This window comes from Podarcis pityusensis (genome assembly GCF_964106645.2).
Source record: "Podarcis pityusensis genome assembly, chromosome: 8".
Classification (NCBI taxonomy): Eukaryota; Metazoa; Chordata; class Lepidosauria; order Squamata; family Lacertidae; genus Podarcis; species Podarcis pityusensis.
In genome coordinates this window covers 25,857,444-25,979,339 of record NC_138033.1, presented here as the reverse complement: position 1 = coordinate 25,979,339, position 121,896 = coordinate 25,857,444, and the positions used below count along the sequence as shown (strand labels likewise).

At 44.8% G+C, this 121,896-nt stretch overlaps 2 protein-coding genes across 2 annotated transcripts; both read right to left on the bottom strand.

Annotated features, from left to right (window-relative positions):
• Window positions 1–245: 245 nt before the first annotated feature.
• Window positions 246–63,501, bottom strand: CRYBG2 (crystallin beta-gamma domain containing 2). The gene is made up of 22 exons (XM_081015894.1): window positions 62,524–63,501; window positions 60,323–60,410; window positions 49,416–50,548; window positions 20,454–24,765; window positions 18,353–18,400; window positions 18,100–18,218; window positions 16,993–17,149; window positions 15,884–16,023; window positions 12,741–12,867; window positions 11,981–12,016; window positions 10,910–11,046; window positions 9,940–10,066; window positions 8,193–8,335; window positions 7,115–7,241; window positions 6,244–6,276; window positions 5,736–5,848; window positions 5,059–5,188; window positions 4,091–4,230; window positions 3,299–3,422; window positions 2,165–2,323; window positions 1,523–1,682; window positions 246–933 (listed from the first exon to the last, which is right to left on the bottom strand). Exons 1-22 carry the CDS (start codon window positions 62,706–62,708, stop codon window positions 845–847), a joined length of 7,827 nt encoding a protein of 2,608 aa, XP_080872020.1. The 5' UTR covers window positions 62,709–63,501; the 3' UTR covers window positions 246–844.
• Window positions 63,502–68,440: 4,939 nt separating this feature from the next.
• LIN28A (lin-28 homolog A) lies at window positions 68,441–117,311 on the bottom strand. Its single transcript, XM_081015918.1, has 4 exons — window positions 117,026–117,311; window positions 115,604–115,794; window positions 73,872–74,056; window positions 68,441–70,098 (listed from the first exon to the last, which is right to left on the bottom strand). The coding sequence occupies exons 1-4, from the start codon at window positions 117,054–117,056 to the stop codon at window positions 69,882–69,884; spliced, it is 624 nt and encodes a 207-aa protein (XP_080872044.1). The 5' UTR covers window positions 117,057–117,311; the 3' UTR covers window positions 68,441–69,881.
• Window positions 117,312–121,896: the final 4,585 nt, after the last annotated feature.

Sequence of the window (121,896 nt, the reverse complement as noted above, 5' to 3'; positions counted from 1 at the left end):
ACTTGCAAGAACCTAATGTTCACCAGTTCCTTATAATACGGGCTTTGCAGCCACATTTGTGTGATACTATTCCTGCTTTTCTATTGTTTATGATCCCAGCTGGCGAATTGTTGTTGTTGTTACAGGCATTTCTCTCCACCACCCAAAACACTTGTGGGCAAGATCCCTACATGTTATGCCTGTGGTTGTAGCCAGTGTCCCCATGAACATGTCCTAGTGGCAAATAACGGAGTCAGCACACCAGCCAGAGAGATGGATTTATAAAAGGCATTGTATCATACACAGGTACATAAATAGAGTTTACAAGGTAGCCCATCCCCTTAAGAAGAAGAGCACAGGGGAAAGGGAATGGGCTGCATGCAAGGACAAAAGGCTCATTCATGCTGTATGTGTGTATTTGTTTTAGATATTCATATATAAGCCTAAACCAGTGGGGCTGGGGACACCTGTGAGACTTTGGCAGCTTGCTTTCCTGTGCTCATACAGGTGAGCTGCTTGACCTTGTCCATTCATGAATGATCCGTGTATCAGAACTCGCCAATAATCTCCATCTTGCTGGGCTCAACTCCAAGGTGTTGGAAAAGAACCAGCTTTTGCCTCCTTCCCTCTACAGAGTTCCTTGAGGAGACCAATCTCTGTGCTTCACAGAAACATTTTCCTCTTTCTGGGCTGCAATCTGTGGGGAAAGGATTGCATCTACTAACCAAATGCAGCACCCAGTCACTTATCCGTTTCAGCAGCTAATCCCCAAAGATGCAGCTTGGTCACAAAAGGACAAACGTCTGTGACTTGCAGGCTGAATTCTAGTTCTGCACATGGCATGGCTCTCCAATTCCCGCTTTCTTCAAAGCACCCGGACATCCCAAATCTGTGTAGGCCTTTCCTCCGAACAATCCCAGAGGATGGCATGGTCCCGGTCATAGGTTCGGCCTCCTACATGGAGAAAAGGAAGAAGAAAATAAGCACAACTCCTCAGAAAGGCATTTCACCCAATCAATGTTGTTTGTGCACTGCCCTAAGAAGGATTTGTATCCTGAAAAGAAGGATATGAATAATTGTGATAGATGATAGATAGATGGATAGATAGATAGGCGATGTATAGATGTCCCCTTCACTGTTGCTGGGCTAGGCCAGAGTATGCTGTGCATAAACATTCCAAGTGACTTTTATCACCAGATCTTCACCTTGATATAAGCTCAGAGAACAGAAAGCGAGTTCCATTAGGTTAGGCTGAAGGAACTGGATTGTAAGCATTACATCTAGAAAAGATAATGCATGAGAAGTGCTTTTGATGTTTGAGGGTGCTATACACATGTTAAGATTAAATAGTGGTGCGGAAAGATTGAACAGGAATTTCCAGGAATGGTGGGTGACGTGGGAAAAAGGTGAAAGGAAAATGAAACTGAAGCATTTCTAGCTATATTTCATCCCTTCTACAGCCAAATTACTTGCTTCCTGGCCTCAAGAACTCCCTCATGAGCCTAAATCTGAATCTTAACAACAACAACAGCCAATGCCTTACCTTTCACATCCAGGACCTTGTTTTCAAACATCTGGCTGCAGATTCTCCCAAAAGAATCGATTTGCCAGGTCTGCCGGGGCAGTCGGCTTTCAGACCACAACACCACCTTGGATCCCTTTGCAGCTGGACCAATCACCTGCAGGCTCATGTTGGGTGCAACCTGAAAGTCAAGAGAGGCCAATTCAGTGTTGTATGAAAGCGCGTTGCATACAGACAGTGAATATCTAAAGCTGAAGTTGACTTTTACTGAGTCAAGCCATTGGTCTATCCTGCCCAGTACTGCCTACTCTGACCGGCAGTGGCCTTTTGAGATCTTTCTCATTACCTGATACCCAATATCCTGTTATCTGGAGATACTTGGGATTGAACCTGGGACTTTCTGTATACAAGACATGAGCGCTATCACTGAGCCATGGCACCTAAATACAGACTTTTCTTATATACCAGCCCAGCATATACCCTTTTAGGTGACATTAGTTTTGCCTGGCTTACCCAAATGCTATGTGGACAATAGAAGGAGCGGAACTATTTAAACTTGAGGGTATTGTATGGGGTCTTCTTGAAGCAGGCCTGGATTATCCATGCACCCCAGCTGCTTCTGTCCCTGTAAACCACACAAGAGGAAGAGAAAGAAGCCCTCACCTGGTTCTTCATAAGTCCCTCTTCATAGTACCAGATGCAGCTGCTCTTGCCATTGAGCTCTGAGACCAGAACTCGCCCAGCTTTCATGTCTTCAACGTCATCTGGGACAGACAGGAAGGACTTCAACTCTTCATTTTTTATTTGGAAGTAGATGCGTCTCTGGGGAGAGGGAGGGGAGAGGCAGACAGAAAAAACAATCACTGTGCATTCATCTAAGCTGCTCAGCAAGTTCCATGCTATGGAGCAATCTGACCACTGTGTCCATTCTCAGAGTCATGCATGTATGCAGGGTGGATAAAAATCATTTTTTAAAAAAATAATAATTAAAAAATCTGATTTTTTAATTTAAATAAGATTTTTTAAAATTTAAATCGTATTTTTAAAATAAAATGCTTTTGGAGGAAAAAATCTTTCTAAAGGTAGTTTTCTATTTAAGTTAAATTATAGTCCAAAGGCTATTCATCAGAAAATAAGGATTTGTTTAAAGTTTTTCATGTCTAAGGTTTTTTTTTATTCATTTAACCACATTGGTTAACAAACATGGATGCATATGCTATAAAGTTATTGTTTTAGTTAAATAAATTGTTTAAATTGTTATTAAGGAAATTATTATTTTTCTCCTTCCAATAAAGTACAGCAGAAAAGTTGTCCAAATATAAATAATAATTTCATTATCATCTGTCTAAGTATTTCTGATAGTATAACCAAACCAGTAATTTTTGATATAACTGTAAAAACTATGAAAATTTATTATTCCAAAAATAAAACCTTCATTAGGTTGTAAATATTAAGAGGATGCCATCAAGGTTGAACATTTCTGTAAAAAAATGATTTAAATCAAGTCTTACTGACTAGTGATTTAAATCATGATTTAAATCAATTTGATTTAAATCACATCCACCCTGCATGTATGCCTCAGTGGGCAGCAGGCATGGTGGAATTGCCAGCATTCTGACATCACCTGCTCCCTAGATTTATAATGGCCCACTCGAACATTTAAGCAGCTTGGGAAGGGACAGAGAGATAGGGTAAATGTGCCACATACATCTGGTTAAACTGCTTTTAAACTGCTCCTTAACCAGTAATCCTTTGCCTATAACCTCTCCCCAGTAGACCAGAGCACTGGGCACTCACCTGCCGGATGGGGTAAAGGGAGCCGATGTGCTGAAGTCCACTGTATGTCAGCCAGTTGGTGATCTCCATACAGTCCAGGAGCCACTGGCGGCCTCGGAAGTCACTGTGTTCACACAGCACCCAACTGTATGAGGGAATTGGCAGAGCAACAAACAATGGGAGAAAAAGCATTAGCAGCACAGATCACTTTGGCCCTTCATCAATTGGGAAATGTTAATCAAAAACAGGAGCATGGGACCTGCTTGCTGCTGACACTACAGACCTGGCTAGTGTTCATGATGGCCACATACTGTCTCCTAGACACCTCCAGTTGTTGCTAGACATTTGAAAGACTTTGGGACACAAACCCATAGATGCAAAATTTGCACAAGCAATAGGTGTAAATGTAGAATTAAAATGTGTCAGAAGGCAAGCCATCTACTTTCTCATCCAAATCAACGCAGATAAAATTCTTCATTTAATTTGCACCCCACCACAAATCATTTAATTCCCCAGCGACAGCGATGCTTTTGCTATACAACTCCCTCTGAGAGTGATGGAACATCAAGTCCCGTAACTCCCAGGGGAAATGGTTCCTCTACTCTATTCCTAGTGTGTGATGGCAAGAAGTCTCCAGTCCTCCAGGCTGTGGCTGGCTGGAGGACTTTGGGGTAATGCAGCTTTAAAATCAGCAGAGAAACAGGAAGGTGCACACTCAGTTCTGCCCCATGTGGAATGGGTTTGTCCATCCCTACCTAGCTCTAACAATGGCCCAGCTCCTTATGTGTGATAGCAGGGTCATCCTTTACTTACATTCCACCCTTTACCCGCACAGAGAGGACATGGTTGTTGAAACCCTCAGCCTGAAGGCTGCGCACTTCACTGTTCAGCTCGATCTCTTTCCCTTCGAAACACTCCAGTCCATGTAGGAAGATGGAGGGCTCTGAGAAGAACTAAGAAAAAGAAGGAAAACAGAGTTGAAGGGAAGGGATGAAACTGGGCTTGAGGAACAAGAAGAAGGCAAAACACATGGAAACCTTAAGGTTGGGGTGGCAGGTCTCTGAGCATTCAGGCCTTGTGAAACTCTCAAGTTTTGACGAGGAACTCACTTTGGTTGGTCAAATGAAAGATGCCTCAAATAATGACTAATCATCAGCATATTGCTGATAATGTAAACTCTAGATGACCCCCCACAGTGGTTTCATGTAGATATTAAACAACATATAAGGGATAAAATTGAAGCCTGAGGAACTCCACATTGAAGGCTCCATGGTGCCAAGGAGCACTCCCCAAGTATCACCTTCTGGAAACGACCATCCAAGAAGGAGTAGTGCCATACACTCCTAACTTGGACAGCCACTCCAGAAGGATACCATATCTAGCAGTACTGTATATACTAAATTTGTGAAACCTAACTTTTTCTTCAGATTTTGCATCAGTGTTTCAAATGAGGTCAGGTTTCTTGTTGCCTGTTCTAATATCTTTTTGTTTGATTGCTAAATTGATACCATAACAACCCAGAGATGTCGGAATCTTGCAGCTGCTGCATCCAAACTTCTTTAGCAATGCATTGGGCCCTAGTGTGGAAATGCACTGTCCTATCTAAATTCTTGTATATCTAATCCTTTCTAACCACCATTTAATTTAGGGTACAATTTCCATATCTTGAGGCAGAGAGTTCCATAAGTTAACTATGCATTGTGCGAAAGGAGCACTTTCTTTTGCCTGTCATTTACCTACTGCCAACCAGTATTAGAGCCAAGAAGATGTTTCCAACTTACAATGGGGACTTTCTTCAACGAGCGGATGGACGTGGTGAAGAGGCAGCCCATGGAGGTCAGTGTTGGATACTCGCCTTCAGAGAGAATGTGTTGCTCTCCATCAAACTGGGGGCAGTCATAGAGAATCCAGCTGAAACAAGACAGAGACGTGATTGACTCCATCGCTCAAATGGCAGCAATTTCATGCTCAGGGCTGTAGATCTGGTTCGAAATCTTTCTCCACTCAGGTGTTTCAAAATCCAAAAGTAAGACAGTTGCTCCAGCATAACCTTTCACGCCTAGCATTATTTGTTCAGGTGAACAAAGAATCAAGGATAGCCTCAGTAGCCAACATGAAACCTTCCAGACTTCAACTCCCAATAGCTCCAGCCAGCATGGCCAATAGTCAAGGAAGAAGGGAGCTGTAGACCAGGTATGGGGGAAGTCTGGCCCTCCAGATGTTGCTGAACATACATTCCCATCATCCCCAGCTATTGGCTAGGCGTGCTGGGGCTGATGGGAGCTGTAGTTCAGCAACATCTGGAGGGCCAAAGGCTCCCCACTCCTACTGGTCCAGCAACATCTGGAGAGGGCATCATGCTGGCAGTCCCTGCCCTAAATCTTTAGAGCCAACATGATGAGTTCTTCACATCATACCATTTACATTCAGCTGCTGTACTGAGGAAGTATCACTTTACCTGCCTCCATTGACCCTGCAGGAGCGTGGGATGAAATTCTCTGGAAGTGAGGCTTGGTCTTCCTTGAAAGAGACGTAATTCCCCAAGAAGTCTGGATCTGAGAAGAGTTGAATCTGGGGAGTCAAGAAAATGTCAGATATGAACAAACTGAGGAAATAATGAACATGGAGGTATCAGACCTGGGGCAGAAGGAAATATCTATATCCTGCCAATGTAATTGTGTTTCCTGACAGTCATTTCTTCTCCCCAAAGAAACACTGGGAGCTGTAGTTCTGGAAGGGGGGGGGGATAGAAAAATATTTTAACTGAAAATTATTTGCACCCTCACTGAACTACGGTTCCCAGGATTCTTTGGTGGAAGTCACAACAGACTGGTAAATTTTTTAGGAAGTATGGGATAACCAAATTTTGTGTGAATCAACAGCCCGTCTGGTAGTACCCATGTAACAGCAGTGTGATGGGCATAAGAACCACCCTCATGCTTTGCTTCTGAAGTCTACCTGCTCACCTGAGAAATGAAGTGTAGACTGTGTTCCCCAACCTAGAACAGAGAGAGAAGAAAAAGATGTGGTACACAATATAATCTTTAGGCAAGCCTAGAAAGATAAGAATTCTGTGCTTGACTAGATGGTCCTTCAGATCATTTATTCAATCCAAGAGGGGAGGATCCAGAAAAATGCATCCCTCTGGTTAAACAAATCAAATTTTCATGTCTATGATCTGAGAATAAAAAATTGTAGAGTTGGAAGGTACACCAAGGGTCATCTAGTCCAACTCCCTACAACAAAGGAACCACAGTTTAAGAATCCCTGGCAGATGGCCATCTAACCTCTGTTTAAAAACCTCCAATGAAGTCCATCATCTTCTGATATAAGCACTAAGTTCCCATTTGCAGCCATCCTAACTTCCTTCTATATCTTCACAACAGCCATGTTGAGGTGGGTGAGGCTGGGAGCTGGTGACTGGCCCAAGGTAGGTAGCGAGCAAAACCAATAATGGGTTTCAAGAGCCCATATTCTGAATATTTTCTTTTTGTTTAACAGGGTTGGCAAAATGTTTGTATTTTGCTGAGAGTTGTGAAACTCCCAAGGCTTAGAGGATTATTATTTTCTGCAATCAACAAAAGCTTATGCTATAATAAAGTTGTTAGTTGTTAAGACAAGACCTATTTTGTGGTGGTAAATTTCATGTGTTGCTTTTGAGGGGAGGCAGGCCCTGTTCTGTGAATTGCCCCCAAACATCTTAATCTGGCCTTGCACAAAAACCTATTTGGAAACACAAAACGGAAGGATACGCAAAGTTCTTTCTTGGAGACAGGTGGGATTGGGAACATGGTTTCTGAACTGGGGACACATGAATGCAGAGTTCTTTATTCTCACCTGTAGGATAGGTTGCACCGAGGAGATCTGGCAGCTGCTTGCACCCCAGTCTTCACAGTTGCGGTACACTCCTTTCTCCAGGATATACTGCTCCCCTGAGAAATTCTTATCTTCATAGGCCACCCACCTGGCCGTAAAAATGGAAATGGATTATCCAAACCTCCATATTCACGATCTGTCATCCAGAGCACTCGCAGCTCAATGTGTATGTTTTGCTGACACATCTATTATGTGACATTTCGACCTACAGTTCTTAATGAGCATAAACACTGCTCTGCTTCTTTCTCCCTCTAGCCTTTGGTGCAACCGTGTTGTAATAATCACCACTCTTCCTCGTAAAGTCTGGATACTACCTCCTCCATTCCCTATCAAACTGTTTCAAACAGCAGATTTTGGATATGTATGTACTCTGCCTGCATTTGAAACATATTCTACCACTCAAAGAATTCTGGGCTCTGTAGTTTACCCCTCACAGAGTTACAATTCCCTACAACACTTAGCAAACTACAGTGCCCAGAATTCTCTGCGGGAAAGAATGTGCTTTGAAGGTAGAGCATGTACACAGATTTGGGCTTTCCCTAACACCTATCCTTTCGCTTGCTTTTTAGTATCCAGACTGAGGAATAGTTTTGATCATCTCAAAAAGCTCATGTACTTCTCAGAGACCTCTTATATGGCTCAAACAAAGGAGGTCTTATGTTACTGTTCCTTTCTCCCCCTCCTTTGTAATTTTTATTATTTTCATTAAACAGTGCAAACAACAAATGTAACCACACAAAGTTATTTCATTTACAAGCTTGTAAAACAACAACAACAATTTCATTATTTGTACCCCGCCCATCTGACTGGGTCACCCCAGCCACTCTGGGCAGCTTCCAACATATATAAAAACATAATAAAACATGAAACGATTAAAAAAAACTTCCCTATACAGAATCAAACCACAGTGCAGAAGCTTGTGAAGGTTTATGTTGTCGCAGGGATCATGTGCCTCATGCTTCACCCCACTTTCAGTGAAGCCCTGATGTGGCCTCTCCACATATGGGGTTGAGAAACCAGAGAACACAATGATACTCACACTCCACTGAGGACATGGATGGATTGTGTCGTGGTCCCGTAGCTGGCCAGCTCAACATCTGGCAGTGCTTCACTGAGTTCAACACTGGGCCCGTCTTCAAAGTCCATGGCCTCAAACAGCACAAGGGCTGGGTCCAAGAAGTCCTACCGAGTGAAGAAAAATAAAATGTATCAGCGCAGCCAGCAGCAACAACCCATCTCCTTGCTGATGGATTTTCAAGAAAAACGAGCCTCGTTTCATATCCTACAGACCTGAGTTATAAAAAAGGAGGAAAGGCAGTGGGGATGGATTGAGGGGAGGAGCAAGACTGTCTTTGCATTCTTGTTTACTACGTTTCTAGTACTGAGTTTTTAATCCATATTCACATGATATCCAAAATGTATATGCAGTAAATACTACTGTTTGATGCATTGTTTCTCGAATCAGCTTCACACCAAATGGCGTATTTAAGCCATTCCCAATTTGTTTCTAGCCAGGTTGTGAGCATCTTTATGTATGGTGCAAACATCCCCACCCCCCCGTCAATGACCCTTGGTGTGTACACAAACAGAAATGAATCTGACACTAATGAAACTATGCTGATGTGAAAGGCTACAGTGTGGGGGAGGGGAAGAGCTGTGAAATACACCAGGGAGGAAACAGCTTTACAGCACTCTAAGTCAGTAATGTGAACACACTGTAAGTGATAGCAGAAGGTTTAGGGATTGTTGTGGATGTTGTGTAGGTATTATTTTGTTTTTTGTTAATTGTTTAATAACAACAATGACAACAACCAGAAAAGCAATTGCTCAGGCTGTGAAAAGGGAATGAGTTAGTAAACAGCCTGTTGACAGGAAATTGCTAATTAAAGCTGCATTCGGAAACACTGTGGCATGGAGAAAAAATAACTAATTTAAAAACATGTAACACGCTTACAGCTACTGTTTTAATTGCTTTTAATTCTGAATTCTAAATTGTTGTAACATGCCCTGGGAACCGCTGGAGAAGGGGGGCAAAAGCATCATCAACAACAAATTTGTTCTGTCTTTCTACAGAAACCATACTCAAGTGGTTGACAATTCAAAAAATAGCAGCAATGAAACTACAAATGAACAGTAAGGAAAATTACTATAATAGCAGCAGTTAATAATAATAAAATATAATAATACATGGGATACCCCCAGTGCTCCTTTCCTCAGTGAGGACACACGTGAAATAATCATGTGCAATGTACACTAGGATGATTTCTTTAGATTTCAAGGGGGCGTTGTCCTCACTTTCGTAATAAATAATTGGGAAACTACAGCCTGCATCCTGCTTTCACACTGGACAAACAAGACCTATAATTGCATTTTCAGTAGTTTCCATTGCCTGTCCCCGATACAGTCACTATTCCATGGCCACAAAGCGCACTCAGTTCTTAGCCAGCAGTTTTGGAGGCTGTACCTCCCTCAAGCTCTTTTCCTAAATATTTTTTTGTCCTTCTGCAAACTTTGAAGGTGCCCCCAAGTCTGCTAATACCTGCCTTGTATGTGGGTAGTGCTGGTTTGGTTACATAAGCATTAGCCGGAACACTGAAGTCAAGGGAAAGTTAAAAGAAATAAAACAAATAATACTTCTGAACTAGTTCTGTTTCTCCCTGATACAGCTGAACTTAGTCACTTCTTATTTTAGGAACTTGGCATAGGTTTTAAGCCAGGAAATTTTTCTTCCCTCGTGGCAATAAATCTCCCATCCATCGCCCTGTTAAGCAGACAGATTTTCTCACCGTCCGAATTAGGCGAAGTGACACCAGTTCTTCATTGTAGCCTCCCCACTGTGTCCAGTCATTGTACTCTCCTTCTTCCAGCAGGTACTGGTGCCCACGGAAACCTTCCTTCTCATAACCAATCCAGCTAGCAAGGTGAAACAATCCGACAATGAGAGAGCGTGCATGTAGCACAAAAGACAAATTACTCTCCCTTTCCTTCCAGGTGTACAACCATCTCTCTTCTCCCCCATCCCCATAATTCATGGGCTCTTTTAGTTGTCCCACTGCCCTCAGAGGCTTGGGGGCAATGGTGGCCCAGGAGAGGGCATTCTCTGTGGCAGCCCCTACATTGTGGAGCTTCCTTTCCATCTCAGATGTCAAAAGCCAGTGTAATGAGTCTTCAACATCCGCAGAAAGGTGTGTAGTGAAGGTGCCAGGTGCAAATGTTAAAGACATACATTGTATTTTAATTGTCATAACCCACACTAGGACCTTAGGGTGAAGGGCAGGGAAATGACAGCCACAAGCAGTACTGTTTATATTGGGGTGGGCAGAAGGTGTGGGATCAGCTGTTAGAGCCATGGTTGTGAACACACTCTGCCTTTAAAGCACGTTTGAAACACATTCTTTCCCTCAAAGAATCCTGGGCACTGTAGTGTACCCCTCAGAGAGTTACAATTCACAGCAACGCTTAGCAAACTACAGTGCCCAGAATGCTCTTGGATGCCAGGAGTTGAGGAAAGCAGGTGGGCTAAACAAGGCAAGGTTGAGGATGGAGCAAGCTCCAAGGGAGAAGTGGCTGGGTTGAGGTCAATTTCCAGAACAGACAGTGAATGTTGCTCATGCTCAGACTAATTGGCCAGTTCTGTGTCAAGGGCTTCCTAGACCTGGGTGATCAGGAATTGGCATGTAAGAGTCAGCTGACAATTATTGCTGCCTAGATGGCTCCTTTGCCCTACAACACTTATTCATTCTTCCATATGCTCACCAGCCTCCCAGGATTTTCAGAGAGCCTGCAGTAGACATCTTGGAGTCCTGGTTGTTTTCTGGCTTCTTCAGGTTGTAAATGTCTCTGCTTACTTCCCAGCTATGACCCAGAAAATGTGGCCTCTCATAGATTAGAGCCTGCAGAGGAAGAGGGAGAAAGAGAGAATGAAACATGGAGAACAATAAGAGTAAAATGGTGGACACCTCCTCCTTCTGGTGTTTTTCACAAACTTTTGAACCTTTCTTGCTTTTAAAGAAAAGAGCAACCAAAATAATGAGGGCCTGGAGCAACTCACTTTTGAGGAAAGCTTACAATCTGGACTCCTTGAATGTCTAGGATTTCTTTTTTAAAAAGAGCAAATTCCTAGTTTTTGTGGCTGCTGTGGTATGTTCAACAACATTCAGCTCAAGTCTGAAAAAGCCCCAGTATGGAAGAGTTCCCAAGTCCATAAGCACTGCTTTCTCTCCCCCCTTCCTTTTGCATGCCACTCTATTCATCTACATTTCACTGTAGGCTGTAGCCACTTGCTAGTTATTCCTTTAAAATCTATAAGCTCCACCCCCAACAGCCCAAAGTAAAGGATGCCTGTTGGACATGTTTCTGCAAAAGCTATGCATTGGTATATTTTCTGCATTTTATTCTATGTGTAACATTTCAGTTTTCTGAGCTCCAAAATGTGAAATGCCTATTGTAGAATGTGTTTTTGTCAAGGACGACAGACACGTCTGCAAACTTTAAACGGCATATTTTACTCAGTTTCATCAGGCATTACAAGTAATGGCAGAAGGAAGGAGGAAAGGTGAAACAAGAAAAGAGAAACTGAACTCACAACTCAGGAAGACCACTTAAGCTTTCTTTCCCTAGGTAGATTAACTGTCTAATGACTTTTTCCACTCAGTACAGTGGATATAAATTAATAAAGACTTTAGCTTATTCCAAACAAAGATTTGCTGATGCCTCTTGCTGAAATGTGCAATGCTAGAGCTAGCTTAAGTCCTCTAGCCCCCTTTTCTGCTGGGAAGTATTTTTGCCCTAGGATCAAATTCAGCAGCAATTATTTCCCCCTCTTACCTTGGGCTCGCCAGGCTTTTCCACGACAGGACAGCCCTAAAACAAGAAAAAGCCAGAGTGAGAATTCTGTGAGTGGATCTGTCCACTCCGTCTTCCTTTTCATGGACAACTCTGCCATCGCGAGAACAGGATGGTGGACTAGATGTGTGTTAGATCTGACATAGCGGGGCTTTTCAAATATAAAATGTCATTCTTTCAAAAAAATATTTGCTGTCTCCATGCAGCTGAAGCCTGCCTTCTAAAGTCTAAACAGGAAACCACAAGCAAATGGAGAGCTTGGACACTCATATCCCAACATATATTTATGATTTAGATTTATAAGCTGTCCATCACTTATAATGATCCCAGTTTAGGCCCGGCTAAGGGACAAGGGTGGTGCTGTGGTCTAAACCACTGAGCCTAGGGCTTGCCGATCGGAAAGTTGCCGGTTCGAATCCCTGCAACGGAGTGAGCTCCCGTTGCTTGGTCCCTGCTCCTGCCAACCTAGCAGTTCGAAAGCGTGTCAAAGTGCAAGTAGATAAATAGGTACTGCTTCACAGGAAGGTAAACAGTGTTTCCATGCGCTGCTCTGGTTTGCCAGAAGCGGCTTAGTCATGCTGGCCACATGACCCGGAAGCTGTATGCCAGTTCCCTCGGCCAATAAAGTGAGATGAGCGCCGCAACCCCAGAGTTGTCTGCAACTGGGCCTAATGGTCAGGGGTCCCTTTACCTTGACCTTAAGGTTGAAAACAGGAGGAAGATGCTGCCAAACAACACTTACCATCTTAATTGGATGCATGGAGCAGATTGAGGGGTCCTTGGCTCCCCAGGCTCGCAAACTGGGATACCCACCAGGTTCTAAGACATAAGGATCATCGTCAAAGAAGGGTTTTGAGTACACAAGCCACCTGTGGAGCATAGAGAGAACCATGAACGACTGCTAAAACTTTGTAGTGTCATGTGCCCAATGAACTGAAAAGCACATCCTAGTGGCAGCCCTGGAAGGAAAGGAATGCATAACCTGTGATTGGAAAGACAGCAGTCATGTTCGAACATCATGGTAAACCATAAAGCATATGCTGGGAGGAAACACATCAGAATCTCTTAGCTTGGCATCCCAACCAGGGATCATGGTTTTGCTCCAACAAGCCATATTCAATGAGTGAAGAACAAGCCTTGGCTACAAAATGTAGTTCACTGCGAGGGAGCAGACCACAATCCCAGGTTTCGACATAATGCTAAGCCAGGGGACATGGTTTGTCTCCTCCCAGCACCAGGAGAAGGGAGCTGGAAGGAGCGAAACAGGTGCCATTTTGCTTGTGCTTGGTAAACCATAGTTTACAGTTTACCATGATGCAGCCAGGTGAGATACAAAAAGCAGGAGTTTGGTCTTATGTATCATCCTGGTCTGAAGAGTCCAGTCCACTCAATACTCAGACCAATATTAAGCCCCTAGCTCTGTCTCCAGCAGCTGAAGGCAGGGACTTCTGTGCTTCTGAGACTTTTTCTATATTCCAGGATGAGGTGGAGAATAGGAGGGAACTGACCTTCTTAAGCCCCTAACAGTTAACAGTACATATCGTGGGGGTGGGGATTAGGGGTGGGGGTGGGGGTTTTGAAAGCTGCCCTCCCTGTATACAGGGAAGCTCCAGCAGAGTGGAAAGGAAGGACACACTTCCCACTTCCCTCTTCTCAAGCCTCACCCAGTTAAATAGAAATACCAGCAAAACCACATAATGTTTGTTCTGAACTGACGCTTCAGTGTGTCAGCACCAATAATTTGGAACTTCCTTTGCAGCGATTATTAGGCAGGTGCCTTCACTGTATTGTTTTCAGCACCTGCTAAAAACTTTTTGTTTAAGGGAGCCATGTAAATTTGAATTGTATTTTAATACATAATTTTATTTTTTAATGTATATTTTAAAACCGTTGATTTTATTTTGCTTTTTAAAGCCTCTTGTTTTAAATATCTGGTTTTATCCCTACTTTTAATATATATATTATGCAAACTGTAGTTTTATTTCATAATGCTAAAAAACATTTGTTTAGACAAGCCTACTCAGATGTTTAGAAAGTTGATGCGTATTTTAATCTGTTTTAGCCTATTGTTATTTTAATTTTTTGAAAGCCTTAAAACATTGTTGTTCATTTTTCTTAGTGATAATTTTATTGTTGTATCTTTTTTTTTTTTGTAAACCGCTTTGTGGTATACGCATTTTATGACATAAAGAGATAATATAAATGCTTCATAATGCTGATTTTTATTTGGATTGTTTTTAGCCTAACTTCTTTCTAGCATCTGATTTTTATTTATATTTTATCTGTAATTTTAATGTATATTTTATGCAGACTGCCTTTGATGCTTAAGCGGTATATGAATCATGTTAAATAATTTGAATTTAATAAATAAAATATTCAGGTTCCAAGCTGAGGGCCTGCCCCCAAACTCAGACCTCTAGCACTAGGACGGCAGGTCCCACTTGTCACTTGACTATAATCTAACCCCAAGCTCAGTGTTGCAAGCTATTGCACATCCCTCCCATTAGGTCAAGTATGGATTTACAAATTGCTACAAATATGTGTACAAAAGAAAGGCTGAACACACACTTGCTAGCTGGAAAGTTATGCAAATGAAGCCATGAACCTTTAACTACCACTGAGTCATGAGAGGATTTGCACATAACAAATATGTTTATAAAAAAAATAATTAAATGGACCTATGCCAGAGGTGCTTTTCAGGTTGGGCTGAGCTGAAATCAACTCAGGGTGTGTACTTTAAAAAGAGGACTTAGTGCTGTTTTTTCTCCTGCTGAACAAGTTTAGCTCCCCCCACAGCTTTTCAGTGGTTTCGACAAATGCAGTTGATCAGCAATAGAGGTGAAAAACTGATCCTAGGGAGGCAGGTTCATGATAAGATCATAAGATGAGCCCTGTTAGTTCAGACCAAAGGTTCATCTAGTCCACCATTCTGTTCTCAGTGCCCAGACAGATGCTTCTGGGAAGCCTGCGCCACAACACTCATCCACTGTTGTTTCCCAGGGACTGATATTCAGAGATGCATTGCCACAAGCTAATCATTGCTGCGTACAGCGAACTTGTAACCCCAAACATGGGCAAAAAACCCCACCAAGTTTAGGAAGAAGATTGTAATATGAAAGAAACATATGACCCAAACTGCTTTGCCGTAGTTCTACTTCTCAATAAATATATAGCAATGTTCACATGTATCACAAAGCAATGGTTTGCTTTAGCTGTGGTTTGCAGATGAGCAAAGTAACCATGGCTTGCTTAATCTAATACTGGGTTTTTTTCTAAGTGCTGTTGACTTGCACCTCTGTTGCCAGAGTTGTGTGAGGTGCTGAAACAAACTAGGATTAAACTAGAATTGTGGGTTCAGTGTCATGAGAAACGGAGAATAACACAAACTGAAATTTATAAGCCAATCTCAAACCATAGTTTCTGGTTTGATGGCCACAAATGAACCATAGTTGGCTGGCTGGAGTGTGTTTGTACAAACAAACAAACAAACAAACAAACAAACAAACAAACAAACCATTGTTTGCATTAGATGCAAGCCAGGCCAAAGTGCATCCTGATCACAATTTAGCCTTTGCACAATAATCCCCCAGGCTGTGATCCTGTGCAAAAAAATCAGATTATTGGTCTGTCTGCCTTCCGGGACCAACAAATACCTGTGCTGTGTTAAAAAATGAGAAAACACATACATATGCACACACAACTATTTCCCATAATATAATGCATTTTGTAGGCATATACGCATTCTTGTGCACACTTTCCACTAGCATACCCATTTCTGTATTTGATTGCGAATTAAGTAAGTTTACATTAAAATCCAAACCATCCCTAGTTCTAGATCACTTCTCACATCATGAATGCTCAAAGTATTTAAAAGCTGTCACTTACAGGCCAGAGTGCACAATTATAGAAGCTGCCTGCAATGGCTCGTTGTGAATTCGTGTGTCCTCTGCAGAATCTGTGAACTTCTGTTTTCTGCCTTCTCCATTCTCCTCAGAAAACAAACTGATCTCAGGAATCCTGTAATCCTGAAACAGAGAGGATTGGCCTGTGAAAGAGGGGCAAAAAACCTACAGAACTCTTTGTTTTCTCGCCAAACTGATTTCCAGCATCCAGAAATGTACTTCAAAGTCCAATTACTACACTGCCAGGGGACAGAGATATCTTACTTGGAAGAGTTCCAAAGGCCTGTGCTGACATTAGGGTTGCAAACGTAATGGCTGAAGTCCAATGCCCAAGAGCACACAAGTAAGGACCAATGCAATCAATGCCACTCGATGCAGTAGCCCCCCAACCTCACTGGTGTCACCTTGTCCCATTCCTATCCTGATGAATGCATTGCTGCTACCGCTGGGAGGATGCGCCACTGCCTTCTCAAACACCCCAACTGGTCACAATTGCTAAAACTGGAAGAAAAAGCTTCTAGGCTTCTCCCTTCAGTAATGTGGGAGGGAGAGGAGAATGCAAGCTCTGGGAAGAGTAGCCCATTCATGTAATGCTAACCCATGGTTTAGTGTTACATCCAAATGTGATCACTAACCACTCAAATAAGCCCTTTGCATACATTCAGTGAAAAAGGGTTGCCGTATTTCAAAAAGTAAAATTCCTGACACCCGCAAAGTTGTTGAGCTTTATTTAGGAAACAAACCACCAAAATTGTCGAGAAGAAGGTCCCCAGTGCCACTGACCTGGTTGTGCTTTCCAAAATCTGCCTCTGCCCGCAGTTTATAGGCATACTGCAATCTTGCTCCCTGCCCCATTCTTGTGTTTTCCTCCCTCCCTTCCATCCATCCATCCCTCACAATGTATAGAGCAGCCTTCCCCACATGATATTCCCACACAACATGAACAATGGCCAAGTATGATGGGAGTTGTAGTCCAACAAAATCTGGGAGCTCAAGGTTGAGGAAGGCTGGTATGAGACCTGATTTCCAAACAACTGGCTTCCACAAGAAGTAGAAAGACGTTACTCACAAATGGAAAGGAGTCCTGCTTACCCGCACAACCCTCTTGAGTGAGCCGATATGGAATGGAGCATTCTCAGCTGCTGCCCCTTCTTTGTGGAACATTCTCCAAGGGTTGGTGATCTCCACATCCCCTTCTGCCAGCACACACTTCCGCCCATGGAACCGTGGCTTCTCGTACATTACCCAGCTGGCAAGTACATGACATTGGGTTAGTTCCAAGCAGAGATGTGAGTAGGGACGGATCTGTCTATTTCAGTTCTCTCAGTCTCTCATTTTTCCAATTTTAATTTCAGTTCTTCACATTTCCACCACAGTTTGCAATTTATTTATTTTTACAATCCCCAAGGAAAGTACTTGAACATTTAAGTGCAAATTTCTCTGAATATAAACATTTTTGTTTGTAGTTTTGACTAATGTACACATTTTTGCAAGCAATGTCTCTTAAATGCATTTTTGTATGCTGTTTTCACTAATGTGATAATTTTTATGTGCACTTTGTATGTTTTGCAAACGCCTCTTCACAAAATTTGGATATGTGCAAATTTTGAGGGCTGGCTCTGCTTCGGTTCTCAAGAAGCCTTTTAAGTTGTGAACCTTCACAGTCCGCATCTGCATTAGAATTGTTTTTAAGGTGTTTTAAAGATGTGCTTAATGTTCTTTATTGTTTTATCTCTTGTTGATGGCTGCCCTGGGCTCTTTTGGGAGGAAGGGCAAGTTAAATATTAAATATTAAATATTTAATATATAAAATAAAATAATAAATGAACGCTGCCTGGAAATTATGCCCCTTGACCATTTAAGATGTCAGAGGGCAAGAATAGGACCAATGGATGGAGAGCATATTTTGACTAAGCATTAAGAGAAACGTCTTAATCTGCTTCTGATTTCACTTCTACGCAGCGCTGTGTTTTCTGCCTGTACAGTAGGGATGGGGACCTGGGGTCCCCCAGACATTGTTGGACTACAAATCCCATCATCCCCTTCACCGTTGGCCCTAAAACCTGGGGGTGATGGGAGTTGGGAGTCCAACGACATCTGTTGGGCCACACAGGTTCCCCATCCCTTCTCTATATGCACAGCACACACGGCCCTTCCCTGCAACACAACCCAAAGCAAATCACTCAGAGGCTTACTTACCCTCCACGGATCACTCGGATGGAGATGGTGTGGGAGAGCTCCCAAGATGTGGCATCAGTGATATCACCCCATATTTCTCTCTTCTGACCCCCAAAGCCTGCCTCAGAGTACAGAATGATCTGGTGAGAAAAGCAGAAATTGAGATTAGCACCAATGCAATAACACCCAGCCCTTAACTTTCTCTCTGCAAGCATATCAGCCCCTTGCCCAGACATTTGGCAACAACAGCCCCACCCCCTTTCACCCTCCATACCTTTCCAGGTCGCACATTAATCTTCGTCGGAAGCTTCTTTTCCTCTTGCTGCAATTTAAACATGAATGGAAAATTACATGAAGAAATGGGGCAAAAAGGTTACGTTTCAGAAACATCTAGTTACTCCAAAACCACTATTTGCATTGGAAGGGAAAGAAAGCTCCCACCCACTCCATCAGCAACATGGAGATAATAATCCTTCCCTATCTCATATCTTTCTTATTTATTTATTTATTTATTTATTTATTTATTTATTTATTTAGCGTAAGTTAGATATTGCTTGTTTGTGGATAACACACACACATATACACAAAAAGCCCCTCTGGGGGGAATTCAGCATCATACTAAGGTGATTCTTTGGTCAGCATAAGCATTTATGTTTGCCAAACAGAGTGACCTTCCTTCTCTCCCCCCTGTGTGCTGTTCAGGGAGTTTGCCTGACCCTGCGGAGCTGATTTGGAAGGGGGCATGGGGGAAGAAGCCCCCCCCCCAATGCACTAGTGGGAATTGTTGATTTGGGTCAGACTAGGGATGGGCGAATGTGCCAATTTCAGTTCTTCATTTTTCCAGTCTTAAATTCAGTTCTCCACATTTCCACATCAACTAGAGATGACCCCCCCACAAACAGGACTTTTTGAGATAAAGAAAGTGATGGTTGAATGCTGCGGAAAGTGTGGGATAACAATTGTTTGAGAGGACATTGCCCAACCTTCCTACTAGCAAATCATAATGAACACTCAGTAAATTGTTTATGATGTCCAACCTCTCCACAAAAGTTGTGCAAACAAATCTTAATGGAGGCATAACAAGTAAGGGACATGGGGAAAGTAAGGGACATGGGGAAAATCTGATTCGATCCACATTTAAATGCGCATCTACAGTCATGAATCTATAGATGAAACACAACCATCCTTTGAAATTTACACTTTTCCAAATTTTTCAATGCAATTCTACAGCCAAGTAATGTGTAAAAAAATGCATATACTGGGTGAAAGTGTGCATAAAAAATGCATATACTGAGTGACAACAGCATAGAAAATGCATTATATTAGTGAAAGAAACATATAAAAATGCATTGTATTAGGGGACATTGCTTTGAAAAATGTACATATTGTGCAAAAATGTTTACAGACCTGTGCATTAGGAGAAATTTGCACTAAAATGCTTATGAATTTGCATGAGAACTTTTCCTTAAATTGGCAAACCAATGTGGAAATGCACAGAACTGTAGTTAGGAAAAATGAGAAACTGAAACCGACAGATTTACCCATCCCTATGGTAGCAACCAAAGTTTGAGCAAGACTGGAAATGATTTAAACTATTTTGGAATAATAATATGATTATCAGCAGTCCCTTTCCCTTTGTTGTAAAATAAGTATATTTTGTTTTTATTTATTAAGTGTTTAAACCAACATTTTAAAAATGATTACTAAAATAAGCATTTTAATCCATTAATTATAAAAAGAAGGACAAGAGAACGACAGAGGAGAGAGGGAGAGGTGGGGGAAAGATTGGACCTATAAGATAATGGGCTCCACATTGCAAGTTGTAATTAAAGGTGGGTCCCAGGTCTCAAAAGCCTGAACATTGTGATCTGTCAACTATGCAGCCTTCATCCCTGTCCTAAATGGACCCCTCTGCTTCCCTTCAATTTCTTTAATGAGCATCACTGACTCTGTAGCAGCCATTAGGGAAGATCAACAACAACATCATAATGAAGCTTAAGCTCTTCTGCCCTTCATCCAGGTGCAAACACCCAGTGACTTGACTAAAAACTGTACAGTTAAGTCAAGACCTTGGTGGTTTTGGCCCTGTAATCATTATCCTTATGAATGAAGGTTTTGTCAACCCTCTCAGCATCAACTGGATGTTGTACCACCAGTTCCACTTCAGGTCAAAGGTGGAGATTCTAGGAACAGAACCCATCGGCATGAATTGTGCTACAGCACCCTGCTTTTGTTACACACCCACGCGGGCCCCAAATAGTCCACATTTCCTGAATGCCCTAAAACAACAAAATCTCTTTGTGACATTATTGCAGCTGTTGCCAACAAAAGAAGGATGGAAGGAACCCTTCACTGCACAGCGCAGACTGACTTACCTGAGCTTTTGACTGGGGAAGAGAGTTTGTTTCTATGGACAGAAGAGTAACCTGCTGGGAGCTATTGTCTGCACCTGGCACCCCAAAGGCAGGCTCAGCTTGCAGCGCAGATGGCGGTGATTCAGAACTCAGATTTTCAGGTGCCTTCAGCAGAAGCTCATTTGGAGATGTCTGGCATTCCCTGTTGACTTTTTGGGCAGCCGGAGCCAGGAGTGTGGGCAAATCTCTTCCTTCTTTCCGTTTTTCCAGGACTTTTTGTTGAGATTTCTCTGGGGAGATGAACCTGCTGTAGAGGAGACTGTTGTCCAAGCGAGAATAAGGCTTATCTTCCACAGGTTTCTTGTCTGAGAAGCCAGACAAAAGAGTAAGCCCTTTGAGGATGTTTGCTCTGATTAAGTTGCTCTGGTTGGCGATAGCTTTAGGAGCGATGGCTTTGGCCTTGGCGTCTGCAGCCCCTTCCTGCAACTTCCCCAGGAAAGAGCCAATCTCCTCCTCGGTCTTGAACGTCTTGTTTTCCCAAGGGTACGACTCTCTGGCCTGGCTGTTCTCCCATGACTTTTCATCCTTGGTAAGATATGGGTTCTCTATTTCCTCCATCTCATCTTCTTCCTCCTCCATTTCTTTTTCTCCCTCTGAGTTCCTCTCCTCAGTAAGAGCGAAAAGCTCACCTATTGCTGCTGGGAGAGGAAGCTTTGACTTGGGAGCGACGTGGTCCTCGTCGATAGGTGGAAGGGATGTGTGCTTTGCAAACGTGGAAGGACGTGGAGGCCTCGGGAGGAGCTTCAGGGGCTTGTGGAGTTCAGGGGGCTCCATATTACGGAGGGTGTCTACAAAAAGCTCCATGTCCACAGCTTCTTCAGGTTCCTCTTCTGCTGTCCTGCTGCTGTGTCCTGCTTCCTGGCTTGGAGGTTCATGGGAGGAGTTCGTTTCGGTAGGGGGAATGGCTGGTTCCAGTGCAAACACAGGGGAATCTTTTCTGGGATAACCTTGTTCTTCCTTTAGCTCATTCCAGATGGTGGATTTTTGTTCCCTTGTCACAGATTCCTGGGATTCAGCAGAGGTTCTGAGCATATTGGTTTCTTCTGCAGCATCCAATGAGCAACGAAGTCCTTGGGATGCAGATGTGTTGGCCTTCTTTGCTCTTGATAGGTTGTTCTCCTGTTCTGACCCATTTGTTACAGGGCCATCTGGATCAGGCATGCTTTGTTCCCTTTCAGACCTGCTTGATGTAAACAAGTTGCTGTGCCTCTGGAATGCAGGTTTGGCGTGCGGGCTGCAGTCTCTCTCGGATGTGCTCAAAGGAGCAACTCCCTCCCTGAGTGTGGTAGCATCTCTATTTGATGTGAATGCAGGGTTTGGCAGAAGCATACACCTTTGCCTTTGGGCGTCACTCACACCGGCACTTCTGGATTGAGTCATGCAGCTTTCTTGCTCGGATCCTGCTATGGAGCAGTTGCAAACATCATCTGGAAGGGATGCAGGGCTCCCCTGTGGGGACTTGTCATCAGGGAGGTCACTCTGGGACTGCAAGTTTTCTTTTGGTGGCAGGGAGCTGATAGAGCTTGGCACGAGGGACTTTCCTTGCAGGGCTTTGCTTGCACTCCCTGTCCCAGAGCTGGACATGATAATTTCTTGCCCTGCTCTGTAGACAGTGGTGGTTCCAGCTTGGGGTACGATGACTTGTCGTTCAGACCTAAAGACGACCATGCTGTTGCCATTGGGGCCATACCACTGGGTTTGAGATTTGGCTACAGTGCTGGAGCTTACAACACGAGGCAAGGGACTTAGCACACAGGGCCCACTGGGAGGTTTAGTGCTTGTGGTGCTGGGCGTGTAACTTTCCCCCAGGGATCCACCCAAAGAAGTAGTGTTGGCAACTTGTGACTGGTAGTTTTCTGTTTGGGATCTAAGTATTATGGCACTGGGCTGGGCACTTTCTGTCAGGGATCTGGTGATTATACTGGAGCTAGCACCATTTGGCGCATGGCTTTCCCCCTGGGATTCTATTGCCCCAGTGCTGATAGGAATAACAGGGAGAGGTTCCTCCTGAGAGCCATCTGTGCTTGATATGAGGCTCTCTCTCTGAAATCTAGTTGCCAGAGGGGTGTCAGTAGCACTACCGCAGTGGTTTCCTGCTTGGGATCCAGCTACTATGGTGCTATTAGCATCTTGTGTCTCTGTTCCTGACAGGCTCTTTGGCTTTGAAGCTGGGGTGTACACCTGAGCAAACACAGGACCGTGAGCTGTAAAATCTTTCCGTGGGCTGGGAGAGCAGGAGCGCTTCCCATCTGATGTGGGAGAGAAACTTCTAGAACCTGCTGGGGAAGAGGAGCGCTTGCTTTCTGCAGAAGAAAATGGGTGCTTGGGTTCTGCTGAGGAAGATAGGCACTTGGCGTCTGACGGGGAAGGTGTGTGTTTGCCATCTACTGGGGAGGTTGGGAGCTTGTTTTCTGCTGAACACAATGTCTGCTTGGTGTCTGCTGAGGAAGACAGGTGTCTGGCATCTGCCAGAGAAGTTGAGTGCTTGGTTTCTGTCAAAGAAACTGGGTGCCTGGTGTTTGCTGGGGAAGACGGACACTTGGTGTCGGCTGAGGAATATAAGCGTCTAATATCTGCCACAGAATATGAGTATCTGTCGACTGGTAAAGAAGATGAACACTGTGTATCTGCTGTGGAAGAGGAGCGATGGTCATCTGCCGCAGTAGATGAGTAGCGGCTCTCTACTGGAGGAGGCAAAGGCTGGGAACTTGCTGAGCCCTGGGTATCTGTCATGAGGCAAGATGTCCTGCTATTTGCAGGTGAAAGGGAACGCCTGGTCTCTGCTGGTGAAGAAAACCTTATATCTGCTGGAGAACGGGACCGCCTGGTCTGTGATGGGGAGAAAGCAAGCCTGGTATCTGCTAGAGAAGGAGAACGCCTTAAATCTGCTGGAGAATGGGACCGCCTGTTCTCTGAGAAGGACAACAAGGCATCTGCCGGGGAAGGAGACCGCCTGGTATGTGCTGGAGAACGGGACCGCCTGGTCTCTGATGGGAAGAAGGAGTGTCTGGTATCTGCAGGAGATGGAGTCCGCCTTATATCTACTGGAGAATGGGACCGTCTAGTCTCTGCTGGTGAAGAAGACTGCCTGGTATGTGCTGGAGACTGGGACTGCCTGGTCTCTGGTGAGGATAAGGGGTTCCTGGTATCTGTTGGAGATTGCTTTATATCTGCTGGAGAATGGGACCGCCAGGTCTCTGGTGAGGAGATGGAGTTCCTCATCTCTGCTGGTGAAGAAGACCTCCTGGTATGTGCTGGAGATCGGGACCGCCTGGTCTCTGCTGAAGAGAAGGAGTTCCTGGTGTCTGCCAGAGATGGTGACTCCTTTACATCTGCTGGAGATTGGGACCACCTGGTCTCTGGTGAGGAGAAGGAGTTCCTGGTCTCTGCTGGTGAAGAAGACCTCCTGGTATGTGCTGGAGATCGGGATCGCCTGGTCTCTGCTGAAGAGAAGGAGTTCCTGGTGTCTGCCAGAGATGGTGACTCCTTTACATCTGCTGGAGATTGGGACCACCTGGTCTCTGGTGAGGAGAAGGAGTTCCTGGTCTCTGCTGGTGAAGATGACCTCCTGGTATGTGCTGGAGATCGGGATCGCCTGGTCTCTGCTGAAGAGAAGGAGTTCCTGGTCTCTGCTGGTGAGGAAGACAGCCTGGTATGTGCTGGAGATCGGGACCTCCTGGTCTCTGCTAGAAAAAGGGGCCGCTGGCTATCTGCTGGGGAAAGGGGCCGCCTGGCATCAGCTGGAAGAAGGGGTCGCCTGCTACCTGCTGGAGAAATGGGCTGCCTGGCATTTGTGGGAGAAAGAGAACTCCTGGTATTTTCTGAGAGAAGTGGGTGGGGAGCATCTTTGGATGAAAAGCTGCGCCTGGTGGGTACGGGGGAACGGGAGTCCCTGATGCCTGTTGAGGAAGATGGGCCAATGGTGCCCGTGCCTACAAGCCCTTTCTCCCAGGCCTCGAGCAACACGGACACTCTGGAGGGGCTGTTGCCTCTGGTTCTGGTACTTCCTCTCTCCAGCATCTGTGTCACAGCTGAGACTTTGCCAAAGGAAGGTTTGGTCTCTTCCTTCAGTAGATCAGAAGGTGTTGTCTTCCTTCTGAGCGAGGCAGTTGCAGTGGATCCCCCTGTCCTGCTCTGAGCGGAGCGAGACCCACCAGCGACCTCCTCCATTCTGTACTGAGTGCAAAGGAGGCCTCTTCCAATGTCAAATGGTCCTGTAGGATGAGGTCCTTCGCTTTCAGATGCCACGGAGAGTCCTCTTGACTCAGAAAAGCTAGAGACAGGGCACAGAAAGGACAAAAGAAATGGTCAGGCCAAGAGGAGGCAAGAGACTCATTAAACTCTTTGCAGCAGGGGTGGGGAAACACAGACCCAGTAGCCAAATTCAATCCCCCCCCCATCTCTCTCTTTAGTCCTTGGGGATCTCCTGAAGCCATCCACCCTCTCCCCAGGCCACAAATCTCCACAATCCGGCTTTGCACCCTTCTTGAGTATTTTTGCCCAGCTGGAATGTGTCCTTGAATTCTGATAATGCCTCTTGCATGACTGGATGGGTGATAAAGAGGGGTGCGCGTGTGCAGAGACCAGCCTACTGTACAAAGATAAAATTTACATTTGTTGTCTCACCCACTTTTGGCCCTGTCCCCACCCCACACTGGCATGTGGCCCTCAGAAAGGAAGGTGGCCCTTGGGTTGGCAAAGTTTCCCCACTCTGAGCCAATGTAAAAATCCCTTCGTGTTTCTATTCTATTATACTCCTCCCCCTTGAAAACTTACTACTTTTTAAATGACTATTTCGACAAACCTGTGTTCCTTTACAAGGGCCCCAATTATCTACACTCATTCTCCAGAAACGCAGAATCATCACATACTTGGTCTGGGATGGTCTGTTTAAAAGGTCATCGAGCCCAGTGATTGCAAAACGGTGGATTAGAACCAATCCAGGGGCTATGGGAATCTTCTGAATGGCTTGAAAGACAACTAGTAGTTTATGATCAAAGGCACTGACTGAACCAAAGCCAGGGCCTATTAATTATAAGCAAGCACAGTAGCACGTGCTAGCATTTGATTGAAATACGATTGTACAGGTGACGATATGGATTTTGGAACAGATCTGAACCATAATGGCATGGCACAATTTCTCAAATCACAAATGCCAGTTAAAAAAATAATAATTACAGAGCAATCCAAAGCCTGGATGGAGAGCAACAAAGCAGCAGATTGATTGCCACACACCAAACCTTGGTACTCATCCTGGTCAGAGTGGAAGGAGGTGGGCTGGCAGTTCCTTTTGTTGCACCAGCTCTAAGCTCACACAGCCGAGGGGCCTGATGATCAGGCCTCTCAAGGGATCTGTGGGGCTTTGGATCCAGTAGAGAGAAGCCAAACCACCAGCATCCTGCATTCCACTTCAAAGAGCCCCCATTTCAGAGCTCTCTATTGCCTACTGCCGGTGGCAGTGTTGCCAACAGAAGCTTACCTCCTGCTGCTGAAGATTTTGCTGTGGATGAGTGCCCTCCCACCAGCAGCCCTCCTCTCCACCACAGGCCATGGGAGAGGACTCTGCAAGTCATCCTGTGCGCACACACACCCTGCCCATCTTGCCATCACCGGGGGTGGGTGGGTGTGTTTACATATGCATTCTTATTTTATGTAAACTATTTATGAGTCACTTTTCTAAGAAAGTATCCAGAGCGACATAAGCCATAAAAAGAAGTGCATGCCATTTAAAAAAATTAAGCAATTGAAATACTGGAAACACAAACCACTGCCGAAAAGAAGCAGTAGCTGCACAACCAGAATCAACGTGGGACCAGATAAAAGGGAGAGGTGGGACAGTGGGAGTCACACCTTTTGCTGCCTTTCGTCTCTTTCGTTCTCTCAACTGTCATCTAGTATCAGCCATTCCACCCAGCTGCACCAGAGGGAGAAATGGAGCAGCAGAGATGGGCAGATATGGTCCTCCAGGCTTCTCTGTCTGGCCCTGGGAACTCTCCCCAGGCCATGCCCCTCACTGGCTTTGATTCATACTGTTATAGAGGGCTGAGTTTGTCCACCACTGTCTTTAGTGTGTAGGAGTGGCACTCTAGGCTTGATTGGTGTCAGCTGGAGGTGCAAATAAAGGGAGGAAGTTGCAGGCTGCAATTTCCTCACGAGGAAAGCGCACGCGCGCGCGCGCACACACACACACACTGAGATTATACCATGGTGGAGAGATAAAGAAGGACTGTAAATAGCTTGTAACAGAAATGCTTGTGCAACCAGTCAAGCAATAAAAAGCTCTTGACTGAAGAATCTGAGTGTGACTCCTGTTCTTGTCCTCTGCCTCCGGGGAAAAACTCTGCTACAAACAGTAAGAAGTAGTTTTACCGAAGGTGCCACCACACAAGCAGAAAGCGCAGCGGAAGTGTGTGGGTGGTTACCCCTATTACATACAGCACACGATTTTGCCTGGTTGGAAGGTGTCCTTGAATTCTGAGAATGCCTCCTGCCTGTCTAGTTGGAGAATATACAGGTTTGTGCAAAAAACCGAGGCATCCTGTTTTTTTGTGTGAGATCGCAGCGGCCATTTTGGGTATCACACTCTTGCTCGCTGTTGCACTGCACTCTTGCCCCAAAGAAAGCACGGCACGGGTCATGTGACTCACCTGGGCACACGTCCCGGAAGAAGCACGTCCTGGTTTGGGGTCTCCAAATGTTGGACAGTATGCAAAGATAAATGTTGCATTTGTTGCCCTGCTTACTTTAACCAAAAGACAAATACTCCTGGCATGTGGCCCCCAGAAGAGTGTGCAGAAGGAAATGCGGCCCTCAGATCAAGAAGGTTCGCCACCCCTGGAGTAGCAGGACTTACTACTGCACTGGCCTGACTGAGAAACCAGCCACCACTTGCCCACCCAGCTCACCTGTTCCTTCAAGCTGGTCATTATAAGAACTTACACAAATAAAGATGTAATGACTTGCAAGGTGCAACCAAGACTTGGCAATTTTTCCCATACCTAGCGGTGGGAGCAGCTGCTGCTAACCTTGTTAGTCTCAAAGCATGAAATTCAACTAGGACAACTAGGGGTCAAATATTTTAAGGAGTGGTATCAGTTCAAATGCTTCACCTAGAATACAGCGCCCCCCTGCTTTGTTAATCATTTTGGTTGTGTTATTCCTAAAATCAACTGGAACAGGGACACCTTCATTATATCCCACATAAATGTATAGCAACCTGGCATTTGGGGAATTCTGACCTCATACAGAGCCAGTGCTGCAGCATAAATCTCACCTGACCAAACAATGTTGAAAAGGGACCAATGATGAGAAAAGTGGTTTTAAAATGCGAAACTGCACACACTTCGAGTAGTTTAGTTGCTGTTTACCAAGGTTGGCAAACAGGTTTGTGTTTGTCTTTTGCTTTAAAGTGGCAGGAGTGGAATGCAGCAATAAATCAAGCATGAAGGGTGGGGAGGTGCTTGCCTTCCTTTGTGGTTTTTTTTTTTTTTAATTCTAGTGTCTCATTGCCTTAGTCACAGGTATTCACTTAAAAAAAATTAAGGTGCCCAATTTTTTGTTTTTTTGCTTTTGCTCTTAATTTGAGTTCTTTACATGGTTGGCCCTGGGGGAGAGCAGTGCTGTGTGGCAGGCAGAAATCAAACAGGTAAGTTTTTCTAGTGTGGAAATCCAGTGATGGGGAAAGCTTCAACTATTCACAGTCTGTCTGTCTGTCTGTCTATTTGTTTGTGATGTGATTTACTTTTGGGTCCTCTACCCCCACTGAAGGCATAAATTTGCATATGACAAAGGGTATGCAACTTTAATGCAAAATTATGTATTCTTTTGCAAGTACAGCAGAGGGCCTGATCCATATACTATATATTGGCCCCAGAAAATTTGGCGGAACTTCACTAGATGCATGAAGTGTTATCCTGAGCTGCAGATTGAAGGTTAGAGGATTGTAAACAGTCAGGTCAGAAGAAAATGAAATGCAGAAAAGTACAGATTATGATAATTCCATTATTAACAGTGGCCATTCACCCAAAAAAAGTTGATGATAACATAGACATCCTGACATTGGTAATCCAATTAACAAATATAACTTTTTTAAAAAAGGAATCCCACTATATAATATTCTCTCTACTCCCCAACCATGTATATACCAGCAAGTCAGGATAACCCTTCATACATCTATTGAAGTAACAGTAGTCCACAAAAGCTTATGCATTGATAAATTAATTTGTCTTTTAAGCTGCCATGAGACTCAGGGCCAAAATTTGCACTGTGTTGATTTAAAGATTATTTAAAAAAATAAAATGATTTCTCACTGGTATCTAACTCCAGCGAAATTATTTAAAATGTATAAAGGTGTCCCAAATGTTTGCTGGAAGTGTGCACAAATGTGAAGGGACATTTTATCATGCTTGGTGGACTTGTAGAAAAGCTAATAAATATTGGCTACAAATACATACATTGATGCAGAAGATTTTAAAGTTTTACATTCAATTGAAGCCAGAACTTTTCCTGCTAGGAATAATGGATATACAATTAGAAAAAGACTACGGATCATTATTTCAATACATAATCACAGTGGCGAGACTTTTATATGAACAAAGATGGAAAGATTCATCATTACCTACCAGGGAGGAATGGTTGCTAAAATTACTGGACTTAGCTGAGATGGCAAAATTAATGTGTTTAATCAGAGAAAAATCATTATCAATATTTACTAAAGATTGGAAACCCCTTATAGACTTTTTGCATGAAAAAGAAATTGAATTTATAATATCTAGGTTTGAGGATTAAATAAAATATTGGTTTGTAGAAAGTGGAATTGTTGGATGTTACCTTGGATGTGTTGAATAATTTTCTATATTGTAGCTGACAGAAGAAGAATCAGAAGTTTTTTTTCCTTTTCCTTTTTTCCTTCCTTTTGGTTTGTGTTTGTGTTTAGATTAGTTTTTTTATCTTTGATAAAAATATATATTTAGTATTTGTTATTAAGCTCATTGTTGTTTTTGCATGTAGTTCCCTCTTTTGGCCAGAGTAGGGTGGTAGTATGCAGGCAATGTTCCCCTCTGGTGTCCTTCAGGTCCCAAAGTTTTAATAAAAACCATGCACATTTAAAAGGGCAGGGATGAACCACCTGTCCCTCTCTCTCTTCCTCCCTCCCCTCTCTTTTTAAAATTATGTAATGATAGGATAGCCACCTTTTTGCCCTAGCAGGAAATACACCTGTTTTATTCTTACCTATCATGCAGCTGCTGAAAGCCTGGGATCCCTGCCCAGAAAGAAAAAAAGGAGGAACACCTAAGTGGCAAACCTGTTGCTCTATTCCTAACCTGAATTGCTGACCAGTGCTTGTAAATGCCATCTGAGCCAAGTCAACTCAGCCTTTCCATTCTACAGCAGAGAAGCAGACAGGGGTTGAGAAATTCAATGTGTCCTGACCTGCTTAGTCTGACAAGGCATTAATCTCCAGGGTGAGTCAGGTTTGTGCTTTCACCCTGCCAAGCCACCAACAGTGTTCCAAACACAATTCCATGGAAACAGGAAGGAAACTTCCCCTCCTGTTCTGAGACACGGACTGGTTCAAATAAAAAAGCAAGATATTATATGAGGCCAACATATAGGTAAATTGTCAGATTTTTTTAAGCATTCACCCATCTTAGCTGGCTCTTCTCCACAAGCTCAAAGGCGCAGTGGTGCCATCAGAGCAGGACTTTGGGGCAGAATGAGCAGGAGCGACCCCAAACACATCTAAAGGGCAGCAGGAGTGGGAGAGAGATGTAGTCAGAGTCTAAAACAGACTCCAACCTGGTGCCTTCCAGGTATTTTGGACCACAACTCACATTAGTCCTTATTGCTTGAGGCTGATGGGAGTTGTAGTCCAAAAACATCTGGAAGGCACCAGGTTGGAGAAGGCTAGTCTAAATTACTTAAGTGCACCACTGCAAAAATGCAAGGAGTAACGTAACATAGTAGACACACACCCAAAGACATAGACATGCATGCATAAGGAAGAGTTGGGTAATGCCTTTATTAAGACCAACTGTTGTTGGCATCCGTCTGTCTCAAGAGACAATGGAGTGAGCCTCCAGGAGTGAACTAAAACCGCTGCGTTAGCAGCACCGAAGACACTTTCCATGGTGCACAAGATGACAAGACCCCACTCTCGGCCTCACTGATATGGTCCAAAGGAAAGTAAAGCAATTCGTTTGGCACCAGTTGGCGCCATCCAACTGTCTTAGGGACTCCCTTCCGGATTTGTGTAGGGTTAACTCCTTAGCCTTTTATTTTCTTAACGATTTCCTGCAAGGCAGTTTTAGGATCAGTTTTCCTTCTCCTAGATGGGCTACCTTTCCAGGTTGGCGAGCCTCATCTGCCCCTCACTTCTATCTAAAGCACGTGCATAAGCTGCCTTCTTGACCGTTGGACCCACCATTGGTCTCATCCACTCAGTCTGCTGAGATGTGTCCACTGTCCCATGCTGGCAGCTTCTAGAAGCCACAGGTGAGAGTAGAGTGCAGGGTGGGGACCAAAGGTGGTTACGACTACCCCAGAAGAAGGTACTACCCCTCCCCTAACATCCCATACACGCCTAAGTCCAACTAAAGGTTCATGCCTAACACCCATCCTTCTTGAAGTTTTGATATACTCAGAAGGTTGGTTGTGACCCAGTAGATTAGATGGTCTGAAGTCAGGCTTCCTTGTCAGTTCTCATCATCCCTGACTATTGCCCATGCTGGCTGTGACTGGTGGCATGTACAACTCCAACCGATAGGTATGGCCAGCGGGGCTGCTACTGCTGCCCCCCATACACACACCTCAGTATCTATCCCAGTCTTTGGCTAATTAAACAATTTGTGGCCTTTAAAACTGTGGGAGGTATTGTTTTTGTTTGTTAATATGGTATGCAGTTTGTGTTTTTATATTGTGACCTTCCCTATGATCCTCAGGTGAAGGGTGGTATAGAAACTTAATAAATAATACCAGTAATAATAATACCCCACGAGGCAGTAAACAATCAAACAAAACAAGAAATGCAATGGCCCCATTTACAGTACACACTTGAAGCAGTATGAGTCAATTTTAAAGTCATGGCTTTGCAATTAAAATTACAATACCTAGGGTGATTTAACAATCAATCTCTTTTCCCAGGGATCCCTGGGAATTATAGTTCTGTGAGGGGAATTGGGGTCTCCTAACAACTCTCAGCAACTTTAACAAACTACAGTTCCCAGGATTCTTTGGGGGAAGCAATGACTTTTTTAATATGGTATGATGCAGCTTGAAAGGTGTAGCACCGCTGGGGCCTGGAACAGAAGAAGAAGAGTTCTCAATAAAACACTCAAGCTAAAAACAACTATATTGTGAATTTAAAGGCAAGTAAGTATGAGAACAGCTCCTAAGCATTTGTAGCTGGGAAGGACATTGCAAAGTTGGGGGCGGGGGCACTACTGACAAAGCCCAATATTCAGTCACTGCCTGAGTAGCTACAGTAGTAAATGAAGTACCCAAAGAAAGTACATAAAAGAAGAACCAGACCTAATCCTCTCTCTTTCCTATGACTACTTACATTAGAGATGGGGAACCTTTTTCAGACCAAGGGCTGCATTTCCTTCTGGGCAATCTTCCGAGGGCAATATGCCAGTAGGGGGCAGCACCAGAGGCAAAAGTGGGGCAATGAATGTAAATTGACCTTTCTATGATAGGTTCATTTCTACACACACACCCCTCTTTTCTCCATCCAGGCACGCATCCGCTCAAAGTTCAGGGGCACAGTCCAACCTGGCAAAAACATACAAGGAAGGCATGTAGCGAAACCAGTAGGGGGTGTGACTCGAAAGGAGTTGTGACCTAGGGAAAGTCTCAAGGACCTAAGGTTCTCCACCCCCTGATTTACAATTTATAATATTCTGTTATATTTTGGGCGTTTCATTAGCAACAGGGTGGGGAAGCAACAATCATGAGGGTTTTTTGTGCAGGTTTGGCATCTGGCTTTGAATCAAATGAATGTCAATTGTTGATTCTCAAGGTTTCTTGTTACGGGACAGAAAATGAAAAGCATTCAGTCTTGCCAAATTTCTAGGCTGAAGCACAATAAGAGCACCTTCCCAAGTTCTGAATGAGTCTGTCAAAAGAGGGAACACTCCTCGCCGCCCCAGATCTCAGGTTGCCAGAAAGATTGGAATCCTCTATGCTTCAACATTGCAGAGCAGGAGATAGGCAGGAGAAAGATCAAGAGCTGCTGCCGGATCTCTAGAGGATCAGCAAGGGTTTTTAACTACTCCTGATTGTTTAACACGAGCAACGACAATATAACTTTTCCCTGCCTAAATGAAGCTGATGAAATGACGGAAGCTAAGCAGGGGTGGACTGTTGTGTGAAAGGCCTGTGAACAGTTCTGGTACTGAAAACAAATTCCTTGGCTCAGATTGTGCTCAGAGGCACCCAGTTCTTTAATTCCAACAGAATGCCTTTGCACCTGTCTCTGGATAGTAGATATTCAAGGTCTGGTACAAAGCAAAATGGGTCTCACAAGTCTCCCCATCCCTGATTTAGAGCTGACTCTCAACGATCAAGGTTTCTGCAACATGTCATTGATGTAATAATGCTGCCTTAGTGGTGGACTCATACTGGACCATGCACACATATTATTGTGCTTGATTAGTTGCACTGCAATGTTTCCTCAGTGTAGTTGCATTATCAAAGTCTGGTGCACTATAGTGCAACGAAAGCAGGATAAACAATAACTCGGAAGGAGCATTTGTGGTAAAGAAGGTTACAGGATTTCAGGAGGAAGCTATGGGACATGCACTGACCAGAAACGAAGAAGTATGACTGTCCCAGACCTTTTGCAGGCAAACAGTACTGAAAGCTGCATTGTGTATAACTGCCCTGATATACTATCATGAGCATGAATAATCTTGCATGCACAATAAACAGGACACCTAGAGGCCCCAGTGCGGCACACCCAAGCCTGGGGGCAGTGCAGCACATTTTAACCCTGTGCAATGTTCAGGGGAGAAGTTACTATAGCACAGAGTTGAAGTGACACATATACATTTGTATATGTGTGGATCCCACCGTCTAAAGCTTCATGATGTTCCCCATCAAGTGCATTTTGCTGTGCCCAGGCTCAGCACCCTAGAAACCCTGTGTCAGCACTCTGCAGTAACTTTGGGAAAGGGCTGAGATTAGTTCATCTCTGTGGGAGTTGCTGAGTAATTCCTGCTTGATCTATGGGTGCCTGTGCAATTTGGGAATGATGTGATAATGGCCTTGCCCCACTTATTTCCATAATCCTGGTGTGTGGGTGTTTAGTGTTGGGTTTGGAACTTAACAGGTTAAGAAGTTCCCATGATGCCTCAACATTCTGACGTCAGCTTTAGAAGCTGGGAGGAGTCTGGGAGGAGTTACGTTCTGTTCCTCTCTGGTCTCTGAGAGAAGGTGGCAGTTTGTCATGGCTGCTGTGAGCCCAGGAGATTTCCTGGGGAATGTCGGAATAAAGGACTGATAAATAGACAAACCGGGCTCTGTGTGTTTGTCGGAAGCTAAGTGGAAGCTACGTGACAGTTTTCACTGCTGTGTTCAACTCTGCTGAGGCGTGACTGGAGAGCTACTGGAGACGGAGCTGAGTGGCGCAGCTCGGAGGAAGCGCGCCGGGCATAAAGAGCTAATTGTGGATCGTAAATCAATTAGCGGGGGTCACGCCAAACCAATAAATCAATTCAACAGGTTATGGGCCCAGGATCACCGATCGTAAAAACTGTCACAGGAACGCTTTGAAGTGCCGGAATGCGTTTGAAGTCTGCGGTCTAAGGCAGAGAAAGCCGGCAGGACGCAGCGGAGGTTTTTGCCTGGTGTTAAGAGGCAAAGGAGAGCTACGGAGCTGAGTGGCGCAGCTCGGAGGAAGCGCGCCGGGCATAAAGAGCTAATTGTGGATCGTAAATCAATTAGCGGGGGTCACGCCAAACCAATAAATCAATTCAACAGGTCAGACGCTGGGGAGGGTTGTTTTCTTATCACTGCTTCTATGGCAACTGTGAAGAACAACTCCAGCCAGGACACGGTGACGCGCTGGGTTTTGAATACTGCTGTTGGTCAGCACCTGCTAAGCGAGCCTGCTGGCGAAATGCGGAACTGCAGGGCTGTTTCGACAGGACACAACTGTGATGTTAGCAGACGGAATGAGAAAGTCGGTTTCTGCTGTGGCTAACATGTCTTTTTCTCATTTACAGGAGGAGCTAGAGGTCTACGTTGTGCCGGGACTGAATTGTTGTTTGTTATCCATCTTCAGAGGGGGGAAACAAGTGGCCAACGTGAAAAGGGGGCAGAACAATCTCTTTGTTCTGGAGTCACCTCTGGAGGGTGGTGGGAATGCTGGAAAAGCACAGGCGCAGTGTGCTAAGGTTCCCAGTCATGTGCAAAAGCTGCACAGGTGCACAAAAGGGTATAAACTCCGGAAATGTGGGAGGTCCCTAGGGTGCAGGGCATGCAAGGGTGCACAGGTACATGGTTTTCCCGGGTTTGGGAGGGTAGCCAAAGAGCCCTTTGAGCTCTTTGAGGCAGGTGGTCCAAAGGTTCAGGAAATGATCTTCTGTGGATATGATCCTGCAACCAATGGGTGGAAGTTTGCATACCCAGAGGGTGATCAAACCAAGCTGCTGGTCAGTAAGCAGGCTGAGTTCTGTGAACAGGATGGGTGTTCAAGGCTCAGGAATGGTCCTGATTTTCTCTCAGAATGTCTGTCTGATTCTGAGGAGGAAAGGGAGCCAGAGGCTGATCCCGGTGATGGGGACCAGGTCCAGGATCAGGGTTCAGAACCCGGTGATGGGGACCAGGTCCAGGATCAGGGTTCAGGGCAGGTCTGGGCATCTCCAAAGGTTGTGAAAGGAGTGTCCAGGTGTGAGGCTTCATCTCCGGTTAGCGTAATGGAGAAAGCTCACAAACAGGGTGTCAAGTCAGAGGGGGAAGGATCTGACGGAGAAGACACAACTGCTGGCCCAAATGGGTCAGTAGGGTATCAGGTCACAAGTGCGTGAAAAAGTGTCGCACAGTGTGATTCTGGGAATGTTGAAGGGGTTCAACAGGTGCCTGGGAAAGATGCCGGGAAGTGGCATAAGGCAAAGGGGAAGGTGTTGAACTCAAAAAAGGTCTTGTCAGAATGGTTCGGCAAGAGGGGGTGTTGGGTTTGGAACTTAACAGGTTAAGAAGTTCCCATGATGCCTCAACATTCTGACGTCAGCTTTAGAAGCTGGGAGGAGTCTGGGAGGAGTTACGTTCTGTTCCTCTCTGGTTCTCTGAGAGAGAAGGTGGCAGTTTGTCATGGCTGCTGTGAGCCCAGGAGATTTCCTGGGGAATGTCGGAATAAAGGACTGATAAATAGACAAACCGGGCTCTGTGTGTTTGTCGGAAGCTAAGTGGAAGCTACGTGACAGTTTTCACTGCTGTGTTCAACTCTGCTGAGGCGTGACTGGAGAGCTACTGGAGACGGAGCTGAGTGGCGCAGCTCGGAGGAAGCGCGCCGGGCATAAAGAGCTAATTGTGGATCGTAAATCAATTAGCGGGGGTCACGCCAAACCAATAAATCAATTCAACATTTAGCACCTTTTTGATCACTCAACAAGCATAGTGAAAGCAGGGTAAATATGAAGGTCTTCTCACTCTGCAAAAACTAATCAGATTTTTAAAAGCTAATCTGTAAAATGCTAACTTGCCCCAGAGTTTCTAAACCAGATGACTTTGGGTCCAACCACCCCTCAGCTTAATGTGGAGCATTTGCCCCTTGTGCATCCTTTAATTCTCCCTTCTGCATACAACGTTCACAGGAAACAACTGCTGTCCCACACTTTCTTCCCAATAATTTGAGAGTTTCCTTATCCTCGGAAAACCCAAAAAAGACATCTGCTCCAGTTTAAAAGCACTCCAGCCAGCTTTCTGTGAATGCCTTTGTCCAGTTTAAAAAAATATTTAATGCAGGTGTTTTTGATGTGGAGTAGCTTATAAAGAGGGGCGGTTGCTTGAAACAGCAAATAGAGGGAAACGGGGAGTATGGATGTGGAAGCTCTGCATTAAAATCACATTCAAATATACAACATGGACTGCCACTGTCAGGGGACAAACTGACTACATGAAATGTGGATTTTGTGGGCGAGTCTTGATCGGCCTGTAGATTAATAACAAATTTTAAAACCAGTAAGAATACCCTGCCCAGTATCACTGCTCCTTGGAAATGAAGGAGCCTTTTATGGGACATACCTTATCTGAATGTGTATCTGTATCAGATTTACATAGCTATGGTTACATTTGAGTTTATTCGGTGATGCTTGGTAAATAAGGACTCTTTGGTCCAGCAGCAGCAAATCATTCCTGGGAAGCAGCCCAAAACAGAGGGGTCTGTGTGTGGGGGGGAGAGAGAGAGAGAGAGAGAGAGAGAGAGAGATTTCACTTATGCAAAGACAACCAGTTGCATGCTAACTAGATGGTACTAATTTGTGTCACCATCACAAAGATGACCCAAGAAGTGATAGTGCAATTTCATCTGATGGCTTCCAATTTCATGTCCTATGAATCAGAATGTGGCGCACTAAGTCTTATTTCTGTATCAGCCTTGAGGAAAGTCAGGTCGAAGGGCCAAGCCAGACAGTTAGCAGTTTTGTGAATTTAGGGTTGCTATAGGTCCGGTAAACTGGGGGGAAAAAATGTCTGGGAAAATCCAGACGTATGGCAAGCCATGTTGACGTTGGTTTTGCTGATTTTCCTTTAAAAAATAGTTCAGAAATGTCTTTTTTTTTTTTTTGAGGTTTTGCAAAAAAAGTTCAACAACCCTAGTGAATTGTTTTTAAAAGAGTCAAAAGCAGGTGTAGCCCCCCCCCCCACACAAATGGAGCGTTGAATAGGGGGGTACTTTTAACACTCCCCACCCAACAGATACTCTGCAGTCTGGGAAAGGCTGTGGCTGTGTTTACACTCCTTCCCCTGCAAGTGTTCCAATAAAGATTGGTCCCCTGTGCCTGCTATTTATCTTTTTAACACCCCAAATCATCCTATTGCTGCTTGTCTGAAAAGTGTAATGAGTAATATGGCCTCAAGAACCTGGCCTATTTGCTGGGTGGGAGTGGGAGGAAATTAAGAGAGTTTTAATGGGCAGTCGAGATCAGTGTTCTTCAACTTTGCGTCCTCAAGTATTTTTCGGATTTCAACTCCAATCATCCCCAGATGGCTTTGCCAATAGCCAGGGATTGGGGGTGTTGTAAGTCCAACAATATATGAGGATTTGAGGCAACCAGGAAGAAAAGCTTGACAAAGATTAGATCTCTGTCTTTTTTTAGCCCATATATGACTAATGCAAGGTGAGCAATTTTAATAAATATGAGGAAGCTGTGGTCCTCCAGCTGTTGTTGGACCCCAACTCCCATCAGCACCAGCCAGTGTAATCAATGGTCAGGAGTGATGGGAGTTGTAGTCCAGCAACATCTGGAGGGAACCAGGTTGGCTACCCCAGTTTGGTGTCTGCATTGTTTTCTTGTGCTTAAGTCTTTGGTGGTTTTGCTGACAAGTACCTTGCTCCTGGCATGAAGGTGAGAAATAAAATGAAAGCGACTCATATTAAAATTGTGGCTTTGGCAGAAACCACCAGTATCAGGGAGAGTGGTGTTCAGATGGTGAGTTGGTAGAGCAGCACACTCCTTATATAGCTCAACAAAAGTTTGGAAAGAAAATGTATGTGGGAGAATTTTGAAAGCACATACGATTGCCTACTTTTTTTCACTGGTTGTACTCCCGTATGTTTAACTCTCTCTTGTTCTCTAAGCATGAAAAGAAAAAGATTCTTCTGGCAGCTCCAGAAAAAAGCAAAACCATGACAGGGGACACAAAAAGAACATTTCTAGGTGAGAGAGGATGGAGAGTGTTGCCCAGTGTATTAGATTTCCAATGTGATGTAAAATTTCATTTTAATGCTTATATAAAACCCTTCTGCTCCCCCCCCCCCCCGTTATCCTGGGAAGTAGTTTATGTTGAAAGCTAGTGATAGGCCCAAGCTCCCTTAGGAAGCTTCATGGTTGACTAGGGATTTGAACTCGGGGCTCTCTGATCCTAGTCCAACACTCTAACCTCTATTGCACTCTGGCTATCAATGTACAGAATTCCTTCCTTCCTTTGCATCTGGTCACTGTGTGTGTGTGTGTGTGTGTGTGTGTGCATGTCACCCATTTTAGGTATACTGAGGCCAGTTAGAATAATAATGCAGAGTACACAGTTTTAATGTCAGATTGCCATAATCTCAAGGACAGCTTGATGTAGATAAACTAATACCTTGAACAGGACCAAGAATATCATTTTTTGACAGCTGCAAGAATTGTGCACACACCTAACACAGCCAACCAGAGTGTCTAGTACCTGATCATCAACCGAGTGTGCACTGCATAGCATGTCGAAATTCAACTTGCAACAGAGTAATGAGTGCCTTAATAAGTCTACTTAATTATTCCCCAAGTGCTTTGGCAGAAGGCAAGGAGGCATAAAGTGCCTTGCCTGAGTTACAAATGACAAATTGCCTGCCAGTTGAGGACAGCACTTCATGCATCAAGAATTAGATCCTTGTTCACAAAGGCTTGTGCCAGCATGGATTTATTAGCATTTAAGGTGCCACAACATCTTTGTCGCTTTCCAGTTGCAAAGTTAACACTTTCAAAGAGTTTGGGCGACTACTTGACTGAACAGCACCTGCAGGCTGATTTCAAAACATTTTTTCCTGCTTTTTGTTTCCTTATGGGAATATATTTAAGCCCAAACCTCAACTTAAAATACAAGATGAACATACACCCCCTTCTCCTTCCTCTGCCATCTTCTCACTGGCAACATGTATATGGGAAGCTCATTCAAGGCAGAAATCTGTCATTTCTGCTTACGAAACTCTTCAAAGCTTATATATATATACATGGACGAAGCTGCATAAATGTATATATAACAAGAAATCACTAATGAGTTTCACTCAACAGGCACTAGGCTGCAGCAAGAACCAAGAGTTTATTACAACTTATTTGTTTTTAATTTATAAGCTGTCTTTCCATATCAAAGGATCCTAGGGATTGCATGGGATAAATACTGCAGCCTAGGACTATTTACCCCTGCAGATGTTATTAGCCTGCTGAGGGAGCATGCCTGTGCGATCCTCTACATTCTGCATGCAAACATATCGAGAGAGGGCACTTGTGGATACAGGTGAACTGTGGGGTACTTTGGGGGTAGTGGTTCAGGGCCTACATGTATCTGCCTTCCCCGCTTTCAGAACATGTCTGTTCATGTCTGTTCAGAAGGAACAGACGTATTGAGGCAGCTACATGGTTCACTGTCAGAGGTTCCACTTAGGAAGGGTGGGAGACATCATTCCCCCACTAATGTTTCCGACCACATGTGATTTTTCCACAGGATATGCTCTTATGGGCTCACTGGTTCTATACAATGAGGGATCGTTAGTACATAGTATGTGTCATGGAAGACCTTGAGGACAGACCTGTCGGGAACCCAAACAAAAACTTTATTGCCCCTCTGCAACATGAACAAAAGAGCAAGACCTGACTCCACAAAGCTAGCAGCCGAGTCCAGTGCCATCTAGTGACTAAACTATATAATGTCACTATCCACTCAGTATGCCTGCCCACAACATAAAACATTTTTGCTTCAGCAACAAAAACAAAAAATGATTGATGGTAAGATTGAAGTAGTTATTATAAGGAGGGAAAGAAGTAACTATGACAAATGTTCTCAGATTTGACTACACCTTCATGAAGAGGACAGCTCAGTGGTAGAGCATGAGACTCTTAATCTCAAGGTTGTGGGTTCAAGCCCCACATTGGGCAAAATATGCCTGCTTTGCAGAGGGTTGGACTAGATGACCCTCATGGTCCCTTCCAACTGCACAATTCTACGATTCTAGGAACCTTCTCTCAGTCTAACCTAATAGGACGGTTGTGAGGATGTGATGGTAGGGAAGAACCACATACATTTCCCCGAGCTCTTTGGAAGAAAGGCAGGCTACAGATGTGTAATTTATAAATAATTCTTTGTGACTAACTCCACAGTCACTGAAAACCAACTATTCTTCTCCAGACACCTGTTGCCTGTTGCCAGTACAACTCAAATGTTCAAAAATCAGATACCACAAATAATCTGATTAGATTACAAATGGATGATTAAAAAACAACAGCACTTTGTTCTTTTCATTTATGTTCTTAGTTTTTAAGGTATGCACTCCAGTTATGCTTGCATATACCCCTGAGGGTGAAAGGATGGCTTTGCTCTTTTAATTAAAGCTACAATTCCCACGATTTTATCCTGAATATCTGGGCCATAAATGCTGGTGCTTGCAGCCTCCCTGTAATAATCTGGATGGCCATTTGAAATCCACGGTGTGTTCCTCAGCCCTATTATAAAGAGAAAAGAATGAATCTTCCTTCTCCAAAAGTATATGGTCCTAAACTGAAAGCATGCTGTGATCTTTACTGACCAGTGCAACGGCTAGTAATTTGCCCTGTGTGAGATTCTACAGTAGATGTGTGTTTACCTTGGAATTCTCTCTGCGAGTGTAATAAATGTGTGGTGATATATTGCAGTGAAAAAGAAGCAGGCAGGAAAGCATTCTCTCAGCTTGAGCCACGGCAACAGCACTCGGGCACAACAGCACTGAGGATGAATGCTCAGTACAGGCCAGGCATTGTCTAACCTCCATGTAAGCTTTGTGCAAGCAAATCAGGATGAATGGTCAATGAACAAGCTGCCTGGAGCAACCCAATGTTACATATGCCCCCCTTCTGCTCCAGGACTTTCATGCCGCTCCAGCTGGGCAAGGCAGGGAATGATACCCTGAAGAAGTGGTCAGACCAGGATGCTGGGTCCCTGGAGGCCCTGCCCTAGCCTAGATCCATCAACCTTTGACTGGATTGACCTGCTCAGCCAAAGGGGTTTTGCTGAGGGCCTCTGTTTATACATATAACAAACAGAGTACATATAACAATCAGAAGCCACACAGCCTCCCCCAGCTGCTTCTCCTCTAGCAGAAATGTAATTTCCATTTCCATTCCAATAATTAACAATGTTGTTGTTATTTAGTCGTTTAGTCATGTCCGACTTTTCATGACCCCATGGACCAGAGCACGCCAGGCACTCCTGTCTTCCACTGCCTCCCGCAGTTTGGTCAAACTCATGTTTTATCTTCGAGAACACTGCCCAACCATCTCGTCCTCTGTCATCCCCTTCTTCTTGTGCCCTCCATCTTTCCCAGCATCAGGGTCTTTTCCAAGGAGTCTTCTCTTCTCATGAGGTGGCCAAAGTATTGGAGCCTCAGCTTCAGGATCTGTCCTTCCAGTGAGCACTCAGGGCTGATTTCCTTCAGAATGGATAGGTTTGATCTTCTTGCAGTCCATGGGACTCTCAAGAGTCTCCTCCAGCACCATAATTTAAAAGCATCAATTCTTCGGCAATCAGCCTTCTTTATGGTCCAGCTCTCACTTCCGATTAACAATAGAAATAGTATAAACATCAGGCCAGCATCAACATGTTAACCAACTAAAAAAGCAGAACAGCACCACTGGCAGGGTTGGGGGGAGGAAAAACATCCAGGAGCTTGAAATAGGATTTATTCCAGGTCCAATTTATTCCAGATGTGTTCGGGACAAATTCTTCTTCGGGGCATTTCCCCCCCAGCAATTTTCATCCAGCATGTGGAATACTATCAAGACTCAGGTTTGTTCCGAAACACATTGGGCCTGTAATAAAACTTACTTCAAGTACCTGGAGTTATTTGCTCTTTCCTTTTTCCTAGCATCAGCAATGGGCTTCTTCAGACTCACTGCGTCAACACCTGCCTGCATTTACTCCCCTGCCCCCGAGGACTGAACATTGGGTAGCAGCAATTTAGTTGATGGTTGCCATTTTGTTTCCCTCATAATTTACCACATTGGTTCTGGAAAAAACAAAAGAGCCTCTCAAGAGCTTTGCTTCTCTTTACACTTTAAAAGGAAATGGGGGTGAGGAAGCCCACCACTCTGCTGCGCTAGCCACCATAATAATTAATAATTTTTTTTTTATTTGTACCCCACTCATCTGAATGGGTTGCCCCAGCCACTCTGGATGGCTTCCCTCATATACAAAAAATAATTAAACATTAAAAACTTCCCCATGCAGGTCTGCCTTCAGAACTTAATAGCCATGAACTTAATGGGCAGCAGTGACAGCCCCCAAGCCATTCATCCTGAGCCCTTTGGCCATTCTCCTCTGTTGGAGATTATTATATTATATTATATTATATTATATTATATTATATTCCAACTTTCCCTCCGGAACCAGGACTCAAGGCAGCTTACAAAAATTAAAACAAACACAGATAAAATAGAAATGCTAAGATAGTTAAACAGTAATTGAACTACAATGGAATTAAAACAAGGTATATATGTTAAAACAGAGATAGTAAAAAGAGCACAGCACTATTTAAAAGCCCTTTCCTTAAAAGCAGCCAGTTCCCAAAGGCCTGCCAGAATAAAACAATCTTCACCTCCTGGCAGAATGGCACGGAGGGAGCCAGTCTAGCCTCACGAGGAAGGAAATTCCAAAGATATCAGAGTGCGCCACAAGCCTTTCATTCATTCCCTAAGATGCTGAGTAGTGGAGAACATGGCCAGTGCTGAAGTAAGATTCAATTGCCCGTCCAGCTGGCTTCTACACATGGCTGCCATCTTGTCGTTTGCCACAGGCAGCAAAAGGGCTGTAGCTCAGCATACAGCATTCTGTATGCTTTGCATACAGAAGTTTCAGTCCCCAGCATCTCCAGGTAGGACTGGGAAAAGACTTCTCTCTGAACCTCTGGAGAGTCACTGCCAGTCTATGTAGACAGAACTGAACTAGATGGACCAACGGCCTGACTCATAAGGTAAGGCAGCTTCCTATGCTCCTGTACCCAAGGACATTTTGTCCCATTAAAACTGGAGTGGCTCTGAATAACAAAAAGAAAGTAGGTTCAACACTTGTGGTGTCCCACTGCCATGTCTCACTCTTCATTGGTATGTAATGTGGCTCAGCAGTTACCCACAACACCGAAAGCTTATGCTCAACCACATGATAATAACAGAAATATAATGTAGCCATGGAAAAGCATTTCCACAGGTAAAACCATGGGACAAAACCAGCTTCTTAATGAGCAGCCTTCTGTTCTTCATCACCTGACTGTGGGAGGCTCAACCAACATTGGTTTAAAATCATTCACCGTTTAATTAAGAATGCAAGAACAAAAAAAGAGATCTTACTGCGTCAGGCTCATCTAGTCCGGCATGCTGTTCTCACAATAGCCAAACAGATAATGGAAAGCCTGAAAGCAGGACCTGAGTGCAATAGTGCTTTCTCCTCCTGCAGTTTCCAGCAACTGGTACTGTATTCAGAGGCATACTGCCTCCAATGGTGGAGGAATTGCAAGCGTTAAGGAATGAGATGCAGGGACTGTCAGCTTTCCCCCTGAAATGCTAGCTTATTACATGAGGTGAGCAGTTTATGTGGGGGACATGTGACCTCTAATCCTCCAGAATACTACCATCTCAAAGTCTGCCACTTCATTCTGTTGAATGTGTTAACACAGCCCATAGGAATGTGTGAACAATTTAAGCTAAGTCAGTCCATTGGTCCATCTGTCCAGCTCTCCAGGGTCTCAGGAAGCGGTAATTGCCAGCACAGTGGTATCTGTGACCCACAGCCTTTGTACTTGCAGGAGAAAATTTGACTGGCTTGTTTGGTTGAACAATATCAATGCTATCCTTTTGGATGTTTGCTTTGTCCCTGTTACATCATACCTTCCATTTCTGATATTTAGATGTCGTTGCATATGTAGCCAAAATGGCACCCCCCACCTCCCACATACACACAGGAGGGGGGTCATCTGGAGGCTCAGGGGAGCCCTGAGATTAGCAGAAGTACCAGAAAACCACAACCATTTAAACAACATGGGAGGGAGGATTCTATCAGAAAGACCCGGTGAGAAGTGAACATGCTCAGTGGACACAGAATACTGACTGACTATGGTGATGGTTATGTGTGGATAATTGGGGAGAGGGGAGAATGAATGCCATATCCTGGAAAAGGGCATATCTGGCTGGTTGGAATGCTGAAGAGGAGCAGTCCACACTGCAACATTTTGTTGCAGATCCCATTTGTATCAATAGTCTAAAAGATGGAATGAGGGACATAAGAACTGGAACAATTAAAGCACTAATATATACTAAGCTATTGGTTTTTTGTTTTTTGTTTAAATGAAGTAGGTTCCTAGTCCTTAAGGTTCTGAATAGGTTCTGAACCCAAGGTTCTGAATAGTTAGTGTCTGGAGAACGAATGTCCCCCACTTGCTTAGTTCTAGATCTTATTTATGCCCTAATCTTTTCTTACAAAAAGCATATACTATGATTCTGAAGATTGGGGGCTAGAAATATGGAAGCTCTTGGCCCTGTGAGCTGGCTGGGAGGTGGTGAGAGGGGGAAAAACATGGCCATTGAGAGTTTGGCACCTGCTAAATGAAGTCAGTGCCAATTACGCACAAACAAAATATGCCATAGAGCCAACAGACTTCTGGTTGCTGTCTCCTATTTAATATGGCCTTTGGCATCAGACAAGTTGCCCAACCATGTTTCAAAATCAGGCTGATTACAGATTTGCGGATACTGAAGTGCTAGGGAAGTGGAAAAATCAATAGGTGATATGGAAACAGTAGGGAGAAAGAATATCATCCATCTCTAGCACTGTGGCTTTAATTATTATTATTTTTACCTTCAGTTACCCCTGAATTCATTAGCTGAAGCTGAGGAACCTCTGAATAGGCACACACTATAATGGGCTATTCACAGACTATCCAAGTGTATGGATAATGTTGTGATACAGGTCAGTTATAATAAATAAGGCACCAGACTTATTAGTTTCATCCGGGAGGAGTCAGGCATTTCCTGTGTCTGACCTGCTCTCATTGGACAGAGGCACTTAAGTTCTTGTTTAGCTTCCTGACTGTTATGTCCTCAGCGCCTTCCATGACATTCAGAACATTGCAGGGGATGCTGGAGAAATATTCTCGTCCTTACATGCAGACCCCATCAGTACTAGACATTTAGAGCAGTAATCGTACTACTTTAAACAGTCATGGCTTCCCCCAAGAATCCCGGGAGCTGTAGTTTGTTACGGGAGCTGAGCATTGGGAGGAGACCTCTATTCCCCAAAGTGGTATGATACAGCTTTAAATGTATAGTGCAAATGAGGCCTCAGCTCATAGAAGACCCTTGTCCTGACCTTTCGAGCCTCACCACTGTTTTGCATTAACTGAGTGTGTTAAGCTGGAACACCCCCAGCCAACACTGTTCTGTGGATGGATGAGGTAAGTAAGGGAAGGTTAACAGTAGTAGTCAAGGCATCCTCCTAGGACGCTTGTCTGCTGTGGAGCTCCCAGTAAGCTTCAGAGGAGTCCCCAAACTCCACAGGACACAGTTTGGAAACCACCGTTTTAGCAAATACTTCCATGGCCTTGGGGCATGCTAGCAGAAAACGTGGCCCATGAATTTCTGCATCCCATTTCCGTGGTCTCTGGTACCTATTTCTGTCCCTGTCTGCATGCAATATTACAACGCCCTACTCCGCCATGCAATGAAGCCCATGTTAATCTGCTTTTACATATGCAATTAACTAATGTGTGAGAAAGCTCAGGCATTAATATTTAGTGGGGTTGGGTGTGAGCAGTGAATAGAATGCCAAGGACCTGCTGAAAAGGAAGGGCATCCGTTGCAGTCTGGGACTTTTTCAATGTATAAACTGTCATCCTAAATATATCATAGGATCAGTGAGTTGAAAGAGGCGCGGGGGCCATTTAGACTACGCCCCCTTTTTTTGCAAAGCTAAACCCATTCAATAATAGAAAGCTCCCTTACACCAAGGTGTCCCATTCGCCCATAGAGCTCAGTTATGACAACACTGTCTGGCAGTGGCTCCCCAAGGTACCAGGCAGGAGATTCACCTAGCAGTACCTGAACCAGGGACCATCCGCATGCAGTCCTTCCACGATCTAGGAACTTAGATTGTCAGTCTGAGAGCTGATTGTCATTCACACGGCTTTGGAGCATTTTGGGCCAAAAAGCAGCTTGTGATCTAATGCAAGCAAAATAAAGGAACTGACCAAAAGGCACCGTAAGTACAGAGAGAATGGAAGGCAGCATTATATTGTGTATGCACAAGGCAACATATGTGCATTAGCATATAAGTAGTATTTCAGTGTTGTTCCCCTTGATATGTATAATGATGGTGGGGGTGGAGGGAGTAATCAGATAATTTGATATTATTGGCACCTCCATGATGCGCACACACACGCGCGCATGCACACACACACACACACACACACACACACACTACATAATGACCAAAAAAAGGGAACAAAGCAATTTTGTTCTGTGGATATAGTGGGCCATACTAAGACAGAGGAGACCAAGGCTGAAATCACCACCGAGGGCTCATTCAGACTTCCTTTTGTCACATTTCTAGGCACAGGTCCACGCTTTAAAACTCCATTTCTGAGCCCTTTTTATTTTTTGCCCTAGTGCTTTAAAGGTCAGTGTGGATGAGCCCTTGACTATGAAGCTCACCTGCAGGAGAAATCTTGATTCAGTTCACCATTTAAAGACAAATCTATCGTAAATTGCTGCAGAAATATGGAGAACTGAATTTAAGAAACTGAGAGGACTGAAATTGGCAATTCCTTCCAACCTTCCTGGCCAGTCACTTTCAGCCTAATCTGCTTCAAAGGGTTCCTGAGACAATAAAACAGGAGGGGGGGGGGCAACCATGAAGCTTGAGCTTTTTGGAGGATGCAAATCTAGTAAAGAATAAACTTTGAAGTGTTTGTTTAAGGCAAACTTTGAAGTGTTACTTAAATTATAACATGTGTGACACGTTTTAAAATTAATATATAATATAGTTCACTTGAAGTGGCCTAGCCACTGTAAACAAACACAGTGACCTGGAATGGGCGAACAAACATCATCCCACAGTGATGTTAATCATGCTAGCAAAATCTAGGGCATGCTTTCTGGTTGTCATCTATGCATGTATTCAAGGCACCCCAGGTTCCAAGCAAAGGCAGTGATCCTAAGCTGCTTGGCAGGGGGTTGGACTCGATGGCCCTTGTGGTCTCTTCCAACTCTATGATTCTATGATTCTATGATTCTAAGCAGCTGCAACAGTAGCCTTTAGGGTCAGCTCCTGAATGTTGCTCTTGTGCAGGTGGGATAGGCAGCTTCCTATGCCCCTATCAGGTGATCAGTAGGGTAGCATTGGGAGAAGGCACCAGAAGACACCTTGTCCAGGGTCTCCTCCTTAACTGACTTCTGGTTGAGTAAGCTGGGGAAATGACCTACACCACCCACCCACCCACTTGTTTCAAATGATTGCTACATCTCAGTCTGTAGTCAGGTGACCCTGACTTTATTAGCTGTTTGTCATGTGAGAAAGGGGTCCTTATTTCAGACTATATTTCTTGCTCATCTTTCTCTAAAAGCAAAGACCCAAGGGCACCTAAGGAAATATTCAGTTTTAACTGATTTTAATATTGCACTGTATTTTATATTGTTGTAAATTACCTGATTATCTTTAGTGCTCCTGTAAAGGTTATTCAGAAATACAAGTTTCCCCATTCATGCTGTTCACATCTCCTGCTGGGTGTATGACAAATGCTTGCTAATGGATAAAACTCTTTTAAAGAGCAGGGCCATGTTCTCCTGAAAAAGGAGAATATATCTGCGCTTTTCACCATGCTTTACTTTCCAGTTACTTTGTAGGCAGAGGAAGCAATAAAGATGGTGAAAGACTATAACAAAATAATTGCTTTTGTGAATCTGACTAGAGTCAGGACAGACACTGAACTGATTTAAGTATTTACGTTTTAAGTGATTAACAGAGCAATCCTATACAGAATATGTCTTCTCAGAACAAGTACCATGGGGCTTCCTTCCAGGGTAGTAGGTGGATAGGATTACAACCTAAAGTTAAATAAATTCACATATTGTGAAGCCAACTTCTCATTGTGGGTGCCTTGCCAAGCTACTTCAGGAAGTGTGAAATAATTAATTTTTATTCCTTAAATGATAACTTAATACACAGAAAGCCTGTCTTTTTTCATTTACATTCCCAATTTAATGTAATTGGGCTTCTTTGAGAGGAACGACAGAATAGAAAATTTAATAGTAACAATTTCCAGGAAAAAAACAGCCTCACAAGAAGTAGCATACCTTTCATTTGCAGACCTGTTGCTTCAAACTTGCCCCAGTGACTATAATCCTAAACAGTTACAAGAGAGAAAGCCTCAATGAACTCAGTGGGAGTTACTTCTGAGTAAATGTGTGTGGAACTGTGCCACACAGCTGCATTGAACTTCCCTGTTGATGAAAACCTTTGAAAGAGGAAGCCTTCCTCACCATTTTAAACACAATTCTTTTTCTTTCCCCCTTCAGTTGTGTGGTACAGAAATCCCCTGGATGACGGCATTACTCTAGCCTTCAGTCAGATGACGGTGGAAGCCCAAGCACGGAGGTCAGGGAGGATCCAAGCCTTGAATCCTGCTCATTCCTCTCCATGACCCTGAACTTTGCTGTCTGGACCATCAAACAAGAGAAGCTGTTAACAGCGCCTTTCTTTGACCCCCCTCAGTTCCTGCCCCCATGCAGTGTGCGCCAAAGACTCCACTCTCTCTCTCAAACACAAAACTTCCCACTCACATTGCTGCAGAGCAAAGCATGCAGGGGAAAGAACAGACACTCTGGCTCCCTTTCTCTCTGCCAAGACATGTCTCTCAAGCTATTCTCAGCCGCTCAGGGCTGGCTGGCACACCTGCTGTAGTGCGAGGCTTCCCAAACCTGTTCCCCCACGTACCTGTTGGCTGGGGATCCTACTGCTACGATGTTTGTCTCTTTTGCCAGCACACCATCCTCCGAGTGCAGTCGATCAGTTTCACTCTGGTCTGCCTCACCCACTCCTGGGCTGGTCTCCGATCCCCACTGCAGCGCTGCTGGGCTCCCAGTGGCAAGAGTCAGTATTGGCCCGCACACCTTACAGGTTCCCACCCCATGCAGCCCTCTGCAGTTTTGGAATTCCTCACTCGCTGACAGCTGGCTAGCTGGTCTGGCTGGTTCCTGGTGACGTCGCTCCTTTCTTTTCTCTAACTCAGCAACCCCCAGAGAAAGTGTTTCCTCCCCAGACGGGTGACACGGCAGGCTTCTTTCACCACAACTGAATGTGGGTTCTGCTTCAGCCCTCTCCACCTCCTTGGTCATTGTAATCATTATCTCATAGCGGATCTTTGGGGCATTCTGGCCCAGGCTGATTTTAATGGCCGAGGCAGAATCTGCTACCTCCAGAGGCTGATCAACAGGTGGGCTTGCTGCGGCCGTCTTAGCATCCTCTGCACCACCGACGTGCTCAGAGACGGACTCTCCAAGGCCACTGCTGAAGCTCAGGTTCTCCATCTGTTCTGTAACAACAGGGTGGGACGTCCCCATGGTCAAATACCCTTCAAATACACTTTCAGTCCACTCTGAGGCAGACTTGGGGGCCTTGCTGTTTTCTTCCTGGACTGATGGGAGCTTGAGGGCTTCTCCTTTCATTTCGGGAGCTGCTGGGCAGCACAGAGAAGAATTACTGATGGAGAAAGACCCTTCCCAAGAGCTTCCATCTCCCCAACAAAGCAAAGAGTCAAAGGATGCGGAGGGTTCTGGGCTGGTCCCTAGAGAGTGTGTTTCACTTAGCCTAGATGAAGGCTCAGGTCTCTCCTGCTTTTCAGATTGATTTTCAGCAGGATAAAAATCAGCCCTGCTCCTCATATCCATGTCACTGCCAACAGCTGGTCTCTGAAGCCGCCCCATAGACCAAGGATCACTTGCCAGGTGCCCACGGTGCTGAGAGAGTTCAAAATGGCTACTCTGTCGCTTGTGCCAAGTGAGGTTCCCAAACTTGCGCAGTAGGCCATTCCTCCACAAATCTGGCTCCGAATAACTGAGAGCCCGGGTCTGCAGGATGGAAAAAGAAACTGTGAAAAGACCGAGACTATGAAAGAGGGGTGGGACAGAAGCCCTGTATATGCAACAGTTGAACAAGATTATATATGTTTGGGTTGCCTGCAGCTTTGCAAAAAGATCCACAGCAGTAAGTAGCTTGTATAATATTTTACTAGCCTTCATCCCTGAATTTGTCAGGGTTATTAACCTTTGGCTTAAAAGGGGAGAAAGCCCAGCAGTTCTACAGCTTTCCAGCATGATTACCTGGAGGCAATTTTTATGAACCATAGGTGACTAGACTGATGTTATATGCTGAATGGAAATGCCTGTTTAAAAAGTATGAGTTTTGCAGTCTTTATCAAAACAACGCAAACATAAACACAGAATGCAAGAATAGATACCAGCATTAACTGCCTCTCCCATAAATCCCAGATGTAGAATCAATAGGAATAAACACTGAGCCAAAATCACTGAATCAAAATTTCCAACTATAATAAATATTTTGCCTTATACTTGTCTAACTTAGACTGATCTTGTCCATCGATCAAACAAAAAATGGAAACTAGTTATCCACAAATTGTTTTTATGCTATTAATTAAAATATTTATAAACTGCCCTTCAGCGCAAATTCTGAAGGCGGCATATTATAACAAGTTTATGAACAACAACATGAGCCTTTCAAACTACTAAAAGCCATTAAAAGTCAATCAAAAACAAACTTTGGCACAAGGTAAAAGATAATGGAAGAAAGTGCCAAACCTGGGGTGCCACCACCAGGAAAGCCCTGTCTCTGGTAACTACCTAGCTCACCTTAGAGTGGGGTGGAGGACTCAGAGCTGGGCCTCTGGTGATTATCTTAGACATGGTTGGATCCTCTGACTGGATCCAAAAGCTGTTGCATGGGGAGCTCAGTCCCGCTTGGTCACTATATCCCCCCACATTCACTGGGCAATTTTGACAGACGGGTGGGATTTACCTCCTATTAATCACCTGACACTGATAAGAAATCAGATATTGACAGGTGCTGGTCCTGCGCTCCTGCCAACTTTGGCCTGTGGGGTGGGAGAAGTTAAAAGATTTGGCCCACCAGGCCAAAGAGGTTCCCCACCTCTGCTGTAGTAGTTTCTGTTGTCTGTGGAATGTTCTCCCCAGGAAGGCCTGCCTGGTGCTAACTTTGTGGCCATTTTGGCGCCAGGGAAATATCCTTTTGTTTTCCCAGCACCAAAGACCGAGTGTTCTTACTCTGTTTTTAATTATGCTTATGTATTTTTATTGCTATATTTTAGTCGTCTTGTAAATTGCTTCAGGACCTTTTTGTTGTGGGAAATTATTCATCGGTTCAATAAACCTAACCTAACAAATAGCCATTAACTCTAATTCTAGCTTTGCTGTTCTGGAAATGCCCTGAACAGGGATGGCTGAGATATTTTCCTGCCTGAGGAGAAGGACAATACGGCACTCCTCTTTCTATATACAAAAGGCAAGCAGGCTGGCAGTCAAATCTTACTACAATACTGATGACGGGACAACATCTTCCATTGGGCCTGCGGAAGGCAGGTTCAGGAGACACAGGGAAGGCCGCGTGACACTCACAACTCTGTCTCCAAAATCTTGGCACTCTCTCAGTCTCCTGGCAGCTGCAACCCAAAGCAGCTGCTTCACTTTGCCTAATGGGAAGCAAACCTTTGCTGGCCCCTGGGAGAGGATTTTAAATTGCAGAGTAGACCCTTAGGGCAGCTTTATACAATCAGCTGTATTTAGGGATGTTAGAGAATTCCATCGGAAATGGGAGCAGAAATTGCCATAATTTGCATGTTTGTCCAGGGTCAGGATGGAATGTGAGTGGCATTCTCTATTGTTTTTTTTAGTCTGTAAATAATAACTATGATTTATGCATTGTTTGTTTGTTTTTATGACATTTCCCCTCCATTGAAATAATTACATTTGTTTTGGTCATAGCAGAATAGCAGTTAGCTAGATGGACAAGGTAGGTTTTGGCGAAACAGAAACAGCACTGGCTGTGAAGAACACAAGATGCAGTGGAAAGCCCTGCCTCCTTACATTCCTAGCTGTGGGGGGGGAATTCCTGGACTAAGTAGTCTGCAGTCAAAAGAGGGGTAACTTTTGGACATTGGCCTGTAGGAATCCTAATATAGGAAGTCCCCTTTTTGTTCCAAGAAACCTCAAAATTCTGTACTGAAATAAAACCAATAAAATGTATGCTGCTAAAAAAAACCCAACAACAACTTGCTAATTAGTAATCAAAAGTTAACAAAATATACCCGAACCCTACGCTACCTGAAAATAAAGATAATTGTCTGGAATTATAATGTTGTTTTCTGGATTACTACCATTCCCTCCTCTCTTCTCATCTCCTTCCTTCCGTTCCTTTTCCTATCTTGCTTCAGTTTTTTTCTTTCTCTTTATTGTTAATTGCTTTTTTTTCATTTAGAAATGAAAATGAAAATAATTACAAAAAAACCCCATACTTTTGTAAGTATGACCCTATATTCAGGAGCTTCAATTACTTTTTAAGGGAGATTTGGTCGCAAGAACAGAAAAACAGGGCAGGAGCGCTGCATGGGAAAGCGAAAAGGAGGGCAAGACAAGCCACCATGCCAGGCACAGAAGTCCCACCTCTTGCAGCCTTTACCAATACACTGCTGGCTTAATTTCAAGTCTTCGGTTCACAGCCATGAGGACTAGCCACATAGCTTTCGGAATTTCAATTTAGCATTGAGATTCTCAAGAATCCAAATTCTTTGTATTCAACAAGCCTAATTATACTGGAGTATCTTTTTCTCCCCAAACCAGATTTTTTTGAGGCAGGTCCCAAGTCCTGTAGCCAACTGTTGGCTATTTGTAGTGATACTGATTAGGCACATAGCAGCAGGGCGGTTTGTGTCCTTAATGTAATCCTCACTATCCCCCTTGACATACCAGCTAGTGGGTGGTTCCACTTGTATCAGCTGAACCCTGCTGGGATTTGGGCCCTGCCCTCCCTCACAGCAAAGCTCCAGCTGCTACAAAACAGCCCAAGGGTGCTCCACCCAGAGGAGCTGCTGATGTAGCAGGAAATCACTAGATAATAAGCGGCCAAATGTGCACATTCCACACACACCTTTGGAGATTACAGCTGCCACCCAAACGTGTCTCCACCTCCATGTACTGTAGGTAAAGCAAGCTGGCCTCTAGAGATGGCTGTGATTGAAACAGGGGCAATTCACCCTACGATCTTCAAAAGAAGCACTGGAGAAGACACCATCTCCTTGCTAGACCCACAGCTAGCAGAGAGAGAGAGAGAGAGAGAGAGAGAGAGAGAGAGAGAGAGAGATAGCCAAAAGAACAACTTCCTCCTCCGTAGTTGAAGATGTATTTTGTGCTGGGGAAGCATCATAGACTCATGGGTCTAGAGCAGGCCCTATAAAATCAATGCATGTGACTAACTTGAGTCTGCTAAGTTCATTGGGTCTACACTGAGCAGAACTTAGCTGGATATAACCCACAAGAACCTGCCTTCCAAATCAGATCATAGGTCTTTGTAGCTCAGTATTGTCTACACTGACTGGTAGGGTTTCAGAATGGAGCTGTTCCCAGTCCAACATGGAGATGCCAGGGCTTAAACCGGGAACTTTCTGCATGCTAAGCATGTGTCCTACTAGTAAGCTAAGTGGCAAGATCTCATTTAGCTCAGATGAATCTCTTCTGGGTGGACATCACCGGCTTCAGGGACCGTAAGGGAAGCACTTGGGAATTTTTGCAGCCCACACATTTCCTTTTCTAAACTGTGTAGGTAATGGAAGCAGGGAGGAAACACCACAGATGTATTTGCTCGCTAGAGGTGCTCAAAGCTTCAGGTGAGTTGCTTTGTTCTGCCCCTGGGTGAATTAGTTTGTGGCTCGCCCTTCTGCTCGCTCCCAGTGGAGCATGCCATCATTTCCTGAGAACTCAGAGGCTTCAAGGTAGTTCTCCACCCCAACAGGTTTCTGTACCGGCTGACAGTGACACTGCCACAAACATGCCAGGGAGAAACTTTTCTTCTGAGTAATTTGAGTGTCACATTAAATTAATAGGACAAAATATCCTACCTTCCAGGCTTGTTTATACCCATCAAGAACCCTAGGACAACTAGGCATTGGGAATTTACCTTTGTGCAGTAGGATAGTTAATACAGTGGTACCTCGGGTTAAGTACTTAATTCGTTCCGGAGGTCCGTTCTTAACCTGAAACTGTTCTTAACCTGAAGCACCACTTTAGCTAATGGGGCCTCCCGCTGCTGCTGCGCCGCCAGAGCCCGATTTCTGTTCTTATCCTGAAGCAAAGTTCTTAACCTGAAGCACTATTTCTGGGTTAGGGGAGCTGTAACCTGAAGCGTATGTAACCTGAAGCGTATGTAACCCGAGGTACCACTGTACACATGTTCGTACATCCTGCTGTGGGCAAGCCAGAGTTCAAGGGCCCATTCTGTCCAGGCAAGAACGCCAGGAGGGTTTGAAGAAGCAAGGCTGATGAGAGGTGCAGCCTGGGAAGAGGGGTTGGAGTTGGGGAGGGTGTGGCCAGAGAAAAAGGTTCTGAAGGTTCCCCACCCCTAATTTAATAAATCCCCAGTGGGGGGAAATCCTTGTTCCTCTTACCCTGGATAACATCGTTTCCCCCCCCCCCTTCTCTCAATGGAATAACATTTTATACAGAGTAACATGAAGACTGGAGTGTGCAACAAAGGGACTTTACCAGAACTTGCAGGACTCTTACCAAGATATAAAGCAGCTGCACTTCTAGATTATACAGTGGTACCTCAGGTTACATACGCTTCAGGTTACATACACTTCAGGTTACAGACTCTGCTAACCCAGAAATAGTGCTTCAGGTTAAGAACTTTGCTTCAGGATGAGAACAGAAATTGTGCTCCGGCGGCGCGGCAGCAGCAGGAGGCCCCATTAGCTAAAGTGGTGCTCCAGGTTAAGAACAGTTTCAGGTTAAGTACGGACCTCCGGAACGAATTAAGTACTTAACCCGAGGTACCCCTGTACTTAGTAACTTCTTTTTTTGTGCTCCCCCAAAGTGCTCCCTTCCCTACAACTGCTTGTGAAACACTTTGGTTCTTGTGGTTCAGTTTGTACAATCTACACACATGCACTCACACACATGCCCAGATTTCTATTTTGTTTTGGTTTTCTCCTATCTAACAACTAACTTTCCTTGGTTATTCAACATGCTGTTTTTTGTGTTTTTTGTCCCCTTAGGATTTTTTCCGTAAATATATTTCTATACTTCTACAAATCCAAAAGCTTTTCTAAGCTTGCTGATGCCTTTCTCTTGCTTATCAGAGTTGGCTATAATCCTATTGGGCTGTTGGCACTCACCCACTTATGGTAAGTTCACTATTAAAATGAGTGGTGTCTGATATACCTCTGTTTTGAAGGCGTCTCAGAATGACTATTTCTTAACCAAAGGCACCGACTCAAAGACGTTAGGAATTAAGGTAAGCAAAACTCTGCAAAAGCCAAATCTATAAATAATACTTCACTCAAAAGCAAGCAAGATGTGCTTTGCAAGAGCTGAACTGCTACATCAAACAAGTCCAAGAAGGATGCTAGATCAGAAAACACTGCATGATCACAGGCTACATATAGGTTAAGCAAGACAAGCTTTGCAAGTCTTCTTCTGCTGCAGGGTGCTGGAGATTAAAACATGTAATCAAAGTCTTAAAATGGCAAAATAAATTACAAGTCAGATCTGCAACAAAATGTTGCAGTGTGTGATTCTGCTTCTTCTAGTTTCCAGTCTCCGTTCCATTTCCCTTCCCTGGTTTTCTGTTTTTCCACCCACAGTCAGTATTATGTGTCCATTGAGCATGTTCAATCCTCACTGGACTGCCTCCCCACACTCTTTGGTATTTTTCCACAGTTTTTTGTACTTCACCTAACCCCAAGCTTGCTGGTGCGGTGCTCTTTTGACTACATTTGCAATAGCATTCACTGCTTGAACATTGGAGACAGAGGGAATAATCTTAAATGTTTTTACTGAAGTGACTGTTTGCGTGAACATGATTTGAGGCATGATTTGAGAATCAGGGTTCCATTCCACTGTCGATTCGCTGGTCTTAATTCATGCTTTAAATGTTTGCAGTCTGTTTGGTTGGACAGGCATTCTATAATGCTCTGAATGAATGAATGAAGCACATGGTGAAAGAGATGGGATACTTCATTTTAACACACCCTTTAATCACTCTGATTCTGAGTACAAAAAACAGTGGAAGTAAGGAGGGATAACATGGCACAAGGTGTTTCCAGATTGTTGCTGTTTTCAGGTGAGACTCAATCCTATACTGGCAAATCCAGGTTGCACAATTGAGCTGATTTTGGAGCTCTTGCACAACAAACCCACTTCTCCCACAAAAGTGGGCTTTCTGAAAGTGATGGGAAAATGAATTGGAAAGTGTGGGGAGTTAACACTTGCTTTGGCACAATGTCCCCCCCCCCCCAAAAAAAAAAAATCACAATGAATGCTTGTTGAAGAGCCAATGTTGTCTAATCTCCCTGCAAACCAACTGGGATGAAAGCTCAATAAACGGGACACCTTGAAGTGCCCACACTTACTGAAAGGAACTCTATTGCAAAAGGCACAGGCCCATGCAGTTGTGCTTTGCTTCCAGCAGAGGGCATCCTTATCTTTGGGAAAAAGAAGCTCTATGCACCTTGACATAACTGAAAACTTTTTTTTTAACGGGGTACAGTCATAAAATTATAGAATTGTAGAGTTGGAAAGGACCACAAGGGTCATCTAGTCCAACCCCTTGCAATGCAGGAACCATTTGGTTCAAACCCATGACCCTAAGATTAAATTTCGTGGCTCTACAAAGTGAGATATTTTGTTGACTATTCATGTTATTTGCTTGCTAAATTAATGCTGTTCTTTCATGGTTGTTTTTTAATGCATGGTTGACATGTATGCCTTTATATCGCTGAATGGCATATTTATTATTGTTAACTTGCCTCAACATCATTTTGAAATAAAGGAGGGAGAGAATAACTGTCAAAATACGTTAAACAAAGTGTGTATTGGCTTAGTGCATAGGTGGAAAGAGCCTTTTTCGGCTCTTTCTGTTCTTTTTCTTCATTCTGTTCTGTTCAAGTTCACAGTCCAGCCAGGCCAAAACACTCAAAAGAGATTGCACTGTGGGACCGTGTTTTGCCCCCTTTTGTTGAGATATTAAAAACAAACTGTTCCCTTGTGTGCCCACACAAAACACAGCTGGCTGGGTCATTTCCAGATTTAGTGTGGCGTAGAATATAGGAATATAAGAAGCTGTCTTATATTGAGTCAGACCATTGGTCCATCTGGCTCTGTATTATCTATATTCTACAATGACCAGTAGCAGTTCTCCAGCATTCCAGGCTGGGATTTACTCCAGCCCTTCCTGGCAATTGAACCTGGGACCTGTCAGGGAGAGGCAAACGGAAAAAGAGGAAAGGACAGAAACCAGCAGTTATAGAGAGCCTAAAGAGATTATCAGCAGCTTCTCATCTGACAGTGGGTCTGATGTAGAGGGGGAGGAGGATGAGCCTGGAACTAGTCATTCTGTGCACAGAGGAAGTAAGGGGAGGAGTTTTCGCAGACTTGCATGCTGGGTGCAGAAAAGGAAGAAGAAAGATTAGAGGGAGCAACTGCGCACAAGGGGAAGGACGCTAATTGAAATGCTGGAGATGTACGTTTGAACTTTGTCAAATAAATCAAATTGTTTGGAACTGGCTGGGAGCCCGGAGTCTTATCTATGGCCAGCTGGACAGCATTAAGCCTCTGACAGGACCTTCTGCATGCAAGGCAGGAGCACTGGCCACTAGCTATAGCCCTTCCACGTAGAAGGCAGGGTGCTGGGCTTGGACTGGAGAGGCCAGGTTTAAATCCACGAATTTCACTGGGTGATCATAGACCAGCCTCTTCCTCTCAGCCTAAACCTTCTTCTAGGTTGTGAGCATCAAGTGGGCTAGCCTTGTGCATGCTGCCTTTAGTGCCCTGGAGGGACAGTGAACTATAGAGATGAGATTGACAGGTGATAACAGAGGAGACTAACTGCTGGGCCACCACAAGCACAAATCAGCACACATAAATGTGTGTCAGCTGTGTGTCACGGGAAGGCAACTGAGTCATGTGACATGCTTCAATCAATAGTACAAAGATGGAAGATATCAAAAGCACATCTTACCCATTCCGCTAAGAATCACCTTGCTGGGTTAGATTGAAAATTATTCTCCACCATCCAGAATTGGAGGGTAGACAAAGGGTTAAGCACCTTGCCTCTTATGGCTGATTTCTCCCACCCCCACCCCCCCAGCCACAAGTGAACTACCATTAAGAGAGTGGCTTAATGTTTGGGTTGCTGTATGTTGCTCTATTACTGTTCTTTCTGTGCTATTGTTTTGATTGTGAATACTAATGCTTGTTTTAAAACACTTTCAGTATATTTTTCACACTGCTTTGGAAAGGTATTTTCTATTTTGATAGGTGGCCTAGAAGCATTTTCAATAAATAAATAGCCATCCTATATACATATATTCAGAGCAACCGAACACCTATATACTTATGTAAGCTCAGAAGTAAGCCTGATCAAATTCTTAGGTGATTGTGTATCATATTATTAAAAGCAAAACTAAATAAATAAATGCAAGTTAAAGAGAGCTACCTATCAACTGATTAACTAAATTTTGACTTATTGATCATATGAGTTTAACTGATTTAATCAATCAAATCTGCATGGATTAGGAATGAAGCAGTTGTTCTGACAGAAAATATATTTCCCTGTTTCACATGTGTCTCAGCAAGCCTTACCTCCGAGGAGCCTTTCATTGATGCTGAGTGGATTTTACACTTCTGGCTTTGCTTCTTGTTTGTATTGATTGCAGGGTTTTTTAAATTGGATATTTTATGTTTTTAACTTGAAAGCTTCTTTGGGGACAAAAATCAGGATAGACATTTTAAAAATAAATGAATAAATAATACCTTTCTGTGTGAGTAGGATGCATGTGTCTTTTCTCAGAAGATGCTTATCACACCTAGATGTGTAATTATTTGCCTTAAGAATAATTAACCATTATTTAGAAAATCTGATACTTAGAGGAGCATTTAAAAAAACCAAAGTATTTTTAATCGATATAAATGATTACTCAACTAAGGTGCGATCCTGTGGTCCTTTGGCAGGCATGAATGAGGGAATCTCCCTCTCTCTTTCCTTGGAAAGGGAGCTCTGCCACCATTGCTGCTTCACCATATTTGTCCGATGGCAGTAACAGTAAAAAAGGGATCTTATTCCAGGTATGCTAGAGGGAGACTGAGGGAAGCTTTGAATTCACTGGATCCTGTTTCCCTGACACACCCTTGGAAAAGGGCTGGGGAACAAAGCATGCAAGCCCCCGTTTTTAATTGGTTTGTGGGTTTCAGCCATGTTTTACCCATAATTTTACTTCTGCACAGCTTGGAGATTTTTATGATCAAGTGGTTTATAAGTTTTCTAAATAAATAAACCAGAAATCGGCACTTTTCCCACTTGTAATTCCCAGCAACTGGAATACCGAGGCATACCGCCTCTGAGAGGAGAGGCAGAACATACTCATCACGGCTAGTAGCTGTAGATATCCTCCATGAATTTATCTAAGCCTTCCAGGTTGAGAACCATCGCAACATGTCTGCTTAGAAGTACCGTAAGTCCCACTGGGTTCGCACTCCTCACAACCTCTCCTGCCCCAAAGAAGGCCCTTCCACAGGTTCTTTGACAGCAGTGGGGCTCACCTTCGATGCCGGCTTCTGTGACCTACTGCAACTAGGGGGCTCCATAACATGCTTCACTTGCACTGAGATTACATCCTCCTCACTTGCCCTGGAATGAAATCGAGAAAGGAGGATTGGAGTCAGAAGGAAGGTACACAAGAGGCCACAAAGGCTAACCGTCTCTCAAAGAGTTTGGATTTGATATCCCGCCTTTCACTCCCTTTAAGGAGTCTCAAAGCGGCTAACATTCTCCTTTCCCTTTCTCCCCCACAACAAACACTCTGTGAGGTGAGTGGGGCTGAGAGACTTCAAAGAAGTGTGACTGGCCCAAGGTCACCCAGCAGCTGCATGTGGAGGAGCGGGGACGCGAACCCGGTTCCCCAGATTACGAGACTACCGCTCTTAACCACTACACCACACTGGCTCTCAGCCAAATAATTGCTTCTGCTTCCCTTTTTCATTGAGCACTTGCCCATCCCAGCCACTCCCTACATGAGGGGAGGAGATCCTTTTACAGCCCAAGGGCTGCATGCCCTCTTGGGGGGGGCGTGTTTCCTGAATTGTGACCCCTCACTCATGCTTTGCTATTCTTAACTATCGCCTGTCCTTGCTGCCACCAGCAAGAAAGGTAATATTTTCTTATATTTGTTATTTGGTCCTTCAAAATATTGTCAACAGATGAGGGCTGAGGTAGTGGTTGCTCTGAGCTGAGAGAGAGGAAGTGAGGGCAAAACTAGAATCTGACGCTAATTGTTCATTGAAAGATGATCCCTACTGAGCTCCCTGGGATGACTCAGCTGTGGCCTGTTTCCTGAAACAGCTCCTGTTGAAATGCAAACAGAGCGAAGGACAGGAGCATATCAGCAAGCTGCAGAGTGGAAAGGAAGGATTGCCGAGGGCTCCTGGACAAATCTCCAATATCCTTCTTGTTGCTGATTATGACCGAAACGTCTATTTGTCAAAAAAAAAATGTTGGCATTCAGGTGCACCTGTCATATGTACCTTATTGGATAGCTCACTCAGTAGAGCATGAGACTTCTTAATTTTAGGGCCATGAGTTCGAGCTCCATGTTGGGCAAAAGATTTCTGCCTTGCAGGGGGTTGGACTAGATGACCTTCATGGTCCCTTCCAACTCTATGATTCTATCACTGATCTGCAGCTGTTCCCTGCAAAACCTCTGTACAGGAAGCTGACTTATGCCAAGTCAGGCTATTGGTTCATCTAGCACAGTTATTGTTTGCAATGACTAGCAATGACTCTCCAGGAATTTTCCCCTAGAGACTGAACCTGGGACCTTTTGCATGCAAAAGAAGTGTTCTGCACAGGGCTGTCCCAATACATTTTGCAGAGGACAAACACATTCCATATACAAAAGCAAGCTAGTTTAATGGAGCCAGGACATGCCATATTGCATACCCCTGTTCTTCAAAAGGGGAGAATTGCCTGGAGAAGGCACAGTCAGGGGTCTACCGCCATTGGTCCCCAATATTTGCTGCCTGAGGCCGTTTCCTCACTTTGCCTAACAGTAGAGCCACTTCTGGCTTTTCCACTGATCCACGGCCTCTCCCCAGTTATAAACTTATTCATGCTCCCCCAACACAGGAATGTGCAGATAACTTCAAAAACACATCTGAGCACCTCATTGTACACATTTGTAAAATGAAACAAAAAACAACCCCTTACCCTGCTGTATATAAATAAGTACGTGGTCTATGTCCTGACAAAGGTGTAAAGGTGAATCTTCACATCTGCACTTGTAAACTGCAACACAGCTCTCCTTTGAAAATTGCATTTAACTGAATTTCATAATGCAGCTCTCCAACTAATGTTTACAAAAAATGTGGGGGGGGGGGAGTATGCATTAAAATGCGTAATTTATTTAATTTTTAGATTTATATACCGCCATTCATAAGATCTCGGGGCGGTTCACAGAATATTCGTGAAAATAACATATAAAGATGCAATATATTAGGGGATGCTGCTTGCAAAAAAAATGTGTAATTAGCCAAAACTGCATACAAAGAACATTGCACTAAAATGTGAGTGTTCACAAGGATGCTAAAAAATAATAATCTCTGATTCATGTGGAAATGTAAAAAACTGAATTTAAGACTGGGGGGGGGGGAGAGAGAAATTAAGATAACGCGTGTTGACAGATCCCACCCTCCGCATCCTTACTCCTGACCCAGGGGCACTTCCAGGCATATCCTAGTACACTCACCCTTCCGAGGTTCTCTTCTTCCGAGGCCTCATCCTCCATTTCCCTCTGCCGCCTTCATCTCTCACTCCTGCCAACCTGGGACCCTCATCTTCATTTTCCCGCCTCTGCTGCAGCTCCTTCAAGCTCAACTCACTCCTTGAGAAGAAGCGAGAAAGCCGCCTCTTCAGACCCTCTTTCTTTGCCATGGTGGCAAACGGAGTCCTGACCTCCAGGCCTGAGGGAAATGAACTGCTAGAGGAGGACGGGCTGAGGCTGCCGCTACACCCTGCCTGCAAGCGAAGGCCAGGCGGGTGGCTCTTTCTGTAGCCAGAAGCGCTTTGCTTTTCCACCTTCACGCTCCCTCAGCCTGAGGAGGCGGCCCACCTGTTGGGGAGGATCCGGGTGTGAAAGGTGTGACACCTGCTGACAGATCCAGGCGTGCCGCTTTGGGAGCAAAGCCAAGGGCAGGCTCCGAGGCCTACGCTGGAGAGGGGAGCGGTTTTAAGTTCCCGGCTGATATTTCTCCAACTTGGGGGGTGGAGGGGGGCAGTGTTCGCCTTGTCAGGAGCAGCCTAGAGACAAATGTGCCGTTCAGAGCCCCAAAGGAAAGGTGGGGAAGGACTTTGGAGCAAAGGTGCCTGAGGAATTTGAGAGGTGGCGGCTGAGGGATTAGGTCATAATAAGGTTCCAGCAACGGCAGCCGAGAGTAAACAAAGCAGCCACTGGTAACTTATTGAGGGAAAGCTACCGGTTAATTTATGGGCTCAAGAGGAAGGTGCTGGTATTAACCTTTAAAGCCCTTAATGCAGCCTTTGCCAACCTGGTGCTCTCTGGAAGTTTTTGAACTACAACTCCCATCAGCCCTAGCCTGATGGTCCATACAAAACAGAAAGGAGAATGGGCACTGGTACTCATTCAGGCCACACACAAAAAAATGCAAAGTTGTATGTGTTTTAGTGTTAAAAATTTCTTTTGTTTGGTCCTACTACTTTTTCCAGCTAGTTCTGGTCGGATTTTAAGAATGAAGTGTTTTGAATTCCAAACTCCCAAAGAAGGGTGGGTTTTTTAAACTCCAAAATGCACATTAATAGATTTGCACTAGCAACCACTGGAGCATGTATGTTCTCTTTGTTTTGGGTAGTTGTTAGCTCCACTCTAGACTTTCAGGCAGTGAGGTTCAAAGTCTGGGGAGAGGTTCTTCATGTGTTTGACTGAACATGTTTAGACTCCTTGGCGCAACCAGGAATTCTGCACAACTACACGAACCTGGGGAAAATTCCCCTTCAGAATTGTATGCTCAACTGGAGGAAGTTTGAGGGTGGGGGTGGAACAGACAGGGCACCAAGTGTGGGGCTAGCCTGGCCACCTCTGCACACCTTGGCCACATTCATGCCATAAAATTAAAAGAACCCTAATACTACTTTAAAGTCATGGCTTCCCCCAAAGAATCCTGGGAGCTGTAGTTTGTTATGGGTGAAGATAGTTGTTTGGAGACCCCTACTCCCATCACAGAGCTACAATTTCTAGAGTTCTGTCAGTTCCTCACAGCAGGGAACTCTTGCTATTTGCAGCTCTGTGAGAATGTGGATCTCCTAACAGCTCTCAGCACCCTTAAGAAACTACAGCTCCCAAAATTATTTGGGGAAAACCATGACAATAAAAGTGGCATATCAGTACTCCAAATGTATGGGGCAGACTTCCAGTCTCTTCCCACATGCAGTCTTTTGAATGAAAAGGGCTTTAGTGTCTTGCATTTTGAAGAAGTGATTATAAAAGGGTCAGTTCTCAGACTTTTTTTGGAATCAGAGTCTCTCACAGTGCAATTCTATGCACTCTTAACTGAGAAGAAGTCCTGGTGAACTCCACTGGACTTACTTCTGAAGAGACACACACTTTAGATTGTGCCGTTAGTAGCTTTTGTAGGTACCAAATTTCAGGAATGGCAAAGAAACTCTTCACCCCAGCTGGAGATCAGAGATAATGGCTTCAGAAACCCATTAAGTTCTTCAAATCCTCTCTTAATCACCTAACAATCCATTATCCTTGGGGCCACTGCAAGCTGGACCTTGTCGGATATTCTCAAAGTGGACATTGCTGTGAGAGACTTCTAACGCTCAATGGCTAGTTGTGTGAATCTGCCCAGAGTCAGGGTTGGTAAATGGCTAAAAAGGCAACACCACTTCCAAAACATGATTAACACAGTCCGTTATTGTGAATTGTGTTCAGTGTACACAAGTCCCACTACTGGCCCGCTCACTGTGCTAAAATTAAATGTAATGCATTATGGCAAACTTTGCTAAAAATACTGCACATTCAGATATCCAAACATCCAGAGTTTCCCTACTTCCTTATTTCCCTGCTTGTTTCTGCTTTGTTGGTTGGTGACAGCCATTTTCATGTGCAGAAACCAGGGTGGAAGGTAGGGAGATTGGATGCATTGCAGAACAGGAAAGATCAAACAAATCAGGGAGGAGAGATCAGATTCTCTTCCTGATTGGCTGCAGCCATTTCAGGGAGAAACCATTGAAAAAAGTGGAGGGGGGGAGAGATTAGACAAATCCCAGTTTAGAAATATTTTCAGAGAAATAATGGAAATTGTAGGCTTGTTATGTGAATACTTGTCTAAATACTGATTTCCACGGAATGCATTGTGTTTAGTAAGCAGGACCTGTGTGTAATTGCAAGTACTGTACTGTACAGATGCATGGTGTGTCCAGATCATTAATCAAAAAAACTGAACCTACTCATAACTGCTGAGCCTTTTCCAAAGGAGGTGAGAGGCCAGCATACCACAAGAGCCTCTCCCATCCTTGCCTCACTTTGCTTAATAGTAGGGCCAATCTTAAACCAATCTCCTTCCCTGAGACATGTTCATACCCCAAATCTGCCACCTGAGGTCACTGCCTCACCTCATCTCAAGGTAGGGCCACCTCTGCTAGCAAGCAGGCAGTGTTTTCACAAATTGGTCTTGCAGAAGTTTCTCCAGTAAATCCAAGGTTGAGCAACCATTAGGTTCCCAAATCTAGCTCTCCAAAATAATTTGCCTTCACCTCAAGGTATGCTTTGTTGAAAGGAAGAGATGCACAGAAAGTTATGATCCATATTCTTTATTGGTTTCCATCGTTTTCCAAAACTGGTACAAAAATGAAAATAGGGGAGGGGAGGGGAATGCAGTCGTGGGGATTTTTGATGTCGCCACCAGACATAATCAGCAGGATAGCTGCTTGCTTGAACAGAGTCCTGCAGCTCAGACATGACCCTCCCCCCCCTAAAAAGAACCCCACACAGTCACCCTCTCATCCCCACCCTCTCCCACCCATCCACCCACCCGCTTCATAAAAAGTCAAAGAGTTTGACACAAAACAAGCTTTGGTCGCTAGCAGTAAACATGGGAGTTACATTCGTTTTGTCTCCTAGTACACAATCATGTAGCCACGCAAGAAGTCGCCATCATCCCCCCCACCCTTCCCACCCCCAATACATTCAGTGCTCCCTATTCCACAGTGACCCTGAGTGCAGACTTGGCACCAGCCTGACTGCAATGCACACTGCTTGCCCCTAATGCATAGTGTCCATCACTGTCTAAAATGGTAATGATATTGCCTATTCCAAGCAGTGATTTATTTGCAAGACCAAGCTGAAGAGTTTTAGAAACCATCTTGTCATTTAAAAAAAAAAAAAAAAAGGCCTGGGAGACTGACCTAAAGAATTCCCAAAACAATTCTGCAAACTAGTGGGTGGAAGAAGCTGCAATCAACCCCTCCCCCCCCCCCCAAGAACATTGTTCCTCTTGGCTTGCAGATAAATCACTGTTATTTCAGAAGTCCAATTCTCTCATTGGTTGTAGGAAGATATGGGAAATTCCCCCCACCCCTTAACCAGCTCTCATGTGGCAAAGTTGCAAAGTGGCAAGGTACAAAGAGGGTGCCCCCCTCTATGCCCCTCTGGTGCAAATGCCCACCACATGCTTTGGCTATTTCCCACACCCTCAAGTTTGTAAACAATCATCAAAAAGGAAAACTGGAAATAAGCCAGAAAGATTTACATAAGATATTTACATATACTAAATATCTAAGAAGGGAATAGGGGGGAAACAATGCTACTGTATTTTACTTTATTTTTAAGACGGATACAAAACTAGAAGGGGTAGCATTTTAATCTTTGGACACACTCTAGGGAAGCATCCCTTTTCTTCTGGCAACTCAGAGCAAGCTATATAAACCAATGCATTTGGCCCCATTGACACAAGACACGTTAACCTGAGGTAGATAAGGTAAAGATCCCCACAGCAATTTCAAAACTAACATCCTGTATATTTCACAGCTCCTCACTGCAATCATTGCAGGAGAAGGAGGGAGAGGAAGGTGGGAAGAGACAGAGAGCACTCTCAGCTATAGGCAAGTGAGTGTTATCTAATATCAGCTTTTCGTTTTTAGTTTTCAAATTCCACCGCATGGCTCTGTAGCAGCTGGTAATGTTGGCCCTTGATAATCAGCCCACAACCAACACTTTCTTCCACTAGCAAAATTTTTGCAGTCCATCCAGTAAGGGAAAGCATGCAGAGCTGCTATGTGAGTTATGATATTTAAGAAAAAATGCTTGGCAATGCAGGTAATTTAGAAATGGACGGGCCCACCATAGATAAGTTATTCAAATATACTGGATAGGAAACTCGTATCTGTGGGAAATGGCTGATGATCTAGAGATTAACCAACAACCTTACATGTTTTTAAGTTCCCCCCAAATATCAACCTGTAAATTCACATCTCAGGAAAGCTGGCCAGGCTGATCCCCTTACTCTAGTGTAGAGGTTTAAGAGGCTTAAAAACTTCCAACCTTGAAGAAGCAGCACTTTGCTAAAAGAGTAGAATGCCAGAATTCCTCTTGGGATGCTCTTAATGTGGTTGGACTACAAGAGGAACTCACAAGACTAACTTGGGCACAGGAAAAGGAGAAAAAGCCAGGATGGTATGGAAACCCAAAAGGATGTTGCTGCCTGAACGTATGTGCATAGGAAGAGCCTGCTGCATCAGGCCAATGGCCCGTCAAATCCAGCATCTTTTTATTACAAGGAGCCAACCAGGCTCAGGCAGGAGAACCTGTGACTCAAGATCTCTCTGTCTTCCACTCTGCCACCCTGATTCAGAAGCACCCAACATTCCCTTGCCTCACAACAGGGCCTTGTAGAAAGCCACCATGGGCCAAATCATTCAAAATGATGTGTGAGTGCAGTATCAGCCAAGATGCAGATATGGTAACCAGGTGAGGACAGTGTTCAGAATCTTAAGGAATGGTTGGGTATCTGGGAACAGAGAGGGCATCCACCCCCAGAAAGGTGAAATAGGCTTGATACGTAAACTGCTTTTGTTGCCCAAGCTTTATGCATCTGGCTGTGCTGTCCCTGTAGCCCCTAAATGGCCCAAAGGTACAATATAGCTGGGGGCGGATGCAGACAATCTATTCAAATACAGTGTCTAAAAACATCAGTCCACCCACACGCAGGAAGCTACAATTGAAAAACAGAGACTCTTTTGTTCTTTGTGCTGTTAAATGTAACAATGCCCCCCCAAAGTTTTTAAGCCACAAGGTTCCAATCTGTTCAGCCCCAGAAGGCTGCTGAGGTTCTTCCATCCCTGAGATGTACAAGAATACCTGAGAAATACATTGCAGTAATCATGTCCTCTTTTTTCCTCTTCTTTTTCTTCCTTTTTTTCTCTTAAAGATTAAAATATACAAAAATACAAAACAGAATATTTATACTTTTCTTTTAAAAAAACCAAAAGCAATGAACACTGAACCCCGTCCCCCAAAAAACCAAGAAAACAAAGAAAGCAAAAAGAAAGCAAACCCAAAGATACGTCATACACGCACGTCGTAGTGCAGGTTTCACATCACGGCTTCAGAGCAAAGAGACACCCACCCACCCTCCCCCATGTGTCTCACACGGCAAGTTAAGCTGTCCTGGGAACGAAATAAATTAAAGGCATCAGTAGGGAAAGCAGGCAGGGGGCAAGGGAACAGCAGCTTCACCTGATGAGTGAAAGTTCGAAAACAAAATGGGAAAGACTCAAACTCAAAATCTCTGTGCTTGAAATTAGCACAGTAGATCCTGCACTAAATTCCCTGTCAGGCTTTTTGGAATCAGAAAGTGTAAATTTAAAAATACTACAAACAATACGAATTTAGTGTCCTGTGTTTGTATTTGTATCTGTTACATTCTAGCCAAGTAATATAAAGCAGGTAAGTGGACTGTCAAATGTTGCTGAACTACAACCCCCATCATTCTTGGCTATTGGCCATGTTTGCTGGGGCTGATGGGAGTTGTAGTTCAGTAGCAGCTTCCCACACCTGATGCAAAGCAACACATAGACAACAAAGAAAAACAAGCCATATTTCCAAGTGTAGGTCTCAGGCCCGGTTTGACAGTTAGGGTAGGCCTTTGGCTTGTGGAAATAATTTCTGCGCACCCCAGTACATGCATTGTTTAAAATGCTCCTTTTACATATCTGCAAGCAGGCCCACATTTCCTCAAAAACCTGAGGCCTAAATCTTTCCACTTGGCCAAGATGAGTCCCCACATACATATGGGCAGTAAAAAACTTTGGGGGCGACCCACACCTGGGCAGAAAACAAAGGCCACAATATTGTATCTGTCTGTGGTCCCCAAAGGTAGGAAATTTAGATGCATTATTTAGAACAGGGTCCTGAATAAACCCTTAATTCAATAGTGGGGAACCTGCAACCCTTCAGATGTTACTAGAACCCAGCTCCCATCAACCCCAGAAGCATGGCCAGCGGTCAGGGATGATGGGAGCTGTGGTCCATTTACATCCCAAGGGTCACAGGATCCCTATCTGTGCCCTAAAGTTCTGACTTAACTAGAATGTAACAACTGCTTTCTCTGCCTGGCGCACTCCCCACAGCATGCAACCACATGAGAACTGAAGGCAGCTGTTTATTCCTGACAACTTTAACCTGTGCAAAAATCAAAAATCAACCCACCCCTGAACCAGATTTCTCGGCTGCTTTTTTTTTTTAACTCTCAAAATATTATTTGGATTGCTGGAGAAAGCAAAAGTGAGAAAGGAGCAGCTGCTTCCCCATTTCCCAGAACTGAACAATTGGGGACAGGATTTGCAGAACTCCTTCCCATGCTGAAACAAGGGGAGGAGGCTGCGTCAACATTCAGGCGCTCTGAGCTTTCACTTTGCTGAAGTCTTACACGTTTTCAGAGCTGCTGTTCTCTTGCTAGGTGCCTGCCTTCCCTAAGCCTGGAGGCAGAGGCTATTCACTGTTCCCCCCACCCACCCACTCTTTTTTTGCCAACTCGATGCCCTGAAGCCTGTTGATCCGGTATATTCCCTACTGATTTCCCAACATCATTCCCTGGTTTCAGGAACAAGGGGTGAGCTGTGCATGTCCTCCTCCTCCTCCCGGAGGTAGGCGGGCTTTCCCTGAGAACTGGGCGACTGCTGCGTTTTGACGGGGCAGTTGGCCACCATGTGAGCAATGCTTTGGCAAAAGTGGCATTTCTTTGGTTGTGGTGGGAGCTTGCATTCTTTGGCGTGGTGATCCAGGCCGCCACAGTTGTAGCATCTGGGAAAGAGAGAAGAGACGGGGAGATGAGGCGCAGGAGAGGTTCAATTTGTTAAAGATCACAAGAAGCCTTCGGCCTTCTCTTTCCAAAAAGAAAGACAGCACCTTTAAGCCACAAAACCGACATTAATTTATGTACAAGTTCTAAGTGCTCTGGGTCCAGGATACTCAAGAGTAAAACAACCACAATGTACAAGAATTAATAATTTCAAATCCTTTAGTAAACCAAACCTGGAAGCAGAATATGCCATCAGGTGCAGCTGCATAAGAATCATATACAGTGGTACCTTGGTTCCCGAATGGCTTAGTTGTTGAACAAATTGGCTCCTGAATGCCGCAAACCCGGAAGTAAGTGTTCTGGTTTGCGAACGTTTTTTGGAAGCCAAACATCCAACGCGGCTTCTGCTTGAGTTCAGGAAGCTCCTGCCACCAATCGGAAGCCACACCTTGGTTTTCAAACAGTTTCAGGAGTCGAATGGACTCCCGGAACGAATTAAGCTCGAGAACCAAGGTACCACGGTAATTGGAGAGTTAGAAGGGACCCTCAGGACCGTCTAGCTCATAGGTAGGCAAACTAAGGCCCAGGGGCCAGATCTGGCCCCATCACCTTCTAAATCCGGCCCGCAGACAGTCCGGGAATCAGCATGTTTTTACGTAGCTATAGAACAGGGGTAGGCAACCTAAGGCCCGGGGGCCGGATGCGGCCCAATCGCCTTCTAAATGGAATCAGCGTGCTTTTACATGAGTAGAACGTGTCCTTTTATTTAAAATGCATCTCTGGGTTATTTATGGGGCATAGGAATCCGTTCTTTTTTTCTCTCCAAAATATAGTCCGGCCCCCCACAAGGACTGAGGGACAGTGGACTGGCCCCCTGCTGAAAAAGTTTGCTGACCCCTAAATTCTTGCCCAAAGTTGTCCCATACAGGGATAGAACCTGCAACTTTGGCATTATCAGCACCATGCTCTAACCAACTGAGCTATCCAGTACAGTTCTCTCCAATTTAAGCATACAATAATTAAGGACACACACCATGTGTATCATGAGTGGAAAGTACACATGAATGCCACTAGGGGGCAATGCTGCTCTGCTATCACACTGTTGACAGCTACTTAAGGTCTCCTGCGGAAGGCAAGATTGATACAGTGATGAATCCAGAGTAGAGTCCCTAAGACGGGTGGATGGTGCCTTGTCCGGTTCCTTCTGGCAACTCCTGCAGCCAAGCTGGTGCCAAACGTATTGCTCTGTTTTCCTTTGGACCTTTTCAGCAAGGCCAAAGGGGGGCGGAAGCGGATGTCTTGTGGTCTGGGCAGCCCAGGACCTCCATACGCTCTGCTCAGGCTTGTGCCCAGGGAGGTCACTTGGGTGCTGCTAATGCAGCGCTTTGACTTCACCCCCGGAGGCACACTCCATTGTCTCTTGAGAAACACGGATGCCAACAATGTTCATCTCCAAACACAGGAGGGCATTCCTCATGGGGAGGCGTACAATTCACTGACAAAGAACATGCTTTTCCTGTATGCATCCACCCAAGCATATTTCCCTGCCATACGCATTTAAAAGAATCTTGGGTTGCAAGATCTTAAGCTGCTGACATTCAAAAGCAGTCAATTCTGCACAAAGCAGACAAATGGTTTAACTCAGCCTTCCCCAACCTTCAGGTGTTTTGGATAATGACTCCAATCAGCCCCAGTCAGCATAGCCCAGGGTCAGGGACGATGGGAGTTGTAGTCCAAAACACAGACCCATATTATGGTGTCTCTTTTCTTTTACTGATCTCGCTGTGACACACGTTCGCAGAACAGGAGCACCAGCCCGTGCTATTCAGCCCCTGGGTGCTTCTGACCTCTGACCCTTCACTTTTGAGTTTTTTGCCCTTTCCTGGGAAATTTGCATCTGCCATTCATTTAAAAGGCTAAGGGAAGCCCCTAGCACAATGTAAAGGCTGCTGCCCAATCCCTGTCCAGAGGAGGCAAAAGCCACTCAAGCTCTTTTGAGCTGCTTGGGCTCCGGCCTTAAAGTAACGAACTCTAGAAGGTAGCATTCTTGATGCCTGCTACTGTACTGTGGGGAATGGCCCTTTAACTGTAGTGAGGGCAGGCAGCCAGCCAGCCAGGTTGGACAGCAGCTGAAGGTCCTGGAAGCCACATTGCCTCTTTGCCACTCTCCCTATTGGGTCTTTGGGCACTGATTTTTAGCAGCGAATAGTCAGCACTGCCACTTTTGAATGGGAGCAAAGCTTGGCTCCCACCTGCAGTGGACAACCACCAACTAAATTTGCCCCAAATGCAATGCCACGGCCTATAGATCTATTAAATAGATTCCATAGATCTATAGCCCAGGACACTGAATTGGGCGGGAGGGGAGTGAAAAACCCAGCATGCCAAGAGGCTCACAAAGTCTGTCCTGGGGTCTCAACCTGCTTTGGGAAGGGGCCTCAGGTTTGACCAAGGACAATCCTGAGACCCACCCTCCCCAAAATGTGTTTTGGGGGAGGAAGCAAAATAGATGTTTTTGTTGCCTCACAGGAGTGGCTGATATGGAAACCAGGCCTTTGTAGGACTGGGAAGATTACCGTATTTTTTGCACCATAACACTCACTTTTTTCCTCCTAGAAAGTAAGGGGAAATGTCTGTGCGTGTTATGGAGCGAATGCCTACGGGTGGCGGGGGGGGGATCTGCTGCAGTCGTGAGCAGAGGATCCATGGTTCCCCTTCCTTCCCTCCTCCGTGGCTCGCTTTGAAACAGCAAAGCGGGAGAAGAGCCGCTGAGTGGGGAGGAGAGAAGGACAGAGAGCCTGCTTGCTTTAAAGGAGCAAAGCGGGAGAGGAGAGGAGCCGCTTACACAAGTGTAAGCGGCTCCTCTCCGGTTGGCTCCTATAAAGCAAGCAGGCTCTCTGTCCCTCTCTCCTCCCCACTCAGCTCGCTAAATAGCATTATTAGCAGCATCCTTGTCCACACACCCCACACGTGCTCCTTGTCCCTTGAGCGCTTTTCCTTCCCTCCCCACTTAAAACGTGGTTACAAAGCACAGATCCCACATGGATCCTCAGGATTTTTGCACTGGGTCACCCCAAATTCAACATCAGATCACATAGCATGTCCATGGCTACATCTTGCACCAAAAAAATCACACACCCACTGTTGCCTGGGGTCGCAGTGGTGCAAAAACATGGTTACAAAGCATGGATCCACATGGATCCTCAGGATTTTTGCATTGGGCTACTCCAAACTCACTGTCAGATCACATGTCTGTGGCCACAGCATGAACCACAAAAATCATACATCCACTGTTTCGTTTAGAATTTTTTTTTTCTTGTTTTCCTCCTCTAAAAACTACGTGCGTGTTATGGTCTGGTGCGTGTTATAGAGCGAAAAATACGGTAGGCCTTGCTGGGGAGAAACCCTAAACAGCCCGGCTTGGGATTTCTCTTTCTCTTCTCATGCCCACTTCCCTTTGCTCCACTGCTTGAAGAATGGAAGGGAATTGTTTTTCTCTGGAGAATGCATGGATGGAAAGTTCCTCTGATGCAAGAAACAAATGATTGCTGATTTTGAAAGATGAATTGAATACTGGGACTTTTGGAATCGTTAGTAATACTGCACTGGATTTGTTTTTTACTGTGGTCACATTGGTACCTTACATTTAAAGCACTGTTATACCACTGTGTCTTCTCCCACAGCATCCTGGGAACTAGTTGGTTAAAGGATGCAGAACACCCAAGGTCTCATAAGCACAGCAGCTGCTTGCTTCCTTGCTTGCGCCAAGCCTTACCTATCTCCTTTTGGCCTGCGCTTCTGGAGGTTTTTCCCCTTTGGTCTCCTCTCGCTGCCGATGCAGAACACTCCCCCTGGGCCGGTGACTCGGATGGACTCCAAACCCTTGCAGGACTTCTTGAAGGTGAATTCGACTGCCTCTCCTTCCTTCAGGCTGCGAAAGCCTTCCATGTGGAGCTTGCTCTGGAGGCCACGGGGAAGAACAGAAAATTATCCTGTCTTTGATTTTGTTCCCTGGATCTCATAAATTAAGTTTAATGTTCCCATCAATGCATAACCCCATATTTTATCATACCATTCTTTAACAGTAGCTGATACCATTTTCCTGCATATACAATTATTATTATTATTATTATTATTATTATTATTATTATTATTATTGGCTTTGTGTCAGGGAAATTGGATATAGAATTGCTGTGAGACATTCTGGTTTTGCTTGCAACATATTAACACGGTTACTCTTCTAGAACTCAGGCCTAACTCAAACTTCTGCTTTATAGCACATTTGCAGAAGAACCTAGGACAATAAGAAATAGAAAGCATGTGCCAGAGAACACACGCACGCACGCACAGAGATTTCAACTAATTAAAACTCAATCAGCTACATTGAAAGTCTCCATTGAACCACTGTGCTTGTAACATCTGCAGAGTGCCCTGATCAGGTCTCTAAGGGTCATCCTCTAACGCTTGCTCCGATTCATTTCTCAGCAATAAAAATGGATCGATGGTTGTGTATGTGTGTGTCCCTGGAGTGCTCAGTTTGCCATTGTGACATCACACCTCCTCCTTTTTACCTTTGATAGAGAAACATTTTGTTGTTTAAATCCTGCGTTCCACAACCGTTTTATCTAAGGTGACATAACCGTGGAACTTAAGTTTTTCACAAGGAGAAGATTTTTCCACTGTTGCCGAAATAAGACTCTGCTAGTAAAAAACACACACCTCAAAGTGAGGTAGTGCAATCTGGGTCCCATCTGCACTATATTTTTTAAAGCAGCATCATGCCAATTTAAACACTCATAGTCTAGGGTTTCCATATTTCAAACAGTGAAAATCAGGCAGAAAAGTTCTTGAGTGCTTTTTTTTCTTTGCCAAAGTTGTTGAGGTTTTTTTTAGCAAATTCATATGGAACCATTAGTGTGCCGCCCCCCCAAAGCATCATGGGAACTGTCTCCTACAATTCCCAGAGTTCCCTGGGAAGAGAAACTGTTAACCACACTGAGAACTGTAGCTCTGTGAGGGGAATATGGGTCTCCTATCATGCTCCCCATACAAAAGATGGAAAGAATGAGGGTGAGAAATAGCAAGTGAGGTTATGGTTAAAATTAGATTAGCACTGGGGACTTATTAGTTCACACTCCCTATTGCTATCATAATCAACAACAGCAACAGAGCTAAAATACAGTGTGTGGTAAATTATGATGTAAAGTGCCATCTCAGGATTAAAAGGAGCCCTATGGTCATTTTCAATCTGTTTTGGGAAAAGTGAAAATAATATATTTCCACCTATCCTGTGTTAACCATTTCCAATACTTGTTGAAGTAGTTCCCACTATCATTCCTTAGTCAGACAGGCCATCTGCTGTACACAACAGTTCCTTAGAACAGAAGGGTGGTTTTTTTAAAAAAAATTATAATGAATGGAGCATGCCCACCATTCATGAGTTGCTCAGTAACCTAGATCATGTGACTGCACTTAACTTCCCTCTGGCCAGAGTTGCAGGGAAAGCCCATATTTAAAAATGGTGAAGAGCCATTGTGTTGATTGGCCATCTCACAGTCAGTGTCAGCTCTCTCTCCCCAAAGCAGAGAGTAATTATCTTCTTCCGTATCCTCTCTGCTACCAACAAGCATTGGCCCTTCGGCCATTCTAAACGCACAGAAACTTTGTTTGTTTGCTAATTCAATAAAATGCAAGTGTATTAAAAGTAAAACAAAGTAAGACGCAGGGTGATGAAGTTATTCCAAGAATGAAGCTGTGAGAAAGAAGTCACATTTAATTTGCAATCCTAAACACTGGACACAGTGGGGCTTACTTTGCACTAAACATACATAGGATGTGCAGTTGTTTTAACACATTTTTTGCTAACCTGGTGCCTTCCAGATGTTTTGCACTATAACTCCCATCAGCCTTAACCCTCATTGCTTTTGTCTGACTGGAAGGTGTGCTTGAACTCTAATAATGCCTCCTGCTTTGCTGGATGGAGGGGAGAGAGGGAGTGCAGAAGCACAACTTCCATACATAGGTAAAGTTAAAATCCATTGCTCTTCCCTCTTTTGTCTCTGGCCCCACCCACCCCTGAAGTTGCCCAGAAGGGAATGCAGCCCCCACACTGAAAAAGATTCCCCTTCCCTGATTTGCAATCATTGCACCCACAGAAGCAACTGGGTAACCATCCAAATGGAATGAAAACTGTGGCCACCTTGTGATAGTTCAAAGAGGTGCATTCAAGTCTCACCTTTGGCATGGCCTCACCACATAGACCTGAGCATGGGTGTCCAGAGGTAGGGGCAAGGGGGCAAGCACCCATCACCCCAGGCAAACCATAACCCACAATTGCCTGCTTTAACTGTTGTTTTTTACAGAGTAAAGTTCTAGTATTTGTGGAACCTGAGACAGGAGGCAAAATATACAGGCACTATTCTTTTCATATATATTTTTTCCTGAGGAACTAGCCTGCTTCTCCACTTTCAGTGTTCTACCTTGCCTTCCCCTCCCCCCGCCCCAAGAAAATTCCTGTGGACACCCTTAGGTTTGGTTATGCCACTTGCCCCATCCTGAGTGGAGCTCAGGCCCACCGCACCAGAGACTCGGGCTGTGTACACACCATACATTTAAAGCACACACCACCCTGCAAGAATTCTGGGAACTGTAGTTTTTGAAGAGTGCTGGGAACTGTAGCATGGGGGGGGGGGGAGAGAAGGACAGCTCCCAGGATTCTTTTAGGGTGCTTTAAATGTATGGTGCATAAACTGCCTATTCAACTTAAAAGGTAAAGGGACCCCTGACCATTAGGTCCAGTCATGACCAACTCTGGGGTTGCGATGCTCATCTTGCTTTATTGGCCGAGGGAGCCAGCGTACAGCTTCCGGGTCATGTGGCCAGCATGACTAAGCCGCTTCTGGAGAACCAGAGCAGCGCACGGAAATGCCGTTTACCTTCCCGCCGGAGGGAATAAGATAAATACTTATTTATCTACTTGCACTTTGACGTGCTTTTGAACAGCTAGGTTGGCAGGAGCAGGGAGCGAGCAACGGGAACTCACCCCGTCGCGGGGATTCAAACCGGCGACTTTCCGATCGGCAAGTCCTAGGCTCTGTGGTTTAACCCACAGCGCCACCTGCATCCCATCCGCGTTTTCAACTTAGGCTTTCCAAAACTCATCAAAAAGCAGAATGTGCTTCTCTGTTGACTAAGCAAACAGGTCAGACTCCTGGTACTTTTCTTTTTCTTTTTTTATAAATGATTTTTATTAGGGTTTCAATAAAAAGTTAGACAGAAAGACATAAAAAAGAAGACTCCTGGTACTTTTCAACCAGACCTGGGAAGGAAGAAGCATGCAGCTTTCCCCCATTCAGCACTTTCCCTCTACAACCCCTTCCCCAGCCATTTTCCCCTTGACACAGGAAGCACACACCTGGGAGAGGGTTGTGTTGTCAAGTGGCAGCACTCCCTTCCCCAACCCATCCTCTCTCCTTTGCAGCTGTTTGACAGCAGCCAGAGTCCCATATCTGCCTCTGAGCCCTCTAGCCTGGCCCCTTACACCCTTTGCATTATTACCTGCTCTGTCCTTGCAAAAACAGGGCCAACCGTCACACATTTTTTTTGTTGGTCTTTCATCAGATAGCTTGCCTTAGCACTCCCCGTAATCAATCTATTTAGATTGATAGAACAAAACCTTTACCCCTTATCGGCGTTCAATTCTAATCACAAATGGGGCATATCTTTGACATTTTGAGGCAACGCAAGCATATAATCCTTGCTGCAGATTGGCATATCAATCTATTGTTGGCATGGATTGAAAGTGCTGGGGCTTCTACAAGCCTTCCTTTGATGTCAATGTATGAGGTTCGATCAAATGATTTCCAAATCCAATTTCACCCCTGGCCACAGATGCTTCACAGTGGTGTCTTCTCATGCGGCTGGGAGGGAGGATGCTGAAGACTCTCCCCCATCTCAATAGAGTTGCACCATTCACACATAAGCACGGAGCCATATGGGGTCGAACCACAAGAGAAGCGTCTCCCACCTGAAAATGTGAATCATAGCCATATCCTGAAGGACAGATGAATCCCAGAAGCCAGATGTGCCCGTTTTGAGAACAGATGGGTCTACTGAATTGTAAGCTTTCAAACAGGTACTCCAAATAAATACAACTCCCCACCAACAAGCCTATTTAGCCTTATCTGGTACTCTGGGAATGCCTATAATGACTGGGACCTGCAACAAAACGTTACAGCATGGATTGTACCCCTGGCGGCCACTTTAGTGCTTCTAAAGTAAGTGATGGCCACAAACTTGGGATGGCTTTAAAATAGGATTAGACAAATTCATGGAGGAGAAGTCCATCAGTGGGAGCCAGTGTGGTGTAGTGGTTAAGAGCAGTGGACTCGTAATCTGGTGAACCGGGTTCGCGTCTCCGCTCCTCCACATGCAGCTGCTGGGTGACCTTGGGCTAGTCACACTTCTCTGAAGTCTCTCAGCCTCACTCACCTCACAGAGTGTTTGTTGTGGGGGAGGAAAGGAAAGGAGGGATATCAAGTCCAAACTCTTCTTCTTCATCAATGGCTACTAACCCTGGTGGCTAGGTTCTGCCTCCAGGTTAAAAGATGAATACAGATTGCTGGAAACTACAGGAGAGAGGATCTTGCACACAGATCATGCTTGTGGGTTTCCTACAGGCATCTAGCTGGCCACTATGAGAACGGGATGCTGGGCTAGATGGACCATTGGCCTGATATAGAAGCGCTAATCCTATGTTCCATTCTGGATTCCAGCCACTCCATCCCCCCCTCATATTGTTCCCAACATTAGTCAGAATTATGTGGCCACTGGGTATGCCCAGTCCTCAATGGACTGTTCTGAGAACGTCCTGCCCTTTTGGGATTTTCTCCAAGCCCACTGATACCTCTGCCATGTGTGAGTAGGTGTCAATTGTTTTGGCAGCATGTGCAACTGGTGCTTACAGGTGGAACATCAGAAACAGTGGGAGTGATAAAAGAGTTCACACCAGCATTTCCAGAAATGCTGCCTCCCCCCTCCCCTTATTGAAATGCTGCCCATGAATTACAACATTACAAAGAAAACAGGGCTGCTCTTGTGCAAGGCTTTAAAAGCTGATTTTCCAACTGCACACATTTTTCATAATACACCCTACATTAAATCATCATCATCACCCTTCAGGAACAAACAAACATCTTCATATGGCACCAGAAGGCCAGGAGTGAAGAGGGCAAAGGAACCCCCAGTCAGGGGAGCACGAAAGCCTGGGGGCTGCAGCCAATAAGACCCTGTCCAGAGTACCCACCTGCTTCTTCCGAAGGCAATGGAATAGGGAAATAGACTGTGACCTATGCAAATGGGCAGGCTCATTTGAAAGAAGGAAACCTTTAAGATCTCCAGGTCCCAGGAGTAGTAGAAACGGGTGCTGGCCCTGGGATTTGGAGGGCAACTTTGGTGCAGGGCTCCAACCTGGGAGAGGCAGGACATGCAAACTAAGAATGAGGCTGTATTTTGTCTTGTTGGACACTCTGTGTTGGGCAGTGGGCCTTTTGCTGCATTGGGGTCCTGACAAATGCCCAACTTTGCCACATTCTGGAGTCAGACTTGCTAGAAGCCACCTTCATCTTCTTCTTAAATAGTTATATCATGCCCCTCAATACAAAGACTTCCAGGGCTGCCAACAGCAAGCGAGCACCATAGCTCAGTGGTAAAGCATTTGCTTTTCGCGCAGAAGGCCCTTGCTGAAATTCCTGGTGTTTCCAGTTATGGCTGGAAAGAGGCCCGTCTGAAGCCCTGAACAGCCACTGCCAGTCATATACAAAGCAGTACAGGGAAGCTTCCTGCATTCCCTGTGGTGTGGTCTCATTCTTTTCTCAGAAAGGCAAAGAGCCACATTGGGTAAGTTAATTCAGAGAGGTTCAAAGTAAGGCAGTTTCTTATGTTCCTAAATAACAATCTTGCCCACCTTCCAGGGTGGCACCCTCAGTTCCTGTAATGTGCTACACTAGCCAAGGCTGTGGAGCCTCACCTGTTGCCCTGGCTGGGCTGAGCAACACTCTTAGAGCTCCACATAGTAAGGGGATAGGACTAGAGGAGGGCAAGCTTAGTTGTCTGCCACTGCTGACCTTCTCGAGGAAACCAGGATGCCTTTCCAAGGGCTCCCGGGAAATACAGAAAACTATAGCAATAAAACTAAGATACACCCACATATACACACCTCAAACTCAGTGATCTGGTGCTTACAGAGATCCTGAGGATAGGTAAAGTTAAAGGGACCCCTGACCATTAGGTCCAGTCGTGGACGACTCTGGGGTTGCGGTGCTCATCTTGCTTTATTGGCTGAGGGAGCCGGCATACAGCTCCCAGGTCATGTGGCCAGCATGAGTAAGCCGCTTCTGGCAAACCAGAGCAGTGCATGGAAATGTTGTTTACCTTCCCGCCGGAGCGGTACCTATTTATCTACTTGCACTTTGAAGTGCTTTCGAACTGCTAGGTGGGCAGGAGCTGGGACCAAGCAACGGGAGCTCACCCCGTCGCGGGGATTCGAACCGCCAACCTTCTGATCGGCAAGTCCTAGGCTCTGTGGTTTAACCCACAGCGCCACCCGCGTCCCGATCCTTAGGATACTGAAACCTCGGGTGGGTGTGCGCGTGTGGGTGCATGCATGAGCCGCATTTTTTAAAGTCCATCTCCCCAGTGGTCAAAGAGATGCACCAATTTGCACCAGGGGACAAGTTAGATCAGTGTCTCCTTGCAAATATGGCCAGCCGACCCTCTGTGCTGGAAGCAGCTGCCTCTCAGGGAGCGCTGAGTGAAATGTGAAATACCGCTGTTTATTTTGAGGAGTGCTTGAGAGATTGGCCAAGCAACACCAACAAAAAAAAAAAAGCAATCTTCTCTTCCCCTGGGGAACAGGAGGGAGAAAATTGCAAGGAAGGCTGTCCGCCCCCCCTCCCTTTGGCCCTGGGTCTTTTGAAGTGACCTGCAAAAGAAGCTGGTGGTCTTCAGAGCACCCCAAGCCCTCCCCCCTCCTTCACAAAACACACACATTGTTCAAATTCCTCTGTTATCAGATAGGTAATCAAACTGAAGCCCATTGAATTAGTCAAATAGCCCCCTTGCATCTGAAAGAAAGAGGCCCAATGCCCCATCTCCACACACCACACACAAAGCAGGAACATTCCCAGGCCTTCTCCAAAAAACTCTTCCACCACCCCTCCCCCGCTTCTTCCCCCAAAAAAGGACTTAAGAAAAAAAAGAAACAGGAGCTGTTAGAGGGAGAGAGACAGAGACAGAGACAAGAGCACAAGTGGGAGAAGGAGAGATTCTGGTCGCAATCGGCTTTTAACCACCAGAACTGGGCAAAGGGAACAAAGAGCTGCCCTGGTCCACAGGGATGGCCAAATTCCAGAAGTTCCAGTGTCTTTGGAGGAGGGGAAACTTGGCTGTGTGCAAACCTGAGTCTGTCTCCATCCATGGAATTATCATCTTTAAAGCCGGCGGACGAACGACTGCCTATTTTTGCCATGGTGGCGCAAAATGTGTATATAATTGGGGTTCTGCAGCTACCATGGTATAATTTTTAAAGCCTGGTTTTGCTTCTTAAATGCAACGAGGTCTGTAATGGAGGTCTGGAGACGGAAGCAGGCTTCTACCAACAGCTGGATGATGGTCAAATCTGGATGTGCTCTGCGCACATGCTGATGCTCAGTGGTGCAGCATCTGTTTGCATGCAAACAGTCCTGGGTTCAATCCCCAACATCTTCAGGAAGGGATGCAAAAAAAGACTCCTTTCGGAAATCCTGGAGAGCCACTGTCAGTCAGTGTAGATAACACTGAGCCAGGTGGTCCAAGGAACTGATTTAGTATAAGGCAGCTTCCTATGTTCCTATATATTTCTAGGCTGCATCCAACAGGATGAAGGTATCATCTGACACTGGATATTACACACAAGTAAAATACTATCAAGGTCAGAGTTAGAAAAATATCCCCGGTACCTAATGATCACTACTCTTCCTAACCTAACAGTGGCATTTTCTGTTTGCTGAGGGAAAGGAAGCAGTTAACGCGCTGCTTTATATTTCTGCAATGCAACCTGCCCTTATCTTTTGCATTTTGAGACCTCTATATGCCACTTTTTCCGAAACACAATTTTTTTTAGAGGCAAGACTGAATGAATATGGGCACACCATTCTGACTTCAACATATACACACAAAGATAGATAAGGATGCACTCTGCCCACAACATCTTCTAAGAATATAAGAAGCGCCCTGCTAGATCAGGCCAAAAGCACATTCAAGTCCAGAATCACTTACTCAAGTAGCCAACCAGGTGCCTATGGGAAGCTCAGAAGCAGTGTTCAAAACTAGCCAGGCACCAGGCATGTTTTGCTGCTGGCGTGGGTCCAATTGCGACTACGTGGCGATCTCTAGGCGCCAGGTTGGCGACCCCAGTTTAAAAACCTCTGCCTTAGTCCATTTTCCCACTGTGTGTGTTTCTCCTTCTTGCATACTGGGACAAGTGAATTGCTCTAAGAGCAAGCTACCATCAAGCAACGTAGTTGAGATCACAGAATTGTAGTGTTGGAAAGGACCCTCCAAGGGCCATCTAGTCCAAACCCCTGACAAATGGACCTTATTCCATTGTGGCAACCATTTGTTTAAGGTGCTATTTGGCACCTAGCTTATATAGCTGTGTTTCTAACACTGCTCAGAAGCAGACCCTGAGTGGCAGCAGCACCTCTTTCCACTTGTGATTCTATGTGCTGTGTGAATAATCTTCCAACATTCAACTTCATTGCATGACCCCGGGTTCCAGAATGACAAGAGGGGGAGAAAAGTTATTTCTTTCTCCACGCAAGGCATATGTTATACATTTCTATCATGTTTCCCATTGACTCGCTTTCCCCCCAAAAACCAAAATAAATACCACTTATTGCTTGGTATGGATAAGCAATCCCTAATAATTCTCATAAAATATCAGCAATCCATAAACACCAATAGGAGGTTATTCTGATGCTCCTCCTCCCTCTGTTCCAGAGCAGGGAAAGAAACTGCAGGTCTCCAGTTTCTTCTTTTTTCTGCTGGAAACCCCTTTATTCCTCCCAAAGTTTACCCCTCAAACAAACACCATTCAATTCCTTTTCTTCTGACATTGTGCTGGGCAAGTTGTCTTGCTGACCATCCAGCTCTCTTGTACCTTGATTGGACATTCTGTACCTCAAACAGCCTGTCCATGTCAGTCACTGATCTGTACAGGATTTTTACACAAGACTGGAGCAGCCACTCCAAACGAAACCATTTGGCTGTCAATGCAACATTACCCTTCTTGCTTGAAAACTGGATCTTTTTCTCTAACTTAATTTTTCAGTATTATATTTCTTTTTTTATATATGCTTTTTATTAGTTTTCTTACTTAACAAACACACACAAGAAATTGACAAAAATGATAAAATAATAACAAAACAAAACATACATACATACATAAATCCACACGTTCTTACAAAAGGACTTAAGCCACCATATTCTTAATTCCCAATTCCTTATCTTTCTCAATAGACTTCCGTCTTCCTCAAAGCCGTCTTATCTGTTTAATAAACTGCTTCTTTAATCATTTCACTATTTCTTCTGTTATCTGAATACTATACTTATAATCCATATTGTGGTTTGTGGGAAAAAAGTTGAGGGCGCTGTTTTTTAAAAATATTCTTTATAAATTTCCTACTCCTTTTTGGTTTGGCTGTCTCCTAATTGTCTCCATCATTTTTGCCAGTTCAGCTATTCAAATAATTTATCCTGCCATTCCTCTTTTGTTGGTACTAATTCTCCTTTCCAAGTTCTGGCAATTACGGTAATATTCTTACTGCTGTTGTAGCATATAAGACTGTTCTCTCTTTTTTTCATTTGGAATATCTGAATCTAAAATGCCTAAGAGGAAGGCTTCTGGTTTCTTTATGAAAATTTGCTTAAACATTTTTTTTCAATTCCTCATATATAATACCCCAAAAATTCTTAATTTTTTTGCAACCCCACCACATATGAAACAGTGTCCCTTCTGCCTGTTTATACCTCCAGCGCGTATTAGATCTCATTTTATACATTTTGGATAGTTTGCTGAGAGTTATATACCACCTGTAAAACAGGTTTTCAGTATTATATTTCTATCCCACCTTTTTTCCCCTCCAAGAAACACAAGGTGGCTTACAAGATCCTCTTCCTCCTCCTCCTCTCCATTTTATCCTCACAACCACCCTGGCAGGTAGGCTAGGCTAAGAATTAGGGACTGGCACAAAGTTACCCACAGAGCTTCATGGCCAATCAGGGACTAGAACCTGTATTTCCCAAGTCTCAGTCTAACACTCTAACCACTACACAACACTGGCTCCCCCCCCCACTGCATTCCATTTATTGCCTTTTATCTCTCCCTTCCTCCAAAAAGCCACAGGCAACTTACTGTCTGCTCTGCTTTATTGTTTTTATTTATTGTCCGCCCCTTTACCCCAAGGTCTCAGGGTGGGTCACAACAATGTGAAACACAACATTAAAAACCGTTTAAAAACTTATGACGACAAAAAATACAATCACGGAAAACAACATCTGATAAAAATAACAATAGCATCTAATAAAAAGTAACAAAAGTTTATACAAATGCTTATATTACACTCAGATTTCCAATCTTCCTGCATTATATGCACTTTCATATTTGCTTAAATTTGCAGCTCTGCGCTGAGAGTGTGACTCGCGTCTTGGTCCTCCCAACAATCTTGTAGTGTAGGCAGGGCTGAGTGAATAAGCGACAGGCCGATAGTCATGGCTGAGAGAGGATTTTAATCCAGATGGTCTCCCCTCCAGCCATATTCAAAAAGCACAAGTTCTTCAGCCTTGAGCCCCCAGATGTTATTGGACTACAACTCCTGTCCTTAACTGGACTCCGTTGAAATGAGAGGTATTTTCTTAATCTTGTTTAAGGATGCATTTCTTCCTCAGTTCCCTGCACAGCCTCTTTTGGGCAGATCAAGGGTGGAAAGGAAGAAAGAAAGAAAGAAAGAAAGAAAGAAAGAAAGAAAGGAAGGAAGGAAGGAAGGAAGGAAGGAAGGAAGGCAGAGTGCCATATTTGATGGCTATCCCTGCATTTGTACATAGGAGCTATGCATTATTATTTTTTGTGTTTCCAGCAGCATTAAACCCTGGATGTTGTTTCTACCTAATGTGCCTCTCAGTGGGATGTCAGTCTCTTTGTTTGTTCTGGTCGGTTTCAGACTCTGCCCCTTTGACAGGCCAATAGAAAAATAACAGCCCTCCAAATAAACCTATCACCAGTATCAACAGAAATATCCTATGGCGGCCTTCATTAATATGACCTCTGAAATGTTTAGGACTACAGTTCCCTTCAGCCCCAGCGGAAGGGAGTTGCAGTCCAAAACATTCGGAGGGCACCAGGTTGGGTAAAGCTAACAGATGTTTAAAAACCCATTTGTTTCCAGATCAAAATATGTATAGTGCTGAAAGGAAACCAAAAACTGGCACTGCTTTATAGCCCCAAGCTGTGTGCTTTCAACAAGTACCTCCTGCAGTTGCCATCTCATCAGGAGGCCCATTCCATACAGTGTAGGAATCCAGGCCTTTAATGTAACAGCACCTACTCTTTGGAATTCCTCCCTCTTACATATCAGAGGACAGAGCCCTTTGGGGAACTTTCCTTTTTCAACAAGTCTTTCAAATTGAGATATATTTTTTTATCCCACTTTGCATCTATATTAGATTTGCAAAGATTTTCATATGTGAAAATTGTTGCATCAATGTTTTCAGATGTGTTTATTGTTAAATTGAAAGGTTTTCTAGGAAGAGATCCATAAATACAGTTAAATAAATAAATGCATGATTTGAATCTGGGCACAGTGCAGTGAACCCTGAAAGCTCATTTTTCATTTCTTCTCCTGCTTTTTATAAAAAGAGATAACACCCAAGCTTCTAGTCCTTAAGGCTGCAATGGCAGGCTCAAAATGGTGAAACCAAACATTGGAGCAGGGAGCTGAGCAGGATTACTAGTGAGAGGATAGAGAGATTTGCAGAGCACTGATGAACCAGAATAAATTATGCTCGATACTATATCCCTATCGCACACTTATTTCTGAGTTAGCCCCACTGAATATGGTGGGATTTAGTTCTGTGTAAACACATGAGCATAAGGGACGTGGGTGGCACTGTGGGTTAAACCACAGAGCCTAGGACTTGCCGATCAGAAGGTCGGCGGTTCGAATCCCCACGATGGGGTGAGCTCCCGTTGCTTGGTCCCTGCTCCTGCCAACCTAGCAGTTCAAAAGCACGTCAAAGTGCAAGTAGATAAATAGGTACCGCTCCGGCGGGAAGGTAAACGGCGTTTCCGTGCACTGCTCTGGTTCGCCAGAAGCGGCTTAGTCATGCTGGCCACATGACCCAGAAGCTGTACACCGGCTCCCTCAGCCAATAAAGCGAGATGAGCGCCGCAACCCCAGTCGGTCATGACTGGACCTAATGGTCAGGGGTCCCTTTACCTTTACCTTTTAAACACATGAGCCTCTTTCACAACCACTTTATCCTCCTCCCATCAACCCTGTGAGATACACCACATTGGATGTGGTGCTTAATTTGCGTCATCTACACAGGTGACAGAATTCTGCTTTCCTCTGATAAGTTGGATTGTCCAAGGCTACCCTAGGCGCAGGTGAAACTTGAATCCAGGTGTCCCTGCACTGGATCTATCCAAAGGACTAAGGCAGGTGTAGGCAACCTAAGGCCTGGGGACTGGATGCGGCCCAATCGCCTTCTCAATCTGGCCCACAGATGGTCCGGGAATCAGCATGTTTTTACATGAGTAGAATGTGTCTTTTTATTTAAAATGCATCTCTGGTTTATTTGAGGGACAGTGGACCGGCCCACAGCTGAAAAAGGTTGCTGACCCCTGGACTAAGGATACAAGACCAATTCTACAGTAGGCAAGAGCAGTCCTGCAAATATGTCTACAGAAGCTACTAGTCTATGAAAACAAAACAAAAAACCTTTAAAATGGATTAACCCACCTGTGCATATACACTTAGGGTTAGCCACGTGTGGCAACCTGAAATAGAACCCCAATCCCAAAAAGTCCCTGGGTGAATGCTGAAGGAGAGTCTTACTCAGTGCAGGTAATGATATCCAAACCTACTTTAGATCAGCTTTCTATCTGAGCACTAGTGTGGTAGCTATAGGCAAGAAATCAGACACTGAAAATGAATGTGGAGGTGACCATATTGAAAGATGAGTTGGGACTCCTGCATTGCTGGGGGTTGGACTTGATGACCCTTGGGGTCCCTTCCAACTCTATGATTCTATGAATGAGCAGGATAGTGGAGGCAGGACTAAGCAAAGGATTCCATCCCTCCTCTGCACCCAGCATAGAAATGCAGTAGCATGCTGCTCCAGGAGAGACAGGGCTCTCTTTCTCTCTCCTTCCCTCTCCTGCAAGTCTCTAGCAGGCTAATAAAAATGTTTTGCAGGTTAATAACTCTTACGGGCTTCCTTGTGATGTAAGACACAGCGCGGACATCTGATCGGCATGGACCAAAACTTTGAATGGAAAACCTTCCTCCACACTGGCAGTGCTCCATCAGAACATATGATCTGCTTTTCAAATTCTTGACTGACAATCTCTGTAACTAAACACCCCTATTTAACCTGGACATTGAGCAAGAAAGGAGGAGGTGCTACAATGAGCCACACTGCTTCAGAAAGCAGGTGGGAGATAATATTTTGATTGCTCTACTGCCTTAAAATCAACAAGAGATAGCAATAGAAGCGTGCACACAAAACAGGAGTGGCTTTCTTAAAACGATCAGTTTCTAAGTGAAAGGTTTTGAATTCCACCAATCAACAGAATGATTATTACATTGAGATCCCATTGTTCCTCAAAGGAGCTCAAAAAGCAGGATTCCTTGTTCTCCTCATCTCTCCTGCATCATAATCCTCTCAACAACCTTGGGAGGTAGGTTAGGCTGAGAGACTACCCAGTGGGCTTCATTTATTAATGTGGATTTAAAACAGTTCCAGCACACAAAACAGATGCTTTTTTCAATCTTGGGTCCCCAAAATTGGAGACAACCAAATCCCAACTCCTTTAAACCTAAAACACAAATACATCTATCCTCCTTCCTAAAGGCAAAGGCCAGTCCTTCTCCTCCTGCCCCCATCCATAGACTGGGCGAGAAATAATATGACCTCTTTTCTTAGATTTGTGGGGCAATCCAAACCAATGACAAAACCAATACAGAAGAAGAGCTGTCATTGTTCTCCAGACAGATGTCTCCTCAAGGAGGCCCATGGCATGACAGCAGAAGATGACTGGGGTTTACACCCTCACCGTGTAAACATAGGAAGCAGCCTTAAACGGAATGGGCTTCATTGGTGCATCAAGCTCAGTATAGACTACACAGTATCTACCACGGAGCTGAAGTCCTTCATGACTGTACACAGCCTACCATCTCAAAATAGCCACAGCCCTGCTGTTGTCCAAGCTTGATGAGAGGAGATCTGTCAAGAGGACAGACCTCCTTGTGGTACTCAGGGCCACAGCACAGCTTCCAGCAACAGGAGAGACTGCAGTGGTGCTGGATGCTGCCATCAGGGCTCCACTGTTCTCCTCAGGAACCTCCCAAACATTCCTAGTGCAAATCACAGTTTTCCTGCCATATCTCTTGCAGCACCTAGCATGCGTGGACAAGATGAAGATCATGTGGGATGCCGAGTTCCCAATAGCCTAGAGGCAGCAGTCAGAGTGAAAAGGAGCAAAGGTTCGAGGATGCTTCTGTGTTGGAGCATAAGAAGCTCCCTGCTCATGAGTCATACCACTGGGCCCATCTAACTCAGTAAAGCCTACACAAGCTGGCATTGGCTCTCCAGGATTTCAGACCTACAGTCTTTTCCCAGCGCTGCCTGGAGAGGCCAGGGATGAAACCTGGCACTTTCTGCATTCAAAGCAGATGCTCCACCAAAATTACAATATATCACCTCTGTTTACCAGAACAGAATATAAAGGGTTCTCACGGAACACCAACAGCCTCTGCAACGTATTGTTAGTGGGCAGGACAACCACCTGTCAATCACACATTGTCATTATGGTTTCACTTGATTGCTCCACTATCTCTGTTGGACTAAAAAAAAAATACAGGTGGGTAATTTTAGGTCACATCCACACCATGTGCTTAAAGCACATCCCTCTCCTGCCCAGAGAATTCTGGAAACTGTACCTTACCCCTCTCAGAGATGCAATTCCCAGCACCCCAACAAACTAAAGTTTTAAGATTCTTTGGGGAATCTTTTAAATGTATGGTGTGAAGTCATACTGTGGACTTCATTCTGTTAGAGCAGGAGCTGCTTTAGATGGCAGTCTGTGTGTGTTACATCACTTATTTAAAAACAGGGTAAGCCAGCCCTGCTGCAGTTGTGGGGCCTGAACTCTGCCCCATAGTCCTGCCCTGGTGGCAGCACTGCCCTCCTCTTTTTTACGCTGCAACTTTTTAACCCTTGCCTGGCAAGCTGTATCTGCAAAAATCACATCTCCTATGTACGAAGTCATTTTCTGGTGTCCATCTACTCACTCTCAAGAGAGATGGTAAGGAATGGGTTAAAAATGGACCCCATATAGCAGCTTGGAATTATAGGTGCCTTTGGGATCTGAAAAGGAGCTGCTGCCTTTGAGTGGTCAGCTAATATCAAATGAGCAAGATAGACTTTGTCCGGGAACAATCTATAATCACTGCCCCCCCCCCACACCAGGTGTGACTAATGGCTGCATACCTTTGATCGGACCATTTAGGGAACGAAATGACATGGGTTTTACCATCACAGAAGACTTTCCTGATTAAGCTCAGGCTCCTTGCTTGTTTTACAAGCCTGATGGGCTACTCACCCGAAAGGGGCATGTTATATATCCTTTGGCAGTTGTCTCCAAAACCACTTTACTATCACTTATTCCCAAAGGAAGGGGTATGCATGCAACATGGCAGAGCCAAATCTTACCACTTTTGCCTTCAAACACCAGCAGTGTTTTGTACCATATAGAAAGGTAAAGGGACCCCTGACCGTTAGGTCCAGTCATGTCCAACTCTGGGGTTGTGGCGCTCATCTCGCTTTACTGGCCGAGGGAGCTGGTGTACAGCTTCCGGGTCATGTGGCCAGCATGACTAAGCCGCTTCTGGCGAACCAGAGCAGCACACGGAAACACCGTTTACCTTCCCGCCGGAGCGGTACCTATTTATCTACTTGCACTTTGACGTGCTTTCGAACTGCTAGGTGGGCAGGAGCTGGGACCGAGCAACAGGAGCTCACCCCCTCGCGGGGATTTGAACCGCCGACCTTCCAATCGGCAAGCCCCAGGCTCTGTGGTTTAGACCACAGCGCCACCCACGTCCCTTTGTAGCATATACAGAATGTAAAAACAAGTTCATTTTTGAAAGGAGAGCTTCTGGGGATCAAGGTTCCCATACAATGAGCTTGAAGCCCTGAGCCCAAAACCCAGATGAAAGAAGGGTGAGGTGGAAATTCTCACTCAGTGGTCAAAGAAAAGCACTCTGTACATTCCCAGAGGCATTATCTGCTTTGCATTTTGTAGAATTACAGAATTGTACAGTTGAATGGGACCCCGTGGGTCATCTAGTCCAACCCCCTGCAATGCAGGAATTTTTCGCGCAAGGTGGGACTCGAAGCCACAACCCTGAAATTAAGAATTTTATGCTCTAATGACTGAGCTGTCCCAGCTGCTGTGTTCGAGAGATTAGCCTGTGTAGTGAAAATAGACTCCACACACATTGGATCACTGGATCTTTGCAAACATCTTTCAATACAGGAAAGTGCATTTATTTTCAGAAATTTACTTCTTGCCACTACTTGAAGTTGCAAGTTCCTCTTTTTTTGTCCACTTTTGAGGACTGCACTCCCTTCTTTTGTCTATGCTGCAAGTCAAATGGATGCAACACTAAACCCTAGTTTGGCGCTGCTAAGTTTGAGCCCATAAGATGCCTTGGGTTTCTGCTTTCCATCTGCTATATTGTCATTCCTTCCTCCCCTTCCCAATTTCTAGCAAACCATATGTTGCCAAACTGATAATCTATTGTTTTGTGTTTGCTTAGGAAAACAAGGCTTGCAGGCCGGAATCAAAGATTTGTTTACAGTGCAAAGTGACAAACCATGGTTTGCTAGAAAGGGGTTACATCAGGTCATAGATCCCCGCTAAGAGAAAAAGCTTTGTGGGGAGAAGTAGATTGGGCTATAGCCATACATTTCTCAGCCAGCTTATTGCCTTATACACACTGGCCAAATTCTGTCCACAGCAGTCATGTTCAGTTTGGCCCTTGCTTCCAGAAGTTCTTCCTTATATATTTTACATTATTGTGAGTCCTACAGAGGAGAAAGAGCACTTATACAGCACCCAACCATGGTGAGAACTTAAGTCTGGTACAGTCTTCCTCAATCAGGTTTTGGACTACAACTCCCAACAGCTGCAGCCAGCACGGCCATAGATCAGGGATGATGGGAGTTGTAGTCTAAAAATACCTAGAAGGCAGGTAGTTGAGGAAGGCTTAAACCAGCCTAAACTAGCTATGTTTTGTAATCCCACTATTAAGCTGGTCACAAGGGGGCTGGACTAGATGACCATTGGGGTCCCTTCCAACTTGACAATTCTATGATTCTTTGATTCTGCAAGCATAATGTACAATCTTCCTTGATTAGGAAGGTATGCTGGACTAGGCAGAGAAAAGGCAGCTTGACTAGCATGAAGATGCACTATCTTTTAAGATGGCTCAGTCAGTAGTTGTAGAGCATGAGACTCTCATTCTCAAGGTCATGGGTTCCCACACTGGGCAAAAAGATTCCAGCATTGCAGGGGGTTGGACTAGATGACCCCTGGGTTCCCTTCCAATGCTACAATTCTATGATTCTGCTTTTTGGAACACATACTGAGCCAAACTCATCAGTGGGCCCTGTTATCAGTCCATCTAGCCTACTCCAACTAGCAGGCAGGTTGGTGGGACTGTGCCGCACCTGCCCAGGGGCCCAGCCTGCACTGATGCCTCTTAACATGAAAGTGGATCAGTCTGGTTCTATTTTCATCCATCTGTATAGGCATGGACAAATATTCACTCTCCTGGCCAATTCCAGATCTACAACAGCAGTCTAGAGTAGTGGTGGGAACCCCCCAGCCCTCAAGATGCTGGTGAACTACAGCATCCACCATTGCTGGCCACCGTGTGTAGAGTGGAGAGTGTGGTGCAGGTTGGACTCAAGACTTGGGAGACCAGGGTTCCAATTTGCACTCATCCATATGAAGCCCACTGGGTGACCTCAGGTCAGTTACCAGCTCTCAGCCTGACCTACATCACAGGGTTGTTGTGGTGGTGAACTATGTATGCCATCTCGAGTCCCTTGGAAGAATGATGGGATAAATATGTGAAATAAATATTCTCAAATAATCTGGAGGGCCAAAGGTTCCCTGCCCTTGGTCTTGAGCAAAGGTAGATTTAAACCTACTGCTAACATCTCTGGAAGATTTGCCGCAGATCTGCCATCCACCATTTTTTTTAATAATAGTAACAACAAGACGACACCACTCTAAATTATACTGCTGAAATTAAGGAAGCATGCGGAAGGCAGGATTCAATTTCGGTGGGGTGAGCTATGTTTAGGCTTGTAACTCAAAAACTAGTTCCTGGGTTCAGAGCGTGTGTCCCGTCCCCCCCCCCCCAGATGTATGTCTCCCACACCAGGTTCATTGGTGGACAAAACAGATCCTGCAAGCCTGATGCCTGCCCACCCCCGGGGGGTCTAGAGGCTCTGAGCAAATCCATCCTCAGATGAACTCTTCCCCAGTAAGAGGGTGGCCTTCTCTCCTGACAGCCTTTCCCAGGAATTTAGACAACAACTAGCAGTCTCAGGGAGAGGCAGCCCAACAAACAATGGCTCGATTATCTAAGCATTTTCTCCCAGAGCTGCCCTTTCAAGAAAAGGTGCCGCCTCATGCGTAGATGGCTCCGTTTGCCCTTAGGAGACAAGAGTGCTGTCTCTGGAGTGGAATGCCTGAGACCAAAAAGCCCCCCCCCCCACCTCCAACATCTTGCATCTCAGCACCTCTGGTAGTGTCCAGATTTTTTACCTACTTGTGCCTCGGTTTCGTATGCTCCAATGGAGGGGGCAGTGTGGCATAGGGGTTAAACCGGGAGTAGGCAACCTTAGGCCCGGAGGCCGGATGCGGCCCAATCACCTACTCAATCTGGCCCTCAGACGGTCCGGGAATCAGCGTGTTTTTACGTGAGTAGAATGTGTGCTTTTATTTAAATTGCACCTCTGGGTTATTTATGGGGCATAGGAATTCGTTCATTATTTTTTTCAAAATATAGTCTGGCCCACCACATGCTCTGAGGGACGGTGGACCGGCCCACGGCTGGAAAAGATTGCTGACTCCTGGGTTAAACAGACCTTCCCAACCTGGTGCCTTCCAGTTGTTGGTAGACTACAATGTTCCTCCCATCATTCGTGACCAGGCTGGAACTGATGGGACTTGGGAGTCCAACAACATATGGAGGGCACAAGCTTGGGGGGTAGGACAGAGATATCTGTGTTCAGATCGCCCACTCTGCCATAACATTTCCTGATCCACAACCTGTCAGCAAAACCTACCCCACAGGGTTGTTCTGATGATTACAGGGAGGAAAAATAGTAATCCATGAGCTCCACAGAGGAAGGCAGGATACAAATACAATTAATAATGATCAATGCATATATTTTTTTCCAGCAGAGTGTTTTCCACATGAGCTGTTAGCTGCTCAGTAGCCACAAACCACAGCCATACTGCCTAGTGTGGTGGTTTGGAGAACAGGCTGTGAACAAATCACAGCCCCAACCGGGAATTTGTTGGGTGGTCTCTCAGACAAAAGGTGCTTTTAAAAAACAGCATATACTATACCGATCATGCTTCAAAACTAGTTTTCTTTGGGGGCAAAATTTAAAAATCTTTTGGTAGCATGTTTTTTTTTCTTTCTAATCACCACATCTAGAGCTATTTGTTTCAGGAATGTTCTGTTAGGTGATTCACAATCTCTCAACTCCCTACCCCCACCTGCCTGTAATATGGAGATAGCAGAACCAGTATGCTTTGCAGGGCTATTATAAAGACTGAAGCACTAATGCATACAAAGCATTTCACTGTGAGAAAGTGCAACGTAAATACAGTGTATCATAAGTGGAGGCCTACAACAAAATGTTGCAGTGTATCCTCTCTTGGATAAATACTTCTGGCTCAGGGTTTCCGCAAGCCATTCCTTCCAAGAAGGACATTCTTTCCTCTTTCAATTTGACATTTCCTTCTGTCATTCTATATTCTGTGAATATTGAGTTTGCCCAACCCCCATTGGCATTTCTTTTCTCCCTTAAATGGTTTAAAAAAAAAAATCTAACTGCTGCAAAACCTGGCTGATACCTCCCTGCTGTTTCTCACCACTGGCGGAGGAAGAGAAGTGCGGGGGGGGGGAGCGCACCGCCCCCAGCAGCATGATCCTGATGGGGTGCCATCGCAGCTGCCCCCCCCGCCCACACTGGGCACCACCCCCCACAGGCGGCGCACCACGCCCCCAGGACACGCACCATGCCCCTGCAGGTGGCACGCCACACCCCCCCGAATGCGCGTCAGCCCCCCCCCCCCGGTGCTGGAGCATGAAGCTCCACCACGTTTCTCACTATAGCTGGTTGGACTATAATCCTGGTGGCACTCACCAACCGAGTTTGCCGTTAAGAGGAATGATTATGAAGCATTCACTTCCACTACAAAACCTTAACAGAATAAGTGCGCCGTGCATTACTGAGCAAACGCAATGCATGAACATCAGAAAGAATCTGTCTGGTTTTCACTGGGAACAAGCCTTGCTGAAGCAAACCAAAGGTCCAACTTTTCTACTTTCTGTTTATGGCACTGGTCAGCCAGAAGCCTTTAGGAAGCAGCAGTAGATCATCCCTCTGCTCTCTTAGTTCTCAGCATTCAAATGCAAACTTTCTCCCTTTTGAACCATTCCAAATGTGGAACATGGCGAGCAAACTCCAGGAGCAGTATCACAAGAGTTTATCTTTAACTTAGCCTCTCAACTGAACTGAATTAGCTCAACAGCAGTTGAAAGAAGGCCACCTTGGCCTTTTTAGCTTCATGGGAGAGATGCAGCTATAATGAAACAATCAAAGCTAAAATGGCAATAATATTTAACAGATAAACATTTACCAAATCAACAGAACATTATAAAAAAAAAATCCCCGGGAAAGCTAATTACAACTCCTATCCTGTGTGGGAAGCTGAGGCTCCAATACTTTGGCCCCCTCATGAGAAGCGAAGACTCCCTGGAAAAGGCCCTGATGTTGGGAAAGATGGAGGGCACAAGGAGAAGGGGACGACAAGAGGACAAGATGGTTGGACAGTGTTCTCGAAGCTACAAACATGAGTCTGACCAAACTGCGGGAGGCAGTGGAAGACAGGAGTGCCTGGCGTGCTCTGGTCCATGGGGTCATGAAGAGTCGGACACGACTAAACAACAATCCTGTGTGGGGAGTTTATTAAACAAGGGACTAAGCTATACAGCTGCAAATAAAATGTTTTAAGTGCAATATACAATGTGACATTGGATGGTGATGGTGAGCCTTATGGAAAACTCAATGTATTTTTAAAAATGCTGTTTAAAAAAGCATTTTCAGAACTGTTTTTATATGTGTGTAGATTCCACCCAGAAGTGAGGAAAGCTTTTGGACCTGGTGGGTCAGATCTTTATCTCCTTTCAGCCCTGTGAGCCACCCTTGTCATCTGGGCATGTCCACCCACCTGTCCATCATCTGACATCATGACTGCATCAGGTGACTCATAGGGCGGTCCCGCCCACCTGCCAAAATTAACCTGTGGGAGAGGGGTCTGCTTCACCAGTTCATTCCCCACAAGAAAAGCACTAGCAAAAGCAGCTCCCAGCAAGACTGACCGCTACCACGCCACTCATCATCTGACACCATCTAGTGACATCAGATGGTTGAAGGTGGTTGTATTTTGGGGGAAATGAACCTTGGGGCCCAACTGGACCTTCAGGTGGACCAAGATTGACCCCCAGACCAGTTTTCTCGCCCCTATATAGGTAGGTGCATGCTGGGTTAATGTCAATACCCATAATATTTTGCAGAGTACACGAGGAGTTTACAATCTAAAATACCATGAATTTAACTTGAGTTGGGGATAAATACGCCATGTGCCCTGCCACAGGAGAGTTTGCAAGTACCTGGTATTTGAGCACACATGCCATAGCTATTTGTTTGTTTATTTAAAGTATTTATAGACTGCTTTTTATGGCCTTGCCTTCACAAGGCAGTGTACACAACAAGACATATTAAGACACACCAGAGACACTGGGTTGTAATATAGTTCAGAATTCAAAACCCAACAGCACAAGAATAATGTTATTGAAAGGTGACCTAGAGCAGATAAATTACATCTTTCTTAAGATGTTGCTTAACTACAATCTCCATCATCCATGACCATTGGTCATCCTAGCTGGGGCTGATGGAAGTTGGAGTTGAACAACATCCAGAGAGGGCCAAAGGTTCTCTGGTTTAAACTACAGTTTGTCTGCATATTGGGAAAGTGAGACCACTGTTTGGGTTTAAAACCGTAATTAGCACAAACTATGGATTGGTGTAATGTTCTGAATGATTCACTCTCTTCTTCTCCCCCATCTTTCCAAAAGATTATCATAGTGGCATGAATGCGACCTACTTTAAGTAAGGTCAGAACCTAATGGTTGGCTGCTACTCACCAGCTGAGGACCAATGTTCTATGGGGTTACAACGTTCTTAAACATGAGGCAGTTCCTTAAACTAAAGAAACATTAAACTTATCCAGACAATTTAGCTTTCATCTCACGACTTCAATCCCTCCCATATCTCCATGCACAATTCCTGATCAATTCAAAAGAAGTGATGAGGCAATGGATGCTTTGCAATTTCAGACAGGAAGCACTTCCTTTTTTTAAACAAACCCCAAAAAAATCACAAATCTAGAAACTGAGTCACAGCTCCTCACCCACATATAGAAAGTTTGCCTTCAAGGATTCTGAGCCTTTAGATTTCACAGCCAAGATGCGATTTTACTTTCAAAAAGAGAAGATAAAAAAATCTTAAGATTCTGATGATTACATCCCTCCAAAAGATAAAGAGCACAAAAGGAATCACTTGATTAAATTTACAAGTCTAGGAAGAGATCAGTCTTCTTTTTTTAAAAAAACAAAAATCCCGTATGCATACGCCACAAAGAGGCAGCAGGCCTTTTTCAATCACTGAGCAAGTGAGGGGGGAGGATGAGGAAGCTACTCCTGTTAATTGCTGGAATTAGCATATGAACCTTTAGAGATGGGAATGCAACATTCCTGGAAAGGATTTGTTTTCCCATTGCCCAGGGGGACATGCATCTCTGCAGCAAAGCATAGAGAAGACCAGAATTCTTCAGTCTCCCTGTGATAGGCAGAGTAAGCAATCAAATGAAAAACATGATCCAATACCCCAGCCTGCACTTGAAACTCAGAGATCCTCAAACTTTTTGGAAGCTCTTTAGAACTAATTTTGTATTGGGCTTTCCCCCCTCTTTTTTTCCCCACTAGGACTCCAAGATACCAACCAGAGCTTGTTACAAAAAATAGAGCTCATTCTCACTGTCATGGTAGCAGTTAATGGTTTACACTGATTACACCCAAGAGCATGGGTAGGCAAACGGATCCGGCCCAATCGCCTTCTAAATCTGGCCCGCAGACGTTCTTGGAATCAGCATGTTTTACATGAGAAGAATGTGTGCTTTTATTTAAAATGCATCTCTGGGTTATTTGTGGGGCATAGGAATTTGTTCTTTTTTCTTCTTCAAAATATAGCCTAGCCCCCCACAAGGTCTGAGGGACTGTGGACCAGCCCCCTGCTGAAAAAGTTTGCTGAACCCTGCCCAAGAGGGTTCTTTTTGCCCCTTCTCTTGCTTGCATGCAGGGAAGACAAACCATGATTCCTGGGCATTGCATTACATCCAAACCAGCGAATGTGGTTTGTTTTGCTCCATCAGACAGTGATCAGTAAGCCAAGAACACAACCTTGGCTACAAATAGACTCTCCTTCATTGGAGATTTTTAAACAGAGGTTGGATTCAGGGATTCTTTAGCTGCGATTCCTGCATTGCAGCTTTGGGTTTACTTTCAGCACTATGATTCTATGAAACAATGGGTTGTTAGACATGAAACACATCACAATCAGGCATACCACCAAGAAAGGTGCTTGTTTCCTCCTAGCAGCAGCCAGGAAAAACAAAACAGACTAAAAGCCACCTTCATAGTAAACCATGAACTATGGCTTACTGTGATGTGTGAACTGAGCCATAGCATTAGAATTAAAGGTGCCCCTGAGCGCATTCTGAGCCTAGGGATTTGCTTCCAGTACCAAAACTGAACAGAGCTTGCAGTCTTTTCACCCACAGAGACCACTCCTGCTTGGGCTTCTTTGGTTCAATTTAATAAAAGGTCAGTGGTGTTGTTGCTATTTTTAAACAACTGGAACCAAGCAATCTTTTCTGAGCTACTGTAAATTGGAGATCTCCCAGTCCATCTTCTGCTCAAACTTGTTGTAACCAAACCAATCAAAATAGCAACATAACATGTTACAGCGCACCAGTACGAGCCAGATTTAGTGTTAAACGTGGAAGCGTACAGAGCATGGTCTGGCAAACAGAGGAGACATTGCAGAGATGCCCCTGCTTGTCTATAAATTATATCACTTTATTTAGCGCTTTTCCTACGCACACATGGACCCAGTTTGCACATAATGCGAAGCCAAAATATGTCTTAGTGAGAACAAGTGTGTGGGTAATCAGAAAGAAATATCATTACCACTTCGTTCCTCCCCTAGTCCTGATGCTGCCACACTACCCAAAGCTAAACCATGGTTTGGCTTAGCATTGCATGAGCCAGTTGTGCTGCTTATCTCACTTCCAACAAACCATGAGCTGCACCAGCATGCAGAAACAGAATGTTTAGTGTTTACTGGATATAATGAGTTTATGTATTTGGTATTCTCTTCATAGAGAACACTCAAGAAGACCCACAAAGCAAAGACACACAAATGAGTACACATCTAAAACCAGTGTATCAGCGGGTGTATTTTTTTGTGGGGGGTGGAATATCAGCAACAGAAAGGGAAGGGTCTTAGCTTAATGAGAGAGCACATTCTTTGTGTGCTAATGTCCCAGGTTGAATCTCCAGGCAGGGCTGGGAAAGCCAAACACACCCCAGTCTCTGAAAACCCTGGAAAACCAATGCCAGTCCATGCAGATAGCAGCAAGGTGGTTAAAAGCTTCCCCTTTGTAACCTGTTTTCAACATTACGCAAAAGCAGTGTTTGAAATTAGCCAAGCATTTTGCACCTGATGCCTGGGCACCAGCATGGCCCCTGACATCTCTACCATTTGAAGGTGCACGCCTGGGGATTATTGGATCTGGACTGCTTTTGCACACTAGTACGCATCCTGTAGAAATCTATCGATTATATTTTATGTGCACAATCAGAATGAATTTCAGGAAACAAAATGCACTTTCTGTGCAGCAGGAGCAGTGAACAATGATACAGTTAACCGTTGTAGCTTGTGTTCACCCATCCCATTGCTCTGCTCACAGTTGTGAAAAATATCCCTACGCTATGAATGGTCTGTGTCACCACTAAGAAAATGAGGTAGGAAGAGGCCAATATATATGTGGGCTGACCCTGGATAAATTGATTTTTCTTCTTTTAAGTTCTCAAAGCTCTTAACCTAGCTTAAGGCTGTCATCTGAGCTAGCCAGATGTTTAACTGAGAATCGGTCAGTCCATCATTTGAAAAATAAGACTTTAGAGCCATCTTGCCCGAAAATGGCAACTAGATACCGTATTTTTCAGTGTATAACATGCCCCTGTGTATAAGATGCCCCCTATGTTGGGGGACTCAACCAATCACATGTCACCCTCAGCACTACCTGTGTATATGACAAGCCCAAATTTTCAACATGCTTTTTTAATAAAAAACCCCCACCCTAGTCTTATATACGGAAAAATGTGGTATTCTGCTGCGGCAACTGTAACCTTGGTTAAAGAAGCCATTTGGTGCCTAGCTTATATATACAGTGGTACCTCGGGTTACATACGCTTCAAGTTACATACGCTTCAGGTTACAGACTCCGCTAACCCAGAAATAGTGCTTCAGGTTAAGAACTTTGCTTCAGGATAAGAACAGAAATTGGGCTCCGGTGGCACGGCAGCAGCAGGAGGCCCCATTAGCTAAAGTGGTGCTTCAGGTTAAGAACAGTTTCAGGTTAAGAACAGACCTCCGGAACGAATTAAGTACTTAACCCGAGGTACCACTGTATGAGTTTCTAACACTACACAAAAGTACTTATTTTCTGATAAAGATACCATAAAATGAACTGACTCAAACAGCTTGAGAATTGTTACATTACATGTGGCAGTGACAACCTTCCTTCTTCCTTATTTTCTCCATATAATATAATTTCCTGCCTTTGTCTTTTAATATAAATCAAATTAAATTTGTTGCCAGTGCCCCGTTTTTCTTTCAGCAACAGCTATTGAAATATATTGTAATAGTTTCTTTCTACCATTGGTAAAAGCTTCCCTTAGGAAAAATACAATGAGGCTTGCAGCACCTTAAATAAATAACAAGTTTATTGTGGCATAAACTTGCACTGACTTTATTAGATGCAAGAAGTATTAAGTTGGAAAGTATAAATAAATGGGAGTATAACTGAGGTTTGTGTGGTTAGATTGTAAACAGTGAGGATAGAGGGAAATGAAATATATATGAGGCTGGGTAAGAATCAGGTACTGTTTAGGCACCTACACTAGGGAAGTTTTTAATGTTTGATGTCTTACTGTGTTTTAATTTATTGGAAGCCACCCAGAGTGTTTGGAGTAATGCAGTCAGATGGATGACGTATGATATAATATATATTATAATATTATAATATAATATTATATATTTCTGAATATGCTTTTGTTTAAGAAATCTTTCCCTTCTTCAACAGTTATTTATGGTTAATATTAATTGCACATCTGTTGAAATTTTTTTTAGAATTTGTAGGAACTGTTTTATTGCTTTCAGAGCCCGTAAGAATAGGTTTAGTTGTTCCTTGAATTTGTATCTTGTTCTTGTTTTCTGGTACATCATTTTGATAGCTTCAGGCTGTGAAGCAGTTTATAAGTTTGTGAAATGAAAAAGCAAACAAACAAAACAATGGCAGGGGGTGGTACAAAGCAGCGCTGATGATAACACAAGCAACCTAGAACTGCTATGCCAATTAACCTAATATTTGGAGGAAAGGCAGTGACTGAAATCCGCCAGGTCCAAGGTACGTTTTACTACTGGTGCGGGTCAAATTGCGACCATGTGGAGACCTCAGGATGGCATCTCCATCTGGCCAGTCCCTCCAACTTTCTAAAGCAGGTAAGCAGAAGAGCTTGTTTCTTGCTTTTCTCCTTTTTCTCCAAGGAGTACATGGTTCCCCCACCCCCGCTTCCTCAGCTGATCCCTACAACAACCCTGAAATAGGTTAAGAGGCTGTGACTGGCCCAAGGTCACCCAGGGAGCTTCATGACTGAGTTGGAATTGGAACCCTGATCTCCAACACTCTAACCATTATGCCACACTGACTTCCTACAGTAGTACTGCTATGGGGCAGCTATATAAGTTAAGTAGGTAAATAAATATGGGGAGAGCAAAGTGTCACTTAGAGAAGGATTTGCATTTTTATCCACCCATCGTGCAAGGAGCCAAGAGCTCTCGGCCTCCTTTATAACATAGAACACAACTATTTTATAATATGATCATGGGACATTCAGAAAGTATGAAACAATGCGGCTACATAAGACCATGAATCATTCCCATAATATACATATAAACGAGCCTCTTAAATGCACCTTGAGTATGTATACAAACTGAATTAGAGGTGTGAGCTTTCTTCTGCCGGGGAATCTCATTTAGGACTCATTTGACCTAGCTATGGCTCCCAGTACGTTTCTGAGCACAATTCAAAGTGTTGGTGCTGGCCTTTAAAGCCCTAAATGGCCTCGGTCCTGTATACATGAAGGAGCATCTCCACCCCCATCATTCTGCCCGGACACTGAGGTCCTTCTGGCAGTTTCCTCACTGTGAGAAGTGAGGTTACAGGTAACCAGGCAGAGGGCCTTCTTGGTGGTGGCACCCGCCCTGTGGAACACCCTCACATCAGATGTCAAGGAAACAAACAACAATCTGACTTTTAGAAGACATCTGGAGGCAGCCCTGTTTAGGGAAAGTTTTAATGTTCAATAGACTACTGTATTTTAATATTCTGTTGGAAGCCGCCCAGAGTGGCTGGGGAAACCCAGCCAGATGGGCAGGGTATAAATAATAAATTATTATTATTATTATTATTATTATTATTATTATTATTATAACTATTCTATACTGAAATGTTTCTTGGATTGTTCTTGACTCTTCCTGACACACTTGCCATCCTCTCCTGCCCCACCATTGTGGCATGCACCACACCCTTTGAGAACCACTGACTTAGGTAATATTTTATCAGTAAATCAAAACAGTGACTGCATGCCAGTTCAATCCCAATGCCCTTGCAAAACCACTGTCAATCAAAACTGCTGAGGCAGGCAATTCAACTAAAAAACCATGAATGTGCATGCTTGCCCCAACTCTCAGAAAGCAAGCTGCTGAAATTAAGTGGCAGAAGAGCAGAAACTCTGAAAACAATATGCTAAGGTACACAAATTTCATATACAGTAAAATGCTATTGTGGCTACTACCGCACAGTGTTCTCAAATCATTCAGATGAGAGAAAATGATGCATGGAATCACTTGTACTCATAGCAGGGACTCAGCTAAGGTGACGAAGGCAGGACAGCAAGACAATAATGCAATCACACTCCAAAGGCAAGCCTTCCCCAATCAGGCACCCTCTATATGTTTTGGACTAGAATTCCCATCAGTCCTGCCAGCATAGCAAATAGTCAGGCATGATGGGAACAACATGGGATTAAGCTGATAGTAGTTTGCCCTCTGGTTTAAGGGAGTAGCCTTGCTCAAACTAAGCAGGTTCTGGAGTCCAACATCTGAAGGCTCACCAACTCACCACCCACCCATGTTATTGGACTACAACTCCCATCATCCCTGACCATTGGCCATGTGGACTTGGGCCAGTGCGAGTTGGCTCTGCTTGTCTTGCATGAAAAGCTCTTAGGACTCAGCACAAAAGTTCTATAGGGGCAAAATCCTTATAGCTATATGATAGCAAATTGGTTAGAACAATGATCAGAGAACTGGCTTTCTACAGAGGGGGATCAGGCAATACACTTTTTAAACCCCACCCCCAGGAGACTGTCTGAAAACAGAAGTGGTCTTGAAAACATAGAAATTGGCCACACTCATCAATTTAAGTTTGCTGATTAGGATTAATCCTTTCCCCAGATAACGCAAAATATAACTATACGTCATAAGGCAGTGTTTGTTTTTTCTAGCTGTTGATGATGCTCCTGATTTCTCTGTGGAACAAGCTACTCGCCCATCTATAAGGGCTCTTTCTTTACATTTGGTTCCAAAGTGCATAACCCCTCATTTCCAGGGAGATGTTTGACTCACTATTGCTGCCACATCAGTCTCAGTGATTGAAAGACAAAGCAAAGCAAGAGAATAATTAATTGGTGGCCATAGTGATAAATTCCAGAAGAGTAGTCATACTGGTCTATTCTATTGCAACAAAGAGTCTTGTGGCACCTTATAGACTTAACAGATTTATTGTTGCAGAATCATTTGTGGACTGAAGCCAGTTGCTGGAGCCCCCAAGAGGGGAGAGGGCTCTTGTGCTTGAATCCTGCTTGCGGATTTCCCATAGGCACCTGGTTGGCCACTGTGAGAACAGGATGCTGGACTAGATGAGTCACTGGCCTCATCCAGCAGGACTCTTCTTTTGTCCTTAGCTCCAGCCAGCACCATGCTGGCCAAAGGTGATAGGAGTTGCAGTCCAAAGCATCAAAAGAGAACCAAACTGGTGAAGGTTGACATAAATACATGCATCTGATGAAGTGAGCTCTGGTCCACAACATATTATGCTATAGTAATAAATATTGTTTCTCTTTGCTGGTGCCAATGGGGTGCCATTCAGATGCTAGGGACTACAACTTCCATCATCCATGGCTATTGGCTATGCTGACTGGGGCTTCTTATTGTACTGGCCCAACAACACCAGGAGGGCACCAATTTGGCTAAGGCACCATTGGCATATTCCCCAAATAACGATCACCTTAACAGTAACCGAATCACAATGGTTAAAACCAATAGATAATGCCTTCTTAACTATGCACAGCATAGGGTTTGAATAGGACACCTTTTTAGCGGGTGGGGAGGTTGTTGGCAGAGGCTATTCCTTGGCAGGAACTCCCTTCTATTAGAGGTCCATCAAACTTAAATAAGTTCCAGAAGAGCTTAAGGCTTTCCTCTTTGGGGCTGGCATTCAGTGGGATATGGTTAAGCAGGTGTGGAATATCTGTAATTAAATGGGGTGGCAATCACTGGAGCTCTGTTGATGCTTGAAGGATCAATGGATTTGGCCCATTAGTTTAATGGAGGCACCAAACCAGAGCCTGGCTTTTCCCAATGTAAAATTATTTGCATCCTATTTCAAGCCAAAAAAACCTATCCCTACAAGCACCATTCTTTCCACAATTTTCACGGCCCACAAAGGTGTGCTCCATTTCTGAACACCTAAGAGCAGGGGCTCCAAATATTATCTACCCAGATCACAACTTGCCAGAGGGAAGGTAACTCAGTTGGCCTCCCAGGTTGCCAAAATTTTGATTGCTTTGTTATCAGTTGAGGAGAAGGAGGGAGGGGTGAGATGGTTGGAGAGGAGAGAGAGGGAGAGGGAGACTAACCCCCTGCCAGGAAGGGCTATTCAGGGCTGGTTCCTGTAATAAAGTGATTTAATAGATCTGAAGAGGCCAGTTCCCTTCTTTCTCCCACAGTTACTTCCTGTGGGTTATCATTCACATGTGTAAATGACCAGGAGAGGGTTATCAATGGGCTCTGCTGCACTTAAAGCAGACCTTGTCTGGTTCGAGGACATTGTCCATGGACAAAGAACACACGCTTTTTCTGTGATGCTCTCCCAGTTTTGTCTACTCATTTCTGGTTGACCAATGACTTGATGAGAAATGGTCAACCCACTTGGAAAATTATCAAATCGTAATGATGACGATGATGATATCAAAAGCTGGAGTTGTTGTTGTATTTATCATTTTATTTAACAAAATTTATATATCACTTGATTGAAAAAAGCAACCCTCTAAGTGGTTTGGGTGGGGGGGAGTAAAATAAAACATTTAAGATTATTAATCCAAAGCAAGGAAAAACATTTCAAAATCAACAATAAGCTAACATGATATTAAAATACACACCAACTTGTCTGGAAATGCTTGCCTAAGGAAGCTTTAAGCAGACACTGACAGCATGTATGCCAGGCATAGGCAAACTCCAGCCCTTCAGATGTTTTGAGACTACAGTTCCCATCATCCCTGACCACTGGTCCTGTTGGCTAAACATCTGGAGGGTCGGAGTTTGCCTATGCCTGATATATGCAGTGAAGATGCCTGCAGGATATAAGTGGAGGTCCTAGCATACTAAAAGTTTAGCATTTACACAGCAATTTAGAGTGATCAAAAGTCACCACGTACATTATATCTAGAAGTTCTTGCAATAGTCCTGTAAGATAATAACCTGTTTGCTCCTTTTTGCAAGGGAGGGCAGCTGAGCCTAGTGGGTTCATGACTAATGAGCAAATTTGAAACTGAGATTTCTCAGCTCACACTCTTGGCCTCTTTTTCTTCTGCCCATGGACCACTTGAAAATCACATTTTTTATTATTATTATTATTATTATTATTATTATCATGCCTGTTTTAGCAGTTGTAATGCTGCATGGTTTTTAACTGTATTTTGATTGCTTCTTTTTATTTCCTGCATTTTATTATATTACAGTTTGAATTACATGAAATACAATAAAATGCAGCATGTAAGAAATAAGAGAGGCAATCAGAATACAATTTTAAAAATCAATGTATTTAATGTGATGAGGGTGGTATCTCCCATGTTCAACCACAAATGCATAGGCACAGTTTGGAACACCTGGATGAAGCTCAGGGGCTACAGCTGGAGACAACCCTTGTGTGAAAGGATGTTCTCATGTAATTCTACAGAAAGAGGCAGGGATAACTTCCTTGGAGGAGTGTACAACACTTTCCCCCCAATCTACAGATACGGACAGGTAGTTCACAGAAGAGAGAATGAAAAGGTAGAATGGGCTGTACCAGTTCAGACTGCAGGAGGTGGGAAATCACATTTAAAAACCAAATAGAAAAAAAACTAAACACAGCAGGGCAAACAAAGAATTTCAGACTTTCCCCCTGATGTTCTAACTTCTTACTTGAAGGGAGACCATTCCCTACCTGCGGAGCATCCGCATTACACACAGAAGGTCCTAGAGTCAATTCCCAGCATCTCTAGGAATGCCTCCAGCCTGACTCTGGAGAGCTGTAGCCAGAACTGAGGTAGATGGACCAATGGCCTGGACTCCATGGAAGGCAGCTCCCTACTTAATATCAATGGCTTTGCTGCCATCATCCTGTAACCGTTCAAGCTGTTCAACCTTAGAGCAACTATGGCATGAGAAGCTAAGCATGGCTCCCCATTCACTCTTCAGCACTCTCACACCAAGTGAACCACTTAACACATAATCAAAGCAGGAACCTATAAACCTCAGGGGCAGATCTGAGTTTAGGAAACTATTCAGATTCCATGGCCCAAGACAGGAGGCATGAGGGAAGTCACTTTTTCTCAGGGTGCCTTGCGTGTGTATGTGTGCTAATTAATCTTCCACCTGAATGAATGGTGATCAGGCAAGCTATGGTTATGAATGAATGAATGAATGAATGAATTGTGATCAGGCAAGCTAAAGATGTCTCTCCTCAATTCTTAATGGGGCCTTGCTGATTTGTTAGTTTAGATTAAAATAATCCCATCCTTGCTGGCAATTTCGGGCACTTCTTCCTGCATCCCCAATTTAGCATTAAAGGTGCCAAGATGAGAGTGCTTGGAAATGTCTAGAAAGGGCAGCCCTGGGCATTAGGACCAGCTAACCCAACTACCAGCCACTCTCTCATGTCGCTGTGGCTTTGTGAATAATCAGGGTGTCCAAATAGGGACCCTTCACACCTTCCAAAGGTCTTCTTGCAAGCAGGAAAGAAGACAAAGAATCTTGTGGCCCCCCTTTAATGCAACCTGACTTAACTGAGAGTCACCACATATTAAATACTGTGATTAGAGCCAGAAGGGGCATATTTTCCCTGTCAAGGGCTGCACCCCCCCCCAAAGGAATCTATCAGATGGGAGGGAAGGAGTGCCAGCCTCACATGGGTGAGAGAATATGGGGTAGTAATCTCCTTGAGAGAGATAATATAGGGAGGTGATGATCTGAGGGAGAGAGAAATGTGGGGTGGTGCTGAGGGGCAGAGAGAGAAGGAGAGAGAATATGGGGTGCTGGTGGTCTTAAAGAGACAGAGAAAAATATAGGGTGGTGGTAATGTTACCTTTCCCACTTCTTTGTCACCTGCATAAAATCAGGCCTGAGACTGCAAGTTGCCTTCCCCTGGAAGTGTGTTGGACCAAGACTGAGGAGATGAAACCTACTGGATAAGGTTGGTCTGGTCACTATCTCTTAGCCTAACCTACCTCACAAAGTTATAGTGTGAATAAGGGGTGGGGGAAGCACTGTGCGTTGCCCTGAGCTCCTTAAGCCTGGGGGGGAATCTACATTTGATAAAACTTGTGAGAATAAATTTATCATAGAAAGCTACTTTATAGCAGCCCATTAATCAAGTATTGTCTACTCTGACTGGCAGTGGGTCTCCAGAGCCTCTGACTAAAGGGCTGGTAGTACCCAATATTTTTAGCTGTAAATGGCAGGGACCATTTGCTAGCAAACCATGTGTTTTACCACTGAGTGATGTCCGTTCCCCCCCCCCCCCCGCAACTTTGAGAGACTTCTCTTGTGGTACATTCCAGGGCGGAGAACCTTCTTGGTCCAGTGGGCCTGTTCTTTATTTCCCCCACCTGGACAGGCCAACTTTGACAGATGGGTGGGCAAGATCCAACCACCTCTTTGGGGGAGGGGATTACTGCCCAAGCAAGAATGAACTCCCCACACATCCTGTTTTCTGCTGGCCTCAGGTGTGGGTGTGGTTTCAGGGGACGCCTGGGAGGCCGGGTATGGCTCGCAGTCATGCAGCTCCCCATCCCAGAATTAAATTAACAGAGAAGATGGTGTGTGTACGTTCCAGTGAAAATCTCAACATTTTATGTACAGTATTATACTTTTTTCTTTCCTCATGAAATTCAAGGGGGCTCATTAGGGCACAAAAGTAGGGCCCCATCCAGGTGCTGACCAGCCTCTGCTAGGGCTGTTACATCATATGCCTTCAGATCCTGCCTTAAGGACATGTGAATGCAATTGCTAATAATCCCAGATAAATTTTACAGGTGGCCCAAATAGATCCATTTTCCCTCCTGCTTTTCCAGCATTAAAAACTGAATGCTGACAATCCCTATGACTGTCAGTGTTCAGTCCAGTTGTAGACACAGAATTTTGCTCTGGAATGCAGACATTTGCTGGCATTTGAATGCTGACATTTGCCAAAGTTTTGGGCATTCATTGTGACATGACAGTCCAGCAGAGGAGGGGAAAGGTGAAGCTAAAGGGTTAGCAAGGCAGGTGTAGAAGAATAAGATGAAGAGCTCCAGAGAACCCAGATAAGGCCACCTTTCTAGCACCAGAATGGAGGGAGAGAGGAAGGGAGAGCGGAGGAAGAAGGAGTCTTGATGTGGATACACAAGTCACTATATTCACAAGACAAGTTCAATACAGTATTCAGGAAATTTAACTGTACTGATTTCACCATCAATTGCAAGGTGAGTTGTGGCCCTCTGTTCAACTCCTTTTACTGATAACAATCTCCTGCCCCTGTGGTTTTCAAGCTGTGGACATTAGCTTGTCAGCTGATGAGCCCCCAAACTGCAGAGGGTTTGGAGGGGCCTGTTATAGTTTGCATACTCAGCTCAGAATGGCCTCTCATTTGCCCCACGTAAAGCAAGAACACACCTTAAAAACACAGCCAGCACTGTCCTGCATTTGTACACTGCTGGGGAAGATACATAGGGGTAGATATAGAGGCAATGCTTGTCTTTCACCAGTGATACTCTTGGGGAAACACTGATCAGCTCACAATGAACCCCAGGTTCCCCCAGAATACAGATTGTCAACCCACTCTAAGGAAGGGCTGTAAAGCACTCTGCACAACAAGAAAGTGCCACATACTAAGAACAACCACAACCAACACTATTTAGTCCTGCTCTGCATGTTGCACAAAATGGTGGTATAGTCTGCAGAGCTTCAGATTGCAGAGGAAGGGAATGCCTTATTTTACTCAGAAAAATAAAAGACATCCTACAAGGATGAGGGAAAGGCAGAGCACCAGGAAGCAGCTTTCTGTCCCATCTCCTCTTTCTTTGCTGCATTAGTGTTCCACTTGCAGGGTTTCATAGAGAAACATTCAAAACTGTGACCCTCCACCTGCAGCCTGAACCAGCACGGTCCAGTTTATCACATTTGAAGATATGCTACCTGATTCTAACGCATGTGTAAACAACCACATACTGGATCAAGATCTAGTTTTGCACTGTTTCCAACAGCAGTTGGAAGCTTGCAAGTGTGGTGTGAACATGATGTGATGGCCTCCCCTGTTGTGTCTCATGGTGGCCCTAGACCAGCGATAGGCAACCTAAGGTCCATGGGCCACAAATGGCCCACAGGGGTCGTTTAACAGGCCCATGAGCCGCCCTTGAGGCAAGCCCCCACATGCTGTGCTAAACCGGTGAGGCGGGGGGACGGGACTCGCAAACCGAAACAGTCACTTCCGGGTTTGCAGCGTTCGGGAGCCAAAACGTTTGAGAACTAAGCTGTTCAAAAACCAAAGTACAATTGTACTTGCTTTAGGCCCTACCACCTGCTACGACTCCAGGGCCAAATCAACTGGGTAAGAGCAACGGGTGGCTGCGAAGCCACCATTTTAAGCTGCTCATCATGTCCCAGAGCAGTGCTGTGGGAGCGCATTGTAATTAAAATGGTGGATGGCTCCCAGCAACCCAACACAGATTGCAGGGCTGATACCCACCTCCTGGAAGCCCACCAGAGGGGTCATTGTAGTGACACACAGAGAGAGAGAGAGAGAGAGAGAGAGAAAGAAAGAAAGAAAGAAAGAAAGAAAGAAAGAAAGAAAGAAAGAAAGAGAGAGACTTATGAGTCAGTCATCATTTTTTGGTCACTACCAATCCAGTCCCCCATGCCCTCTGGCATGCCCAGATGGTTTGGGAGAGAGGCAGGGTCTTCACTCATTTCCATGGGTGCAGAGGAGGTTAAAAAGCAGCAGGAGTCCTGCCTGCTGTTTAGACACTACGCCTGCTGCTCTTTATCTGCTAAAAAACTGCAGGGGAAATTCAGTGTGATGCTATCAGAGGTCTGGAGACACTGATTAGTCAGCTAATAGATTTGTGGGTGCATGAGAAACTGATGACAAAAGGAGACCACCAATGGCATTTTGTTGGGGGGGGCTCTTACTTGGAGCCACCCCTGACTTGTTTTTCATTGTTATATTGCCTTTGGCCATGGAGATTCTCTTTAAACATAGAAAGGCCTGCACTTCTCTCTAGTCCAAGGGTGGGGAACCAGGTGCTCTTAAGACCCCTAACTCACTTCTGCCCTAGACACCACGGCCATTGGTCAGGGATGATGGGAATTGCAATCCAGTAACATGCTGTGAGTCTTAGGTTCCCCTCTCCTGGTTTTATCTTTAACCTTTACATTTTACCCCTTAAAAATATGGGCAACCTGATTTATAATAGTAGTAGTAGTACTAAGTGCATCCTCAGGACTTCCACACCACGTGCACTGCAGTGAAGAATGAATTGAGGAAGCTGGAATTTTGGGTTATTTTTCTTGAATCAGAGGGTGCAAGGCAGAGCAAAGCTGTTAGGACACCAGAGACGCTCCAACCATTTAATTTTCTGTGAGGGTGCAAGACTATTAGTGCCTGCAATCAGAAAACTAGACTGTCTGGGGCAATAAATGCTGGGGAGACCAGAGGACTCCCACCCTGCCTCCAGTACCTGAAGTTGCCTCTGCATTTCACAAACCCACACTCAAGCACAAAAGGGAAGGCCACTTTCCCTAGAACAGGAATCAGGCATTTCTACATAGATGCAGAACCAGTTCCAAAAAATGGACTTGCATTGGGCTTCATTCTCCCAAATTCAGCCAGCACTAAAAAATTCAGCCACATACCAAAGTGACTGGCAGTGTAGCTAAAACAAAGCATTGGTCCTCTTCCCTTATATCCTCATGCTGCAATCTGCATCCCTCTGGAACAAGGAAATCAGCATTCCATGGTTATTCCCTCTGGGCTTTTCCATCAATATATCCAGGCCCTGACCTGGGGAAACCGTTCTCTGAGGGCAGAGGGGGAGTAAAATGCAGAAATCAGGGGTCACATCCATTCTTTCTTTTCTTTTTTACAGATTTGCCATCTGCCTGGTGGGAAGGAAAGCAAAACCCTAGGGAAGAACTGAGTAGTTGGAATCAAGAGAAGTTCTCAAAAGAAGTCATTTACTGTTTCCATATATAAAGCCACCCACTTCAACTCACTTGCTCTAGAGTAATGCCACCGCAACAGTAACAAAGCAAATGATTTTAGGATTTCAGCACCTGGCACCTCATGAACAGACCTTATAAAAATCCAAATTCCCACCCCAGAATCAACAGTGATTCACTTTAAACTTTTACACACATGCAGCACAAGTTCATTTGCCCCTGCCGTCCTCCCTGCCAAGCTAAATTCCTTGTTGAGTTTATTTAAAGCACCTTCTGAACTTTATGTCTCCACTTCTGTTGCAACAAACTTTCATTAAGGGTGCAATCCAAAATGCATTTATTTGTCGGTAAACCCCAGGTTAACACAGTGGCTTACTTCTGAGTAAACAGGCATTGTAAGGCTGAAATTCTTTGCAAATGTACCTGAGAGTAAGCACCACTAATGCCAGTGGAAGTTATTTCTGAGTAAATATGCACAGGATTGGGCTGTATGGGGAATCTATGCCCCCGAACTGAGTGGAACTCACACACACACACACAAAAACATGTGCTTGAAGCTTCTTCCAGACTATCAGTATTGACAAAGTGAGTAGGTTTTCTTCTGAACAGGAGCTCCTCATAGCAGTAGGATTACTCATGCTCAGATGCTTAGCATCTAGCCTTCCATCTGAAATGGAAGTGTGTTTGTGTCTGTACTTGATTTCCTTTATTTTGGAGTATCAGCTCACCAATCTCAAGCCTCTACTACAACATCAAAATGGTTTCTGCTATCACTTCCTTGGCCAGTACAAAAAGGGACAGAGAGATAAGAAAAAAAGATTTACACACAAAAAGGAAAAACAAATCCTCTACTCACAATTCATCTTGCCCACCCCACCCCCTCCATTACAAGGTTTGCAAAGAGGCTCCACAAAGACACAAATGAAAATATTTGCTATGGAGTCCAAAAGAAAAGTAGGCTGATCTAGAAGCGGCTCAACAAAATTTTATTTATTGTAGTGGGAGGGGGAGCTAACTTTGTTAGCTATCTGAAGAACCTTGTGCAATGTCTTTGCAACTGTTGACTCCATTATGGATACTAATAGGTAGCTTCAAAAAGAACAGGAAACTATGCTGACCTATTTAAAAATAATAATAATAAAAACCCCACAATCTGATGCTACCTTGATTAGGTCTAACCAAAGCACTACAAAATAATAAGCAAGTTTTCAAGTTCTCCAGAACTCTTTATCAGGCTGCTTATTAAACAAAAGTGAGGTTAGAGGAGAGAAAGCAGGACAGTGCACTGAGGATGCACTTACCTTGGAGTAAGTCCCAGTGAACTCAATGGGGATTACTTCTGAGTAGACATACATAAAAGCACACTATTTTACAATGAAGTGTAGGGTGAAATAGCAGGCTTGGTGCAATCCTATGCATGTTTACTCAGAAGTAAATTTCACTGTGTTCAATGGGGCTTTCTCCCAGATAAGTGCATAAAGGATCGCAGCCTATATTAAAACAGGTTCTAATAGATGCTTATGCAGATCTCAAGTTGCATTGAGATCTGGTGGGATAAAGGAACAAATGATAGTTGATCCCCATATTTAAAAGGATCAACATCCACTAGTTACTTATATCCAGCCCTAAATGAAATGCACAGGTCTCTTGCAAGAAAGAGAACATAAAAAACGAGAAACACAGCAGTTTTCATATTAGCAAAGCTTGACATTCATTTCAGGTGAGATCTTCAGTAACAAAAAGTAATCCTCAGTATATATGTAAAAAAAATCCTGTATACCAGGGCAAAATATAGATGTAAAACAAGCTGCTAATCCAATGTGTGGTTCCATCTCATCTCGGCAACCAAAAAAATTATAAAGCATTATCATAAGATTTGGCTTATAGGAGGGTCCATCTAATCTGAAAATATGTTAAGTCTGCAAGCAGGGCATGAAGATGACTGTTGCTTGTCCCACCAAGTAATTCAGAGCCAGGCTCTCTCAGAACATGGAAGATCCATTTAGCTACAATACCTAATAGCCATTAATCAGTCTTTTCAACCATGAGTTTCTCTGTTCCTTAAAAGCCACCTACACCAGTGCCATCATCACATATTGGAATAGTGAATTACATAATTTCAATATGAGGAGAAACCCATCAATTTCATTCCCTCCCCTCTCTCTGCCCATTCATAATATTATAAACCTCTATCATCATTACACATAACCATTTTTTATATCTTAAACCAAGGTGGGGGAACTTGTGGCCCTTTCCGAAGTTGATGAACTTCAGCTCACATCAGCTGCTCTGAACCACTGGATGAAACCATATTGCATCAAAGGTTAACTCCCAGAGTAAGCCCCTTGACTACCCTTGCCATCTACACCCACAAAAGTACCACCATGCCCGGTGGTGGCATGGACAAAACAAATCTTTAAAGGATCTTCTGAAACTGCAGCTAACTATTCCCCAAAAAAGTGGCTCAGGTGAGCAACAAGATGGTTTGCTAAAGAGAAATATTGGCAGCACAGGTGTCAGGAAGAGTGTGGCATCAAAGTGGGAGGCTTAATTTTTTTAGCAAAGCATTTTGCAATCAACATTACAAAACCTTATAGAGCTTTGATATCCCAATGTAAAAGAGGGCATCCTTTGCATTATAACAATATGCATTCAGGCATCAAGTGATCATTTCTGTAGCTGTTTAAAGCTCATATTAAGACGCCCGGCTATCATACTTTCAAGTCTGGTCCCATCTGGATTTTGTGCTGCAACACTGTACCCCCGTGTCCCTGCATGACCTTCCCAACATTACAGTCATGGAAATCAAAGCAAAAGGCCTCCCCCACTTCCAACTGGGAGAGGGAAAGTTTTAAACATGTGGAACACTGTATCTCAGCATCTTCTACAACTGCCAATTTCCTGTCGTCATTTTGATCCGTGTTTTACCGGCGTTCTCTTTTTTTCTTTTTCTTTTAAAGCTACATTAACACCACCTCACGCCTGGTTAACACGGCAATAATCCCGGCGCGCGCTCCCTCGCCCCTTTCCCCGCTTCTCAAGGCAAATCCCCAAGCGACCCATTTTGAAAAGGTGGGGGGGGGAATGAAATCAATCTGATATCACTTTACAGCAACCTAACTCTTGAACCCTGAGATCACGGGAAGAAAAGGAACCCAGGAACTGACCCTCCTGGCCTCGAGAAAGAGAGAGAGAGAGGCCTAGTGCCGTGGGTGAGTAGAAGCAGCAAGGAAGGAAGATCGGGGGTGGGGTGGGGACCAGGCAAGCAGGCGGCCTGCATTCAAATCCGGTATACAGCCAGGCACCGAACCGAGTAGGGAGCCAAGGGGGGGGGATTTCTTCCTCAGTAAAGAGTGGAGAGAATGTGATAAACTAGCTACCCCCTCTTTTTTAGATAGGGGGGGCAGATCTCCCCGTCCACACACCCCGCTTTGCTCCGGATCGGATCAGCCCACGAGGCCTGCCGCAGTTCCCAAACTTCGCGCGCGTGCAAACTCCACCCCGGCTGCGTCCAGCCTGGAAGGCCCACGCCAAGGCGGCGCCCTAGGCCCCAAGCCGGGGTCGCCCGGGCTCAGCCTTCGGGGGAAGCCTCCTCCCCCCCCGCCCCGAGCCGCTCAGGACCAAGGCAGCCCCGCTTCCCTGCCTCCCCCCCCCCCAACCCCTTACCTGATGCACGAAAACATCCACGGGGCTTTCGAGGGCGATGCCTTCCTTGGTGGTCATGGAGAGGAAGCCGAAGCCCATCCGCACGTTGAACCACTTACAGATCCCGGCGCCATGCAGGAGCGGCTGGCTCTCCTCGTCCGGCCGGGGCGAGTCCCCCGTGGGCTCTTCCTCGCCCGCCTTGGCGCAGCCACCTGGAAACATACGCGCCGAGGATCATCAGCCGGAGTCCAGCCAAAGGAGGGGAGTCCCCCTCCCCGCTCCTCCCAAGGGCCAGCGGGTGCGCAACAGAGGGAGCGCGGGACCTCCGGGGGCCACCCAGGGTTGGGACGCCCGAGAGGGGGCTCACCTCCCGGCCGGCCCCCCAGCCCCCCGCGGGAAACGCCATCGTCGTCCTCGGAGAGCTCCAGCCCTGCTGAGCGCGCAGAAGGCTCGACAGGAAGCCATGCAGAGAGCAGCCTCGGCTCTGGGGTTATTTGGCCGGGGGGGGGAGGAAGAGGACTAAATCGCAAGTCTTCATCCATGGAAGATTAGGAAGGACAGGATTCAAAACATATTTGTGGGGGAGGGATACCAAGAACTCGCTCCCTCTTCCAAATTCCGTAGGGTGCCCAAAAAAGAAAACGCAGCTCCAAAACATCGAAGAAATCGGTGTATTCCAAATCTATGCCATCCCGGGTTGCGGGGTGGATCCCACGCTATTTTCACAGGATGGGGGGAGGGAGTAAAAGTAAACTAGTGGATGGGACAGCGTGACACCACTAGCCCATTTTCAAACTATTCTAAAGCATTCGAGGTGTATGTATGGACATTGATTATATGGAAATACAAAATATTTGTACACTGGGGAGAAATACTCTGGGAAGCGAAGTGTTGGTCTGTCGAAACCATTTTAAGCGTATAGATATATACTGTAGTTCCTCTTTAAAAGCAAAGCACAAAATCAGAACTCGTGCAATTCAACGCATGTCTACTCTGAAGAAACCTCGCCGCGTTTAATGGGACCTGCTCCCAAGAAAACGTTGCCTAAGTTTGTAGTTGTCTAGATACACCCAAAAAGTTTGCAAAATTCCGCCCTCCCCAATTATTATACAGAAAAAGCACATGGTGAAGCAAGAAAGTGACTAAACCGACCGCTCGCTCAAAAAGTAACATTTTAGAAAGAATATATGAAAGAATCAACGCAAATCTTTCCTTTTAAAAATGAAGAGGATTGATTGAAAACAGCTGTAAAACTATTCCTAAAATGAGAAGAGGTGAGGGAAAGCTCTTCAGAGCACACCGCTGATTTTCAAAACAGGGATGGAGGGCAGAGATAGAGAGAGAAAAAGAGGGAAAAGGATGAAAGAGTATTCCTTGAGCGGGGGTGTGGGGGGGGAGAGAGAGAAGGGAAGGGAAGAATTGGGTATGAAATTTTCACTTAACCTGCAAACTGCTGGTTAGAAACAGACCCCATTCTGCACCCCCGGTGGAAATGGTGGACTCTGGCTGGAGCAGCCTCCCCTCCTCTCTGCCAGCCCGTCTTTGGAGAGGGTGTCAGAGCAGCTCAGCAGCTCCCAAAAAAAAAGAGGGGGGGGGGAGAAAGGGAGGAGGGGGTGGTGGAAGATTCAAAACAAGCGGAGGGAAGGCGAGAGAAAGGTTTGCTACATCTTCACTGCAACAATAGCAGTGGGAGGGCCCAGGGCCTGCTAAAGCTTCCCAAATTTCTAAGAGACAATAGAATTCCCCTAACGCCAAACCTTGCGCGCTTTCCCCCTCCCCCCGCGGGCCTCCCCTCCCTCCCCCCTGCCTCCTCCCCCCGCCCACCTCGCCGCAATATAAGCGCTCTTCTCCCTTCCTAGGAGACAAAAAAATGTAACCTCCTGCCATCCTGCAAGCTATGGAGCGGATCCTGCTTTGTGTCCATGCTTTTTCTTTCTTTCATGAAACTCAGTTTTCTCCTTCCACGCTTTTTAAAATCTCGTTGGTTGGAGAGATCTCAAGAACCCGGAGGGGCCTCGTCCCTGGGATACCTTTCACCATATGCAGTTTTCACACATGGCTCATTCATTCATTCATATTTTCTCTCCACCTCTCTCTCTCTCTCTCTCTCTCTCTCTCTCTCACACACACACACACAGCTTTCCCACGTGATACACAATCACACACACCACACTAGTAATTATACATTCCAAGAGAGAGTTTTTTTTTTTTTTTGCAAAGTGGAGGCAGCAGATTGTGCGAATGTGAAACTTCATTGATGGGTAGATTACCTGTCAAGAGGAAAGAAACAAGATCTCCTGTCTTGCCTTCTCTCTGCCAGCACACACACACTATTACCTTATATTATTGACCCTCCCCACCCCATGTTCGCCTGCCCAGCAAGTTGGCCTGCGACAAGACCCGCTTGACTCGAAGTGACCTGTTTAAAAGGAGAGCTGCCCCTCCCTCCCTCCCTCCCTCTCCCCGCTCATTCCATTTCGGCATGTTAAGCCTCTTCCCTAAACTATCCCTTTCCGCTCCCATCCGCAGCTACTCCTGGGATCTCCCTTGGCTAGCTTTGGGAATGCGAGGAGGGGGGTGAAGAGGGCGGTTTGGTTGGTTCCTTACCTTCCCCACCATCTCTAGTCAATGACTCGGGGGTGGGAGGGAGAGAGAGAGAGAGAGAGAGAGAGAGATCGGATCTCAAATTGGAATTTATGAGTCCTTTATCTTTCTCTTCCCCAGTTTGGTGAGCTCAGAAGGTTACCAATTTATCCCGGTGCAATTCTAAAAATATAAAAGTTTGCCTTTGGAGCGGGCAGCGGCAGAAGAAAAAGCAGATTATTTGGGGTACAAATACATTTTCAGTTAATTGAACTTAATGCATTTTTTCCCCCAAAAACATGCCGGAAAGGGTGAATCCCAAGCCAAACGTGTTTGTTTTTTTAGTGTGCGGAGCCCTTGTTTGCTTTAAAAATGAGCATTATCACGAGAAGTTCGATTCCCAGCTTATCTTTAATGAAAGAAAAATAATTGTCCTAAGTTGATTTTTTCCCCCTGGTTGCAAAATCGAATTCCACCACAAAAGGTGCACTTATTTTTTTTTTCTTTCTAAGCTAGAAATTCTTGTATACATGGCGTTAATAAAGCCTCTATCATCGGGAATGGGAAGGTCGGCTATTTTGAGGGAGAGGGGCTCAAATAAATCCAGCAAGATATGAGGATGTGGAAGAAAACTTCGCCTTTTTCCTGAAATTTTCCCCCATAAGGGAAACAAAATAATATATATAGATATTAAGTAGCAATATCACCAACATCCCAAGGTGATGGCTTTTTTAAAGAAAGAAAATCAGGCAGAACATAATACGGAGTGGGGAAACCCCTCCCTCCACATTACAGTTAATTAGAATACTTTCATAAAAGGAGCAACGAAATGAAATTAAATAAAATATTCAGGGTCCCTTTTACACGTACCAAAAAACAAAAATAATAAAAATGAGATACTATGCAGCTAACAAAATAGGTTCACCTCAAAATAATACGTTTTGTTTAAAAGGCACAAATCGGTTTTAATACAATAGTTGTGCTGGTGGGGAGAGTTATGACGACCTGGAGATTTTCTCATCCTTCATACAAAATGCACCTCACACACACACACACCTTCACAAACACCCGTTTCTGAATGTATCCCGATGATGTCTATATTACCCCCCGGGAACAGAAGGGCTGATTGATTGGGGCGGGGGCGGGGCCCGAAGGCTGCTTAAAAGACAATCAGAGAAAATGAGAGGCGATCGATGCGCACAAAGTGCTGATGGATAGTGATGGGGGGGGCTGGAAATGTGGGGGGGGGGGTTTACGGGGGGGAAAACCGGATGGGGGCGGAAACCCACCTCTCCTCTTATCTATATTGAGCTGGTGAGCCCCTCCCTTGCACTGCCTCTCTCCCTCCCATCCCTAATTGAGGAAGGGGACCCTCGCCTTGGCCAGATCTGCGATCTGGAGTCGGTCTGCTCCCCCCACCCCCGCGGCCTTCGTGCTCTCCTTTTCCCCGCTCGCTGATATTTGTCAATTCCATATTTTCAGCGGAAATGGCCTATTTGGCTCCTCTGGAGGGCCGGGGGTGCCGGCGGCTGAGGATTCCCCATCCCCATCTTGACGGCTCCGCGGGGCAAGCGGGCTTGGCGACGGGGCGGGGAGGTCACGCCTGACCCCAGGATGCTGCATCTGATCATTGGGGGGGGGGGGGGGCAGCAGGAGCGGGAAGGGCGAGCGCTCCGTTTCTCCAACGCCACCCCTCCCCCCTCCCTTTTTGGGGGAGAGATTTCACGGCTGGCCGAGGACAATGGCCGAATGACCAGTGCGATCTCGGGAGGCAAATAGCCCCTCCATTTCCGGTGCTCAGTTCAAACTGGACAATACCAGCCAGCTATTCCCCTGGAGCAAAGCGGAGCCCTATTAAAGGGGCAGCGGCTGTGGCAGCTCCAGAAGGAGCACACGCGTGCACAAGCGTGCACACGACCACCAGCACCTTCCACTAGCCCTTTTGCCTCCTCTCCTCTCCACACGCGCAAGCCTTCTCTTTGCCGCATCTCTGGGCTCCGGAATAGATTTAATCCCGAGGCTTCCAGGACGAAGAAGTAAGATCCGTGTTTGCCAGCGTGGATGGGTCCCTTCACACATTACGTTTCAGAGCACAGGCCTCTCGGGTGTTTAAGGGCGCCCCCGTAGCCGTCGGTGCAAACGCGTGCAAAGGGAGTTAGGACTGGATGCTGCGAGGCTGAAATGGCGCCGAAGGTGGGGGAAGGATTAAGGGCTTGACACGGATGCTACAAGTACGGATGCCACAAGGAGTGGCCAGTGTGGAGGTCAGTGTCCACCATCCAATCCCCACTTGGAGAGACACACCATGAAAGCGCACAAACGCTATAATAAAGAGATGCAGGCCTCTGAAAAATGTAGGGCTGGCAACAGCAAACAGATCTTAACTTTTTCTGTATGAGCATCTCTCGGGGGAAAAACAACAACAACGTCTAACAGGAGACAGCTATCAGTTCTGCTCAGTGGTGTCCAAACTTTTCAAAGAGGGCCAGATTTGATGAAGTGAAGGCCCCTGAAACGGACTTTGGACATGCCTGATTGTCTCTGGCCTAATCCTGCTCTCTTTAGATGCCTGCAAATGAAATCAAGGGTTAAGTTTAGGAACTGATAATCACGCAAGATCCATCTATTTCCCCTTCGGAGCAGGGGAATCCTGAATATACGGATCGTTTTCTTGTAATCTGTAAAAAAAAAAAAAAAAAAACATTTCCCCCACAAATACTCTTTCAGAATTCTGTGTGGCGGGACGGGGGGCTTTAAAAAAATAAACATTAAAAAAAAATCCCTAATGGCTATACCTGGAAATCAAACTGTTTTGTATTGGCATAGTTAAAAGAGGTGATTTGATGAGCTTTCAAAGGGTGCTTTAAAAAAACAACCAAATCTCCCTCGTGAAATTAATATGGGGGGAAGGAGTGAATATGCGGGAGCAAAACTTCAAAGTTTTCCTCCTGTCCGAGGGAGCTTAGGACGACTGAACGGCAACAACATTCTCAACGCTTCTATAAACTTAGGACTCTTGGGCTTTCCCTATATAGTAGTTGTCTGTGTTAGTGGACATCTTGGTGAAATGCGCACGAGCTGGCTGCCTTTCAGCCCTGGGAAAAAAAGGCAGACCGACGATGCAATTCTCTGCTCGTTTCCTTGGGATTAAGCCCAGGAGGACCCGCACGGGATAGGGGCGGCCAGAGGCAGATTAAAGAGAAGGATATTAGGTCCCCTAATTAGGAAGGTTCGTTTTCAGCATAACGTATTCACTGAAATTAGCACCATCCCACCGTTTTCTCCAGACGAAACCTATTCGTCCTTACAAAGAGGAGTCTTTTGTCAGTTCAGTATCCAGCAGGAATAGCCTGTCTTCCTGCATCCCGTCAAGCGCCTGGACCTTACTTTGGGGTAAGTCCCATCATCAATACAAATCAATACAGATCTGAGGTTCTGCCCCCCCCCAAAAAAGTCCTGGCTACGCCTATGAGTGCCATGGAACTCAAGGGAGCTTACTTCTGAGTAGACATGAATGGGGCTGCACTGCGAGAGAAAACTGAAAGAGGCCCGTTGCTCAGGGCTGCAGCCACGTTATCTTCGCGGGATTACTTGTCATACATCTCTCGACATTTCCCAGAGAGTGGACAGTCTGACAAAGTGTGGGGGAATTTATTAATTTGTTTAAAAAGTAAAGACAGATAAGTTTTCTCGCTGAGCTGTATTTAACATAACTGGAGTATAATCAAGTA

Coding starts and splice junctions, on each gene's coding strand:
- CRYBG2 (XM_081015894.1), bottom strand. CDS start 62,708: ATGGCAAAGAAAGAGGGTCTGAAGAGGCGGCTTTCTCGCTTCTTCTCA. Junction 11,047..11,980: donor AAAAGCCTGGCGAGCCCAAG/GTAAGAGGGGGA, acceptor CTTCCTCTGCAG/GCTCTAATCTATGAGAGGCC. Junction 8,336..9,939: donor CACTTCGCCTAATTCGGACG/GTGAGAAAATCT, acceptor TTCACTCGGTAG/GACTTCTTGGACCCAGCCCT.
- LIN28A (XM_081015918.1), bottom strand. CDS start 117,056: ATGGGGTCTGTTTCTAACCAGCAGTTTGCAG. Junction 74,057..115,603: donor TGGATGTTTTCGTGCATCAG/GTAAGGGGTTGG, acceptor CGTGGCCTCCAG/AGCAAGCTCCACATGGAAGG. Junction 70,099..73,871: donor CGCAGGCCAAAAGGAGATAG/GTAAGGCTTGGC, acceptor TCTCTTTCCCAG/ATGCTACAACTGTGGCGGCC.